At 33.3% G+C, this 131,045-nt stretch overlaps 8 protein-coding genes across 8 annotated transcripts; 6 read left to right on the top strand and 2 right to left on the bottom strand.

The window, feature by feature from the left end:
• The first annotated feature begins 9,607 nt into the window (after window positions 1-9,607).
• LOC133189516 (uncharacterized) lies at window positions 9,608-11,133 on the top strand. Its single transcript, XM_061324865.1, has 2 exons — window positions 9,608-10,344; window positions 10,451-11,133. The coding sequence occupies exons 1-2, from the start codon at window positions 9,837-9,839 to the stop codon at window positions 11,131-11,133; spliced, it is 1,191 nt and encodes a 396-aa protein (XP_061180849.1). The 5' UTR covers window positions 9,608-9,836.
• Window positions 11,134-11,644: 511 nt separating this feature from the next.
• Window positions 11,645-18,832, bottom strand: LOC133189478 (proteasome subunit beta type-4-like). Its single transcript, XM_061324847.1, has 7 exons — window positions 18,686-18,832; window positions 17,286-17,492; window positions 16,685-16,831; window positions 15,995-16,076; window positions 13,614-13,730; window positions 12,531-12,619; window positions 11,645-11,796 (listed from the first exon to the last, which is right to left on the bottom strand). The coding sequence occupies exons 1-7, from the start codon at window positions 18,808-18,810 to the stop codon at window positions 11,784-11,786; spliced, it is 780 nt and encodes a 259-aa protein (XP_061180831.1). The 5' UTR covers window positions 18,811-18,832; the 3' UTR covers window positions 11,645-11,783.
• Window positions 18,833-19,165: 333 nt separating this feature from the next.
• LOC133189477 (biogenesis of lysosome-related organelles complex 1 subunit 6-like) lies at window positions 19,166-24,136 on the top strand. The gene is made up of 5 exons (XM_061324846.1): window positions 19,166-19,252; window positions 20,966-21,203; window positions 21,853-21,940; window positions 22,703-22,789; window positions 23,766-24,136. Exons 1-5 carry the CDS (start codon window positions 19,198-19,200, stop codon window positions 23,895-23,897), a joined length of 600 nt encoding a protein of 199 aa, XP_061180830.1. The 5' UTR covers window positions 19,166-19,197; the 3' UTR covers window positions 23,898-24,136.
• Window positions 24,137-28,049: 3,913 nt separating this feature from the next.
• Window positions 28,050-37,957, top strand: LOC133189370 (prostasin-like). Its single transcript, XM_061324754.1, has 7 exons — window positions 28,050-28,144; window positions 29,453-29,635; window positions 31,179-31,264; window positions 31,389-31,477; window positions 33,837-34,102; window positions 36,918-37,072; window positions 37,737-37,957. The coding sequence occupies exons 1-7, from the start codon at window positions 28,087-28,089 to the stop codon at window positions 37,899-37,901; spliced, it is 1,002 nt and encodes a 333-aa protein (XP_061180738.1). The 5' UTR covers window positions 28,050-28,086; the 3' UTR covers window positions 37,902-37,957.
• Window positions 37,958-39,747: 1,790 nt separating this feature from the next.
• LOC133189371 (prostasin-like) lies at window positions 39,748-56,595 on the top strand. The gene is made up of 7 exons (XM_061324755.1): window positions 39,748-39,845; window positions 46,645-46,827; window positions 49,086-49,171; window positions 49,285-49,373; window positions 51,177-51,442; window positions 54,915-55,069; window positions 56,365-56,595. Exons 1-7 carry the CDS (start codon window positions 39,788-39,790, stop codon window positions 56,527-56,529), a joined length of 1,002 nt encoding a protein of 333 aa, XP_061180739.1. The 5' UTR covers window positions 39,748-39,787; the 3' UTR covers window positions 56,530-56,595.
• A 2,012-nt stretch (window positions 56,596-58,607) lies between these two features.
• LOC133189419 (transmembrane protease serine 3-like) lies at window positions 58,608-65,725 on the top strand. The gene is made up of 7 exons (XM_061324793.1): window positions 58,608-58,717; window positions 59,102-59,248; window positions 59,656-59,744; window positions 60,098-60,186; window positions 61,068-61,336; window positions 62,894-63,033; window positions 65,513-65,725. Exons 1-7 carry the CDS (start codon window positions 58,651-58,653, stop codon window positions 65,723-65,725), a joined length of 1,014 nt encoding a protein of 337 aa, XP_061180777.1. The 5' UTR covers window positions 58,608-58,650.
• Window positions 65,726-68,863: 3,138 nt separating this feature from the next.
• On the top strand, window positions 68,864-70,278 carry LOC133189476 (beta-1,3-galactosyltransferase 5-like). Its single transcript, XM_061324845.1, has one exon. The coding sequence runs from the start codon at window positions 68,870-68,872 to the stop codon at window positions 70,001-70,003; it is 1,134 nt and encodes a 377-aa protein (XP_061180829.1). The 5' UTR covers window positions 68,864-68,869; the 3' UTR covers window positions 70,004-70,278.
• Window positions 70,279-82,275: 11,997 nt separating this feature from the next.
• On the bottom strand, window positions 82,276-86,502 carry LOC133189418 (uncharacterized). Its single transcript, XM_061324792.1, has 2 exons — window positions 82,948-86,502; window positions 82,276-82,488 (listed from the first exon to the last, which is right to left on the bottom strand). The coding sequence occupies exons 1-2, from the start codon at window positions 86,500-86,502 to the stop codon at window positions 82,276-82,278; spliced, it is 3,768 nt and encodes a 1,255-aa protein (XP_061180776.1).
• Window positions 86,503-131,045: the final 44,543 nt, after the last annotated feature.

Genomic DNA, 131,045 nt, shown 5'->3' with positions numbered 1-131,045 from the left:
CAAAATATGTATACATAAGTGTAAACTGAATGTTTCTGAGGGGGAAAAACAAGCAATCAAATCTAATTCTAAATAAATCATCTATGGTAACAAGGTCAAATATGAAATACACAAGATGACTGAGGGCAATAAACCTGAGTCAATTTGGCCTTGATGTTGATTAAAAGGATCATTGTTTCCCCTCTATAAGAATATTTTATCCCAACACTAGCCCAAACCAAATCAATGTAGCATTGATGTTCTGGAGAAGAATTTTCTAAAAAAGAATTTCCCCTATATATATATATATATATATATATATATATATATATATATATATATATATATATATATATATATATATATATATATATATATATATATATATATATATATATATATATATATATATCTGCCGTTGATCCATCAACTTGGGTATCACACTTTCAAAAACTTAATGAGATCAAAGGCAATTTTAAGGATCGCATTATACATCTGGAAAATGTACTTGACACTCTAGAAAAGCAAAAGATTTTTAACGAATTAGATAATTCCATCTCCAGAAATGAAATTCAGAAAGCAATTTCAAACCTAAAATGGAATAAAGCGCCTGGTCTTGATAGCCTAACTAACAATATGTTAAAAAGTGGCCAACAAGTTCTGATTCCATGTATTCAAAAATTATTTATTGCTTGTTTGTTTAGCATTAATTATCCTAAACAGTGGGCAGATGGGTTCATAGTTCCTATATATAAAGCAAATTATATATCAGATCCAAACAACCATAGAGGTATAGCTGTAACTAGTGCCATTGGTAAGCTATTCAATAGCGTATTAAATAAAAGGCTTGATGATTTTTAACAAAAACAAAATAATTCATGAGTGTCAGGTGGGGTTTACACAGAGTGCTAAAACCACCGATCATATGTTTATTCTCAAATGTATAATTGATGAATATTGTCAAAGAAAGGAAGGTAGAGTGTTTGCTTGCTTTGTTGACTTCCAGAAAGCTTTTGATACTGTTATTCACACAGGACTGAAAATCAAGCTACTTGAAGCTGGAGTAGGCTCACTATTCTATAATATTATTAAACAAATGTATAAAGTTAGCAGGTCTTGCATACGAATTGAAAACAGTGTAACAGATTTCTTTCCAATAAAATTAGGGGTTAAACAAGGAGATAATTTTAGCCCAAACCTGTTTAAGATTTTCATAAATGATCTTCCCAACTACCTTGAAAAATCAATGGACCCTGTTTTCATAAATGACTCCCCTATACATTGTTTGATGTATGCAGATGACATTATTTTATTATCTACCTCAGCAGAAGGATTACAGTCCAAGCTTAACATCTTAGAGAAATACTGCCAAAATTGGTGTCTTACCTAAATCCACAGAAAACAAAAATTCTGGTCTTTAAGAAAGCGGGCAGACATATCAAATATATTTTTAAATATCAAGAATATAACCTTGAATGTGTACAACATTGTAGATATCTTGGTATATACTTCAGTGCATCAGGCATTTTCTCCTTTGCTCAAGGTGATTTATATAAAAAGGCTTTAAAAGCATATTTCAAACTACAAAAAAAATTTCTTTCAATGAATCCCAAAATTAAAACATGCCTATATGTGTTTCATCACACAATTAAACCAATTCTCCTATATGGATGCGAGATTTGGGGATCATTCAATTGCAAAGCTAGTAAATTCAGAAGGGGGATAAGGTATCTTTGGATCAGATATACTCTAGTACCATGTGTGAAAAACTTCACATAAAGCTTTGTAAATTTCTTCTTGGTGTGCATAAAAAATCTACAAATTTTGCTGTTTTATCAGAGCTTGGTAGATTCCCGTTACACTTTGACATAGTAAAAAGCATGGTTAAATACTGGCAAAGACTTGAAAGATTGGAAGAAAATGATAGAGAATTTCCTTTACTTAGAAATGCATACAAACATTCTAAGAAACTAGATGCTGTTAATAGATCCTCTTGGTACAGGTCACTACACACTATTCTAGAAAATATACCAGAACTGAAGGGATGTTTAAACAACTGGAAAAAAGTTAGTAAATATACAATACACAAAATTCTGAAGAAAACTTACATAAAATTATGGCATGACAATTTGGGCAGTTATATGGATGGTAAACTACGTACTTATGTCAAAATTAAAGATCAATTTGGTTTCGAAAATTATCTTAATATCATTAAGAATTTTGAGTTGAGGAGATGCCTGACTAGATTTAGAATATCTTCACATCATTTACAAATTGAAGTTGGAAGGTTCCAGGGTATCCCAGCACACATGCGATTATGTTCGAAATGTGATTTGAATGAGGTGGAGGATGAAATACATTTTCTCTTCAAATGCACTAAATTCAAAGATGAACGAGAAATTTTCTTAAAATCTGTCTCAGAATTATGTACCAATTTCCCTAATCTTGATTTTAATGAGAAGCTTATATGGCTATTTTCAAATGAAAATGAGTCAATCTTAAGAATACTAAGTCAATTCATATCAAAACACTGTATATGATTTTTAAACAATATTACTGTATATTGCTACATTTTGTTAATTATAATTGTGCTCATTTTGCTTATCTACATTAGACATGAGGAGGAATGCAACCTTTTATTCATGTTTTTTTTTAATTGATTAGAATTCATGCATTTCCTAGAGCACCGTCCCTTGATGTCTTCTGTAGACTGGCAACCATTAATGCACCTTTATTTTGTAATCTATTTACATTTATACACCCACCATGGTAAAATTTGTTTAAATTTTTCGATTATGTACATTTTCTCTATTTTATGTGATACATACATTATTGAATTACTGTTCTACATAAGTTATGAGGAGGAATGCTGTCCAGACAGTTACACGTCTGAGACATGTATTTCCTAGAGCACTGTCCCTTGAAATCTTTTGTAGTTTAGGGACTCAATTGTAATGCCATATATGGCTTCCTGGTGTAAGGGAGATAATTGAAATTATTCATCAACTCTGTTTTGCTTAGACTCAACATCTAGTATTTTTATGTTCTGTATTGCTGTATGTTCATGTATTTTTTTGTCCTCTTGAGTGTTACAAATTATGCTTGTATCTATGTTATGCCCCCAGTGGGACCATGATTGGCAAATAAATTCTTAGTAAAATAAATTAGATTTTGATCAATTTTGAATCCAAATGCAACATGAACTATTGCTTATATCAATAACAGATTTAGTGTCACCAAGGTATTCCTACATTAAATTTGTACTCCAATCAAACCAAGCGTGGCGTTGTGGTCCCATCCTTCTGCAAGGGGCTAAGAATTGTACATTGGCTGGTGGCTTCAATATTAACATGACCAATCATGGCCAGAATCATATCCAGAAGCATTTACACAACTTTCATCTTCTCTGGCTCAGTAGTTCTGGATTTTTAAATGACCAAACTTAATTTCGCCTTTTCTTAAATATCTTTTATTTGAAGAGGTGTGGCCCTTTGAACAAATTTGAAACCCTTTGATTCTATGTGCAAAAGTGGTCCAGTGGTTTAGAAAAAGAAGTCAAATATGTATTTAAATAACAAAAGACAAGCGAACAGTTAGACAGACTTACGACTGACAACCATCGATAAAAGTTACTTGAGCCTTTGGCTCAAACTTGTATATACCTATTCAAAGAGATAAGAATAGTTCTAGGCACCGTGTAAATAGAAACTTATATGAAATTCTTAGAACCAACATGAAGTAGGAGCACTTGACAGATTTCTTTTTTATTTACTTTTTTATTCATTTTTTTCACCTCTCATTTCGGCAAAATATGAAAATATGATTACCTATTGTTTACACATCATATCACTAAACATGTATACGCTGAGGTGAGCTAGATTAAAGCTGAACACGATTCGTAAAAGGCAGAGATCTATATTACTCTGCATTTTGCGTTACCTGTATGGCCCATATATAAGCCGTGCACTTGGTCACGGTTCAGTGTAATGAGTTGTGGACGGACGTATTCTGCAAGGCTATTGCAAACTTACATCAGTAGCAGAGGTCAGTGCAGTACAAACAAACACAAATACACGTACACTGAAGTAAAATGTAAACAAAGGTAATGTAAGATAATTAATACGAATACGTGCCGTCCATTCTACGTAGGTACCTTATCATGACAAGAAAGCAATCAGGTGTTACGAACGCGAATGATGATATCGGAGATAGGATTTATTGATTGATTGTATGTTGTTTTACGTCCCGTTCGAGAATTTTTCACTCATATACAAGGGTGATCATAAAGTTCGCGAACTAATTGAATTACTTCCTTAAAAGAAATAAAATGAGGTTTCAGTGTCCCTTATTTTTTAAGGTAGTCCTCTCCGATTTTAATGCACATCTGCCATTGTTCTGATGCGCAAATCACGTGATCCAGGCGGTCACGTGACATGCTCCCTAGCGGTCTGTTCACAGAAGATAAAAGATTTTTCCGTGTCTTATATTTCTTACCATGCAATTTATTTATTATAACAAGAACAGCCCATGCATCTGTCAGAAATGGCCAGATTTCGGCAATAGGATGGATGGATAAGGATATTCCTTACCAGAATTAGCATGGTGACCATCACAACCCGAGTCCTCTGTCTCGGGAGCGTCGTTTATCCAATGTGGATAAAGTATGGGCGCCTTTTTTTCATATTTAATGTCTAAAGTAAACGATATTTTAGGGATTTCATAATTATATTATTGCTAATATATTCAACTATTTTTCTAATTGTAAACTGGCGATCTTGCATGACAAATTGCTCAACTAAGGACACATCTTTTTCCCGACTTGCTTTCACCGGGCAACAGAACAAACATCATTTTAAACCATCTCCCTGCCTTCACTAAAACAATCAATCCAATTAATGATTGAACTTCTGGTAAGTCTTTTGTCTTCATAAACCTTGTACAAATTATCATATTCTACTACAAAGGAATTTCCAAGATATACGTAAAACTTAAGAGGCGTTCGTTGCTCGAGTACGACTGAGTCAACCATTTTTTGTCACAAGTCACCTACATAGTGACGTCATTTTCACATTGTGACGTCACAAACACGGAGCAAAACATTATATAACATCTGCTATTTTTAGAACATGTGTATGACTATATGTATGCCAAATTTCATTCTGGTCTGAATTGCGGTTTTGTAAATATAGAGATAGTTTACGAACTTTTTGATCACCCCTCGTACATTTGTAGAGACGTCACCATATACCAGTGAAGGGCTTAAAATTTAGACCTTTACTCGGCACTCAGGGCCATTGATCAGTGAGGGATCTCTATCGTGCCAACTCCTTCCGTGACAAGGAGCCTCGGTTTCTAAGGTATCATCCGAAGGACCCGCAACTTTCACTTCAAAGTGCCGATCCCCTGGCGAAGGAACAGTTGCTACCTATTTTTTATCGACTTAGGTCAGTCGCGGCCGTGATTCGAACACACGACCTTCCGATCAAGGAGAGAGCGCTCTACTGACTGGGCTACCGTGACTGTCGGAGATAGGAAAACTAATATGGCGTATACCTATTCAAGAGTCGTGTTCAGCTTTAAATACGCACATAGGGAATACTACATTGTAGTATGCCTTAAAATAATTCATGGAAATGTATACAATAACCAAAATAAATTAATAAATAAACAGTTTATTTTTGGACGAATGGGAATTCTGCTGTCTGTATTTGTATATATCGTGTCTCTGCTGAAACTCAGAATTTTTTAGTGAAGCGGATATCGTCGAACTTTTGCAATTTACGATCGAGGGACCCGGCCTTCCTGCCCATCTATTACATGTATTACTGCACTATTATACAATTATGGACTCTTTCGCCACCGAAAGAGTCCATAATCGTTTTATTATATAGTCCGGATTTGAATAAATAAGAAATTGTAGGCTGCATGATGATACCACTTTCATTTACGAAATTCTGTCGTGGAAAAATAAAATAAATGTCCAGATTACAAGTTATGGCTTTCGTGTTTTCCTTTTGCTGTTTGTAACAAATCGAAATGTTTAGAAAATAATCCTGCGATAGGCTTGGTTAATGTTTTTCCTGCTCAGATACACAGCTGGCTCCGGTCGTTGCAACCGTTGTTTTCAACGTTTTTGAGGTGTTGATTGTGACGTCACAATGCCGCTGCACGCGCACCGACCCTCCGGTGAATACGGCTTAAAATCCGGTGAATATGTACTGTTATGAACTGTTTGCGTTTGTATAGATTACATAGGGACTATAAATAGACTATATAATAAACCTTCTTACGGCTTTGTATAAGGTCAGACTCTATAGTACATTCTCATTTTTTTAATATTAAGAATAAAAAATGGGAATTAATTTACTAAGGAATATGTCTCCACCTTGGTCAGTTCTTCCTTGTTTCGTATTATCTTTTAATACAATTAATTAAAAAGGCATATATATATTTATTCATCCAGATTCATATGCATTGTTTTAACTTTACATCATAAATGTTTTTCCCGTACCCTGCACAGGCTGATGTAAACATGGGAGTCCTTAACCTAGCTGTGTATTTCTTTTTTGAGTAAATCTAAACATCTTCAGCCAATTTAAAGCTGAGCACGACTCGTTAAAGAAAGATACTTGTCCGCCACATTTCTCTTCATTCGGCTTAAAATATTTATTAAGCCCTTATATAAGCCTATAAATTGCTCATCCCTGCGAACGTTATTGTAATTAAAATTCAAGAGATGCGGTTTAGCTCTCCCATGATCCAATCGAAAATTGCAAGTCGAAACCAGTTTTGATAAAGGAAAGCCATTGTAAACAGAACAATGATATTTTCTGTTTCTTTTATATACCATAAGATTGTGGATTGTCTTCGACAATGACTTGTACACTAGATATGCACCTTTGTCAGAAAAGAAAGTTTTATACACAACAAATTAGCACAGAGTTATAAATGAAACTAAAAAAAGTGACCTCTGATTGAAGAAGTTTGAATAACTATACCAGAGAGAGACATGGATTAATTTAATCCACTGATATTATCAAGTCTTGAAAAACAAAACGTAATATTTAACGTCTGTTTAAATCATGTCTCCACGTGCTAGTCAATAAACACTATTTCCTAGCTTAATTATTTCCGTGAATAATTTATCTGATTTCTTGACAGTCTCTCAGCAGTCTCTTTATAATCTCTCCAGAATTACTTTGAAATCATCGAGAATTATAATTTGCTGAACACGGAAAAATGAAATGTTCCGAACACAGCAGAGTTCAATGTATTCAGCTCTAATAATTCTATCTGTGTGGACGTATCGTATACATTGCCATTGTAATATTCTTGGCGGCAACCACAAAAATGTACATATATGTGTCTTCCATGTCAAGAGAAAAGGTTACGAAAGAAATATGTGTACATGTATATATATCAACCACTGCACAGGTAAATGCATTACAAACAAACACATATGCAATTTCATAGTAAAATATGAAGATAAAGAACACAAATCAATCTCAAAAGTCCATAGGAACAAAACAAATTGTGTACAGAACAAATATGGACCTCTAAAAACATCAGAGAGGGGATCAGGTGCCATGAAGTGGAAGCATCATTCGCCAAACGGTAACTCCCGCCTTGTGCTCCTTGTCACGATAGGGTAAACGGAAAATCCGTAGACTGTTCAGGTAGAAATATAAAAAGGAAAAACGTCAATAAACCTTCGACTTAACGATAGATTGTGTTTGCTAACAAGGTAATTGTATCGAACATAGACTTTGCAAATGTTGACATCAGCGAGACTGCTGAAATCCTTCATTCACAAACTTATTTGCAAATAGCTTGCCTCGCTTTAGAGCTTGTTCGTATGTACATTGTAGAACACGCTATTGACTATCGAGACATAACTCCATATGTAATAATAATTTATTGCTACATAAATAAGGGACATAAAGATAGAAAACTTGAAGTCATCGCGTTTATCACAAAGTTTAGTTGTTACTGTGCCATCACTCTCTTTAGTAAACTATCCAAATTAGAAACAGATGTGTTAGACTCTGTGTTGTCTTATTTCGAGTTCAAAGTGATATATCGAATCAACGTAGGAATGAGAATGAGTATTGTAAATTGATAAACGTCGTTGATATATCTAAATGTTGAATTGAAGGCCACAGCTATAGAGATTTCTTTTCATGTTGAAGGTTTTGATTAAATTCGGCTGTACGCATGGGTTTTCCAGCGGATTGTTGTAAGACCTGGTCTCCAAAGTACATTGATATTGTCAATCAGAAATGCTAGCAACTTTTAAGTATCAACTTCAGAGTATTTGTGTGTAGAATCGGAATGTTAACAAAATAAGTTTGCATATAGATGGATGGAAGACGGATATATACACCATATGCCTCAGCCCATTCATGGTGGAGCATATGAAGGCTAATATTGTATTTGATAAGCATGAAATAAACAATTAACATTTTATATTTTTTAAATTGAAATTTGGCATAATTAAACCACTGAATGTTGTTGATTCATATGATCGGACATCCAATTTGATTTGTTTACAAACATTTATCTTTCAGGTGGTCAAGTCATCGGCCACTAGTTCAGTTGTTCTGGATTCATGATAACCAAGCCTTAACCTGCCTTGACGCCGGCATCAATTACTAAAAATGGCCCAAAAGGAACGTAATGTCGATAGTGGTATTTTTGAAAGTGAGGATTGTGATGAAGAAGAAAAATCATTATCGAGATCAAAAGGGCCTCGATTACTTCGTTCATTATCTAAAACATTACGTTTTTGGAAAAGAAGTTCCAGCAAAGCTCACGCGACAATTTCAAATAAGAATCCCGGTAAAAGTTCTCCTCCATACGCTTCAAGAAAACATTTAAGCTTAAGACAACACTTTTCCTCTCCCTCCATCATCCAAACGCAGAAATCAGTTACGTCCGTATCTCCAAGTGAAACACAGGAAGTAACGCGCATGTCTGCCACCCTTCCACTTACGAAAAAGAAAATGCTCCCCACTTTGAGCAATACAGGTGTAAATAGAGGAAAGTCAGCAGGTAAACTTGGCAGGTACAAAATTCAGGATCCTTTGGCAGCACCAACTGCACATAATTCAAAGCTAACAAAAGATGGGCAAATTCAGAATAGAATAACTTCATCAACTGAAGTACACAAACAATATAAAGCAAACGAATCAAAATACAAAAACGTCCGAAAAATGCCTCATTGCCATGATATAGTTTTTGAAAACGTAATAAAAGACAATTTTCCGTCAGAAAAACTACTAGAAGCATACGAGGATGAGAAACGAAAGACCGGAAGGGCTTTTGAGGAAGTTGTTATGGAAACTGGCTGTAACATTCAGTCTTCGTGGCTTATACGAGTAGCAGTTAGATTTTCATGGAAAAGTAACAAAGTGTGGCTCGACAATTTTCTTCGTAATTTTATAGATAACAGCGACCATGTCTTAAGGAAATGTTTCGTGAATGAGGTCAAGAACTTGTTTTTGAAACTACATGAAAACTCGTTAAAGATTTTTGATCTCTGGGTTGGATACTCGAACCTACTTGAAAAAGAAAACGCCCCTTTCGATACCCTTGTCGTCATTACACATACACAGACAGCAGAAAAATTAAAAATATCGAAATTTTGCGGCCTTTATGTCAAGTTTCGCGACAAAAACGCATGTTCAGCTGAGGCAAAAGCCCTTTTGCAGCATGAATGTTTAGTGCCATTAAATATTCAAACACTAGTAACGGACAGTGCTATAGAAAAATAAATATCAAGTCATTCCAATGTAACATTACTCACACAATCTAGTATCAAATCCCGGGCCTTTAACACAGTTCAGCATCAGATAACTATGTGTCCATGTGTTGTAATTCATTGTAGAGTTAAGGGAATCGTCCCTTTCGGGGAATCGCCATTCCCTACAAAGATAGGAGAATTCCCTGTGGATGTACGAGAAGGATATTGCGACTTTGCAAGCAACCAGGATAAATTACAATTGGGACAAAAAATAGGACCCATGAATACCCAGTTTGACTTTGGTACGCTTGGGGGATTTGTGGACCTCCCTGGATCAAGGAAAGGTTTCATAACTTGTGCCCATGTTGTCTGCCCGAACGATATTCTCCAAAATGGAAATGTTCAAAACTTTGTCGAAAATAATGAAGTGATGATAGCTGATAAAAGCATTACAACCCAGAGAGAACCTGTTGGGATGGTGAAAAAAGCTGCTTTCCAATTTGGAGAAGAAACACAAGTAAGCGTTGACGCAGCCTTGATCGAATTATGTTCGCGATTTCCAGAGAGCGGCAACTTTGCTATTGACTGGACACAAGATAACAAAGAAAAGATTAGAAAGATGGGTAAGTTTAAAGCAACAGTTTGCCTTTAAATATATATCCACATGAAAATGTATACAATTTTTTTTTTTTTACAAAATCACTTATGAATTATCCTTTGTTTGATTAGGTTTTTCCGAAACAAACGTACCGACATTCTCTAATGGCGAAACTACAAGTATTTCATCTGATAATATCAGGAATGATTTAATAAAATGTGGAGCTGCAACAGGTCTAACTCTCGGTCGACTTCGAAGCATGGAGACACATGCATTTATTGTGAACAAAGACGTTAAGTTCTCGGACAATGTATGTAAATTTTATCATCAAATGGAGGTAATTCCGCTTGTGTACCCCTCGGATAATTTTACCGTGAAATCCTTCCCTCCCTTCATTACTCATGGTGATTCTGGCTCGTTTGTTTTCATGATAGTTCACAACAGTCCTGTGATTTTGAAATGTGTGGGTTTAGCAGTCGCCGTGACGTCATACGGGTCCTGTCTGATGACGCCCGTAGATAAAGTCTTATCCGCTTTAGGATTACCAAGTGACTGTCTTATGAAATTTAATCCCTCTGAAGCAGCATTCAATACTTCAAACGGACAGGGTGGAGTAAGTGAAGAAACATTGACGCGGCTACTTCAGAGAATGCAATCTAATATCAGTCAGGAGCTGGCAGCATTAGAAGATAACATAAATTCCAGGACAGCAGAACTGGCGGGCAGAGTATCCATGATAGAACAGGAAATGGAGGAACAGAGGAAAGAGAGTAGAATATTATCGTGGTTCAACTCACTGTGTTCAATAATGTAAAGGTCTTGTCACTATGTTCAATCTTAACGGATATTTATTATAGAAGTTTTTATTTATATGTACTTGCATTCTAAGTGTCACTGAATAAAAATGAAATTTACTGTCCTACTGTTCTGCTCAAGCTGCAAAAAAAAAAAAAAAAAAATTAGTTGATGGTACTTATGAATACCGATATGAACAATGTAACGGGGTATATAAACATGCCATTGTTTATGGCACGGAACACTGTCAATACACAGTACAGTAAATACATGTAAACTGAGCTGTAAATAAACACCCTCCCTCAATAATCAAAAGGTATTTAGAGAGACTAGAGTGGTCTGACTATCACTAATGTCTTGCAAGTTGCACCAGAGACTGTATTTTACATGTTCTATCATTCTATATCAGTTTTAAAACATCATCATTCTGCAAGCAAAAATAATAAAAGGAAAGATTTGTAAGTATTCCGAATATTCACAGATTCAAGGATGTTAAAAGATATATTCATTAGACAATTAAAGTCTTGTAATTAGGATGGAATATTTTTATTCAATGAAGTGTGTGACAATTTTTTTTAAATTAGTCTTTGAATCTGTTATAGATCCTCCTCTTTACATACATGTATTTTATTACACTTATTCACTAAATTGCATTGTTCTTTCTCTGTATCATTCATAGCCCCTACAAAACAAAGAAAATAAATAACACTTTAATATATAATCAACAGTCAAACAGACACTGGGCTCATGTTTTTTGTAAGACAAAATCACATCGAATTTTTCTAATGGCTTATTATACTAACACCCTACTGAATACAGTTTCATTTTGCCACCAAAAATTAAATTGCAGTGAGCTTTTAAATGGGTATAGCAAATTACTCATACAATAGAATAATATGGCTGTCCCTTACAATATTTTACTATAATTTTATACTATAATGTACATGTGTAGTAGCATATCATACATAACAAAAATTTCAATATTTAAATAGAAAGAAATCATGACCCATGGAAATTCATTTTAAACATTAAAAGAAAACAAGACTTATTTTCAAATTAAAAATACAAAACATTAATTCAACCCAGTAACAATGCAATGTTATACTGTCAAAACACACACAAAGTATTACTGACTGCGCAAAATAGTACCTGTCCTGTATTTGTTTGGAATTTTGCATTTGCTGATAGAATTGCACATTTAATATATAGAAAATAATACAATCCTTTTACAAATAATACCCTGTATCAGCTTGAGACCATTATCAGCCACAGGGCCAAAAGCCCAATGACTGATATTTGTGGAAAGCAGAAACAGGGTGTGATATGGTAAAGGGTACATAAAGTAACCTGTATTGCATAGGTGCCAAAACTCTCTGTTCATTACTGAATGTGTAATTTAAAAAAGTAGACACTTACTTGATCATGTGAGCTACTTCCCAGTTTGTTTCTGATACGATGGGGGACTTCACCATGGTGCCGTCCTTTGTAATGATAACGACTTCATACTGCAAAACACACCATAGATCTTAGTCACAGGGACAAAAGAAAAGAGTAACAAAAGAGAATTGAAAACAATTCACTTTCAGCAGGAAATGGCATTCAAACATACACTGTATGGTTAAAAAAATCTATCATTATATAAAAAGGAAATTTCATTCAATTGCATATACATATTTATAATCAGGTTTTGACATTAACTTTTATGAATACTAGACCAGTCGGGCTACTTCCCATAATCTTTACTAGCCCTGACCATAAAATCACTAGCCCTGACCAAACTTGAAAAATTTTCTTTTTATAACCTGCTATTATAATGGAAAAAAAGTTTCAAAACCATACTACAGTGTATCTTTCGCACTTGCTCATGTACCCAGTTTGACATACTGTTGCATAGGTAGCAGCCCATCGAGCCCATAGGTAGCAGCCCAATGAGTCAACATGCGAATATTATAAGCTTTAAAGAACATTAATTCAAGGAACTTAAATAAAATTATTACCATAAATATACATTAAATAACTTAAAAACTATATTATTCAATGACTATTCATACCAAATGATACTGAACAAAGCTAGTTTCGATTGTGACTCGTCTATTACAGCCTGGCTCAAAAATAGCAATTGTTTCATGCCGGGAAGTTTTCTTTTTCAGAGCAATGGCTGTGTTTGCAATTGGAAAATTAAGAAAATTTCTTTAAAAAGTTTTTAGAACATTTATTTGAGAGACTGAAATGAGGGTTAACATTTATTTAATCCACACGACCAGTCGGTCTAGTTCATGAACATTTAACACGACCGAACCACGCATTTACTAGACTGGGTCGGTCGGACGTGCCTTAGTGTCAAACCCTGATAATATAACAGTGAATGCATGTACCAAATTTGTACTTCAACTGCATATATATAATGAATTTGATTTGAACAAAACTATTAAATTTGTGTGATTTACTATTCAAAATCAATTGATAAGGTCAATGAAACCTTTAAGTATCTGTGTATACCTTGTTGAGAGATCGAGCGTCCCTGTAGTACAACACTTTCATACACTCATCTATCTTCTTCTCGGCCTCTGCTAGGGACATTTTAGGATTGGCTTCATAAGCATCACGCAGCAAAGGCTACAAAAAGAAAGCAAAGTGTTAGCTATAGCATGTATAGTAAATCAATTTATCATAAAGCTCTGATCACTTCTGACAGAAATGAATATTTTCAGCATGAGAGTGAAGAAAAAAAATAAATGCATATATATGGTAAAAGACACTTCTTTCAATCAGACAAAGATTCAGTACTCAAAACACTTTTTATATATCTTAGAAAAAAAAATCTTAGTATAGAGAAAACAATGGGAAATAGTTTTTAAAACATGAATTATCTTAATTAGATATCCAATTTGTTTGAGATTTGAATGCTGAAACTCAAATTCTGTCAAGACCATAGATCCCATAGACATGTATTATTGTTTGATATACAGTAGATCAATATACAAATCATGTACAGGGTTCGAAATAAACTTTTGTAAGCACTAGTCCGTATGGACTAGTAACTTCCAGTTTTCACTAGTCCGTTGGTCCACCTTTTGTCTTATGATAATGATAACATACCGATACTCCTACTTTGTAACTTTAAAACACCCCCCTCCCCCACCCCGAACTACTTTTATGAGATAAACTTTTGGAATAAGAAATTAAATTATAATTAATCTGTAGCTAAAGAAATAATAAATTTGCAAGGTATCAAAAAAAATTTTTTTTTTATTAAATCATAAAAAGAACCCCCCCCCCCCTTGGAAATGTTAACATATGGAGTAACATAAAGTGTCAAAAACAATTAAAATAATGAACGCATATTTTTATAACTGTATCATTGAGAGAGAGAACAAAAAAGAATGGAGAAAAAGGTTGATTAACATATTTTTGTGCATTGCTGGTATTAGTCTCACCCCTGACCTAACATTACAGATTAACAACTGTGATCAGTGTGTTAGTAAATATTTTTTTTAATAATGTTTATTGTATTTGTACCATTATAAATCATCTGTGATCATTTACATGCAGATGTGTTGCAACACTAAATTTTCATTGCCTTAATTAAGATACGATATTCCCATATTCCCATGTTGATTTCTCTTATGATTTTGAGAAAGTCTACTGTTGTAGGCTGTAAAAACAGCTTTTAAACAGAGAAAATTTTCAATATATTTACTTTTCAAATAAATGAAGACGATTTTGTGAAAGTAAATAAAAAAAATGAATGGCGACTAAACAATACTACCCCTCCCCGACCATGCCCATCCTTTCGTGAAAATCTTGCAGTTTTAATTTTTTTTTGTCATAATCGCCCATTGATCCTTGAAATGCTTATGCTCACTAAGTTCTCTAGTTATTGTTTACACATTGGTTTAATGATAAAAATGCAGACTTTTGTGCTGATAAACAGGCGTTCATTTGAAAGAAAACATTGTGGAAAAATACTAAGATTGAATTTTCACTAGTCCGTACAGACTAGTGCTACATGAATTTTAGTAGTCCAACACAATTTTCACTAGTCTCGGACTTACAGACATGAGCTAATTTCGAACCCTGATGTAAGATTTTGTTATTTTGAACTCAACAGGACTGACATCAGACAAATTCAAGATATCTGAAGGTTTTCAAATAACTGAATTTTAATTAAAAACTTTTAATTTATTATCAGAATCCATAGTATTCAACATAGATCTGATGTATTTTAACTGAAAATCATCAATCTAAAATAGTGACAATCTAGGTTTTTTAGATCTAAAAATTTCTGGAGATCACAGTCTGAATTATTTTCTCTTGTATAAACAGTCCCATAAAATTTCTCTATAAAGCTGATATTTTTTACTTAAATTACAATATAATAATACATCAGTTTAATATCTGTTACAATTTTTCCAAGTCCAAATAAGAGTTATTCCCCTTCAGCAATAAGATTTACTTCTGTATCATTATGATCTTTTATAAGTATGAGCTGTTATTGTTATGAATTTACTGTGATGTTATGATCAAAATTTCATGCCATCTCTCATAAATCTGCATTCTGAGCTTGTATTATGTCAAATGTTTACATACATATTTTGCTAGGCAAGTTTCAAAAGAAAAACTGCTGTGTGCAAAATTCAAGAATATTGTTTGTGAAATCTTTATCCAAGAGTACGATGGAAAGAGGGAAAACAGACTGACATGCTAAAAATTTTTCAACCTCAAACAACCTGAAAGTGATTGATTTGTTTGCAAGAAAAATTGCAAATGGCCATTATTGAATTTTAAAGCGGGAAATATAAAGATACATCTACATCTCTGTGAAGTGATATCACAGGAATGATGAAAATTTTATTTAATATTGATGAGTGACTTCTTACCACTGCAAGGTATGCTCCAAATCCACAGGCAATTGTTGGATCATTGAAGGCTATTCCAATCTTGTCTATATAACCTAGGAACCTGAATGTGAAAAGAGAGAACAATGCAAGATTTTACTGCAGTTACACTGCCTGCTGCACATAACTCCTTAGGAAATACAGTGACTTAGCTGCAATAATGTAGCCCTCTCTGATTTTCTTTTTTTTTTTTTTTTTTTGAGAAAATATCAGATTAAAAAAAATTGGAGAGGGCTACATTATTGGAGCTAACAGTGACTCTGATAAGAAGTTACTGAAATCATATAGTATAAAGCTGCATATTCTAGCAATCACATTTACAGAAAAACTACATGCATTTATCTGAAACAATAGTTATGAGAATCATTCATGGTAAACAATTAATTCTATATGCTATCTTATTTAAAAAAAATATTCCTATTAATCATTTTGAATTACAGTCATATTTTTTTTTTTAATCTATGATCTAATATTAAGGAGTTTCCTCTAAAATGAAACTCCAAGAATGTTATCATCAATATAAATAAACTATGCAAGCTTCTTGCACAGCATATCCCCCTCACTCCCTCAGTGCCTCCCCTACCATCAGTGTCACCTCCTGTCCAGACCCATTAACAGTTCTTGATCTTGCACTCCCCCCCTCCTTTCTTCCTCCTTTCCACACAAACTTACGGTTCTCCATCTTGTAATCCACCCACAACAAATGTGTTCCACAGTGGGTTAAAGTTAGACCTCCTGTTGTACAGGACTCGGGTCATCCAAGAAAACAGACTTTTAGGTGTGTATTGGAATCCGTCATTTAAGCACTCCTCGTCTATACTAAAAACAGAAAAAGTCATGTTTTAATCTAACTATCTAAATATCTTTGTTAAAGACATCAAACAAGGTTTATATGCAGATAATTAACAGCATTTCCAAAAGTTTAAACTCTTAAACTCTAAGCACTTACTGAAATATTCAAATTTGGACCAGAGAAAACAGAAATTCTGGCAATGAATATTAATTTAATCTTGTCATATTCAACTTGACTCTTTCATTTTCTTTTTTAGAGAAATAAATTCATGCATGTGAATTCATTCATCATACTAATAATTTATCTAGACATTGAATGTACATCTGTAAATTTCATTTTCAATCTGTTCAATATTGTTAATCTTTTCCTTCTCACTTCTATCTACATGATTTAAATCAGATCTCATTACTCCTCTGAAAAAATCAAACAGTTTTTTTTTTTTACTTCATAACAAGACAATTAAGATACTTTTGTACTAACACTCTTTGTTCAATAATGGATTTCATGAACTGATAATCAGCATAATCCCCGCTTATACCCAGGGCTGTGGTATCATTGACCTTCATTACACGAGAGAGATTCCTATAACGAGCCAGGGAACCATAAGACCCCAGCATATCAGCTGCAATTATAACACCGCCATCAAAACACAGTCCGAGAACAGATGTACCTGTTACTGTTGGTGCTCTGAAATTACAAATACATGTATTTATAAAATCATTATAATATGTGGTGGCTGGGGAAATCTTGTTGGTTATTGTTATGCCCCAAAAGGAGTACTCGGACTGGCAGGAATGGTATGCTGTCAGTTACCCTATTCCTTTGAGAATTAAATTTCACACATTTGACAAAATTTTGAAGAAAAAGCACATTCTTCATGATCTTTAAATGGGTATCCTCACAGATTTGTATTAACTGCTGATATATAATACATGATAATTAATAAACTAAAACATACAGTACTCTAACAAAACTTTTTTTTATTAAAGTAACAGGTAATCAGTCAGGGCTCTCGATTCTTAATAATTGGGGCCATTTAAAGACCCCATTCCCAATTCAAAAAAGGTACCTTTTTTCCCAATTTAATGTTTTAATTTTCCCAATTGGTCACTTCCCCAAATATTAAAGAACATTTAGTAAAATATGTAGTTCCTAAATTTGTTATTCACATTTCTCTATATTACAAAACAGAAATTTAGTTGATAACAACCACCAGAAACTCAATATATAATGAATTTAATGGATATTGTCTAGTTATGATTTTCCCAAATTTCCTCAAAAGGTTACTAATTTTCCCAATTTTCACGGCCCCTGCCCCAGTCCCAAAAACCCATGTCAGTACTATATAAAGTGTACTATATGGGTTTCAATCACAGTCCCACAGACTTTCAAATACAATGCTTCTGAAATGACAGTATAATTATGTAGGTCTTCAATTAGGCAGGCCATTATAAATGACAACAAATTAATAAAAGTACACAAAAATTCAAGTATCAAGGTGAGAATATAACATGTATTTGCTGAGGAGAAGTTTGACTACTAGGCCTATATTAATTCCACTGTCTTTTGAGGTTTATGTGTTAATCCAAGAACTTCTCATAACACAGAAGCACTTACACTGTGTACAGTGATATATAAACATTCCGAAATTCCTCTATCTAACTTGCTTTGTCCTAACATAATTTTGCACATTCAAAAACAATTTTAAACGAAAACATCACCATTTAAGTCTCTCATATGAGAATAAAAACATATTGAACGGCTTTATATACAACTGCAGTTTACCATTAAAAAATCGGCGAACCGCAAATGAATCAGCAAAATATAGAATTGGTCTTATAACGTTAAAAAATACATCTACAAAATGATAGAGTACTTACAAAGTTCTTTTAGATGCCCCAACCTGTGAGGCTGGTTTTGTGTCTAAATGGCCTGGGAAATTATAGTATGAACCAGGTTGTGGGCCATTTCTCCAAAGCTCTGTCGAAATAAGCGAGGTCTCCATTTTTTTCTTTATTTCACCGAACCTCAAGCCCGAGTTTTTTCTAACCGGGCTCGGGCTCGAGAATCATGATAATGTAATCGATTTTCCTCTAGTGTTATCTTAGTCTATTCATGATGAGTCTAGAGATGTTCCTTATAAGGCCATTAAGGGGTGTATTTATGGTTTGAGTGCAGATTTTTTTTTACAGAAACCTCTTTTCGTTGATGTCACCTAAAATGTAGAGGAAAATAATAAACACAGGTATAAATGCAATCAGAGTATGGATATCTTACGCGTCTTACTTTTTGGGTTAATGACATTTTTTAACAAAGCAACACAAATGATCAGAAAACGTGAATTTTATATTTGCCAGAGAAAAAGATAAGTGACCACTGACTTTGACCGAAGATGTCAGAGGCACAGGCGAGAGATGGGTCTGATTCTACAGAGACGGGGGAAACAGGTAATAATTCCTACATATATACAGTCAAATGGAGTTTGTGAATTTGTTGTATTGCTCAATTGTTGAGCTGTTGAGTTCAATTTTATAATTCAATCCTGTTAGTGAAATATACTATATATAGAGCTTCTTAAAAGACATGCATTCACATTCAGATGGAAATTTTGACTCAGGTTGATAATTTACCTAAAGGTCATTAATGATACACAGTTGAACTTCGGTATCCCAAACACTGATATCTCGAATACGAATGTCAGACACCTCGGCCCAACGACTCCTTGGCCCATTGACATCTCGGCCCAATGACACCTCAGCTCAGACAGGTCGGCCCAAGATTTAAGACAGGTCGGCCCACCTATAAGACACCTCGGCCCAAGCAAAATTTCGTTACGAAATATGTTATATTTCCAAATTGTGACTTAAATAAAATATTGATTGAAAAAATAATCGAATATTTTTTTTTAGATTATAAAAGACCTTCCATGAAAATTTTGACTATAATCAAGGAATGAGACAACATATAATTAAGGTGCTACCTGATAAACAAACAATGCCGCGGCGCATCCTTTGTAGTCTCAAGTGTGTGTCATACTGGTGACAATGAGGGGTTAATTACGAGCAGGCCTAGCTGTGAGATGGTACATTTACATCCATTAAATATTTTCTATTTTATTTCCTAAGAAAACACTCACGAAAGTTAACATTTTATCAAACAGTTAACAGAACTTTTTAAAATGCCCCTTGTACCTTCATAAATTCATTTATATTGCTAAACTATCTATAGCTCGAGGCTGTTTTTCCCTATGCTTCCTTGATCTATCAATGTGTGCTTTTCAGTCAATGAAACATAAAATTTTAATGCAAGATTAATGCTTTCAACCATATTCAATTTGTAGGGGAAAAAAAATCATAAAGGCTGCATTTAAATGTAATACATTTCTTTTCACAGATTATTGACCTATCTCAAATGTTTCAAATCGTCAGAGAAACAATGCATTTAATGATACGATAACATACAATTCTTATAATAGAAATATATAAAATCATAAGAAAGAATTTTGCTAATATGTTGAAATCTTAGTATTACATAGCATATATATTGCACATTTTCCACAAGAGAGGGACTTGTACTGTATGATTTTAGTTATTTAGTTATAAATACAAATGAACCAATTATCTATCATAGACCCCCCTCTCAATTTGATTTTTATGAAGAAAATCATTTAATCGTCAGAAAAAATAATAGTATCTATAATATTATTATTCAGACACTGGATTAATTATTTCTATCACAAAATTTTGCTTGGGCCGAGGAGTCTTTTATATGGGCCGACGTGTCAATTATCTTGGGCCGACCTGTCAGGGCTGAGGTGTCAAATTTGACGAGCTGAGGTGCCGTTGTGCCGAGATGTCTGTCTACCTCGAATACCATGGATTGTCAAATTGATTTGGAAGTCCCTATTACTTATTCTTTAGGTATTTTACCCTTGATATCTCGAATCCTCGGATATCTCAAAGTTTTTTCTCAGTCCCATCATGTTCGAGATAAAGAGGTTTGACTCTATCTATGAAATTCTCGATTGATGATGACAACATTGTCAAGAATGCATGTATTTTTATATAGTCACAGATTTTTCAAATCATTTTTTAGATGTGCATTAATTGTTATCACAATATTGCAGAAGCTTGAACAATATACAACTTCTTTGCTTATAGAAAATATAAAACAAGAAAGTCTTGATCCTAAAGAAAGTGAAAATCAAGCAACAGAATCCAAAACTGAAAACGAGGAGAAACAGGTGGATCCAGAAGTAAATGAAAACTTAGGAGCGGATCCAGAGGAGGATGGAATGACAAGTGTGGATCCATCAGTGGTGGAGAAGTTGTCATTAGGATTACTGGAAATTTGTCTGCCACCTTTACAGAAATCCAAGAGCTCACTAGATGACCTTATGTAAGGTTTATAGAATTAGATGTAGAATTAAAAGATTTATATATATTTGTTCACATGGTCTTGGCTTGTATTATTTCTCTCTCAGACTGCTTTTAATTGAAAAAAAAGGAATTCTGAAGATCAGACATACAGTGAAACCTGTCTAATCCGACATGCACTGGGAGATGAATTTTGTGTCGGAATAGACAGGGTGTCGGATTGCACAGTGTAAAAAACATGGAAAATAGTAAAATGGGAACGAAATTTAACGCTGGAATTCACAGTGTGATGGATTGCACAGGTGTCAGATTAGACAGTTTTCACTGTATTACACATTTTCTGATAACTTCTTACTTCATGCAGAGGGTTTGACACTAGGGCACGTCCGACTGACCCAGTCTAGTAAATGAGTAGTCTGCATGGGCAAGTAATTTTAAAAATGTACATTAAGTAGACCGACTGGTTGTGTGGATAAAATAACTGTAACCCCCCCCCCCCATTCCTCTGTAGTATTTCAAATATTAAATTGTGAAAATCTTCACAGTGGTTTCAAAAGTTATCTCATTAAAATTAGCAGATTAAAAAAGCTGGAAAAAAGTATTCTACAGTAGAGGAAACTCACAGATTTCCTACCAATTGTCTGATAATTTTTAATGTTTTCTATCCTTAGGCATAATCAGCAGTTCCTGGTAGAGTCCGTACAGCAGGAGAATGCTAAGTTTACAGATTGTCAAGACATGGAGGAAATTAGTAAAACAGTAAGCAGATCATCATCATATTCTTGGAAACTCTGAATCCTTAAAGAATTATTTTGTTAAGTAGAGTGTGTGAAAATCCTGTGAACCAGCTAGTTGCTAAAAACCATATTATACTTATGGCTGTCCAGTCAAACCTCCTTATCTCAAACTTGAAGTGACTGAGAAAAAAACAGAGAGATATCAAAGAGTTTGAGATATTGAGGCTAAAGAAGATGTGTCTACCAAAATTAGGACTTCCATCTCTCTTTGCCATATCCAGGGTATTGAGATAAATGTACACAGTTCAACTGTATTTGTAAGTCCAGGTTAATGTACAAAACTTTTATTGAACTGTTATCTGTTATAATTCATTGTCATATGGATGTTTAAAAAATGTAAATTAATTCATTGTAATTTTGACTCAACACTGTCTGCTTGGCCTGATGTTTAGCTTAAATACATGATTGTATAATTATACATATATACACAAATGCCAAATCTTGTTTACTTTAACAAGATGTACTTATAAATGTCTAGGATAACATGTACTTAATATACTACATGTATATCACATAGTTTGGCCATCAGAATTGCCAAGTGTGTTTCTTAGAAAATTTTCCTTTGAAGTATAACAGTTAGTTGCACTAACAATTTCTATAAATTAGAAATTATAAGAGGCTGAATAGAGTCCAATGTTATTTATTACAAGGGTCCTTTTCCTTCTAAAAGTTACTATGATTACTTTATTAAATGCAATTGATTTGCTAGCACTCTTATCCATAGATGGCCCAAGCAAAGAAATATCACATGAAGTTGATCAACCTCAAGAAAGAGATGAATGCTTTGTCTGAGAAAGCTGCCAAGCTTAAGGTAAGTGAAAGAAAGAAATCTATAGGTTTACCCTGATGATCATAGTGTAACGGGAGAGGAGAAAAATGCAGCGGACCAGACCGGGATTCGAACCCGGACCCCCTAAATCTCCAGTCAGGTGCTCTACCAACTGAGCTATCTGGCCATCGGCGATCGAATCCGTCTGACCACCACATTCCTCCCTCCTTAAAGGTCTTTGGCCCCCCAAAGACTCCAACCCAGGCTCATCCCTTGCAGGTCTTTCACCTGTCACTTCCAGGGCATGGCACGGCACCAAATGTAACAGGAGAGGAGAAAAATGCAGTGGACCAGACCGGGATTCGAACCAGGGCCCCCTGAATCTCCAGTCAGGTGCTCTACCAACTGAGCTATCTGGCCACTGGCGATCAAATCCGTCTCACCGCCACAATAGAATTAAAGTAAATTGCCTGTTCAATGTATGTATATTTGTGAATGCCAAATAAAGCAAAAATCTCACTGATAGGTATACAACAGGCATGTAGCTGGACAAAAAGAATATTCACATGCATTAGTAGTTTTTGCTATGAATCAGGTTAATTTTTGACTCAAAGTTAAATCCAGAGCACTTGTATTTTTCAGGCACATTTTTTATCTAGCACTGTGCATGTTTTATAGGATTTATTATTTGCAAATTTCTATTGTAAGGTTCCTTGATACTCTGATAAGAGAGATAACTCTTACTGGGTAAATGTCAATTATTTCTTTTCAAATTTGTCAAATTAAAAATGTCTCTATTTAATCAGTTTTGTCTTGCAAGCTATGCTAAAATTGTAAAATATTTTAAAATTTCTTCTGGGAAATTATCAGCATTAAAGCAACATTATATATGAGTGAACAGAGAGAATGTTTTAATTTTTTTTTTTTTTAATGATACTCATGTTTTCTATAATATCATCATTTAATTCTTATCATTCTTGAAATTCAGTATGACTTTAATTTCTATTTGAAATTATAGAGACGAGCTGTGAAGATCCAGCAGCAAAAACAAAAGGAGGATCTACAAAAAGTTCACCAGCGGGAGCGGGAACAAGAGAGAGAGAAAATGTTAGAGGCCAAAGTTGTCAAAAAGCCCCAATCAACATCATAGCATCATGAAAAAACATCTAAGTTTACTACATGACATATGTTAGACTAAATAATGCAATCTGAGATGAATCTATACCATCAAACAGACTCAGTCTAATGTATTATCTAGTCAAAGTTATAGATACTAAGAACTAACAATCTGACAAAATTATATCCGTAAGTAACTGTTAGTTAATTTTTGTATTATATTATGATCCCTCGGCAATGAAGTTGAAGGGGATATAGGAGGCACATAGTTGGGGGGGGGGGGGGGCTGTCCCCTCTACTTCTCTCCAGAAATAACCTTTTACTATAGAAAATGTTTATTGAAAGGCTGGTTGGCCCGCACTTTTTGTTGAAGCTTAGTTTTAGGGGCCTGGACACAGATTTGAAGTTAATATTTTACATGTATCAAATTTTCTGTATAATATCATGACTTCTATGTTGCTATAGCATTTCACATGGAAATATATTAAAAGCGCATTCAGAAACTTCTTTTATCTGGAAATTATTAAACTATGAATTTCAGGATGCATTTGATTGGCACATCCTTGCACTTTCACAAAGTAAACTTTATCCTTAATACTAAAGAAAAGTATAGAAATTTTGTTGTGTATGAATGAAAAATATCAAAACTATAATCCAGAAAATTGAGTAGAAATGTGAGAAAGCAAAACCAACTCATCAGTATTGTCATTTTATGCTCAGTGATGTGTGCAGAGTTTAACAAATTGAACACACCTGGTGAAACGTAAACATTTACAATAACAGAGCTTGTGCTCCATTTACAAAAACATATGTTTGATGTGATGTAAAGAAGAATATTGTTGTCATTGAATTCTAAGAATATTCATGTAAGTTTAATTCATCTAACTGGTTTTAATTTTTTGAATAAGCATAGAAATTTAAAATGTAAACAATGCAACTGTGTCCAGACACCTTTAGCTTTGAATCATGGTACATGTAATTTGGTATGTATTAATAGAATTGGGTTTTCATAGTTGCTTGTCAAAGTTTTTTAGGAAAGTTGTCCAAATTTTTTTTCTGGCTGCCCCCCCCCCCCCTCCACTTTCAAAAATGATACTATGTGCGTGTATAGTAACACAGTTGTGAGTGTTTGAAAAAAGTGATAACTTATATAATTTTCTATTTTTTCAAGGAGATGCTCAACTTTGCTGTGCCCTTGTTATTTGGTAATTTTATTAAATGGGACAAATATTGTACATCTATATCATATTTTGTACCTTAAAACTAAATTTGAACATGAACAAAGGTATGATGTTAATTAATTGTTCGTAGCATATAATTAATTATATGAGAAATGATTAAATTGTGGTATTTTGTTTTACACTGAATGTTAGAGATGCACATAATTCAATATGAAAAAATTTTATTGTCTTTCATGGAAGTTTTATATATAATCATAATTATATATTAAATAATTAATATTTAACATGAATATTTTGCAATGTACATGTATTGTTTATGTAAATTCATTGTCAAGTACGTTTGTGAAATGAAACATGCATTGATGAATATTAGTTTTAATGCAAATGCTCTGATTATCATAATTGTGAGTTGAAATATATTTTACACAGGCACTTAATTGGGGGCTGGAACCCCCCTCCCTCCCCATCCATTTTTTATCCTTTTAAATCTGGGATTGACACACATATCAGTCGAAAATGATATGTTTAAAAACAGCTTATTGAGACAAAAGGGTAACATTATCAATGTCTTGTGGTGCAAATAAGAGTACAAAAATAGGAAAAAGGTGTGTTGACCCCAGATTTGAAAAGAAAAAAAATGGAAAAAGGGGGGGGGGGGTTCCAGTCCCCAAGTGCCTGTGATATTTTATAACAGCATATGGTCATTGATGGTTTGGAATCATTGACTCATTTGAATTCATGAGGCAATTTTTGTGGATTTTAAACATTTGCAGATTTATGGGGACATAATTTTATGAGAGAAAGTCTCATAAAAGACACCATCAAAATCATTATATGAGGAGGTTGTGAATTCATGGGAAATTGGCACAAAGGAAATGTATGAAATTTACCATCACCCCCCACCCCAATCCAATGAAAAACAATGATTTTGCATTCTAATGATTTTAAACACTTAGTATTGCTTTTCAATTTTTTTTAATGAGTATTGCTTTTCTTTTCTTTTTTTTTTTTTTTGGAAATGGTTTGTTTTTATTGTTGGAAATTTATTTGCATTTTTACAGAGTAAAAGCAATTGACAGCAAGGTACATGTAGCATTGTTTACTTTATTTCATAAATTTGTCAAATATCACACAAATAAGTCTGATTACAGTGTAATTGTTATGTTTTTAAGTGAAACCATATCTAAAAAATGGATGCAGTTGAAAATGAGACTTGGCGCAAATGAGGGTTTTTACAATTCCATACTTTATTAGGTGTACATGTATTACATGTACAATGCATTATAAAATGCTTATAATTCAAATATATAAATAAATAAAAGTGACGTAATTTTATGCCTTGTGTCCTCATTATGATGATCAAGCATCACCGTTTCCAATTTATGAACATTCAACCCAAATGACTAGTATTTTTGGTTGAACAGGGAATTGAACCTGGTACCCCTGCATTATAAGGACACAGAGTCACCCAGACCGACACTTCCGATCCCGTTCACAAATATTTGGGCGCCAAAAATAATTATTACAAACTAGAAATTTACAAATTAAGGCAAGGCACTGGTGCGGCCATTTGAAGCTTCCGCACCTTTCGCCTAAAAAACAAGCATTCTGAGAGTATTGCATTAGAAATACTAGTCCCCTACCGGCAAGTGTAATCTGGTTCCCGTTAAAAATTGAAAATGCCATAATTTCGTCAAAAATCATTGAAACGGAACGAAATTCAAACATAATCTATAATTAATCAAGGTAAAGACACATACCAAAAATCAGCTCAATATCTGCAAGCTTTTAGAAAAAAAAATTGCGGAAAACCCTTAAAAATTGAAAAGATCGTTATTCCGTCAAAAATCAATGAAGCGGAACGAAATGCATATTTGATCTGTAACTTATCAAGATACACTCACATACCAAAAATCAGCTCAATATCTGCAAGCGTTTAGGAAAAAAAGAGCGGAAAGCCAAGTGGGAGAGACTGACAGACAGACAGAGGGACAGACAGACAGCTAGAAAGATGGACGGACGGACCCAGAGGAAACCTATAGTCCCCTCCGGTTTCACCGGTAGGGGACTAAAAAATACATGGGCATCATCGGAAAGGGGGAGGGGGATCGGGACTTCTTTATTAGCCTGACATCTGTAGCGGACAATACATGTTTATAAGGAATTTTCTGGTGATGCGGTAGAGTCTCCCTCAATTTACAGCAATTTAAGGACAGAGAATACAAATAAACTTTTATCAAAAATCTTAGAAAATAACAACTAATACCATGTTTATATAAGTAAAAAGTAAAAACCGCATAGAATTTTATTTTTCATTCAAAGTTTCACAAAAAATGGATTTTAAATGACAAAAAGTTGTATAGATTAATGAGGATGGTTGCAGAAAGGATGAATTTTAAACATCGTAGAAAGCTTACAATTTATTAATATTTTAGAAATTTATTATTCTAATCATGATCATTTACAACCAACATAAGTCAAAAATATATATCAATCAAGGTATCTTTTTTTTATCATCTGTCTTAATTAAGCTGCTGCATCAAGATTGAAGAGCTCGATCTTGGATGTGCGGCCGCTTCATAGTACTCAACGAATGGAGAACTCGAGCATGCAGCCAGAGGTTGGATTTTGAAGGGACATGCAGTGCTCCATTCCCCAAACATTCTTTTAAAAATGACTACAATTTAAAAGGGGCAAATGCTTGTATAAATAGGACATGTGTATTGCCTAAAAGTAATTCATTTTGAACCAAATGAACCCGCTTATTTGTAACCGAACCAAAAGGTGACATATTTCAAACCAAGAAAACAAGTGACATAATGACTACACCTTATTGGACAATGATCTCGTGATTAAATATTTCAAAAACAAACATCGAGGTATGTAAGGATTTTGTAATGTACTCCTACTTCCTATATAAATGGCGTTATATCTGAATACCAGTATCATGAACTTTTAATCCCCATTATCTTAAAGATACAAGGCTGTTATATTCCCATGTAAGTTCCGTACTCCATTCCATTTCTTAAAGTGCGGATCGCTATGTGGTTCCTTAACGTCTGTCTCCTCTTTGTAGGAATTCAATACACAGCAGCTTCAAGTAAGGTTATCTTCGAATACAAAGACCTTTTCTTAAATTCAGGAAAAAAAAAAATCTTCCATCTTTTGACAGCCATGAAAAAAATTGAAATGAGTAAATTTCAGCTAAGACATTAATATTTCCCCGAATTCATGTCAATAAATAAAATAAGATTGTAAGAAATGTTTGAAATACTTGATATACTTCTAGTTTCGACTATTCATTTTTGACAATGACAAACTCAGCATGTTCTGCTTAAACAATTTTTTTCCAGGACTATAGTACAGTACATGTATTCATGTAGCCATTTTAAGCCATTTACTAAGTATTTTACTCTTTGTACACTTCATTTGTCGACGAATTGTGCTCAGGACTGTTTTGCTCATTTGCTCACAAGCATTAGTTTTGTTAGACTCAGTAAAATATATTTTTTATACTATGGGGGTATATTTCTCCCCCTACATTCAAGATAAATTATATTAACATGCGAGAAAAGTATGTCAATATGCAAGATAATTAAGTATGCATGCAAAATAATTATGTTGACATGCTGTTTTATGTTATTGACCTACAGAGATCCTGTTCAATTAAACTCAATGATCAAGTTTATATAGATTATTTACGGTAACAAAAAACAACTTTAAAGTATGATATCATTAACAGACATGAATAATTGATATAAAGATACAAGTAAAATTTGGTAACGAAAATCGTTATAGTAGAGACATAAATAACAGAGATTTGCAACTTTGCCATGTTTGCTTACGTAGACTAGGGCCCCCCCCCCCCCCCCCCAGAGCTAGCTTTCCCCCGGAATCTGTACTCTAGAGTAGGACTTTCTCCCGAGGGGAAATCTCACAATAGAGCCAAATTCCCCCTCTTTCTTACTCAGCATAGAATTTCCCCTCTTTTATCAATGCTTAAATCATATCGACAATATTTTGACTAAAAGGTTTTTTTGAATGTCAACTGATTTTTTAATGGAAAGATGAATGTTTCCGATCGACTCAAGAATTGTTAAATTTAGTAACTATGAGATCATAAATTTAACATGTTTGATATACAGTTCAAATCACTGAGTATCAACCTAAAATTTTAATTCATAGGAAATAATAAAATTAGTCATTCAAAAAATTGAAACTTTATATTGATTATTGAAAGCAAACAAGGCAAATTAAAGAGGCCATTGATCAAAAGTTGGCAAAATCGCGACAATATTGCCGACCACGTGCACGGGTAGGAGTAAATCACATTGAGGTATATGTATAATAAGTTGAATTTGATATTCCCAACTTATAGGACTACATTAATTTTCTTTTTTCACCAAAGCATGTTCAACGCATTACCATGGCCGCTGTGTAAATTTATTTGACGATTGTCACGTGGGAGACAGATATAGCTACAATTACTGTGGTTTTCTACAGAAGTGTTGTGTCACTCCGCATGCTACACAAACACACACCACAGCCGCTCCACAACACGGAAGCGGAAGTGTTTCCACTAACAATGGGGGTACGTATTTTACATTGTATGCATAGGGATAAGAGCTCGAGATCGAATACAGATAAATTATGATCGTACCGCTAATGGTATGTCGACTGCATATAATTCATTCCAAAGTGAACTGTATATATTATAGTACAATTTTCTCCAAAACCAATCAAAAGGAATACGGCTTTTTTAATTTATGTGTTTCTGTAATCACATTTTCAAAGTGAAATACTGTACTTTATTTATTAAATCATGGCAACGAACCTGGAGTGCAATATGTATATTATATAACATGTATCAGGTTAAAAAAAACACACACACAAAAAAAAACACCAAACAAACAAACAAACATAGAAACAAACAAACAAAATAAAAAACAAAAAAAAAACCCTCTTGCTGTCGGTGATAATTGTAATGTTCAAATTAAGACATAAAAAAGTAAAAATGGTGCATTCCAATGTTTAACATTTTATTTAAGTTTTTAAAAATTCGTGCTATAATAAATACAATTCAGTGGGTTTTTCCCCCGAATACAGTGTTTACCGTTTGTATTTAGTATTAGGCCTATATGTAATTAAGGTGTTAAAATGTTTTACAGAAAGAAACATGCTAATAAATTCATCAGTAAAATTGCATAATTCGATCCTTTTTTCCTTAATGGAAATGGAAATAGAGCACCCCAAGTACAATATGTACACATCAGATACAAAAGTATCAAAATAAAGTTGATTAAATGTAAAAAGAAAATGTTAATTAATGATTTTTTTTTGTACACGTATAAGTTCTTTCCGAGAAAAAAAAACGGGGGTTGGGGCAAGTAGGCAAGTATCTACTTCTACATCTACTGTAACTGCGGAAGTTTGAAAAATGTTTTCCTTCTACAAGAATGTAATTAACCTGTTACTAGAAAATATCAGATGTATTATTGGAATTGTTCCGTCACCAGTGGTAAACATTCAATTCCTCGATATTGAGCGGGGTTTTTCTTATGAGAAGAAAGAGGCAAAGGTTAAACAAAGAAAAATGTAATAAACTTAAATCTCAATATTGTATAGTTGAATCTGGAATTTATTTCACTCTAGCTAAGACAGGATTTTTTGACATTTTTACTCGATCGTTGAATTCCATATCCAGGTAAAAACATTTAATATCCCATATCTGTCCTTGAACTAAACCCATAGAAATGCATTGTTAAATGATACACATATCCTCATGATGATAATATTCTATAGTTCAAACATAATAACAGTATGTATGGAATTTATTCTGATGTAACATTTGGGTAAAACAATGACAAAACTGGAGTTTGACATGGGTGTTTTGTTTGTTTGTTTGTTTGTTTATTTGGTTGTTTTAATTTTTCTCATAGCATAATTTTTTTTTACTTATAGCGTTCAATCTTGTAGATTTTTTTTTCTGTCCTATTCTCATATACAGTTATCAGTCTATTTTGTATATATATATTTCCAGACTTTTATTATTGTTACTTTGTTGGTTTTCCATGAGCATGATTACAATTTTCAACACCATTATTGATCAATACACTGAACATTTTGATTGACAGGGCAATGCGGAACCTCATTGGTTGGATCCACCCACACCAAAATTGTCGGCGGTACCACAGCATCGCATGGTGAATTTCCATGGCAGGTTCGACATACTATTAAGAATACCCCCCTCCCCCTCTAGTTTTCGTGCAAAGGACCAATTGATTATGATAGTTGTTTTTCTTTTTTCTGATATTCATGAACTTGTAGAACTTCTTATTTTACAGGTGTCTCTGATGTATGGCGGTAGTCACGTGTGTGGTGGTACACTTATTGACTCCCAGTGGGTCGCTACTGCTGCGCACTGCTTCGAAGAGTGAGTAAAGTTATTTATGAAATCAGATCGATTGAAAGAACAACACTATATAAAAAAAAAACCCAATATTTTTTGACAGATAGCATCAAAGTTGTGACACTTTCAATTATATCAATCTTAAATCAGATCCGAAATATCCTTAAGCACTAAAGGAAATTTCTTTGAACAGACATGTGCATCCTCGCAAGCCAGGGGTCCTGAGTCAACGTGTTGCCGTTGGACCCCTGGCATATTCCTTTCAATATTTGTGGGCTGACTGTAGCGACGTCTTTCGGAAAAATTACAAATCTTGATTGTTTTTCTTATCTCTCAACCAATCACATTAAGCCATTCTAGGATAAACAACTTGTAACACATGCATTTGAGGTGTCAACTGAATCCTTATCTAACCATTTATGAAAGCTTTAATTTGATTGGTGCTTCTCAATGAGAGAAGCAAGCCCACGAATATTGAATGAAATATGCCAGGGGACCAAGGACAACGTGTTGACTCAGGACCTCTGGCTTGCGAGGATGAGACATGTGTGTTTGAAAATTTTATTTGAATGTTTCATGATAAGTTACGTATAAATTTGGAAATGGTCTTCTTTAATTGAATTAAGATCCTATTTTTTTTATGTTTAAATCAAAAGCACAGCTAGGTAAGAAGGGCCGTTCTAGATCTCCTCCTATCGAACTACATATCTATTTTTCAACAAAATTTGAAATGCCAATCCCCTTTCAGACAAGTTTACAACAGGACAATATACGGTGAGAAGAACACGAAATCAAAAGAAATTTACCCTTTCCACGAACATTCTTTAATTTTTTGTGTATATTCTTATCTTTTACAAAAGGGGACATTACCCCCCACCCCACCTCTCCCGTCTAGACGTTTACTTATTAAATCACAGGTAGCCGGCGTGGTTAGAGCGTTTGCTCTATAGTCGCAGAGTAAGGAGTTGATCCTTCTGTGGCGGGTTTGAATCCTCTGTGTGACGCGAGGGTCCGTCTTTCGGATGAGACCGTACAAATTGAGGTCCTGTGTCGCAGTAGGTTCTGACAAGAAGAAGATCCCTCACTGCTCACAGGCTGTAAGTGTTGAGTACAGGTCTAAATTTGCAGCACTCCACCGGCAAGTTGTACGTGGCGTCTGGATGAAATATGAAGATAACGAACAGTATTTAATCTCGAAAGTCCAATGAAACGATACAAATTTGGAGCAGAGCAAACGGACTTCAAAATTAAGAGGTTGGATCATGTGCCATGGAGGAGTAAGCATCCCCTGCCGACCGGTCACATCCGCTGTGTGCTCCTTGTTATGATCGGGAAAAACCGGAAAAATCCATAGAAAGTTCCGTGTATAAATAATGGCCTAACAACTAGTATGAAAACGTCAGTCAGCATTTGACTCAGTGATAGGTTGTATGTGCTGACAAGGTCATTGTATCTACCATAAAACTTGCGAAATGATGACTTCAAACGAAACTGTTGATATATTGTTTCATCAACTTGTTTGGTAATAGCTTGTCTTGTTTTAGAAATTCTTCATACGTAGAGCATGCTCTTGCGTATCGAATCAACTGAGAGACATAAACTCCATATCCAGGTACACTGTAATAATGGTATATTGCTACATAAGTAAGGGAAGTTGACGATTGAAAAGTTGAAGTTATCACGTTTATCATATAGCTTTGTTGTTAGGTGACCATTAATATGAGTGAGGAACGTTAAACAAACAAACAAACTAACTAACCCGCAGCCTACAAAGCATTTTCGTTGAGAAAGAGATTTTTTTTAACAGCAGCAATTGTTTTAATTTTACGATGTTCTTCAGAGAAAAAAAAAATTGAGATTGATCAAAGTAAAAGCCTTTCAAGTTTGACAACTTGGACAATGTAGGAATTGCAAGCACAAACACAGAGTGAAACTATTCCATTCAGTTAACTGAAAGGTGACTGAAAATTTACTGAAGAATCACTGAATGATTCGTTAGAATGTTTATAATAGTTTCTGCCATTCAGCCGTCTTTCAAGAGCTTTAGGAGAATATTCAGTTGACTGAATGACACAGTTTCATTCTGTAAAAATCCTCTTCAAAGAGTCACACAGACATGGAACAGTGGCGGATCCAGAATTTTTGAAGAAAGGGGAGGGGACAGGTTAAGGGTCTGGGGACATACATGTATAATAAATGCAATATTAAGGGTCTGGGGACATACATGTATAATAAATGCAATATCTGACACAAAAATTGATTCCTTAACCTTAATTTGTATATTTTTGGTCACAAAAGGGGGTGGGTCCCCTGCTCGCTCTAAATCCCCCAGTGTGGATGGCCATGTTCCTGCTTGACACTATATTCTCTATTTTCACCGTAGCTACCACAACGTTCGTCACTGGACTGTCGGTGTTGGTATGCACGATCGCCACCATCTGTACACAAGTCAAGTCCATCATGTCCGAAACTTGATTGTCCACTCCGGCTACAATTCTCGTACAAACCTTAACGATATTGCCTTAATGAAACTGGATAAACCTGTGGACATCAACACCCAATATGTCCGCGCTGCCTGTCTGCCAAACTCAAATGATCATTTCGAACAAATGACTTGTACAGTAACTGGATGGGGCGCTACATACTTTGGTAAGTCTGTAACAAAATAATCATATAGCGTCCGTTTATTTTAAATATTAAGCTTTGTCTCGAAATTAGAATTTGAAAGAATTTACAATGCTTACCATAGGTGTATAAATGTAATCTTCTCTCTCTCTCTCTCTCTCTCTCTCTCTCTCTCTCTCTCTCTCTCATACATAGTGGATATATATTCTTTAATATTAACCTATCCAAAACATATAAGAATGTAAAGATAACTTTATAATAAATTCTATGGCTTTTTAAATGTAGACTAAGAGAATAATGTTGGTTACAAAACTAGATATATGCAAGGGCATCTGTACACTGTATTTTGTTCCTGATAATAATTATTCCTTAATTTATGATGATATGATATTGATTATTGATTTTTTTTTTCATGATAAGCTTAATTTCTAAAAACGTGTAGAGCAATATAGTGTGAATTACATTCTGTTTGTTAGTTATGTAGTAGGCATACATTGGTTATTTGGTTTATTGACAACTTTTCAGAAAGTATAGACAGTGAGAAAGATTCAGAATTAACATGGGTATAATAACATCTTGCCTTCTGAATAGAACTCACCATAAGAAACATATTCAGCAATAATACTGATATGAAGATATACATGTATTATGTTTACTCTCTTATAATGAAAAAATAATGAATATCAAGATTTTTTTTTGCTCTAAGTTATGTTTTGTTAGGGAACTGGGAGTTTCAAATCATTCCTTACAATCCAAAACTCCTTCTAAAAAATTTGAAATCTTCAGGAAGTTTTATTATAAGTTAATGCGAGCATATTGTATTTAACATTTATTTATTGCTTTTGTTTTACGTTTAGAACTCTTAATTGCTTTTTTGAATTGATTGGATTACTAGTAAACTCTATTTGCATTTTGAAAGACTTTTTCAGTGTACTACATTACATGGCTTACATTTTAATTGATTTGATTGTAAAGTCTTTGAATGATACATTTTTTTTTTAATTGTCCTGCACAAAATACTTCCGACAAGTGAATAATAAGATCTTTGTTTTACAGGATGATTAGAACATATTAATTAAATACGAGTACGTGCATACAAGTATTTCAAAACTATCTCTACAAACAATTTTAAACATGCAATATCTGAGAATATACCTTACGCACCAACATAATTTTAAAATGAAGATACTTTGTATGCAGTTCTACATATAGCAGGGAAAACTCGTTTACACCATTAATCAAGTCACGTTAATATCAAAATGTTTCTCCTGTTTTGCCTTTACCACATCTTGCTCCTTAGATAAAAACGGTGCTCCAGGAACCAGATATCTGCATAAGGTGGATGTACCGACAATGACCAACTCTAACTGTCGATATTTTCTTGGAAATGCTGTTCACAATAGTAATATCTGCGCAGGTTTACGTCAGGGTGGCAAAGACGCTTGTCAGGTAATGGTAGATACTGTAACGAAAATATGTTTTTCTGTAGAGTCCTTTTACTCTGGCAAAGAAAATATATCGATTATCGTATAAAGATTGCAGTTACAATGGGTAAGTATTTTAATTTTAGTTTATCAAAGTCACTAGTAGAAGTTTTAACGAAAATATGCCAGGGGCGTAGCTTCCATTGTGGCAATGAGGCAACTGCCTCACTAGATTTTTCACCACCACCACCCCTTCCCATAATCAACAATACATTGCAGATGATACGTAAAATTAATGGTATTTCTTTTAACATTTTAAGCAGTTCTATAATGTTAAATTGAAGTTTTAAAGAAATAAAAGCAAAGTTTAATAAGATGCGCTTTCACGTTTAACTGTTTCAAAAGTTTTAGTAAACATATTTATTAACTCTTTTACATTCTTTTACAATATGTAGTATCATGCTGAAGTCTTAAAAAAAAGAAGCCAGTACAACAAATGAAATTTCATTGCATTTTAAAACCCCCAACTCCATTTTCTGTCGGAGTGCCCCCCCCCCCATGATACCACCCGGAACCTGCTGGGGGCTTAAGGCGGCCCCAGCCCTCTTGCTGCTACATGTATGGTTTTGCCTCACTAAAATTTAAAGTCAAGCTACGCCCCTGTATGCAGAAGGTTATAGCAGACGTTTTAGGAAGTGATCAGGAAGAACGGATAAAATTTACGAAGGTTTTGTCCGAGATGATGGAAGAAACAGCACAGTAATAGTGCTTCTTATGTAGTTTACACATCCTAACACGTGCAAGTTAGTAGTTTGCTGCTATAATACAAGTTTAAAAAATATGTTTTTGATTTTTCTTTTTATTTAGACTTAAGGAAAAGTAAAAATAATTTGAGGATATTGTCCAGTAAGTTCTACAATTTCAGTCGCTTCTGTATACTGCTTTCAGTTAGCAAAATCTCTGTACAATGGACATGTTTGAGCACTGGTCGATATGAGGGCTGACGGTATTTTCATGCAGTGTTGCATTATTCCTGTTTCATATAAGTTCAGTTTTGTTCAGCAAGGGGTAGTACAGTTGTACCTGATGTTTCCAGCGGGCTCTTCCTCACAATTGCAGTATTATCCCATACTCTGCAAGAGTGTCATTGTATAATAATTTATTGTCCTTTTTAGCTTCGTTATATTGAATGCAAATTTTTTAGAGACTAGGTGATACTGTTTAAGTGATAGGCGTAATTATGTTACAGATAACTTAATTGTGTAGCTCAATTTTGCCAAACATGGTGAATCCTAATAATTAATGACCAAGCTTACTTGCTATTTCATTCTTTGCTTGCAAGAAAAACAGGTGACTTAAAGGTCAGGGGGTGTTCAAATCGATCGTCAATAAACAAAGTTACATTTGATATTCAGATAACAACGGTCATGCCCCGGGCGCCCAGTACTTAAGAAAGGTTGATGTACCGACAATGACAAACTCCCAGTGTCAGTACTTCTTGGGTAGATCTCACGTGCACATCAGTAATATCTGCGCAGGTCTGAGAGCAGGCGGAAAAGATGCCTGTCAGGTTTGTAAGATCATGTGGTTGTCATACAAATTGGTCTTGGTCATATGAGAATTTCATTTCAGTGGTATTGCAAATTCTTCCTTGTTTTAAAATTTTGTGACAGGAACATGTATCTTGTAAGATTTGAAAGCTTGATATGTCCATTTGGTGTCTTTTTTCCCTTGCTTTTAATTTAATATGTTTCATCTTTAAGTCGTTCGAAAGATTCCACAGTTTTTCTCGCATTGCTTTTTGTTCGTGGATGCTTTGCTTTTAAAAAGGGTGCCTGTTTATTTAGTGAATCAATTCTTCTAAATTATGATGCAACTTTGAGGACAGGGTTAAGTGAAATATTATCGTGGAAATATTGTTCTAATCTTCAGTATAAAAAAGTGGTATTCATATTGGAAAATTTATTATGATAAACTTAGCTTTTTTATGCAATTATCCGTTTCTCTGACAGAACGAAATAACTATGCAGTTATGCGAATTTATTTATTTCTCTTGCATATAAAAAAGGATGTCTGAAACAACTGATACACAATCTTTGAATCAACCTAGAAGAAATTGATGCATCTGGAAATGTAACAGTAATAATGAAGGACAAAAACATATATAAAAATCACTTTAAGATTACATACACAGATAATTCTAGCAAATAAATGTGTCATTTAACATTTTACAGGGAGACAGTGGCGGTCCTTTAGTCTGTAAGAAGGATGGAGTTTGGAAGTTGGCGGGAATCGTGTCCTGGGGATACGGGTGTGGCGATAGGAACGCCCCTGGAGTGTATACACGTGTCAGTTCCTTCCTATCCTGGATTAACCAACAAAAAGCGGCTCATCCTTGATCTCTTAACTATAAACTTTTATCTTTTGATGACGTGGTATAAAGATGACATCATAACATGTGTTTGTTGTTGTGTAAAACAAGACAAATATACTCATTATTTGTGGTATATAACGAAAAAAAAATCTAAAACATTCGCTTGTTGTTTCTCGAGAAGTTGGTTTTGGAATGTTTTATCAGTTTCTACTAAATGCAGCTCTTTTAGAAAGTGAATTTGATCGATTAATATCATTGTTTCGTTTTATATTTTGAGTTTAATAATGCATGATTACAAAATCATTTAAACTAACGACTTTAACAGTAGTTAGAAATGCACCTTTTATAAGTAAAATTCAAACAAAGAACTAATTTCCGATTTGAATAAGACGCCCCTTTTTGTACGTTTTCTTTATACTTTTGATTTATGTTTTCACATTTCAAATACATTACCTTGACATGTGGTAAATACCCATGGAAGAGATATTGATATTGATAATTATAGACTTCTGTACCTCCTGACTTAATCCTAAATAGATAAATTTCTGAACAAAGTGCAAGAGTACTTAACAATGAGTTTTCTTACGAAAATATTGCACCTCTTTGAAAAAAGGGACGTTGTTTAATATTTTTAATATCCTTTAATCTGAGAAGGCAATGTATAGCAATATATATATATATATATATATATATATATATATATATATATATATATATATATATATATATATATATATATATATATATATATATATATACATGTATATAGCATGTCTTTTGTAATAATCAATAGGTACTTACAAACGAATTTTCAAATTTGGTTTTCAATAACTGTACATATATGGTTTTATGTTATCGATCGTTTGACTGTTAATTGTATACATACTTGGATCACAAAACGATGAGCAGTGAATTTCTTTTGAAAGACAAACTGTTACTTTATTATTCTAGCCTTTATGGATGGGTAGCAATATCCCAGGAAAGAAAAAGTTATAGATTTCAAAGAAAGTGAAAAATAAAATCACTGCAGTTTTGACAGATTTGCTGCATAGAATAAGGCTATATTCCACTTTAAACTTCTTCCATTCCTGTATATATAGCATAGTTGGTTACTTTGTCCAAGGAGGATAATAATGGAGCGACACCATTTAAATACTTTACACTAAAAAGAAATTTTATGGAATTGGAATATAAGATATCATTCTGAAGTTATTGAAATCATTTGCCCCAACTTTAACTTTCCAAAAATTTTCTACATTACCGTCGCTCTGTAAAGTACTAGTAAATAGGGTAACATTAAACGATTCAAAAAAAAAAATTTTTTTTTCTAGGTATTGGATACTTTCAACAAAAGGAAACCCTATTCTTCTAGGTTTAGAGACAAAAACGATACACAAAGAATTGTTTAAAGAGCATTAAGTTTGTACATTAACAAGTACTTAAGTACTGGATTTAAAACAATTCGATAAAAGGATTTTTTAAAAAAAATAAGAATTTGCTGATCTGAGTTCTCAAAGATATTTGTAAGACAATGCTGTAAGATCAACATAAAAAGCTGTATCATGCTTTTTGCACTCGTAATGTAGAGCATTTTTAACCTGCCTTTGTCTAATCAGGAGCATCCTGTCAAGAAAAGAGGAACAAAGAAAAAAAATATAAATTCTAAATGACTTATCGAGATAAGGAAATAAAATAAATACGGATAATTGTCCCATTTATGTCTTTAACGTGTGTCTGAAAAATTTGAAAACCTTGCAACACAGCAAGATGTTTTTTTTTCTTCTCTAAAATGCTCTTATTACACCTAGAAAGTTTAATCTTTCGTCAGATTGTACGCTATCTAAGTGTCAAGTCTGCTATTCTCACGAATTTTCTCACTCAGTTTTCTTTCTACAAACTGTACGGGTCATAATGTGGTTCATCAACGTCTGTCTCCTGTTTCTCGGAGTACAATACACAACCGCTTCAAGTAAGCTTTTTCATGGCAAAGAATTATAATAAATTTTATCAGCTCAGCGCTTGCAACCCCATTTTATTTTTTCATTAAACAGAAATGGTAAAAGGGCAAGTCTAGACACTCGCATAAAAAGTGTTTGAGCTGAAATTTGAAAGACAAAATGATATTTTATTTCGAGAAAGTGGAGCAAAAATATGAGCTGAATATTTTAGATTTAAAAATTTGAAACATTTACAATACTTAAACAGATTAATTTTATGGTATATCATGATTTAGATTTCAAAGTACACATGTATTATTGAGTCACTTATTTTAAAACTCATTATATCATTTTATGGAACTTACGCAAGAGGTTACAAGAACAATACATACTGGTATATTAAATAAGTATATTTACAAATGTATATTTTTGTTTAGAAATTTATTTTCCGAAATTACTTGTACTAAATTTATCTCTTTGGTAGGTCGTCAATAGTTCAATGCCAAGAATAAAGGCATTGTAAATGATGATGTAATTCATCCTGATTTCTTGACAGTAAAATGCGATATAAATGAGTGCATTTAAACTGGCCAAATCTATGACAAGCACTAGCTTTTCTCGCATAATCACCAATGATAGTTAGATCTGTCCAGTGTGAGATAGCAGTGTGAGATTTTTCTGTCTTACACTGTGTATTACTACGCTGCGAACGGTAACGTAAACATTCCTTCTTATAAATAAAATAACATATTCTTAAAATTTTGTTGTTTTATTTATTTAATCAAACTTATTTTCATTCAAGAGATTGTCGTATTTTCACTTTCTATATGGCACTATTTGTAGGTCACGGAAGGATTCTTCTAAAATGTTACGCTATCTTTTTTTTTTTTTTTTTTTTTTTTTTAATCCAGTTTATTTAATTCAGAATGGTTTAAGTGGACTGAAAATCATTTTCTGAGTTTACACATACTGTGTAAACCATTTTTAGGTACGATTTATTTGATGGTGTATTCAGATTTTTAATTGGATGCTAAATTAAAATATAAATTTTTCAATGGTGATGGCATGCCGTTATTTTGGATAAAATAATGCGAGAAAAATAATCATTCATTACATACTCGTGTGGGATAGTGAAATTCCACCTCGGGGCAAAGATTCACTGTCTAGGACTCGGCAAAGCCTCGTCCTAGACCGTGAATCTTGTCCCCTCGGTGGAATTTCACTATCCCACACTCGTAGTAATGAATGATTCTATTAATCTTCATAGTTTGAAAGGACGATTACAGTCCGGATAAAATTAAAATAATAATTTAAATTGTAAAAAAAAAAACTGTCATATAAAGGTTGTGCGTTCCTTTTTTGCTTCAAATGAACAATATCTTAAAAATACTTGAACAATTTTTGGGATAATTTTCAAGAATTCTTGGAGGTGCAATTCTCAAATACTTTTGTTCAAAGAGAAGTTTTCTTTGAAAAATTAAAGTAGATTGCATTTTCATATTTAGTTACTTCCAAAGCACAAAAATCAATATAAATGCATATTTAAAAACTGTCGTAATTACTAATGAAGCAGATTTTCCTATACAACTTTTGATTTAGAAAAGTGCATAAACAAGGATAATACTAATTGCTAAATAGTTTAAAATCATACAATTGATGTAATCAAATGCATACCTAATACATGTATAATCGAAAAAATCAACTGGAACGTTGTTCACCTGGATACAGCTGTCCATTAATCTATATCGATATGTATTTATTTATTGTATTGTATTGTTTATTACCAAGAACCATACAGTTCATAGGTTTAAAGTATATACATAAATCAATTTGTACATTATATATATATAACATTTCATTATCATTTGTACATTAAGTAAAGCAGGATCATAGTAAAGGATCTTACATACTATTCATTCTTGGTTCACAAAGCAGACAAAAGCACCATAATATAAATTAGTCCATAAAGCAGACAAAAGCACCATAATGAAAGTTGGTATTAGTAATAGTGAGGATAATCTCGTTATATCAATGTGAGTTAACTTCTGCTCTCAATCTTGTACATTTGTAAAGATATTTTCCTAGTTTACACAACTCTGTTACATTTTTTGTCGACAACAATTGAACAAGTTTAAAGGTAGATGGTTTTTGGTGATAATATTTCTTAATATACTCCTTTCTAACATCGGAAAAAACCGGACAAACCAGAATAAAATGATACTCCTCTTCAACTTGTGACATTGAACAAAATTTGCACAATCTTTCTATTCTAGGAATTTTAAAAAATCTTCCTCGTTCTATCTCTAGTTGGTGAGAAGATAGACGATATTGACTGATATGTTGTACATATTTTTGTGATATTGATTTTGTTAAATATAATTGTAAATTAAAACTATCGCTTAAATACCTATACAAAATACACTTAGGGGAAGCTTCAAAGTTACTTCGTGCTTCTTGTATGAACATGTCATCCAATCTTTGTTTCACCTCAAACAAAAAAAGGTTTTTCATTTAGGTAGTCTTTACAGTTCCATATACAACTAAAGCCTAAAGTATCAACAAGATCTTTTATATGTGACAGCCAACAAGGAAAAGTATTTGATTCACACACATCTAACATTTCTTCGTATATATTTCTTAAAATGCAATTATCACTATTTTTTAACTTTAGCCAATACTTCAGCATTCTAATTTTTCTGTTCCATTGTAATGGTTTCCTACCTAGTTCAAAATAAACCATCATAGAGACAGTGCTTTTTTTAACACTTAGTACTTTTTTACAAAAATCTGAATGGATACTTTCTAATTCTCCTGCTGGGTGAAACCCCCAAACTTCGCAACCATAATTTGCTATACTACCAATATATGTATCAAACAATGACAATTTAGTGCTTACATTCAAATGCATTGGTTTCATTTTTGTTATCAAACTACTTAAACTCTTTCTACATTGTGCTGTTAATACACTTTGTGTTTTATGAAATTTACCGTTATAATTCAAAGTAATTCCTAAGTAATTAAAATTTTCAACAATATCAATCAATTTGTTGTCATATTTCCAACAGTAATTTTTCTTCAATCTACCACCTTTTCTAAATACCACAATTTTAGTTTTATCCACATTAACCTTAAGTTTCCACTTTGTTGTATACTGCTGTAAACAATTAAGCATATCTTGTAAACCTTGTTCTGTCTCTGAGAAAAGTACAGTATCATCTCCATACATTATCAGAAACATAGCAATATCTCTTATTTCTACGGGGATACACATATAATCTATAAATTCCATTTCAAAATCATTAACATACATAGAAAACAAAAATGGAGATAGAGATTCACCCTGCATCAGGCCCTCTTGGCAACCAAAAAATTGGGAAATTTGATTTCTGTGTCGTACACAAGATTTTATATTAGAATACAAAGATTTAATAATATTCAACATCTGGCAATCGATACCACTTCTTGCTAATTTAGATAACATAAAATGTCGATCAATTTTATCAAATGCCTTTTCATAGTCTACAAAACAGCAAAATAATTTTTTTCCCTTTGGCAATCGCTCGGCTGATTAACCAATGAAGAACAAAAATAGCATCTGTTGAGCTATGGCCGGCTTTAAAACCAAATTGTGCGTCAGTAATGATACTATATTTATTTGACCATGTACTCAATCTCTCATTAAGTAGGGAAGTAAAAATTTTTGACAGACAACTTACAAGTGTAATCCCTCTATAATTATTACAGTCATTCATATTTCCTTTTTTGAAAATTGGAGTAATGACACCTTCTGACCAGCTATTGGGAAAAACGCCTGATGTAAAAACAATGTTAAATAAATCCACAAGATATACGATGAGAATATCATTATACTCAATAAAATATTCATTTAATAGATTGTCAATTCCCGGAGATTTTTCTTTCTTCATACGTTTGATAACACGAGTTATCTCCTCTGCGGTTATTGGACTGTTCAATTCAGGATATGCAGAATTGTCTTTTTCTGAGGACACCGAGTCACTACTGGCATGCATTGAATGTTGATTTGAGGACAGTTCTTTAAAGTGTTTATAAAATTCCGAGAGATCCGGTCCATGTGACACGCTTCCTTTCTTTTTGCGGAAAATGCGATAGAATTCTTTTGGATTTTTCTTCCTTATGTATTCCATTTGATCTCCTTGGTAACGGAAATATTCTCTTTTAACTTTTCTTTCATACTTTTTATAATTTCTCTTAGAGGTGACCAGTAAATATCTGTAAAAATGAGTCCGTGAGCTATTAAACACATTTAATTTTCTTAAGTAGGTTTTACGTAACTCCGTGCATTTGACATCAAACCAAGGTTTATTGTCTATGTGTTTTCTTCTTTTGATTTGGTTGGAGGTATTATTAATTATAATTTCCTTACCACAATGCGGGAGGAAAACATTGTTGAGTACCTGTGTAAATGTCTCCACACAGTTATTGACCCCTTCTTTTGTTATTTCTACATCATCTAAAGCGTCCGCAAGATGTTGTAAATGACTACATAGTTCAGTTTTAATTTCATTATATAACAACTCATCCCATTTCGTTCTAACAAAGCGTGTATTTACATTACTTCTCTTATCATTATGCACGATAGATTTATTGACACAAATTTGAAAATGCAGTGGAGCGTGGTCAGACCATTCATTAAAATCTTCAACATGAAAATAATCAACTACATGAAAAAAATTTTCAGATACAATTGTAAAGTCATTAACACTCACTCCAAGGTGATTGAAAAATGTATATCTACCATCCTTATCTCCAAATGTACGACCATTACATACTCGTGTACAGGTTGAACGACAGAGTTCTAACAATTTCCTTCCAAAACTATTTACAACTACATCTTGTGTCTTTCTCTCTGGTAATGGAACATCGCAATTATAATCTATAACAGGTGAAATAAATTTATTCAGCTCTGTACCCATCGAATCATATTCTATAAAATCTAATGAGGTGCCTATACGTGAATTAAAATCACCACTTAGTACAACACATCCCTTTTCTTTGTACATTGATATGTCCTCATTCAGAGTAGTAAATAAATCAATATCATTATTTTCATGCGGTATGTAAACAAATCCAATATAAAGGTCGGTATTTTGAACATTAATACCGTTTTGCAGTTTCACCCATAAAATGGATTCATGTTCAATACTCTCCACCACCAAATTATCGTGTAATTCTTTTTTGTAAATAAGAATAAAACCTCCACCTTTACAAGATTTTCTAGGAAAACATTTGTGAAAAAATCTTTCATTAATAAGACTGTCATCAATTTCAGTATTTACATCAAGCCAACACTCTGATAAAAAGATAATATCATATGTGTCAATAAATGATATGAATTCTGGGTCTCTAATTTTATTATAAATCTGTCGATTAACATTCCAGGAACATATTTTGAGTTTATCCCCGACGTTTTCCTATTTGGTGGTATTGTTATCAAGTGTTGGGCGATAAAGCCTATTGTCGATGTAAAGCTTGTTATACACCAGTCTAACTCTATGTCCTTCCTCGCTTTTTTTCTTCATGATTTGGATCAATTCTTTTCTTTCCGCGACAATTTCATTCGGATATTGTTCATTGATGTAATAATTCGTACCTTTTAGGTTTTTTGACATCCCCTTTACCTGTTGCCTTCGTTGATATTCATTGAATTTCGCAACGATGACCCTTGGCGTTTGACCTCCAGCTATCCTGTGCACCCTGTCAAATTTCAAGCTGTTGACCTGTGCCTCGCTCATTGACAGACTGTTCTTGAGGAAATCACGGAGAATTTTTTCAGTATCTTTTGGCATTTCATTTTCGGATTCTGGGATATTTGAGAAAAGCAAATTATCCCTCATTGAACGTGACTTTAGATCCACTAGTTCACCCTTTAGTTTCTTATTATCTTCTTCAAGTTTACTTAACTTCTCTTCTAGCTTACCCAGTCCAAACTCCATACCATCTGACCTTTCTTGTAATTCTCGAATGAATTTGTTGTTCTCCTCAAAACCCCTTTTCAAGTCCGCTGTTATATCATTTATTTTCTTATCAAATGTAGAGATTTTTTTCTCAACAAGATCTAGCTTTTTCATTTGATGGTCAACATTGGTTATTTTGTTATCTAAATGTGTGATTTTTGCTTCAATGGTACCCATAGTTTTCATAATAATTTCAAACCAAGGGGGTGGATTCATTTGTGGCGGAGGGGGCATAGTTGACTGTGTTGTAGGTTGGACTGCAGAGATGTCCGCTTGGGGACAGGGTTCTGTTTCATTCTGTGCAATCATGTTTTCTTTTATTTCAGCCAAATTAGATTTACACACTGGTGTAGAAGTATTTGTAACTGATATGAAGTCTTTCAATACGTCGCCGTACAACACTGAATTACACTCGGCCAGAGTACTACTCAAGTTTATGCTATCACCACTGCTATTGTTATCGCTACTACTTACAAATTTGTGGACTTTTTCACTTGTTTTCTTGTTATTTCTTGGTTGTTTCTGCTGCCCACTATATTTCCGCTTTTTACCCATAATATGCACCACTCCAGAGCGTCAAAAACGTCTTTAAATCCACAAAACCAAGAAGACATTCCTGAAGTGCGTGCGCCCTATCCCGCCATCTTGAATACGAATTTATATGATGTGTATTTCTAAAAATACCTAATTATCCAAAATGAATGTAACTGGAAAATTAAATATGTCTTATATTTTTCCTACATAACATAATCATGTACCCAAGGAACAATCGATGTATGACTGAATTTTTAAAATTCCAATTTTTAAAACTTCATTTAATTTGTATTTGTTTAAGCATGTTCAACAACACTGCATGGTCGTTGTGTAAGTTTGTATGACTATTGTCACGTTGGAGACAGCTATACTTATAGCTTCTGTGGATTTCTACAGAAGTGTTGTATTCCTCCTAATGCAATGCAAACACATACCACACCACCCCCACATTCCGGAAGCGGAAGTGTTTCCACGAATAATGTAGGTAAGAGCTTAAAGGTATTATTTTCCTACAACATTTTTTCGGGCAGGTTAGGGCATGTTTAAGTTAATATTAAAGTCGAACAGTTACACTACTCATAAATAGGCACAACGAAAATTGTGGCCGACGTGTAGTATTCCTATCGTGGTCTTAGATTTAGTGCGTTTATTCCTTGTTTTTATGAGCATTTTCTGTTTGTAAATATTAATGATGTATTGTCTTGTATATTTGATGTTACTTTTCTACTGGCTCGGAAAAAGTGCGTAAAGAACGAGGGCGCTTTTGATTGGCATTCGGCAGGAATCTGGGTGCACTTGAAAAGTGAAAATTTCATTGTTCTGTCACATGAAGTTTTAGCATTCTTTTGATGTATCGGGTTCCTGTGAAATAGGAAAGGGAAATATTTTCCCGATATTGTGTTTTGATTAGCTAAAAAATAACTTGAAAATAGGCTAGGTGATTCAATTGGGACAAATTATCACATTTTTAAACACGTTTTTCTAAAGATTTGCTGTCTCTGGGTCATCTCTGCATGATTTTCAAACGTTATTTGCAAGCATTCTAATTCAAAGAAACAAACAATCATTTGTAAAAAAAAAAAAAAAAAAAATGGAGAGAAGACCCAGAGACCATAAAAAATGAACTTTTTCAAAAAAAAAAAAAAAATTCCAATGTGTAAATGCTGTGCTTCTTTGTCGTTTTAAAAACCAACTTATGTGTGTAGCGATGATAGCTCGGTAGTATGCGTTACCCGCCCAGTGCAATGGAGTTGAAATTTTTTGGTTCGATCCTTGCATGGAGCGTTAATATTTGTTTTAAGGCAAACAATCAATTCTTTTTTCAGTTAATTTTTTTTTTGTACTGATTTATTTTAAAATGGATAAATTCTGGTTTTGTTGCATCGAGAACAAAACCAATTCTTCCAACCTACTGATACTTTGATATACACATGTACTTGTTATTGCATTTAACTATACCCTTATTATCTTGTAGGTGTTTGTGATTGATGTGAAGCATCATTATGTTATAGTTTGATTTTTAAGATAAGCGGACCTAAATGTTAAAATTTGACATGTTATTTCAAACTAAACGTAACATTTTCCTATGTGCGTAACTTTGTAAAGCCTGTCCAGCTGTGTTTAGCCGACCAAATCGTGGACATTTAAACTATAAATGTTTCGTACACATGATTCCTGCAGATCGCACGCCAAATACGCCCATCTTCTTTGATAATTTCATCGCGACCGAGTAACACGGCAATGTAAGATGTACGTCTATACTCGTCAGACCTCTACAGCGAAATACCTTGAACTGTTGTCTTAAGAGGTCTGTGGCTTACGGGTTAGCGGCGATGAACGAGAAATATGGCGGACAATGCCTTTTACGAGTAGTGTTCAGCTTTAAGTAAATATTCTGAATAGATGGCGTGGTTGCCAAAGAATCATTGAAGTCTTATGTTGAACATTGGTGTAATCATAAGGTTTATAATAGGCTTTCTTTGTTTATACGAGAACGAATGGCCCAGTTATTGCAACCTTTCATCCTCTTAAGAAATATTTCATATATGTATGTATAGAGATGGCTTAACAAACCCTTATCTGACTAGAAGTTGATTGTGTTTATTGTTTGATCAACAGCAATGATTATTTTCTGAGAATCAAAGAAGAAAATATATTCTATTGATGCAAATAAATTTGTGAATATCTGTTAAATAAATTATTTTCGAATCGTGCATATTATATGCTTTTGCTTTCTTTTCCAATTGTTTATCAATAAAAAGTATCAATATTGAATTTAAAACAACTAACACATTTCTAAATTTTTTGATACAAACATCATAGCAAAGAAAATAATCTATGTTTTAAAGAATCATTGAAGTAATTAAATGAGCAATTTTGTACTGAAAACCATTCTACAAAAATGAAATATCTTGTTTGCATATTGATGATTAAAATGCTTTCAAATCATATCACTTTGAATATAACTGGTTAGACAGGCCCGCTATAGATTAAATTGTACTTTTCATTAACATTGAACCATATTGAGTCTTATTTTTAAATTTCCACATGTAATTTGAATTTGGTGAAATAATATTCAATTCTAAGAGAAAGGAATAAACATTCAGGGATCGCCTATCATAATACATGCACTCAACTTACTGTTAATTACTCACATGGGTTTTCAGATGATGCTTCAGTGATATGAATATTCATGCATTTAATATATTTTATTTATGTCTGTTTCAAAAATATGATCAACAGCGCATTGCGGAACCTCATCGGTAGGCTCCACCCATACCAAAATTGTGGGCGGTACTACAGCGTCACAAGGCGAATATCCATGGCAGGTCCGTCAATTATATCTTAGAATTGTTACATTTACGTTTTCAAAATCATATTTACAATTTTTTTGACCTATTTCTATTGTACTAATATGATTGATAAACTTTCTATTCTACAGGTGTCCCTGATGTACGGCGGTAGTCACGTGTGTGGTGGTACACTTATTGACTCCCAGTGGGTCGCTACTGCTGCTCACTGCTTCGAAGAGTGAGTATACAGTTTGTTGAAGGTATTTTATTTGTAAGATAAATACAGGTTATCTTACACATGTATATACATGAAATTGAGAATCAATTGATCTGACTTAAAATTTTAGTTATTGGATATAATATAAAAACATGGGCTAAACCGCTCATCTGAGGAAATATCGTCCTACTGATCTCAATTAGCAGATTCATTTTCCTACACATTCTAGTGTAAAACTTTGATCACAAACCCCACCCAACCCCATGGGGTCATGACTACCTGAGGATGCTTCCATATAAATATGACTAATCATAGTTTTGTTGTTCTTGAGGAGAAGATTTAAAAAGATTATTCCTATGTATCCCTGTAAAACTTTGATTGCCCATTGTGGCCCAACCCTTCTCCCTGGGGTCATGACATGAATAAACTTCACTTAAACTACCTGCATGTATGACTAATTATATAAATTTACTGTTTATGGGAAAAAATTAAACTTTTGATCCCCCATTTCTGCCCCAACCTACACCCAAGGGTCTTGATTTGAACAAAGTCGATTAACACTACCTGCGGATGCTTTCATATCAATACGACTTATCATGGCTTTGCTGTTTTTGAAAAAATAATTTTTAAATATTTTTTTCTATATGTTTATAGTTATAACTTTAATCCCCTGTTGTGGCCCTACCCTACCACAAGGGGCCATAATTTGAACTATCTTGAATCTATGCAACCTAAAGATGCTTCTTTATTAATATGACTAGTTATGGCTTTGCTGTTCTTGAAAAGAAGATGTCTTAAAGTTTTTCCTGAATACCTTTGATCCCTTATTGTGACCCTGACCTACCCCGGGGGTCAGAAAAATTTTAACAAACGTGAATCTACATTACCTGAGAATGATTCAATATGAATATGACTCATTATGGCTTTGCTCTTCTTGAGAAGATATTTTTTAAAGATATTTCCTATATATTCCTTCTGTATGTATTAATTTGATTCCCTGTTGTGGCCCCCCTCTTCTCCGAGGGACCATGATTTAAACAAATTTGAATTTACAGTAAGTATTGAAGCTTTCACACAAGTTTCATTCTTCCTGGCCCAGTGGTTCTTAAGAAGATTTTTAAAAGATGTCACTGAATTTTCAATTCTTAATAATCTCCTCTTGAAAGAGGCCGTGGCTCTAACTGTGAACAAACTTTAACCCCCTTTACCAAAGGATGCTTTGTGGCAAGAGATTTTGAAATTGGCCCATCTTAAGAACTCTCTCTACACTGCACACTAAAGAGTTTTGATTCTATGGTATTTTTCTACAGTTAGAGTGATCTGCCCTTAGATCTTAATTCCAATAAATAGGCATTTACAGTATATTACTCAGTTTGTAATCAATTCAAGTAAGCAATTGTCAAGTTATTCATACATTTTAAAGGGCCAAGATAAATTAATTGAAGATGTTATATACTTGTAATTTCTCAATCGAAGTAAACAACATCGATTTCTGTGCACTAATACTGTGTTTTGTTTGAAAAATTTTCCTGGGGTAAATGCCACGTACCATATATTGAAAATTAAATAGGTAAGCTCAATATTTACACCTTTATTCAAATAATTTTCTCAATGTCCAAACCACATTTTGGACTGGTGTAGAAAGGGTCGTAAGGAAAACATTTATAGACGACACACGACAGACAGACGCCGGACACATCTTGATGAAGAAAGCTTACTTGTGCCTTCGGCGCAGGTAAGCTATGATAACACCCCAGCAATGAGTTTTCGAGTAGAGAATGTAAATGTTGCCAACACCAGTTTGCATTTTTCATTTGTCCGTAGCTACCACAACGCTCGTTATTGGACCGTCGGTGTTGGCATGCACGATCGCCACCATGTGTACACAAGTCAAGTCCATCATGTCCGTAACTTAATTGTCCACTCTGGCTATAATTCTCGTACAAACCTCAACGATATTGCCCTGATGAAACTTGACAAGCCTATAAACATCAACACTCAATATGTTCGTGCTGCCTGTCTGCCGAACTCGTACGACCATTTCGAACAAATGACATGTACAGTAACTGGCTGGGGAGCCACTTATTTTGGTAAGTATGTTATTTACTTTTACATGCACATTTAAATTTAAAATAAGACACGAGTAATTAATGACTCGTAATTTTATTGAAATAAAGGAAAGAATACTACGCAATGCTTATGATTGTATTTGCTTTTTGTCTTTGTTTGATTGTTTTGTTTTTGTTTTTGTCTCTCTCTAGATACAGAATCTATGGATTAATCTATAAATGTCTTCATTTATTGGCAATATCTTTTTTCCCGGCTTTGCTTTTCAATTCTTGCTTGCAAACACTTCAGGAAAGATTTACAGAGATTGATAAATCCTTTGTACAATGTAATTTATGAAACACTGTCTACAGTCAATTAAGTTAAAAACGACGTGTTCACTAGTAATGAAAACATTTAATTTATCAATCTATTGCCGCTGAAAGAGGAGAAACAAAAGAAAAAAAGGCTGTCTTAAGGAAGTTTCTTTTTTTCCATGCTTACATGTCTTGGCTTTAACTCATCTTGCTCCTTAGAGTTCCTGGAATCAGATATCTACATACGGTTGACGTTTCAACAATGAACAACTCCAACACCTATATACTCAGCAATGTTGTTAGAGCAGTAAATTAACAGGTTTGCCTCAGGGTGGAAAGAACGCTTGTCATGCAGGTAAAAAAAATGTAGAACATTTTCTGCACGCAGGGTTGGCAAAAAACTGGGAAATACTCATATTTCCCAGGACAGTGGGAAATACTGGTAATTACCGGGAATTACTGGTATTTCCCGGGAAATACTGGGAAATAAGAAATAGCTACATATTTCATTCATATTAACATGTAGTACACCTTATTGGCCAAGATATCTTCCTGATACTGTACAGCAGGTTAAAGTCGCGGTCGGAAAAGATCGCGATTTGTTCAACTTGCAGCAAATCGCGGTCGTTTGAATTCGCGGAAAGGAAAAATTATACAAAAAAAACTTTTTCAGCACTGCAAATATTTTCCTTGCGTATTGTGTCGATTCTGAACCCGATTAAATCGAACAAAACACCGTAATGATCCCGATTAGAAGACAAACTGTTGTACGATTTACAATGTTACGCATTCAGATAATTTTTTTTCTTTCTCGTTTTCTTTCTTTCTTTCTTTTTATTAAATATTTTTTAAATACATATGAGTCTATACTCGAGTGATTTATTCAAGTGATTTCAAGTCGTATCCAAAACATTCTGATCATGTAAAAAAAAAAAAAAAAAAAAAAAAAAAAAAAAAAAAAAAGAAGCCCTTTGGCAGGTGTTCGTTCATATGTATGTTTTGAATAGAGTACAGAGTAGTATTTACTGCAGTATATTGAAATCTCCCTGAATCTAAATAAGTTGTCAGTACCGGTAGTCAAAATGTTGAACTGTTAATAAAATTGAATTAATGTGTTGTGTTGTCTTTACTACGTAAGTGCCTTGGTTAAAGATAATAGGACTGAGTGATACGCACGGGAGAAATCTAACACTACATGTTTAATAATTACATCGCACCTCTACTGGGTGGCAGAATTAAATGTTAGTTATAGATGTTTATTTATCAATTAAGTTAAAAAAAAACAAAACAAAACAAAACAAAATAAAAAAAAAAAAAAAAAAACAAACAAAAACAAAAACAAAAACAAAACTACGTCTTAGTAATTGATCCGTGCAACCGCATAATTAGGAAGACAGTCTACATCTCCGCTATATTAATTACTGCTTTTATGTTTGCAAGGAAAAACAAATAGAGATAACGAATCTAATCAAAGATATCGGTAATATTTCAATTTATCCTTATCAATTTTTGAGGAATTATTCATATGTATATGAATATGTATGTTGAATTCGCGGAATTTTTATTTCCGCGAATATAGTGAATATTAACTCCGCGAGTTAATTTCCTGCTGTACAGTATCACTGTCCCTGATTTAAAGATTTCTGGTTGCCAAGTAATTCATTTTATATAATCATAACACAGCATACTCATACCAGCCATGAGTGTCATTTGTTTCATACTTGAGTCAGATGTGAAATGAACCCAAAGATCTCAATTGGGTTTTTTATGTAACTAAGGAAGGATCTAAGAAAATTCTTAAAATTTTAATGTAGAGTATGGTATAGATATCAAACCTAAGAAGAAGCCTTTCAGTTCTACTCAAGGTAATTATATCTCAAAACAGGAGCACAAAACTGTCCAAAGCAATTTGTTAAGACAACATGATTATTGGTAATAACTACAGTGTTTATAGAAGGATTAACACAATTTTTGGGGGGTTTTGGATTTATAATTAATTAACTTAATAATTTTACAAAACTGAAAAGAAACTTGAATTGGAAAACTTCAGTTTTATACAGCCAGGGAAATGTTTCAGAATGCTTATTGGTATGGGACCTGGACTCAGGAGTAGTGATACATTCTGAATATGTTAAATTGCAATTTGAGACATATTCCATATTATTCATCTTCTGCTTTTATGTTTATTTTTGAATTTTGTATAAGATTGAATGAATTAAAGAAATAAAAAGACTTTAAATTTGTATTTCCCAGTATTTCCCAGTTTAGGGAAAATTAGTAGTATTTCCCGGGAAGGGAAATACCGGTATTTACCACTGGTAATTCCCACCATTGGTATTTCCAGGCCAACCCTGTCTGCACGTGATACGTCGGGGTGGCAAAGGCGCATGTCGGATAAAATGGGGAATAGAAGTGGTCAGGAGTCCATCAGCATTGCTGTTAAAATAAACTCTGACATCTGATATCTGTGCTCATTTACGCCAGGATGTCTAAAATTAAAGCTGTCATGTATATATTATATTTCAGTATAAGTACGTAAACTCATACAGTCTTGCTTGGCATAGACCTGTTTATGACAAAAGTATGAAAAAAATCTTGTAATGACAGGATACATAAAAGAAGTTTATGTTACACAGTTTCAGAAGCACATAATCAGGCATCAAACCACTCAGTCAACGTTGTATTTGTACAAATTATGCAGTTTGTTTTAATTGCAAACGTTCATTTGAAGCTTTTAAGTAGTTTTCAATGCGTTTATTTTGATTTAAATTTTGCAGGACTCTTCCTCTACAGAAATCTAATTGTATTCCAATTGCTTATAATCCTCAATGCATCACATGCATAAAAATATTTTCTATTTACATAAATATAATTCAATTATGTATAAAAAGTTTGCTCTCAATGGTGCGTTTTATTTTGTTGCTTATTTGCTTTCACCTCTTGCTTGCAAAATTAGAAAGAATTTTGAAGATATCTAAGGCGATCGATGAAGTCTCTCTTGAATGCCTAAAGTTAACTGGGTTATTGGGTTTAAGGTTTAAGACATTGGCTAGTAAGATAACAACGAATGTTTTGGCCTACTTCTGACAACTTTTTTAACATTTTGCATGCAGCAACCGTAAAAAAGTTACATATTAGGAATACTAAAATGACAATACTAAAATGACATCCTTAAAATCAGGTGAATCTTAACTTTCAGATAACAATGGTAATGCTCCTGGCGCCCAGTACTTAAGAAAGGTTGATGTACCGACGATGACAAACTCCCAGTGTCAGTACTTCTTGGGTAGAAATCACGTTCACACCAGTAATATCTGCGCAGGTCTGAGGGCAGGCGGGAAAGATGCTTGTCAGGTTCGTAGAATCACGTGGTTTGCGCAAAAAATCAGTGTTTTGGGTGTTTTCATTATTATTCTGTCTCTTTCATGCATAGGATGTTCAAGATTTTTTTTCTTTTTATTCTCCTTACTGCATGTATTGTTAGGTCAGATGCAGACTGACTTTTTTCATACTAATTGTTAGGCCATAATTTATACACTGAATTGTCGACAGATTTTTCCGTTGTTTCCCGGTCGTGACAAGGAGCACACAGCTGGTGTGACCGGTGGGCAGGGGATGCTCACTCCTCCATGGCACCTGATCCCACCTCTGATGTCTAAGAGGTCCTTGTTTGCTCTGCTCCTATTTTGTAATGGTTAATGGACATTTGAGCTCTCCACATATTTCACTTCAAAACTTTTTTTTAATGATAATGTAACACCTTGTAGGCTTTTTTTTTGTATTTTGCACATTTAATATCTGTCTAAGGGTTTACTGCTATCTAACTCAATTCTTTATCTTTTTTTTTTTTTTTTTTTTTTTTTTTTTTTTCATTCATCATTTTGCCTTGCAAGATGTCAGTGCAGAACTACTGCAATAGCAAAACTTCTGAAACGTACTAAAGGACAATATTGCATGCATCTGTAATTTGTTCAAAGTTAAAAAAAAATATAAATGTAAGATAAATTTTCATTCATTGTGCGTTTTCAGAAGAAAAATATTAGAACATATATCACATGAATGTATATGATTTCGTTTTGTTTCTTATTTGCATTTTGTTACACATTTTGTTGTAAAAGTCAAAATAGAGTTTTAAGTGATTTAAATGTCATTATTCCTCTTAATTCTATTTTTGTTTCTGATTTTAATCCTTTGATTATACATGTTATGAATTACTCTGGACAGAATTTATTTAAGGTCATACAAAACGTGCATGTATATGTATTTCACATTGAACCTTTTCCACAAATAATTTTCCAAGATATTCTTCATTTAAAATCATAGTGCCATAATGTTCTAAGATAGAATTACCGGGAGTTTTGAACAGATATCAAATTCTGAAAACCCTTGTGCTTTTTTTTTTCTAAAAAAATGAACAAAAATGTAGATTTAGCTTGTATATGGTATCTCAAAATTTGATTCAGAGTAGGTGTACAGCATTACCAGGCATCATAAAATATCACAAACTGAAGTCCTTCAATTATTGGAAAATTGAAATTATACAGAAAATAAGAAAATAAAATTCAACAACGTAGCGTAATTTCTTAAAGGTATTATATAATGAACGTACATGCAAATAAGTTTCTTGTCGTAATAAAAAATCTTTTCAGGGAGACAGTGGCGGACCTTTAGTCTGTAAGAAGGATGGTGTGTGGAAGTTGGCAGGAATCGTGTCCTGGGGGTACGGCTGTGGGGATAGGAATGCCCCTGGAGTGTACACACGTGTCAGTTCCTTCCTAACCTGGATTAACCAACAAAAAGCAGCTCACCCATGATTGCTTAAATATAAACTCTTAAAACTCTTATCTTTTGATGAAGTGGTATAAAGAAAAAAACCATTACGTATGTTTGTTGTTTTGAAAAAAACAAGATGTATTTGGAAAGGTCAATTTCCATAACCCATCGCACATGCCTTGAAAAGTCTCATTTCGATCCTATTGTTCATTATAAGTTTGTTTGTTTTTTTTTTTTTTTTTGGCTGAACATGTTGCATTGAGTCATTGACTTTTATCCTTGTTGATTGATTGATTGGTTGAGTGTATGATGTTTTACATTCGACAATTTTTTAAACTCATATAGAAACGTTACCAGATACCGGTGAAGAGCTTCAAATTTGGCACTCGGAGTCATTGAGCAGTGGGGGAGCTTTATCGTGTCAACGCCTACCGTGACACAGGACCTCGGATTTTAAAGCTGAGCACGATTCGTAAAAGGAATTCTTTTATTCAGTCCTTATATCTGAGGGCTCCATGAGCCGTTCAAACAGACACTGTTCAGTGTAATCAGTTGTTACCTGTATAGACGAGCGTATTCTACATAGCTATTGTAAACTCTCCATAGCGACAAAGTAATGGTGTGCTTCCTCCAAAACAGAAGAGAAAAACAGTTGCACAGGTCAGTGCAGTATAAAAACAAACACAAATACACGTAAACTGCAATAAAATATAAACAAAAATAATATAAGTAACCAGCAGGAACACGTCCATTCCACGCATGTACCCGTTGTGTTAATATTAGAGATAATAAAACTTATATGGAATATGCCTATTTACGAGTCGTGTGTTAAGCTTACTCTATAAAGTATGCAGGTTTACTTTAACCTATATACTATACTCTCTTCCCTGATCATGAATGCTCATGTGTTCAAACAATTGATTCATAGATCCTTTATCGAGTTGAACGGCAAGTTCTGCACTATGCAGAAAAGGGAATACAAAATTAGAAAGTTATTAGAATCTAGAAGCTCTACATTTTATTCAATTTTTTTTAATGTTTTATTTATTTATTTATTTATTTTGCTTTATAAAGAAAACAAAGGTAAACACACTAACGCACCCTCCCCCCCCCCCCCCCCCCCCCACACACACACACACAATGATCAAAGATGTAAGAGTAAAGGATGCGTCTTGAGCGTTAACTGTATCAAATAATGACAGTGTCTTCAGTTCATGGTATAGTAGATAAATACGTTCCTTACACCAGACAACCTTCATGATTATTTTATTTCACAAAAGAAAAATTAAAGTGTAACAAACTCGCCTTCCATTTTCTAAAGTTCAGTTTCAACTAAGTAACTGCTTTTCGGTCAAAATATTTGCATGTTTTTTATTATTTTGACTGAGAAGATTCATTTTAAAAATAAATGTTTTAGTTATTTAAACATGTAAAGGGCAACACATCGTAACTATTCGAATTATCCTGGGCACGGAGGAAATACTATAATAAACAAACGCATCTAACCTTCGCCTTTTTAGCAAACTATGAAGATTGGAACAGTAACCAAGCTCAAAAGTGCATTGGAAGAGTGCAAATTGGGAGCAGAGCAAACAAGGGCCTGTGAAAAAAAATCAGAGGTGGGATCAGGTGCCAAGGAAAAGTAAGCATCTCCTGTCGACCAGTTACATCCGCCGTGTGCTCCTTGTAATGCAGTGTGAAAATAATGGAATAACATTTTGAATGAAAAACGTCAGACAATATTTGTCTTAACGATTGACTGTATTTGCTGCAAAGGTCATTGTATAGACCACAAAATTTACGAAATGTTGACTTTGAATGGGACTGTTGATATATTTGTGCCATAAGCTTTATTGTCAAAAGCTTTCCTCTTTTAAGAAATTGTCCATAAGTAGAGCGACCACAACACTCAAAACATAAAAGAACCCAATATCTAGAACTTTCTTTAAAAATATTACCAAATAAAACAACTAAAAACAGATAAAAACATTCACAGAGTTCATGTACATGTATAACCATATATACCATGTATATGGTAATAATGTCCGCTTTATCATTTTTGTACCTAAACACACCTTGAGGACTTCACAGTAGATTGAGATTAGGTTTCTTCTGCATGCGCCAGATTCTTATCATTGTCCTGCTTTTCACACTCGGCAGCCATGTCTGGGAGTCCATTGAGGTTTTTCACTTTGCTTTCGTTGATTGGAGGAGTGGCATTACAAGATTGTACGTAATAATTTTCCATATTTTGTTAGGCTTTGGCAAAACAAATAATATTTTTCTTAATTTAAAATAAACATTTCATATAAATCGATAAGAAACAAAGTAGAATTTATTTAGGAAATTATATATAGGTTTGCACATATTTTGTAACAAAACTATTCATAACGAAACACAATTTAATTACACTTTAGGCAGCAAAACAACAGTTCGAAAGAGTTGAGGAGTTCTGCAAAATATTGGCTAACTGTGATTTATCAATTAATTGTATAGGTGTTTACTTTTTAGTCAAAATTTTGATTATATTCTGTTACGATAAAAATGTAGCATTCTGTACAGTCACATTTTGTATTCATGTGGAATTAAGTAGATACTGTCTATAATTTTCAGTGTGCCACACAAATTATGGAGGAACGTGTGTTAATTATTACTTTAATAACTGCCTGTCTGGGTACTCCTATACCAGGAGTGGTTGTGGCTTTCAGGAAATGTGCTGTATTCCTCCTAAGTTCCAATTAACTCCTCCCATTCACCCCGGTATGTATGAATATTACATTAACTTTTTTGTCATATTTGTAGTACATAAAGTGATTTTTTCAAGAATTGTTTTCCAAAACAAACAATTATTTGTAATTATGTTAATGATACAACGTAGTAAACATTTGTATTGATCAAAACATAAATAAGGTTCATGTCAATCTTATTGAAGTGTCGTTGAATATTGTTTTTGTTTTTACAACTAACTAACCATCAAGATCTTCAGGAAAATTCAATGCATTATTGATTTGGACATCACCAATATATTAATCAAGCTGAAATAAATTGAGCTTTCTTAGGGCTTGTGAAATAATGCTTTGATTTTGTGTATTCAACAAAGAGAGATACATATACAAACATGTCATTTAGTCCAGGGTTGATATTATTCTTTTATGATATTTCTTGAGGTCAGTGTGGATTAAGCACACCTATAACGACACATCAATATAAAATAGTTGGAGGCACAAGGGCTAAACCTGGCGAATTCCCATGGCAGGTACATTTTGTCACAAATCATTTCAATACTGAAACTGTGAAAGGAAAATTAATGTTAAGGGTTAGTTTACTGAAATCATATGTGCTGGGGTTTTTTTCTGTCACAAGTTTGCTTTGGAATATTGCTATCTCTTTTTTTTAACACCATTTACATGTAAATATAAAACTTGTTTAGAAAAAATAAATTTGAGTGTTACATAATTGTCATTTTCAAATTATACATGGTGAACAGTCGTAACTCTCTTAATAGCTGTGTTTTTAAGGTACAAAACAAGTATATATATAAAAAAGAGAAAATATTTTTGAGTGTACTAGAAATTTGTTGAAGATTAAAAATTCTTTCTATCATCCAAGGTTTCAATGAGATCAAATGGACATCACGTATGTGGCGGAATACTCATAGCTGACCAATGGGTTCTCACGGCTGCCCACTGCTTTAATGAGTAAGTTGCATGTATTGGTGCAACTACATTTGTATAATCCTGATATCGGGATTTACTCTACAGTGTACAAACTTACGAGATGTTTGGGGACTATAGGGCTTACTTTTAAAAGACCAACTATAAAAGCTTTTATCCGTTCCATATATAATCCACCATGAACACAATTTTCTTTTTGTATTTTTCCATCACAGTGAATCTTTTTTTTTTTATTGCATTCATTCAAGAAAATGTAAGTGGGAGTCGTAAGAGGCCATGAATATTGGCCAACACAAAATTGATCTACGTAAATTTTTCCATGAATTCATTATTAAAACATCTATCTGCTTCATTTTAAACATTTAGTTAAAAAACAATACTAAAATAAAGGTATATAATTACATAGAAATTCCATTCTAAGTTGAAATCTATTTTCATGCAAGAGGTCAAATAATATACTTAGCATTAAGAAGTAGTAAATAATTTTATATATATATATATATATATATATATATATATATATATATATATATATATATATATATATATATATATATATATATATATATATATATATATATATATAGATAGATAGATAGATAGATAGATAGATAGATAGATAGATAGATAGATAGATAGATAGATATACTATTAACTAACTTTTTTTCGTGTGCGAGAAGTATCCGATATTTTTTTCTTTTCTTTTTTTTCTTTGGTACTCGCGAACACTTCATATCGCAATCCAATGATTTTATTGTGTAATAGTGTAGAATGTTAAATTTCCAAAGTAGCGGAAATTAAAAGTCGCAGAAAGATTCCAAGTTGGGGAACCTGAATTAGATTTGTCACAAATAATAAACTGTAGTTGGTTAACAGTATCTTTCTTTTCTTTTTACTCAAAAAAGGAACAAGAACCCTAGAGCTTGGACAGTAGTGGTGGGAGAAAATGACCGGGCTGTGTTAGAGGGTCACGAAATCCTAGAGAAGGTGGATACACTTTTCGTCCACTCACACTATAGTCCCAGTCAGTACTTTAACGACATCGCAATGTTAAAACTGGGGAACCGGGTTCCCTCTTTTACAGAGTATGTTAGACCCGTCTGTCTACCATCAGCCAATGAGAGTTATGATGGAATGATTTGTACGGTGACCGGATGGGGCGCTGCGTACAGCGGTAAGCCAATTACAATCTTCGATTTTTTCATTTCCTTTATAGTGAAGTCCTGAGGTGTTAGAATACAATTTATTCGTAAAGATCGTTATGCTGCACATGCTTCTGTGAATGAAAGGAAAGATATAAGGTTATGTTTACAATGTCGATACATTTCAAGAAAATGAAATTTTATGAAATACTCTGTATAGCTGATATAATCAAAAAGATCCTCCAATTTTTATGTCGAAAAAAAAATAAGATATTCTCGAATAAATATTAATCCCTTAGCATTGTATCTGGTTAACATGGCAAAACGTCATTGTGATATGTACAGTGTACATTTTTATGTTTTAGAAATTCTTTTTCATTCTTCCAACATGAATTCTAGAACATGAACATGTTTTGGGGGGGATTTACTAGCTTTTTCACGCCCCCCCCCTTATTATAATCATCAACATTCTGACCCTTAACGAAATCATTAAATCATTATAAATCTTTAAACGATTTTTCAATCCTGCACAATTGGAAAATAAACGGTTGAGTTGAGGTATAATTTTAAAAGATTGTCATTTTTCTTAAAATATTTCACATGAAAATACTGTATAAAGTGTAAATATGTCTTTGAAAAATAAGGAATTGTTGTCAAACATTCGGCGGGGGGGGGGGGGTTAACTATTAGGAATTATTATACTTTCATGTTAAATACTAAAATCTGATTGGTTTAGACACATTTAACAATCCGTAATATTACCCTCAGCGTTAGCAACACACTTGACAACGGGTAATATTACGAAAATATCACATGCTTTCAAATCATGTGCGTACGGTTCACCGTAGAATTCTCAAAACGTCGGTTGTGCGTTTGAAAGAAGCCGAATAAACGACGTCAATAAAAGCTTGCGTCCGATGTAGCTTACTTGAAAAAGACAAACGACAGACGAAACAACCTTGCGAGTGCAAACTTTAGGTGATAAAGGACTTTTTGAGTAGCAAACAAATAATAAAGAGGTTGGTAAATCTTTTACGAAGCTTTCCTATTGAGAAAAATAGAAGCGGGGAGTTTGAAAGCTTTCTAAGCGTGAAGATAACGACGATCTCCGAATTTTTTAATGACATCCAAAATCAATAAGACATTCAGTATAATAAAATAAATAGTGCACGTTTTTGAGGGTAACAGTTGAAATTGACACCCCTCGGAAAACCATTGTCAACCTCCGCTGACGCGTCGGTTGACAATGGTTTTCCTTGGGGTGTCAATTTCAACTGTTACCCTCAAAAACGTGCACTATTTAAATAATGTACTACTCTAGTACCTTTATTTGCGCTAGATGGGGATGACTATGCTTCTCGAACTACACATACGTAAAATTTCTTGCCATATAAGGTCACCTCTTATATATATGTATATATTATTAACTTATCGGTGAATGAAAAAAATAATTACACAGCCGATTTCGGAGCAAACCCACAGAAGCAATTTTGAATATATGAATGAGAGAATAAAATTGAATGGACCAAGCGTATTTCTGTCTTAGTTTTATTTATTTATTTTTATATTTATTTATTCAATTTTTACAGGAGGTCATGGCACACGGGGTCTGTACAAAGCGAACGTTCCTCTGATTTCTAATGCAGTTTGTTCATATCTAATGGATAAAACTATTCCGGATACGGAAGTTTGTGCAGGAAGAAAACATGGCGGTGTTGACTCCTGTCAGGTATGAACATTGGAAACACTCCCAGGTCGTCGTGAAGTTATGGAAAGTTACGTGTTGTTAGCATTCTTAAACACTTTTTAGACTTTCCAAAATAGAGATACTGAAGCGTTTTTTAGGCAACGCAACCAAGAACCTGAATTAGAAGTCAAAATTTATGTTACATGTACACGTAAAGTGTGTTGTTAGCATTCTTATACACTGTTAAAACTTTCCAAAAATAGACTAACTGAAGCGTTTGTTAGGCTACGGAATCACGAACTGAATTAGAAATCAAAATTTTTGCTACATGTACACGAAAAATGCTTAAATGCATTATATAATAACTGTAAACTATACGGAAAATCCAGTCAGCTCACTATCGTGGAATTTTTCCTTTCCTTTATTATGACACTTTTATCAACAGGAGATGAAGTTTAAAATGAAATTCAAGCAAATTTTGAGTATACCGTACGGGATAAATTATATACATGTAATTTATAACTGTTTAGAAAGCTTTAAGATATTTCCCTTACCTGTATCCGAGGGCCTTTATATTTACACCAGAATTCCTTAAGGAGGGACACTTGTCTGGTTTCTGACTAGATGAAATATTCAAAATATATTTGCTTATATGTTTTATATATTTAGATGTAAGAGATTTAAAAGATTACATTTTTCTTTCCTCATCACAATTGTACAACTTTAAATAGAAATGGTAAACCGAGTTTGAAATCTAGCAGGGACTATATTTTTGGCGGAATGGCGGCGTATGAAAATATTTTCTTTTCTGCCTCTCAAAATTATTATAGAACAATGAAATTAGTTATAATTTTTACACAATCAGAGACTTGAAGAAATTTTTAAATGTAAGTTAAATTAATAATAAGGGACTAAAGTTTTAAAATATATCAAATAAATATGATTTTCCAAACAAACTACAATTATGTTAGCTTTTAAAAGCTTCCAATCTAAGTACAGATTTGAGCCAAAAATCTGTAAAAAGTGTTTTTTCTCTCTTAGTAAACGATCAAAACTTTTTGTTTTTATATCTTTTTGTATCTTTCGGTGACAACTTTACCATATGTGAAAATAAGAAAAATTTTAAATCTAGGAAGCATATAAAAATAACTAAAATATCCTAAAAATTTAAGAATATAGAGACAATTCGGATTAGCCATATCCATTTTAGTTAAATTATTTATGTCAATTTGGTAATATCATCTTATAGACCCTATATGGTAATATCTCTTTATGCAAAAAGAAAAACATTTAATCTTTTGAAAGTAGGCATCGCATGACTGGCAACAGTAATATTTTATTATTAATGTCCATGGAAAAGGTAATGACCTTGACCTGACCTTGCCTCTAATATAAAACAGTCAAATTTAATCTAACTGATACCATCACTTAGTGATACTGTCTTCTTATTTCTATGAAAGGACAAGGTATGGTAACGGTCGAATCTGGCCCCTTATTTGATGTAAAAATCGGAACACAGTTAAAACTGTGACAGTTTGTTGTTAAGAACTTAAAATGATGCTTGATTTAAAACCAGCACTAATTTTCATTCAAACCTTACTCGGAGGCCACAAGAGGGTGCAGAAGTAAGACATTTTCCCGAATTCCTTAATTCTGGTGGAAATTCATCAATTTTAAGATACTTTTTACTTCGGGAAACATAGAGCACAAGCTTGCCTATCTGAGATTTTCATACACAAAATGCATCTGATACTAGTGTATGAAATATATAAATTTGGTAGATAGGCAAGCTTGTGCTCTATGTTTTCTGAAACAAAATGTGCAGTAAAATCGATGAAAATTTGCATGAAAATGAGAAAATTCAGAAATTGACCAATTTTCTGACCTTCCTGTGACCTCTGTGTATCCCATAACTTAGGACCAATACTTATTTTGTGGTAGGGGTGACAACAGGTTTTCATTGATATACCGTTGCATCATTCTAAAGACACCCCAAACCAGGGGCCAAAAAGGGGTCTTAGCCTATCTTGTCCTTTCATTGATTTTTAAATACTAGAAATATGAGAAGAATCCCTCCTTAAGACTGACCACTAGGATTTTGTAGAATGCGTGATCGTGATGTACTGTACAGATTTTGATTAAACATTTAGAAATTATTTCAAAGTTCCGGGGGGTATCAAATATTGGGGGAGGGGTGGAGGACTGTAGAATTTTAGTACATTTGTTTGACTTTTTGAGGCAAGATATCTTGATGACTTTTTTTTTGGATGTTTTTAAACTTAACACACCCATCTAATACTTTATAATTTGTTCTATTTACACTGTATATCTTTATATCATTTTTTGTGGCTCATTGGTCCGCATTATTAATTCACATCCACAAACTTCTGCAAAATAGTCCTCCTAAAGTTAATTCAGTAACCCGGAGCAATTGAAAATATTGAATCTACATTGTAAGACCTTTCCGACAAAAAAGAAAATGCTAAAAGTAAACAACTTCTTTCAATTCTTATATTTTCAGGGGGATTCTGGTGGGCCAATGGTTTGTATCAAAGATGGCGTCTGGAAAATAGTGGGGATCGTGTCTTGGGGGTACTCCTGTGCCGAGGCCTATCAGCCGGGGGTCTATACCAGAGTCTCCTCTTACCTAGACTGGATCCAGTCAGTCCTGGCGTACTATGGCGCCCCCTCCGCTCCAGTCATGGGGAAAAGAGATGTTGTTCAGTATCCATAAAAATGCTGTTTTTAATAACATTCCATGGCTTGTATTTGAAATTAAATATCATAATGGATAAGTGTCTTGCTTACAAGATTTGTTCTTAATTAGTGAAAAAAAAAAAAATATCTGATCACATTTACCTATACATTGGCATTAAGGAACATGAAAATTGTTATGCGTAAAATAACCAGGTTTTGATTTAATGAATGATTTCAATGATAATAGAAATTATTTAAATTCATTATTTGGTGTTTTTTTTTTTTTTTTTTTTTTTTTTTTTTTTTTTTTTTTTTTTTTCCTGGAGGCTTAAAAAGATCTTTGAAAAATCTCTTTCAGCATTTATCGTGACTTTGTAGTAGTCAATTTAGTGTGGTCCTCCCCTTCTTCATCCAAAATAGTTATTAGTTCTAAGTATAAATTAATTTCAAGGAACTTCATGTTAATGTTCAGAAGCGATGCTTGTGAGATTTGATATTTCAAATAAGACTTCATCGTTCAGATTTAATTGTTCATTATATATAACTTTCTTCAACTGACACAATGATTTTTTTTTTTTCAATTTTCTATATTCTGAATAACTGGTGTTATAATATTGCAAAGTAATTTATTTAAAGAAAGCGGGCTTAATGGCAGGTAAACAACCCCTTTCTCAGTGCCTGGTCGTGCCTTGTGTTAAAATCACTCAACCAACTGCGACTCAATTTTGAAAGGTTGCGTTTATTTTGACGTGTTTTTAAACTTCAATCAGTTCTGGACACGGAGAATGCATTACCCAAAGCACCGGACAAAGAACATGTATATATCGGCTTATCTTGGCAGTTTGCAAATGCATGAAGTTCCGTGTAAGATATGTTGGTTAATGATTTTTTTTTATATATATAAATTCATCTTAACCAATCAAACGAGGAGAACGGCGCTAAATTAAGGATGATTTTTTCTAAATCAACGAGGGAAAATATTGACTAAGGTAATTTAAACGAAATATTTTTTTTCTAATTATCTTATTCGAAAAGTATTCTTTTTGAACAGAGATTTGGATTTTAAAAACAAACAAAATGAAGGCTATAAACTGGGCATATATTACAGGTTGTAAATATTAATTTGATGACCATGATAAAATCATGTATTGAAATTATATGCAATAGTTTTCTTCTGATTGGACTGCATGCTTGAAATAAAATCAAGTTTCAGTAAAAGAGATAACCCACTACCCCCCCCCCCCCCTCCCCAATCCCGATTTAAAAGCATTTAAACTTTCTTGCTGAACACTTATATCATATCTGGATTCACTGTTGTTATTTTAATCAAAAAAGAAGTTATTTAAATCGTTTTTATTTTCATTTCTTTTTTAAATTTCAATACCTATTGTGAGAGTTCGTCTTTTAAAAAAAAATTATGTCCGTGATCCTTTGAAAGCGCGACGTAATCCAAACATAAAGGGTAGGCATGCAAGTAAACAACCTAATTGAATATAAAGAAGGAGACATGTATATACAAGTAAACAAGCAAATTTAAATATTCTAAACCAGGAAATGTAGAAATATTGACATTTTGTCATTAGATATTATCAACATTCAGACTGAACCAGCAGGTGAAATTTAACGCTCTATTGACTTTGCATATGTCTGATGCATGATACATTCCAATAAAGTTTTATCTGTAAATCTAAAAAAAAAAAAAAACATTTTAGTTAAATGTTATGAGGTAACAGTTGTGAATGTAGCTTACAATACAAGGAAAGGTTGAGTTGTTGTTTGAGATAATCAGGAAAACATACGACGCAGCAGGCAAGTAAAAATTAAACGCTACTTCCTTGTGTACAATTCATTTAATCAATTAGCTAGAAGTTATTATAATAATAACAAAATTTTGATTTTTTTTCAATTTAAATTTGTACATTTCATTTTATACTGTGGGTGGTCATATATAAATCCCTTAAAACATACATTTTGTAAAATCTTATACAAGTTCCTGTTTAGACTTCTGATAGAATGAATCTCTGATTAAGCATATCAACTGAGCGGAATTTTTCAATTGAAATATTAAAAATTATATTCGGTACAGATAAGTAATTATAATGTAGTTGCAGAACTGTAGCTCTCTGGTTGAGAAAAATCGAACAGATAAACCATACAGCTACAGATCCAAACATTGTAAAAAACTTTACGGCGCCGTTTTTTGCCGCTCAATTCGGGTATCATATCTTGTATTTTATGCGTCCCCGCCAAAAGCACGGTATTCGTAAATAAATCATATATTTTACGCCTAATCACGTTACTTTATTTTTATAAAGTTCTAGGAAATAATTAATGTATGAAGTTTTGTTACTGTAAAGTTTCTGGGGACATTTTTAAGAGTTTATTTTTACATTTTACACAAACAAAATTTCCTTATAAGATTTCAAATGAAAGAAATATTGAGAAATAAAAATGTAACTCTTTTGTGTGGGAGAAAAGAAAATTTATAATTGCAGTGTGATATGTATCTTTAATCGTAGAATGAATTACACAGTAAGACAACAAAATAGAACAAATAAAAACTTTATCAAATATCAAAAAAAAAAAAAAAAAAAAAAAAAAAAACATTGAACCCTCACTTGGCATGCGCAGTGAGTTTTCTTTTCATCATCTGTGATTTAAAACTTTTGGAGTATGCACCAGAGCAATTAAAATCTTGAATAAAACAATATAGCAAAAGGAATTAATCTATTATCGCTTTGCAGAATTAAAGTCCAGATGGTTTATAAATTTAAATGAAATTTCTTTAATTCAAACATATGCACCACATAAGGCAGAAATACCTTTACATTTGATTTTTCTAACAATTTTTTTTGCAAGTCATTGGAAGCTTAATTTGAAAGCGGTAGATCTTAATAAAATTGTTTTAATATTGCTCAAGAATCATGCGTTTCAAGAACTAATTACGAAGAAAAGGAAATCGAAAAATCATGCTTCCTAGCCATTTTTTATGGTAATTCATTGTTACGTAGTACCGAATCTGAATTTTTCAATAAAGCCATTTGCAATTTTGCAATGCTGAAACTGATTTTGCAAATCAATGAATCTGTTTTTTGTTTTAGAAATTGCAGTTTTTAGTAAATGTACATGTAATGATACAAACTTTCTCTCAAGTGGGAGAAAAGACGAGCGAAAGCACCCCATGAGCGTAATCCATCCAAAACCGCCCCAAAAGACGGAGGGATCTTCAGTCATAATGGCAAAGTATCTTCGTCCGTTTATAACTACAGAGACAATGACGGTTCTTTTGGCTGCAGTGTCGTTAGTCTACGTCATATATATGTGTGAAACATTAAACAGACTTGATAAAGTAAAGACAAAGGCAATGAAAAACAGATATGTTGTGATTGATGTCGATAATCCCTTCGCACTCATTGTAGATGATGCCCAGGATACATCTATTTCCATTCAAGAAAAACAATTCAATACACTGGGTACCCCGAGTACTGCATGTAAATCCGACCGGGTTCGAAATGTTATTATTATCGTGACATCACCCTTAGAAGTCCACGCCCGAAGTGTTGTTAGGCATAGTTGGGTGTCTGACTTATTGAAAAAGGATGCTATAATTGGATATTTCTTCTTGGTTGGATCGGAGAATAGAAATTGGAATCCCGAACATCAAGCATCACACTATAATGACATCCTGAACTTCAATGTAAATTACAATACTCATAATACAACAGAATTGTTACTTCTTGGACTCAAATGGGTTATACAGAATTGTCAAAGCGTAAAGCATATCACAAAAGTTCATGGGGACATTTTTGTGAACACACTGAAATTTAGTAGATTGGCATATTTCCTTCCAGATTCAAAATTTATCGGAGGGCAATGCTTTGGGACATCAAAACCTAATCGGAATAAGGTTTCGCCATTTTACGTCACTTTCCAAGAGTACAAAAAGGAACTATATCCACCAATGTGTTCTACTTCCGCTTACATAATGAGTTCCGACTTGGTGCAGAATATACTGCATGCTGTAGGTGAAGTTCCGCACTTCCGTTTAGAAGATGTTTTCATTGGACAAGTTTTGTCGCATCTTAGAATTACTCCGCGCAATATTGTAAATTTTGTGACTGATGAATTAAATGCTGCAAACTGTGACGTTATAAGAGATGTTTTATTGGTGCATGAAGCTGATATAGATCACATGTATAGACTTTGGCGTCAAATTAAACAATGTTATTCAAATGTTACCAAATCAGATGAAGCACTTATCGTAAAATTTTCTGAACTGAAAAACTACTCACATACTATACTAAGGGAACATTAAACGTCATTTTGACAATACGCTTTATATTAAGCATGCACTCTCTCTTTTTATTTTATTTATTTATTTTGAAAAAGAGACATACGTGTCGATCTTTATCATTAGAAATAACATGCACTTAGATCACTATTAACTGTCAAATGTAGTTTTACATTTAATTTAAAATACTACAGTATTTAAGATTGCTTTGAGTGTATAGTAAAGTTCCAATCTCATATAAACGAAATGCACATTGAAGCTTTGTCAAGGGATGTGATGAGCGTTTTTTTCTTTCTCCAGAAATAGTGCCATTACTTTTGTTATTTTAAATTTATTCAAAATTATATTGCACATGTCTTACACGATTTACTTTATTGAAGAAAAAAGATATTACTGGAATGTTTTGAACTTCCACTTTCTAAATTCGATGTCAATATGAACATAATATAAAAATGTTCACTGTAAATTAGAAAGTGCCATATAATCCTACCAATATATTGTAAAAACAGTTTGTTATGTTGGATCACTGTTTGATTTTATTACACAACAACAAAAGATATTTTAAGATACGATTATACTTTGATACAATGTTTTAAAATTTTTAAAGACATTTCTTTTATCAATTTTTTTTTCAGCATCAATCAAGGACTTGTTGTTTCATACCCCAACCCGGTCTTTTACATGTAGTTATCCAAAGTTTAATGATTTTGAACTTCCGGTGCAAACTTTGGGTACGGTAGCCGGTAAATCACACTATATGTTTAGAGATTGCTAGTGTGTAGATTTTGACACACTGTTTTCCACTTCGTGAAATGGTAATTAAGGTTTAAAATTTTGAATAACTGTTGTGTAAATAACATAGAGTACTTTAATTTGAGAGTGGGATTAATAACAGGTAAAAAGTCCTTTCTCGGTACCTGGGCGTGCCTTGTATGAAAATCATTCACCCAGCAGCAAATTCAAATACGAAACTTTGCATGTATTTCGAAGCAATTTAAACTTCAATCGGTCCCGGACACGGAGAGTGCATTTACCAAAGGACCTGAAGAGAGCAATGTATGTATCAATTTATTTAAACACACACACACACACACACACATTCTCATCTTCATCATTTAAATAAGGATAATTTTATTAAATAAAAGATAATTTTATTAAAATCAAAGACGGAAAACGATGAATCAGGTAGAACACAGCCCTAAAGCAAATGAGAAAAATATATTATTTTCTAACTATTGGAACAATGAAAAAAAAAAGAAAGAATGAAAAGAAAACTGTAAACATGGACACATTTAAATATGAATTTGAAAACAGAGATAAAATAAATAAATGATATCCAGTTATTTTCTTGTGTATGGCTCTGCACACTTTAAATAAAGCTAATCTTTCCATTCGCCCCCCCCCCCCTCATTTGAGAGCATTTTACCTTTTCCTAGTTTTAATGCGTGCCTGTATTCGCTATCGATCATGAGATTTCGTGGTGGCTCAATATTCAGCGATCTGCCATTCGGTCACCTTTCAGTCATCTTTCAGTTAACTGAAATCACAGTTTCATCCTGCATCCACATCCTCATCAAATTAATAATTGGGGTTTTAAGTGTCATCTTTCCTTTTGTAGATTAAGGCTATCCACGAAAATTGCCCCATCCAAGAATTTTAATGATCCAACAGTTTTTTGTTAATTAAATGAAAGAGGGAATTTATGTAAACCCCTTTAATTTTTTTTAAAATTGCATTACTCTAAAGAAATTTAAATTTACGTCCGGGATCTTTTAAAAGCATGGTAAAAGCATTTAGTGAAATCCGGTCACGAATTGACGGGAAAAAAAATAAGCACTGAATAATTGAATAGAAAATGGAGGTATGTTTTTTAAGTATAAAAGGGAAAAACTGAAACAGGAAAAGTAGATATATTAATATTTTTGGTCATTAGATATTTATCAACATCAAGAGTGAAATTTCACGTAAAATGAAATTTAAGTAACGCTCTGTTGACTTTGCATATATCTACAGCCGGTGCATGTGACATTTCAATAAATTTTTACCTGTATAAATCTAAAAACTGAAAACATTTTAATCGAAGGCAGTAAGATGACAGTTTTGACACAGTAATGCTAAAATGTGAGGAAAAATTGAATAATTGATTGGGATAATCAAGATATTGTAAGTAACAGCAGGTAAGTAAAACAATAGTATTCCAACTTGTATATACTGTGCATAATTTATTTCAATCGTTTATACCAATGTGTCTGCAGGTAAAATATGTTTCACATATAATTAAGAAAACGAACCCTTTATAAATTGAACCTTCGTTATAAACATGTTTGGAAAATCTTCTCACGTTAAATCTTATTTGTTTAATATATTAAAATAAAGAGGGTGTTTCATGGAGGCAAACAAATTCCGACTGTTGTTTTTAACTGAATGTGACGTATGTGCTGATTAACGATTTGTATCTCTCTGTCGTAAAAATAGTACAATTATGCATGTACTCTATAAAAACAAACCCATTCTGCTATTTATAAATGCCTTTAGAATAAGAGGTTTTGCTAAGTTCTAGGCAGTTTTTTAACGAGAGAAGCAGGGCTGGAATCCTACATTTCCACCTCTTTTTTCCTCTCTTCTGCATACAAATAATTTTAAAATTTTACCAGTTGACGTTGAGGGGAAAGACAATCATTCATATTGTATGCACAAAATGCTCATGAATTCAAAAAGTGTCAGTGGTAATTAATCGTACATGCATATGAATTCTACTGTATAATCCCCCCCCCCCCCCCCCGAAAAAAGAAAAAAATCAAAAAATATATATTCTTTAAAAAACTATAGGGAAATCAAAATCTGGAATGAAATACAGAAAAAATAACCTGCTATCGTTTTACATACTTGAATTTTAGATGGCAAAAGAATTCAAATAAATTTCATTTTATTTTAACATCAGCTCCATGTCACGTAACTATACTTTCTTTCTGTCAAACAACATTACGTTTTTTCTGTAAATACTTGTCTCTTGAAGCAAGGTTTGAAAGTGGCAGACTTTTAAAAAACAAAATTGAATTTAGCTCAAAGATAATGTAAATTGCATTATTATGCTTCGAGAACTATTTAAGCAATTGAAATCTAAGATTTATGTTTTCTAGCCATATTGAACATTTTCGGAATGGAATCTCAGACACCCGACAACTGACTTCGGACTGCGGACTTTTGACATAAGGGAACGTGTCAAAAAGTAATTTGAATTATACGTATATATTTTATTGAACTCGATAATCACATTTCGTTCTTATTTGTATGAGTTATACATTGTGTACACAAAACACATAAGAAGGGGGCAGGCGGCGTGTCTCCACTTTTCGGAGAATACTTTTTTGATCCCTTTCCCGAAACCTTGTTTCATTTTACAAATTAATAACACCAAATTCCGAACGACAAATAGATAAACAGAGATCTCCAGGAGCAAAGAAAATTTTATAAACTTGTGTACCTTTATATTAATAATTGTATGACACTGAGCGCACAATCTGTAAATTGAAAATAGAATAAAATTTTGTCAAAGCAGTTTATGGCATCACTCGAGAAAAAAGATTATGTAACATTGTTTCAGAAATTGTTTGTAGACATACAAAAAGTTCTTTGTCGGAATAATCAGAGCATGCAACAACATTACCGGTGTAATTATGTACAACATACCACCAGTACAACTCTTTTCATAATCGACGTATTAGGCGCAGAGAAGAAAACTTAAGCAAAAGGCTTTAAAATGAACCCGATTTTACATCTCTAATGCACAATCAAATTCCCTCCTAAACATAACATAATAACTCAATATCATATTCTCATTAAAAAGCCAGCTACATTATAGGGAGATCTGGTGTCTGTGGCCACCATGAGGCTTCCAGTGGGTACAGGGAAGAGCCATGGTGGGGTCAGGAAATTATAAGCTTCTAGATTCTGGGAATTTGAGAGACAAACTTTTTAATACAAAACGCATTAACTTGAATGGTGTTTTTGTAATAAAAATTTTGTATTTAGATCATGGCCAAGATAATAATTATGGAGGAAATTATATGGATAATATGTATTAATTTCAAAAGTGTGCATACGAGTTCATGTTCAACAAAGAAATTACTTAATTTAAATATGCTAAATTTATTTAATATTTTGCGCTTAATATGTCTCAATTTTTTTTATATCATCTTTAAAAGATGAAGGGAAATCTTTAATAATTGTTTCTTTTCATTTTGAGATTAAAATCGACGAGTAGAATCAACTCAAGCAATATACGAGTACATTTGTATTTTTTAAATCGAATTTGGCATTTTTTATGCGTAGTTCTTGAGGAAGCCAAATATAAATTATAGCATATATGAAAACGTTTTATCAATATTTTGTTGTTGATGTATCCTATTTATTATTTATAAAAAAAAAAGAAAAGGTTGGTTTCTATATCATTTTAAATGAACCTATGTCTAAAAAGTGTTGAAAGAAAAATGTTTTCCATATGTACTCGAAAAAAAAATCCCCGAAATTTTTGAACGACTTCATAATAGAGAACAAGTTCTGATAATTCTTAAAATACCGTTTACATGGATACGTCCACATACCTCTAGCTTTTTCACCTATTTTAACTTTTTTACAATGCTTATCTGATTTTTTCTTTTTTATTTTTTACCAAAATCAAATGATAGGGTGCGTTGGAACTCCCATATCCCCCCTTTGGATCCGCAACTTAAATATCATGCATAGATACATATTAAAGGGGGAGGAAATAAGCACCTCCTTCTAATTTACCTGGTCTGTGAACCCCTGTCAATCATCTGAAATTAAGCCTGGGATTGGATACTTGGATTTGATTGACTTTTAGTTTTCTGCCATTGTGTATATCTTGTGTACCTTGTCTGGAGATCGTACCGACCATCGAATTTATATTCAGGCTTTTGATGCTTACCGCAAATAATAACGTGATAAAGAAGCAATGAAAACAAGAATTTAAGTAGGATTCTGTTCGCAACAAAAATATTTCGCATGCTTTATTTAAGAATTTTACGGTCAACATTTCAATTGACCTACACAAGAAAAACAATGACATTGTTTTACCATGTCGTAGGAAAACATATACAGGTAATACATTCAGGTAACATCCTGTGTATAAAGGTAGGTATACACAAGCCAGCGTCGTTCCCTAGGGGCTTCTCACTAGCTTCGATTAAGCTACACCCCACACCAAACTTACCTGAGGAAAACCGACCGGTTGAAAACCTCGGCCTTTAATCATTTTCAATTCATGCAGTGATTTGTTTGTAAGATTCCCTTTATCAATTTTTTTTTTAAAAATTTATTAATCTTGGTAATGATGATGTCTTTTATTGTTGTCTTCATTCATTTCTAACAGACATCAGAGATAACGAGAAAAAATTCTCAGTACAGCAAACACGCTGTGTAAGTGTGAAAACGTTTCAATACTCTCCCCAAAAGTTAGCTTTTGTTTTCAAGTCCGCTGTCAGTAGTACGTCAGGTGTCTGATATTCCGAAAATGTTCAATTAATTGTAATTCACTGAAGTATAATGGCAAGCCTAAACTAATTTTGATTCGTGTGTAGTTTTGCAAATGTTGCAAATTAAATTAATTCGATTTCTATTTTAGGAATTCTATTAGTTTTCGGATATATTATGATAATATTGTAATACTTCCTTTCAGATTGCAGAAAAGGCCAGCGAATGTGCCCGATGATCATTGACTCCGCAACACAGCTCCGAGAGAAGGAGAGAACTTTGATCATAATGGCAAAGCATATTCGACCCTTTTTAACCATAGAAACAATGATGATTCTTTTAGCTGCAGTCGCATTTGTCTACGTTATATACATATGTGAAACTTTAAATAGACTTGATAAAGTGAAGACAGAGTCAGTGAGAAATAAATATGTAATGATAGACTTTGATAACCCATTCGCAATCATAGTAGATGATTCACAGGATAAGTTTATATCAGTTGGAGAAAAACAATATAATACATTGTATACTCCAAGTACTGCATGCAAATCCGATCGGATTCGAAATGTTATCATTATCGTGACGTCACCCTTAGAAGTCCACGCCCGAAGTGTTGTCAGGCATAGTTGGGTGTCTGACTTATTGAACAAGGATGCTATAATTGGATATTTCTTTTTGGTTGGATCGGAGAATAGAAATTGGAATCCCGAACATCAAGCAGAACACTATAATGACATCCTGAACTTCAATGTAAATTACAATACTCATAATAAAACAGAATTGTTACTCCTTGGACTCACATGGGTTATACAAAATTGTCAAAGCGTAAAGCATATCACAAAAGTTCATGGGGACATTTTTGTGAACACAATGCAATTTAAAAGATTGGAATATTTCCTTCCAGATTCGAAATTTATCGGAGGGAAATGCTTTGGGACGTCAAAACCTAATAGGAATAAGGTTTCTCCATTTTACGTCACTTTCCAAGAGTACAAAAAGGAACTATATCCACCAATGTGTTCTACATCCGCTTACATAATGAGTTCCGACTTGGTGCAGAATATACTGCATGCTGTAGGTGAAGTTCCGCACTTTCGTTTAGAAGATGTTTTCATTGGACAAGTTTTGTCGCATCTTAGAATTACTCCGCGCAATATTGTCAATTTTGTGACTGATAAATTACATGATGCAAACTGTGACGTCATAAGAGACGTTTTATTGGTACATGAGGCTGATATAGATCACATGTATAGACTTTGGCGTCAAATTAACCGATGTAATTCAACTGTTACCAAATCAGATGAGGCACTTATCTTAAGATTTTCTGAACTGAAAAACTACTCACGTACTATACTACATGAACATTAGAAGGCATTTTGACAATACGCTTTATATTAAGCATGCACTCTCTCTTTTTATTTTATCTATTTGTTTTGAAAAAGAGACATACCTGTCCAGCTTTATCATAAGATATAACATGCACTTAGATTACTTTTAACTGTCAAATGTATTTTTACATTTAATCTAAAATACTACAGTATCTAAGATTGCCATGAGTGTATAGTAAGGTTCCAATCTCATATAAACGAAATTCACACTGAAGCCTTGTCAAGGGATGTGATGAGCGTTTTTTCTTCCCTCAGAAATCGTGCCATATCTTTTATTTGAAATTTATTTAAAATTGACATACGTCTTATACGATTTATTTTATTGAAGAAAAACAGATATTACTGGAATGTTTTGAACTTCGATTTTATAAATTCGATGTCAATATGAACATAATATAAAAAGGTTCACTGTAAATTAGGAAGCGCCATATAATCCTACCAATATATTGTAAAAGCAGTTTGGTATGTTTGATCACTGTTTGATTTTATTACACAACAACAAAAGATATTTTAAGATACGATTATACTTTGATACAAGGTTTTAGAATTTTTAAAGACATTTCTTTTATCAAAATTTTCAGCATTAATCAAGGTCGTGTTGTTAATCCCCCTAACCCGGTCTCTTACATGTAGTTATCCAAAGTTTAATGATTTTGAACTTCCGGTGCAAACTTTGGGTACGGTAGGCGGTAAATCTCACTATATGTTTAGAGATTGCTAGTGTGTAGATTTTGACACACTGTTTCCCACTTCGTGAAATGTTAATTAAGGTTCTTTAGAGTACTTTAATTTGAGAGTGGGATTAATAACAGGTAAACAGACCTTTCTCGGTACCTGGGCGTGCCTTATATGAAAATCATTCACCTAGCAGCAAATTCAAATACGAAACTTTGCATGTATTTCGAAGCAATTTAAACTTCAATCGGTCCCGGACACGGAGAGTGCATTTACCAAAGGACCTAAAGAGGGCAATGTATGCATCAATTTATTTAAAAAACACACACACACACACATTCTCATCTTGGTCATTTAAATTAGGATAATTTTATAAAATAAAAGATAATTTTATTAAAATCAAGAACGGAAAAAGATGAATCAGGTAGAACACAGCCCTAAAGCAAATGAGAAAAATATATTATTTTCTAACTATTGGAACAATGAAAAAAAAAGAAGAAAGAGTGAAAAGAAAACTGTAACCATGGACGCATTTAAATATGAATTTGAATTTTGAATTTTGAATTTAAATATGAAACAGAGATAAAATAAATAAATGATATCCAGTTTTTTTCTTGTGAATGGCTCTGCACACTTTAAGTAAAGCTAATCTTCCCCTTCGCCTTTTAGCCCCCCCCCCCTCATTTGAGAGCATTTTACCTTTTCCTAGTTTTAATGCGTACCTGTATTCGCTATCGATCATGAGATTTCATGGTGGCTCAATATTCCGCGATCTCCCATTCGGTCACCTTTCAGTCAACTTTTAGTCATCTTTCAGTTAACTGAAATCAGTTTCATCCTGCATCCATATCCTCATCAAATTAATAATTGGGGTTTTAAGTGTCATCTTTCCTTTTGTAGATGAGTGAACACACGAAATTACGTCCCCTCGAACCTGAAAAATTAAGGCTATCCACGAAAATTGCCCCCACCCAAGAATTTTAATGATTCCACAGTTTTTGATAATTAAATGAAAGAGGGAATTTATGTAAACCCCTTTAATTTTTTTTTTAAAAATTGTATTACCCCGGTACTCTAAAGAAATTTAAATTTACGTCCGTGTTCTTTTGAAAGCATGGTAAAAGCATTTAGTGAAATCCGGTCACAAATTGACGGGAAAAAAAAAATAAGCACTGAATAATTGAATACAAAAAGGAGGTATGTTTTTTAAGTATAAAAGGGAAAAAATGAAACAGGAAAAGTAAATATATATTGATATTTTTGGTCATTAGATATTTATCAACATCAAGACTGAAATTTCACGTAAAATGAAATTTAAGTAATGCTCTGTTGACTTTGCATATATCTACAGCTGGTGCATGTGACATTTCAATAAATTTTTACCTGTATAAATCTAAAAACTGAAAACATTTTAATCGAAGGCAATAAGATGACAGTTGTGACACAGTTATGCTAAAATGTGAGGAAAAATTGAATAATTGATTGGGATAATCAAGATATTGTAAGTAACAGCAGGTAAGTAAAACAATAGTATTCCAACTTGTATATACTGTGCATAATTTATTTCAATCGTTTATACCAATGTGTCTGCAGGTAAAATATGTTCCACATATAATTAAGAAAACGAACCCTTTATAAATTGAACCTTCGTTATAAACATGTTTGGAAAATCTTCTCACGTTAAATCTTATTTGTTAAATATATTAAAATAAAGAGGGTGTTTCATGGAGGCAAACAAATTCCGACTGTTGTTTTTAACTGAATGTGACGTATGTGCTGATTAACGATTTGTATCTCTCTGTCGTAAAAATAGTACAATTATGCATGTACTCTATAAAAACAAACCCATTCTGCTATTTATAAATGCCTTTAGAATAAGAGGTTTTGCTAAGTTCTAGGCAGTTTTTTAACGAGAGAAGCAGGGCCTGCATCCTCCATTTCCATCTCTTTTTTCCTCTCTTCTGCATACAAATAATTTTAAAATTTTACCAGTTGACATTGAAGGAAAAGACAATCATTTATATTTCATGCACAAAATGCTCATTAATTAAAAAAATGTCAGTGGTAATTAATCGTACATGCATTATGACTTCTACGGTGAAATATATGAAGATAACGAACAGTATTTAAGCTCAAAAGTCCATTAAACAAAAAAAAATAGGAGCAGAGCAAACACGGACCTGCAAAACATCAGAGGTGGGATCAGGTGCCATGGAGGAGTGAGCATTCCCTGCCGACCGGTCACACCTGCCGTGTGCTCCTTGTCATGATCGGGAAATATCGGAAAAATCCGTCAACAATTCAGAGTGTAAATAATGGTCTAATAATTAGGATGAAAAACGTCAGTCAGCATTTGACGCAATGATAAATTGTATTTGCTGGCAAGGTCATTGTATCGACCATAGAACTTACGAAATGATGACTTTAAACGAGACTGCTGATATTCTTGTGTTATCAACTTCTTTGTCAATAATTTACCTCGTTTTAGAAATTATACATACTTAGAGCATGCTCTTGCATATCGAATCAACTGAGAGATGTAAACCCCGTACGCAGGTGATGAAGGTATATTGCTGCATACGGTATAACACCCCCCCCCCCCCCGAAAAAAGACAAATTCAAAAAATATATATTTTCTTTAAAAACTATAGTGAACCCCCACTTCGCAATTGATTTATCGTCTGTCATTTAAAACATCGGAGTATGCACCGGGACAATAAAAATCTGGAATGAAATACAGAAAAAATAACCTGCTATCGTTTTGCATACTTGAATTTTAGACGGCAAAAGAATATAAATAAATTTCATTTTATTTTAACATCAGCTCAATGTCATGTAACTATACTTTCTTTTTTTCAAACAACATAACGTTTTTTCTGTAAATACTTGTCTCTTGAAGCAAGGTTTGAAAGTGGCAGATTTTAAGAAAAACAAAATTGAATTTAGCTCAAAGATAATGTAAATTGTAATATTATGCTTCGAGAACAATTTAAGCAATCGAAATCTAAGATTTATGTTCTCTAGCCATAATTAATTGTAATTCACTGAAGTATAATGGCTAGACTAATGGCTAGCCTAAACTAATTTTGATTCATGTGTAGTTTTGCAAATGCTGCAAATTAAATTAATTCAATTTCTATTTTAGGAATTCTATTAGTTTTCGGATATATTATGATAATATTGTAATACTTCCTTTCAGATTGCAGAAAAGGCCAACGAATGCGCCCGATGATCATTGACTCCGCAACACAGCTCCGAGAAAAGGAGAGAACTTTGATCATAAAGGCAAAGCATATTCGACCCTTTTTAACCATAGAAACAATGATGATTCTTTTAGCTGCAGTCGCGTTTGTCTACGTTATATACATATGTGAAACTTTAAATAAACTTGATAAAGTTAAGACAGAGTCAGTGAGAAATAAATATGTAATGATAGACGTTGATAACCCCTTCGCACTCATAGTAGATGATTCACAGGATATGTTTATTTCGGTTGGAGAAAAACAATATGATACATTGTATACTCCAAGTACTGCATGTAAATCCGATCGGATTCGAAATGTTATCATTATCGTGACGTCACCCATAGAAGTCCACGCCCGAAGTGTTGTTAGGCATAGTTGGGTGTCTGACGTATTGAAAAAGGATGTTATAATTGGATATTTCTTCTTGGTTGGATCGGAGAATAGAAATTGGAATCCCGAACATCAAGCATCACACTATAATGACATCCTGAACTTCAATGTAAATTACAATACTCATAATACAACAGAATTGTTACTTCTGGGACTCAAATGGGTTATACAAAATTGTCAAAGCGTAAAGCATATCACAAAAGTTCATGGGGACATTTTTGTGAACACAATGCAATTTAAAAGATTGGAATATTTCCTTCCAGATTCAAAATTTATCGGAGGGCAATGCTTTGGTACGTCAAAACCTAATCGGAATAAGGTTTCGCCATTTTACGTCTACTTTTCAAGAGTATAAAAAGGAACTTTATCCACCAATGTGTTCTTCCGCTTACATAATGAGTTCCGACTTGGTGCGGAATATTTTGCAAGCTGTAGGTGATGTGCCGCACTTCCGTTTAGAAGATGTTTTCATTGCACAGCTTTTGTCGCATCTTGGAATTACTCCGCACAACATTGTTAATTTTGTGACTGAACATTTACAAGATGGAAACTGTGACGTCATAAGAGACGTTTTATTGGTGCATGAAGCTGATATAGATCACATGTATAGACTATGGCGTCAAATTAATCGATGTATTTCAACTGTTACCAAATCAGATGAGACACGTATTTTAAGATTTTCTGAACTGAAAAATTACTCACGTACTATCCAAAACGAACATTATAAAAATTATTTTGACAATACACTTTATATTAAGAATGCTTTCAACTCTGTAATTTAAATTCAGCTGAGCTTATTTATACTTTTTTTTTATTATTATTTTCCTTATTAGAGAAAATGCACCACTCCATTTTCCGTGTACATTGATGTTCGGATTTCATCATTTAAATCACTTTAACATTATCACAAAAAGTACAAAAAAGTACTTGCACAAGTTTAATTTCACTCAGTGATAGTGAATGATAAAATTGCTGTCTGTTCCCATCGAAGAAATGGAAGAGCAATCTTACCTGCATTTTAAATGCAATTATGTAAAACATTAACTGTCAAAATTTTTATACACATGTACATTTAAAAAAAAAAAATAAATAAAAAATAAATAAGTTAATGTGTGATTTTTGCTAGAAATGGACTGTCTTTAATTTGTTGATCTCCACAATTAACACAGATGACATAATACCCTGGATATGCCACTTCATACGTGATCTCATACAAATTGTCTCCTGTATACACAACGCTCCACTCCAACACAGAAAATGGTCGAGGGCCGTGAATTGTAATTGATATGGCCATATTCTCTTGGGAGTGACACCATACCTAAATAAATGTTTGATGAAAGGTAGCAAGTTCAATTTCGTTTTTAACGACATTAAGAGAATAACACTTTTAGAAATACATCTTAATTGCTATTTAAAAAGTCCACTCATAAAGAGATATGTAAAAAAAAATTCTGAACGTTTCTATTTAGATTACAATTTTGATTTCAGTGAATACACATCATTATCTAAACAAGAATAAAACGCCATTCAAGCTTTGGAAATTGATGAATTTCAAACTATCACAAAATGTATAAACAATATCAGCGATATTTATAGAATTGAGATTTTCCCTGGATTACCGAGAAATTAAAGGTGGACACTTTTTCCTTTTTTTAAAAAATAAAAAATAGTATGGATTTGATAAAACTAGTTTATAGTATCGTTTAAAACTCATGTATTTCAAGATGTTTCTAAAAAAAAATATTTCTTTGCTATACATTAAGGTATGCTCTTTTACCTGAAAGTTATTCTTCATTCCCACTTGTCCAATGGTCAGTCCAACACCTTCTGCTGTACACGGTGGTACAGGATCCTCATCAAGGCTTTCATTAAGCCCTGCAATGTATTTTTCGAAGTCCACACATATTTGGTCCTCAATTAGATCATAAGTCTGCTCAAAGTGATTGTCCTTGCTTAGTTGAAGACTTCCGTAACTTGTATGTCTCTTACTGATATTATCCGGTGAAACATAATGATAAACAGCTGATATAAAACGTCTATTTTCTGTGTCGGTCAAAATTGTTTCTTTGGAGGAACGAAATACTCTTCCTGAAGACATAAAATCATTTGTATCTTTTGATTTCTCATGCAAGGATACTGCAATCCCAACGTCTTGACTTGTTGATTCTGTTTCTTTGTCACACAATGATGTTTGGATGTTCTGAGATAAATGCATAAAGCTTTGAACGTCATTCAACAAGAGGGCCCTTTCAGCATCATCTACACCTATTCCTATATCAGACAAATCGGAATTGGAAGAATCTTTATTAGGATGAACAGACAGCAGATGTGGACTCTTTATAGCTACGCCAACATCGTCTTCACTGTTGTCATCATGATCTGTTGATGATCCCTCAGCATCTCTTTGAAGTTCACGGATTCCAGGATTTTTAAATGTTGAGAGAACGGGAGAGAGTCTTACTTCTGCACGTAATTTTCTTCGTTTACGACGTTTTCGGATACTGTTCGTTGTAATCTCTGTATCCGAAAAACTTGTTGATTCTTCGGGCGTTTTTCCTCTCCATCCAAACGAATCTGATTTATTTCCATCGCTTGCATCACTTTGAGAATCGGTATTGCTACCACTCATTATCAATCTGGGGTCCAAAACAATGCGTCCTTGGTAAGGCCTTCGATGAAGCTTTATATGTCCATTCTGTCGAAATATAATTCTGTTCTGATTCCGCTGAAATGGGATACCGTCAGCTCTGTTTTGATTCTCTTCGGCAATGCCACTATCAATTGTTGATTGGCGTGAATTGTGATCCACATCTTCCTCATCTGAATCGTCGTTGTGTTGCCCAAATATAGCACCATCCGAAAAACTTCGAGCTCTGATTGGGTTTAGAGCGTCACTTGCTGTAGTTGTTTGGTTACCGGTGTCATTTTTAACATACTTTTTACGTCTTCTAATGCTTAAATTGTAAAAAGCTGACAAGAACCCAGTTTCCTTTAATATTTCATTTACTGTTACTTGTGTTGTTTTGTTAGCTTTCACCTTCGGTGTAACAACGCGGACCTTCGATGGCACAATATTTTCCACAGTTACAATAGATTTGAATGTAGCTTGGTTCACGTTGGTCGCAGACTTAACATCGGTTACATTTCCGTCTTCTTGTTGATCAGTTAATGATGATACCTTTTGGATTTCCTCAATGTCATTATCACTAATTGTTACCAAGTCCGTCTCTAAATTTTCCATTTTGCTGTACTGTCTTTGAAGCCCTTTTTTCTTTGAAGATGCACTTCCTTTGCTATCAACACTTGATAAACTACCCTTCCTGTATACTATTGATGGTTTGCATTCCGTCAATATATCAAGAGAATGTTGTCTCTCCCTTGGCCCCATAATAGATTGTTCAACTAGAAAGTTTGGATCTGAATCTGTTGAGTCGACAGAAAAATGATCAGTTGTCTGATTATTTAACCAATACATTGTTGTAGCTCTTTGTTTGGATATGATTTGTTCCCAATTCTTTCGACTACTTTTGCATTGTGATTTCTCCATATCCTCTGATGGTGTTTTGGCAATAGGGGGATTATTCAGTACATGCACTTGTCTATCAGCAGACGCTCTATCAAAATTTGACATTTTCCATCTTTTCGGATCATCCCAAGGGAAAGAATGTGATGTGGGAGTTGCTAAGCTGCTTAAACTTGAAGTAGATGGCGATGCCGTTGTTGTCATTATTTGCGGTAATCTTTCACTTCTCGTTTGTATTTCAATAGCATAGCGCTTATCCCTTCGTATTCTCTCCAGCCTAGACAAACTTTTGTCATAAGGGTAAACATCGTTGTTAAGAAGAGGCAGAGACCTTGTCAAGGAAAGAGACTTTTTAGCTTTTCCTAAAGATGAAGTCGAATTACTGCTTGCTGAAGAAGTGCTACTAAATGAATGCTGACGAAATATATCGCCAGAAAAATTGCAGTCCGAGTTCCTAAAATTTTTTGATTGAAAAAACTTGAGGGAAGGAATATGTGTTTGAAGTATTTTACTTTCAGTTTTTTTAAGTTCTTTCATTTTTCTAAATGTGCTTTGCATTCCATCATTAACTGGGGTACAAATTAGCATTGAGTCTGAAAATGATCTGTTCCATATTAAGGTTGGATTTGCACGCCGATTTGATACTGCATTACTGTCTTCAAGAATATCTCTCCTTATCTCTTTGCAGGTGGTGGACGCGGAACCATTTCCTTTCCTATCAGAGGACTTTAAGTCTTGATGTAAGTTACTTTGATTTGTGTCTGAGTTGTCACTGTTAGTATTACGCTCAACACCATGTCTTGCAGATCGAGGTATAATTTTTCGTTTATAAGGCGGAGAGGGTGAGTGCGACTTTCTTATTTGTTCCTCTTCAGTTGAAGTATCCGTCATACTGCTCTGACGAGATAGACTGGGAGACGGAGATTCCTGAATGACGATCTCCTCTCCATGACGACTAATTACTTTACGTATTACACGTCGTTTTGTTACAGTGAATTGCTTCTTCATCCGCATTGTCCTAGACGATCTCCCACTAGTCTTTTCAGAATCGCTCTTACTTTTGGTAAAGTCCGTTTCTGGCCCGATTTTTAAAAGTCCCAAAGGACGCTCTTCAATAGAAGAAAGAGAAAGGGAATCAAAAATGATGCGTTTATCTTTGGCGTCTCTTATGGCTCGTCTCGTCACATCACGTGGTTGGTAGACCTTGACCTTGAACGGAGATCCATCAATGTGAAGGTTTTGCCATTTGATCGAAACGGTATGAATTCCTGTAGATATCGGCAAATATGTCATGAGAAACGTCCTCTCTCCTGTACACTGGCAGTTAAACGGAATAACACTCACTGTAGAGCTATCACCAAGAAGTTTTAGATTTTTCCATCGAACATATGTATTTCCAACAGCATCTTCCATATATTCCATTACATGATTGTCTATAGAAGCAAGACGCCTTTGTTTTTGCTGCGTTTGATAAGCTCCAATCATAATTTCCTTAGACTGATGAAGGCTTATAATTTGTTCGCTGTATACTTCATTCTTTGGTCCTTTAATATCGACACCGAGAAGAAACATACCCACCACATCCGATACAGTCAAACTAAACCTTGCCTTTCTGCCAACAACTCCACTAACAATTCCCGATCCTTTTACAGTAAATGACGTCATTTTGGATGGATTTTCGCTGTTGACGTCCTTATGATGTTCTTTGGTTCGACTGTTTTCGGATGCCCATTTTATCATGGAAACATACTTAAGTAACTTTGGTTCTATGGTATTATCAGCTATTGCCATCTCCTCTGGTGTAATCATATCCTGCAATTGAAGGTAAAAGTTAATCACCTTTACTCGTTTTAAATTGATTTTTATCTTATGTTATCTGATTTGGACTCGAATATTTCACTGCACAGCGCGGAAGTGCCTTTAACCATGTCTTTTCCTCCTTTATATAAATAAACTTCTGATATTCAATATCTGGGATATTTCAGTGTGTTATAGGGGTTTCATATTATATTCTGTGGGTATTCCTTATGTGGTTATAATTCCATTTAATTATTTGACAGATAATACCATACCATTTGACCAGAATACCATGCTGATGATATTTCATAATGTGACGAAAAGTTATGGATTATATGATACGGATATTTTTATGCCATATAAAATTTGCTTAAGCTATGTATAGAGGTACATGTATTTGAAATATGAATTGAAAGCCGAGAGAGAACGAACTTGACGCATATTACATCTTGCATTCTCTTGATTTACCTTACATTTTTGGAACACTTCAACATTTTACATAAAATAATCATTTGATTCATTATACAGTTGCATTAGTTAAAATCTGCTACTGTCGCCTTCGCTGTGCAATGTACTAGGAATCATGCATATGTTGGGTTGCTGCGAGTTTTAAAAAGGTACGTGCATTTTCACGTCATTTAATTATAGTTTTGGCCCTTGACCTCTTTTAATGTACAAATAAATACAAGATTTTAAAATTTGCTTTTATCAGATTTGATCTTATCGTGTTGATTTAAATCATCTGATTCAGATAAACATAAAAGAATGCACAATAAATTTAATTATATACACCATTCTGAAGCCAAACCACTGTGCTTAAACCAGTTATGGATTTGTATAGCGTACAATGTCATGTGAAAAATAACCAGTAAATTATATCTTTCAAGAGCCAGATAAATAAAATTCAAATTTACTGTATAACTTACCAGTGGTAGATTAAAACATTGTTGAGCAAGTTTGAGCCCAAGTCGACAATTGTTCACTCTGTTGTGTGGTTTAAGATGGCCGAAGCTGGGACATATCCCAGGATGCACTGCTTCTAAGAGAGCACACAACGCAATGCCATTGTTCCAGCTGAGACTGAAATCCTCTACGCTATGATTTGGCAGAGTCTTTTGTACCCAGGTTAAAATTCGTCTTCTCCTGGTTGCATCTTAAAATATCAAATTGAATAATTCAAATTCACTTGGTACTTTGAGCAGTTGACATCATTGGCAGAACGACAGTACATGTTTATTAGTTGGCATCCGTTCTTAGTTTGCTTCCTAATATACGCTGCATGCCTGAACGTCATACCATATTGGTATGGGTTAAAATGAGAATTGTTAGTAATTATAAAAATGGAATTTCAAGGTAGTAGCGTGATATCATTTAAGTAAATAACAAATGTACTCTTCATGCACTTTTCATGGCAGACATTAGTGCTACTTTCCATCGAAGCACGTAATGTCGCTACTCTATGTTTCTTAGAAAAAATGAAAAGAGAGGTTGATGAACTCGAGCCTAGGCAGATTCTTCGTCTTCTAAAAACAGATTAGATGTGTAAGTAAAATGGAAAAAAAATATACGCTGAATATTACAGGAGTATAAACAATTCATTTAAAGTCAACGTTTTTAAAACTGTGTGTTCGATATAATGACCTTGTTTGCAATTACAAACTGTCGCGAGGTCGAATGTTGACTGACTTAATTCTTAGACCATTTTGTTTTTACACTGAATTGTCCACGAATTATGTGTACTCAGCCTACCCAATCAAGACCGTTTAAGCGGTCAGTAGGGGATGCGTGTTCCTCCATGGCAACTAATTCTACCTCTGATATTTTCAGACGTCCTTGTTTGCTCTAGTCAACATTTATGTTGTATAATTGGACTTTAAAGCATGATTTCTGTTAGTTATTTTCATATTTAACAGGAACTGATTCAGAGTAAATAAAAAGAATAATCTGATCACATAAAATAACAACTTATGTCAAAGTGCGAGACCGTGTATCTGATTTCTTACCAGAAGACAGTAAATTAAAAATTCTTTCCCCGAGCTTTGGTTGTACAACAGTTTTTCCGTATTCATCCGAATAATAAAGTTTGCGATGCTTCTCTCGTACTATGTAGACTGGATTGAGGTACTTTATAGCACAGACGTAGTAGACAACACAACGAAAAATATCTTGAAGAGCAAACCAACAAGCCGTTACTCGAGAATCTACAAAGTCAAAAAGGGGAAAAAATTGCAATTCTACTTATTAAATTATTTTTTCTTCTTCTACCACTAAAATAATATATATAAATATATTCTAGAACCGAGGCATTTCACTATTTCTTTGGATCAATAATAATAATAATCAGATTTCTAATCAGATGTTTTTAAGCAAAATAACAGAAAGCTTGTAAAAGGGTCCATGTTAATTATTACATGATACAGTAATGAATGTTATTTATAGAGTTTACAGTTCTTTGAACGTGCATTTTACAGTTGATTGAATTAAAGTGGCACAGAAAAAGAAAGCACTTCTTTGGTAACACTTGTTTTTCTTTTCTTTGAAAAATTAAGTACATAAATGTACCAAATAATGGCATAGTGATATATATTTGTTTTATATTTTCCTATGTTTAGAAGTAAAAAAAAAATGAAATATAATGATTTTTAGAGGGAAGGGAGGGAGGGGGATGCTTATTGAAAAAAAAAAATCATGTAAAAAATTTACACACATATACCTAACATGATTCTGAATTTAGTGTTCAGCTGAAATTATTTTTTTTGAAGAATTACTCTAAAAAGTAAAGTGAAAGCGTGCTTCAATTGATTGTGCATACATCTATCTAATATATTATTTGTTTTTGAAGAATTACTCTAAAAAGTACAGTGAAAGCGTGCTTCAATTGATTGTACATACATCTATCTAATATACGATAATCCCCTGTTTTTTATGATCAATAAAAATACCCCAGTCTATTACTATGGATTAAATATAATATAACAAGTGAAATTCAATGAAAATAAGGGTGAGGGGGAAATATTTAGTATAGAGTGATAATTTAAGACATGAATTTAATTTTTGAGAATTCATGAGGACATGAACTACGACACTGCACGCCGGCAAATTAATGAAGGGCGTTAGCGCTTCATGATGAATATGCAGGCGTGAAGCATTGTAGTCCAAGTACCTCATGAATTCTCAAAAATTAAATTCAAGTCTTATATTTATATTTACATTATTTTTCTGATGACTTCCAATATATTTTTGTCATTCAACAATCATTTTTGAAAAAAAAAAATTGTACTATGTTTTGACTTCAATCACATCACAATGGAAATATTCTTACTCATCCCACGGTAGTTCATGAGAACATGAACTTCTTCTAATTAAATTTTGCAAAGAATCTTAAGTAAAAATATTTGGAAATGAAAATATTGAAAAAAATATTTGTTATTTTAATTTTTTTTGAAATGGTCATTCTTTTTTAATTTTAGGACGTGTATAACGCCAATATATTCCTAGTAAATATATAATTATATCAAATATAATAAATATACATGTATTAATAATTTTACTATTCAATTATTGATTTCATTTGCACTATAAAGAGCTTTCTGGCTATATCTTTTTTTTAACAAGAAAAATCTTTTAAAATCAATTTACTTTCATTACGCCTTGCATAATTCAAAAATAATATGACATTTTTCAGGAATAATAAAGAATCATTGAGAGATGGTTCATCAATAATTTCTGAACGTGACAAGTGATGTGAAAGGTTGCCCATAGGGTTGTATTTATTAGACAATAATGGGAGAAAATGTCATACACGTATTTTCAGTATTACATGTCAAAAACTCACTATTCCCTACCATGGACTAATTTTCTCGAGTATATTTCATGTATTGAGTCAGGAATACCCAATAATAAATAGTAAATTGTAGGATATATTCTAAGAAATAATTGAAGGTAATGGGAGTGTTGGACAAAGTAGTCTGTCATTATGAATTAGAGGACACAATGCGACTCCACGATATGTTTCGGTACATGATCTGCAAAAAGTTCATGTGCACATGTTCGACAAACAAGACTGGCCGATTTTCAGAAATCAGTGGATTTAAGCGGTCGATGTATCTTCAAATGGTGCGGAAAGATAAACAGTTAAAATTCAGAGAGAGAGAGAGAGAGAGAGAGAGAGAGAGATTCATTTTTTTGGAGGGATACATATTCATGTAAGTTATAACAGATTAGGTCCTGATCTCCAAATTTAAATTGCAAAGAAACGTTTCCACTGAAAATTAAATTATCCCACGGAAAAGGATCAGGGTCATTGTTCCCTCTGACAGACTCTTTTCTTATTTAAAACATTTTTAACAAGATTTATTCGATAAACACAAATACCTTGATAGTTGCCATTTCTAATGAAAGACAATGAATTGAAGGGTTTCAAAAAATTGTAAAATATATAACAAGTAACTGTGAAAGTGGATAGGCCTACGGTTGGGCAGTTTACTTTATACCTAGCAGAAACATGCCACATACGCCTTACATGCATGTACCACCTTGTTTAAATAATGTTGTATGAATTTCTAAACTCCTCCCCTTTTGAAAAACGATATACATACATGGTATAGCTACGGTAACCATAACCCCGTGTCTTATTACAGCGATGATTAATGTAAATAAATTAATCAATATTTATTATAGTTGTGGATTTATTATGAAATGCACATCTTATGATCGATAAAAATAGTGATGTTCCACAAAAGACAATTTATTTATGTCTTTGGTACACTACCCCTAATCGATCTTTAACATATGGAGAAATAATGAACTCTGTCAACTTGCAATTAACACTTACATTTAGCCTAATCGCTAAAACTGATAAAGACACCAGTTCTGTGCTCTTTCCTTCATCAAAACATTATACTCTTGCTTCGGAATTTCAAATCAAAAAGGCGGTCGCAACTTTCACTTTGGCATGAACAATATTGTCATTTCCGGTAGAAAATATTGAGAAAAATCTAAACATAGGCGGAAGAACTTTATCCGAAATAATTAGTACATAAAAATCTGCGATTTATTGTATGTTCTCTTTATAAACCTTTATGGAATCTGTCGCCATTATAGCTCCAATACGGCCGATATGTAAATGAGCAGAATGAACATCATTTCTCCATATGAGGTTCCTCAAAAATCTGATTTGTATCTCTCTGTAATTTTTATTTAAAAATTGCATAATTATCATCATATTGTGATTTCTAAACGGTTTTCAAATTGTCTTAATAAGAAGTACGCCAAAAAAAAATTATATTGTCAATTCAAGTTTTTTTTCAATGGATTAAAAAGGAAACAAAATTTTCCGGTATCTTGCACAAATTCCTGGTAAGGTGCCTCAATTTTTTGTGAGTAAACTTGCTAAAGTAGCAAAACTTTAATGACAAATTCTTGGGAAAATCATATATTACTGAAGAACGTGTTGTCTGACCTTAAAATTTATTTATCGTTCGGAAATGGCCGAGTGGTTACGATTGATTTACAACATTTTAGCATAAATTGAACAACAACAAAGACCATCCATAAATCAGAAAAAAAATGTAAATTATCTACCATTTGCTTTGAGTTACTATTAACAACACGTAGAGTCAATCGCATCTTCTCGGGCCTTTCCGGCAAGCTCGGAAAAAACACCTCAAACGTATATACATCACCGCATGTTAAAATTTTATACAAAACGGAGTCACTTGGTATAAGTATTAGATTGGCAGAGTTTATTGTTCCTTTCTGTGGCATACTTCCGGTTATACCTTAACATTCAGTGAGATTAACCTCCAGACTCTTCAGATAAGAGGTTTTCTTAAATTTATTTCAATGTTTATGAAAAGGGGGGATGTCATGAACGCCATGTAACACTTTTCCGCCTATGTACTTTATTTACGGAAAACCTACCCCGGTCTAAATTAAACTTTAATATATTTTATAATTTTTTTTCAAAAGTTATTAGGAAGGTTAAAAGTTATAACAGTTATATATACAGAATATAATGACAGAATCGGGGTGGGTAGACAAGACAAAAGACAACATGCCCCCGATCTCCGATCTCGCGGTGTGATAAAAAACTAGTCCCCTTCTCCTATCGACGAAAGGAGGAGGAGGGAGGTTAATCAGACTGTCGATCTCGTTGCATAAAATACTTTTTTTAATAAATAAAAAAAAAAAAGAAAAGATTCTACTGGGACTCCCCCTGCCTTCAACATCATATATACCATAACTTCAAATCGATATATTATTGCTATGGAATACATATACAATATACAGTGAGTTTACCTTGATTGCCGGTTTTTAGGATGAAGGATTTTCGTCGGTGTTTCAGTTTTACAGCCATTTTTTGAAATCTGTAATAACAATAGTGTACTTGAAGTATGAATTCATATCAATAATGCATAAAGAATTATTATTATAAATGATAATAACGCCGATATTTTTGTTACATGGATCAAAATTTTTATAGGTGTTTCAGGTATTTCATTTTGGCATGCACATATCTGGCTTAACTAGGGCGAGTTTAATGCCCTAATGATATATTTGCTCTTATAACGGCTTTCATAGCGACCATCACTGCACATATTGTCGTCCATCGGTACATAATAACATAGGCAAAACTATGTGACGAGTCGAGAAAAGTCTTCTTTTTCCGGGCGACAAAAAATAACATAGAAATCGGCACACATTATCGTCGGACAGCGACCATTTGCGCATATATAGTTTTGAAGAATAGTTTACTGGGGTCGTGGAGAGAGTGAGAGACTCGGAGAGAGAGAGAATTTGAGTGTTTTTCTTCATGCTATTTTCCACAGTGTCAACTGTATATGAATTATTAAATAAAGAATTTCATTACATCTCCTTCCCTGGACTTGAAAAATGACAATCTTGCGTATTGAAAAGCATTAATTTGTCTTCAAGTGAACACGCCATCTCATGAAAACTGTAGATATGATTTCTGATGTCATCGTCATGAATCATCATCATCCATATTACTGGAAGCCCTGATGGTGGGAAGACAATATGTGCAGTGAGGGTAGGCACATTTTGTCGCCGGTGAAAATATGGATATGTATAGTTTTGTAGCCGACGACAATATGTGCTTTTAAATGACAATGTGTGTCGACGACAATATAAGTAAAATAAACAGCAAAATTTACCGTCACAACCCTTACTCCCCTCAACAACATAATGACATTGTGGGATAATATGTCTTCTTTGTAAAATTTCTAGATGAGTATTCCAAATTAGAACCATGTATTTTGTTTGATCGAAATTTAATTATCTATTGACAGAGACTCACCTGACGGTTTCAGTGCATGCATTCCTTATAAGGAATAATATCCGTACACTTCTTGAAAGAAATAAAAATCAATATCAAAAATAATAAATCTTGGCAAATTAAGAAAATATGTCTTGCCTTTACAAATATCAATGATATACGAACCATAAGAAAATATTTGGTCCGGAAAAATCTGAAGAACGAAGCCACATATTTTATCGATAAAACCACACCCTTACCTTCGGCTTGCTGTCCACCTGTTACTGATATTGACACAATCAGCTGACGAGCAGATTTACCTGTAATATTTTGTCTGTTAGTTTCCTATTGATTGAAAACTCCTGGTGGTGTCTCCAAGAGCAGGAGAAAAATCGATAACGGAATTTCTACATCTGAAGATACAAGGTATACATGTTACATGCTGAAAACAGATGATATTATTTAAGAATTATATTAGTGAAAAGAATGACTGCATCATTACCGAAAACTCTAAGTTTAATGCCCAGTTCTATATAAGTGTCGTTTATTGATTTTTATTTGAAAATTAAAATAAGTACACGACTATAGTCGTGTACTTATTTTAATTTCAAAGTAAAAAGCAGTAAACGACAAAAGTGATCCAATTATCTCCCTGGTTTTTCGATTATAAACCGGACAACACGTACCAGAATACAAGTTCAACATTAGACAGTGAAGAAGGGGCTACTGTATCCAGAATTATAGTAACTGTGTACATACAATGTCACGCCAAAATTATATAATTTTCACTTTCAGCAGGCTATCTGTACCCTGCATTTCCCGATAAATGAATTTTTATAGGCTTTTTTTTATTCAGTTTAAAATCGACTGTAACTATGTTTAAATTTCCTCGAATTATCCTTTTCAAAGTCTTCGACCTAACCACTTCCCTGAGGTGAACAGAGGGCAAAGGCCTTGTTAATGGAAAAGTGACATTATTAACTATTAAAAATTTTGGTACTAATACATAAATACTCTGGGTATTGACATGAAAAATTTTCGGTAATGCAATATTGATTTTCTTTAAAGCAAAACTTTGAGAAGAATCGGATAATATAGCACTCTGCAAAAATATTTTTGTTTGACACTACATAATATGATTCGGCGACAAAACATGGCATATTGCTTTGAAAAATAAAAACAACCGCTGTATCATGAACATACATCAAGTGATCGTGAATTCATGTGATACATTATGTCCTCGAAGGATATTTAGGGCATGGTCTTTACCAAAAGCATAATTATATGAACTTAACCTAGAGTAGACCCGTGGAGGATTCAAATATTTCAGAACGACTTGGGGAGGGAGCTAGGTGCAGTTCTAGGATAGTGTTTTTTTTTTTGTTTTGTTTTTTTTTTTAAATAATTTTTTTAATTAATTTATTTATTTTATTTTATTATTTTTTTTTTCTTTTGGACAAGCAAAAAACCAAAGGGGAGGGAGGTTCCAAACTCGAAAATCCTATACCCTGGGGTGTGTGGGGATAAGTAGTTAGTTCAGATTTTTTCAGCAAGAGATTTTTTTAATCAGTCCTAATAGTACGTGATACTGATCGATATGTGTAAACTAAATAAGTACGTGATACTGATCGATATGTGTAAACTAAATAAGTACGTGATACTGATCGATATGTGTAAACTAAATAAGTTCGTGATACTGATCGATATGTGTAAACTAAATTGATAGTTTATAAACAATGTACAAACTAAAATAAAAAAAATTAAAAAAAAAAAAAAAATCAAACAGGGTCGGGGGGTACTGGATCAGCCTCTGAGTCATATCCATTGTGTCAAGTATGTTTGTGTTTTGGTGTGGGTATTTGGGGGGAGGGGATTGCACACCCCTTAATTCTTATAAACATATACATGTAGAGCTGCATGTAACATTTGTCACAGAATTTGATTTTGATGTTTGATCTCTTGACACTTAAATTGATTCATGTGTACCCTTTCCTCGAACCTATTGCCGCTTTCTGTCTTTGTTCTGTGTGACTGATCAATGTAACAGCTGTGTAATAGTTAGTTTGGAATTGTGTCCAAACTCACTTTTAGACGGTGGCTTTTTAATGCCACAGGCTATTGCTGCCGCTTTTGGGCTATAAATAACAACAGTGTAAAATCACGGGGACCCTAGCGGCGATTTTTGCAGAGTCAAAATAACGAAAATAGGGTTGATTCGATGTTTGAAAATAAAATGCACATAGTTAGCAAATACTCTCAAGTTATTTCAAAGACATTTTGTTGACGGGCACAAAGCTTAATTCCTGATATTTGCCGTTATCAATATTTCTCGCTTCATGAATATTCATTTAATTACGCCGACCTACATGCAACTAATTCGTACACAGACCGACTCGTATATTCGTATGCAAACTACAGAAGTCACACGGCTTTTTTGTAACCTTGTGTTATGTAAAATTTAAATAATATTTATTAATAGTCAGTATATTTAAGGGAAAAAATATTTGAGAATAATGGTTTCACATTTTAACTTTGAAATCAAATAATTATAATTGCTAAACACACGCACGGTGGTTTCTTCAAGTTCTTTATTTCTTTGCGTCATACAACACATCAGATTAACTATATAATAACTAAACATATATACAGTATTATAAAATATAACAATATGAGAGTAAGCATTATCAATAAATAGCAAGTAAACTATGTAGGACGTGTTTTCTAACAGGCAACTGTAATTATAAAATACTTAAAAATTTACAAATGTTTCATTCTTCTAGTGGAAGCTTGATATAAATATTTTATTCTTAGTTGCATGTATGCGACAAACGGTAATTAGGATACGTTCCCAATTTGATACTCCCTAATTATGAGATATGCTAGGAAAGCGTCGATCTCCAAATTTCTTCAATTTCAAAATTACATTATGATTCGAGAACTGCACATTCCTTGTTCCAGAATTGCATGTTTTATAAATGTTTTATTTGAGACGTTTTGTGGAATTTTTATACAATAAAACTTTTAAAGTTAACTGTAATTTTACGATGTCTTTTGATTGTTTGAATATCTAATATCTGTTGACGATAATATATATATTAGAAATATATATATATATATTTTCGGAAAGAAAAAAAAAATCACGACATCTTATCGATAATCAGTTAATAAAAGAGCTGTTGGAGGCAGATACGATGCCATAAGATTTGCAAAGTTTATTACAATTCTATTTAAAAAAAGATGATAAGCCATTGTCTAATTATCTCGGACACAAAGACTACTGAACGAATGCTAATTTATCGAAGTTATAATTAAAAAGACTGTGACGGACAAAAGTTACCCATATATTTCATTCGTATTTGAAAATTCTATCGTGTCTCGAATAAAATTTACCCTTTAAAAAGTGTAAGAAAAAAGGTACTCAAATATACGTGCATGAAATATTAGGATTTTCTTGCGAATTCAGTGGGCTTAATATTTAGGTCAATCTTCTCCTGCGTGTGTTCACAAATTAAATTTTGTATTGAGCAATGACTAGCAGCAATACGCAAGGTCAGTGCATATTAAGATTACGTATTAGAAATAGCCTCGTCGCAAACCACGGCCAAAATATACGATCTTCTCCCATTCTGAAGAGAGCTATATGCGGACTCCGAACCGTGGCTTGAGACGATGGAGAAATAGAGGCTGACAAATATTTTGTTTTTCTGTTGTTCTTTTTTTTTCTTTTCGAACAGTATATATCAAACAAAGAAGTAAGACTTCTGTACAATTCCTGAAGTCTTTCAAGCTTTTAGAAATAAGTTAATTACAACCAGGGAATTTGGCAAAGAGGGGAATCCAAGGATAAAGTCTCTCTCATTATCTTTCAGCATATGGTTTATGTCGCACAATCTACAGTACATGGCCGAAAGCGATTCATCATTTCCCTTTTTTACCATATATTTTATGAAAAGTAAGTTTTTGTTAAAAAATATTGTTGGTTCGATTATACTCAAAATTTCAAAAACTTTCCCAATAAGTTACGAAAAATTGTTCATACTTTCTTTTTTTTTTTGGGGGGGGGGATGCAAAATTTGATTATTGATCACTGAGTTAAGATTTGAAATCATAAAGTCAAAATTTCTAACTTCAAAACACCAACATTTCATTACATTTTTGTAAAACATGCATCTTAGAATAAAAATGTTCGGTCACTACGTGAGTAAATTAGGGAAATTGATTCCCTTATGATTTAACATTTAGGGTAAACTGGTTTTGACACCTTTTAAGCATTAATTTATGGGGGGAAATACTAAAACATCCCAAAATCCATTATTTTAATATATAATTTCGTTTCTGGCATTTCAGGATAGTTTTTTTTTAAGTCAATCCTTATTTTATAATAAACCTAATGTAGAAAATTTCATGCAATAAATTAACAACTTCAAATAATACATGTCATCATTATACTACGGAAATATAATTTACTTATTAAAAAAACATGTATCGTGAATAATTGCAATAAACTTTCATAATTTCCATCATATCATTTAATTTACAGATTTTTATAATATTTTATCTCATTTAATGCCAGTCGCTGTGTGGCGCAGTAGTTAGTGTTTGCTCTAGAGTCACGAACATGAAGGAGTCGATCCTTACGTAACGGGTTCGAATCCTACTGCGGGACGTGGAGACAGTTAAGACGAGGTCCCGTGTCGCAGTAAGTGCTGGTCAGAAAAAGATCCATCACTATTCAATGACCCGGAGTGCTGAATATAGGCCTTAATTTGCAGCCCACCAACGGCAATAGTGATTTCTCAATATGAGTGAAAAATTCTCGAGAGGGACGTTAAACAAACAAAATCATTCATGCCACCGTCTATCAGTACTTACAGTACTTTGATTATTACTGCCGGTGAGCTTTGGAACATTTTAGTTGGACAATTTAGCAGGGTATATATTTATTTCAAGTTCCGACTACTATGAAAATAAGGGAGGGGGATTGCGAATTTGCGGGAATACCTGCAACTAACAAAATCATAATTTCTAGTAATATTAATTTGTAGACGAATCCTTTTATATATAACAAGACCTTCGCTCAGTCACAAAATCATGTCTTAACGAATCTGTTATGTTTTAGTTAAAGGTGCATAGACACAGATTTGAAGTTTATATTTTCTCAAATTTTTTGTTTAATATCACAACTTATATATTGCTATAGCATTTCACACGAAAATAAAATTAAAAACTTATTTAATCTGGGAATTATTGAAACTACGAATTTCGGGAGGCATTTGATTAACACATCCTTGCGCTTTCACAATTTTTAACTTTATCCTTAATACTTAAGAAAAGTAGCAATGTTGTTGTGTATTAATAAATAATATTACATCTATAATCCAGAAAATTCAGAGTAAAAATGCGCGAGAGCAAAACCCACTCACTTAAATATTGTCAGCCCGTGCTCAGTGTTGTGTAGTTGTGTACAGAGTTTAACAAATTGAATACACCCGTGAAACGTAAGCTGTTTTTGTAAACAGGGCACGAGCTCTGTTGTTGTTAATGTTTACGTTTCACCGGGTGTGTTTAATTGTTAAACTCTGCACACACCACTGAGCACGCACTGACAATACTGGTGAGAGGATTTTGCTTTCTACATTTCTACTCTGAAATTTCTGCATTATAGTTTTAATATTTTTCATTAATAAACAACAAAATTGCTACTTTTCTAAAGTAATAAGGATAAAGTTAAAAGAGCCATAGCTGCCTCTCCGACGACACGGCCGACTCAAGAATTTAAAAGGAAATCACCTGTTTCTATTTATAGATATACCTTTTCAATTCAAGATCAAACTATGTAATATGGTTTGAGGACGAGTATTATATTTTCATAGTTGCAAGTATGTCAAATGACATTCATTTAATTGGTTCAATACTCTAATTCTGAGACAAAGGATTTAGAAAATCAATAAAAATAAAACAAGTAGCTATGAAATTACAAACTTTAAAGCTATATGTGGCGTATCTGAGCTAAGAAAAAAAAAATAAAATAAAAATACGAGATTGAGTGAAGATAAACGTGATATATGTTTTTTACGTTCAAATAAAAATTTTCACCGATTTTGAACTTGAATAACCTAATGTTTCCATAGTTAATTGCATTTATCACCATATTGTGATAAATGCTTTTAATACCAGTGCAAGAGCGATAACTCGTGCGTTCTTGGTAGTGGTTAAACATTATCGAGACCATGAGTTTTAAATAGAGGACGCAATATAATCAAGCACCTTATGACCCCGATTTTCATAGGGTGCGTTCCTTTCACGCTTCCGAAAGTCCAGAACGCGTAGAATTGCAATGGAACGATTTGGAATCCGATTCCGGACGGATTCTCTCTGTCCTTTCTAAAGAGGTGGTGCAGCGGGAATTATTACGTAACAAAAATGGCGGAGAAAAACGTGCTTTATCAATGTGAAGACTGCAATTTGTACTTTTCCAGCTTAGATGATGTTAAAATGCATAGATGCACAACGGAATCAAGTGAGTTTTGTTACTGTGTATACGTTTTACTGCAAATGCTTATTTAAAAACTTAAATTTATAGGAATATTTAGTGCGCACCTTATTAGCCATCATAAAGGCCCAAGATGGGTCAAGAAAATCTTAGATTTTTAAAGGGAAAGTGGGGGGGGGGGTACAAACCTAAAAAATGACATATTTACGAGGAAAAAAGTGTATTAAAAACTACAAGTAAAAATTGTAATAGTAGGGAAAGGGGTCGATCACAGTGGCGATCTTTTTTCGAATCTCCTCGTCTTTTTGAAAGCATATCCAAATGGTATTAACTAAATGAAGGTTTACCTTTTAGCACCCCTCCCCCTTTTTAATTCTGCCATTTATATCTTTTGCAATTGAGTTTTATAATTTGCAATGCAGCAGTATGTACTTTGATATTAATGTATACTATTAGTATAAAAGATATTTTTTCTCATTTAGGCGGAGAAAATAATTCCATCCTTGTGACAAAACAAACAGCACATGAAATTAATGCCGAAAGTCAAATGAAAAAACGCACGGTAACCCAGTGCCACAAGTGCAGCATATACTTCAACGACATGGAGTTGATGTCTGAGCACATATGTCAGAAACCACTAGCAGGGACACCATCATCAGGTAATTAATGTTAAAGTTAAAAATTTTACAGATTAGTATACCTGAGAGGTTGCACTTTCAAGAGATTAATATTTCCTCCTCCCATAATAAGTAGTAACTAATTTTGTACTAATTACATAGGAGTAGATATATTTCACATCAAGAGAAAAATATTGAAACTGTTACTCAAAAGAAGTAATTCTATATAGTATATGATCTTCATATTCTGGAATAAACACCATAAATAAATACATGTAACAGGTTGTGTCTAACATGTATTTTTTTTAAATGTTAAGCATTGAAAGTATATATTTATTAATTTTAATGTTTTCTAGGAGATGAAAAGGAGAGTAAAGTTGCCTCATGCAGTACTGCGGATATAGGTATGTCTTGGACACGCTCTAGTACCTTACTTCTAATAACCAAATACAAAACATATCAAGAGAAAATTAAGAAAGGTTTGATCAAGAAGAAAACCATGTGGGAGGAAATTGCCACAGGGATGAAAGATGAAGGATACTCCTATAATCATGAGCAAGTCTCAGGGAGATGGAAGACTTTGCAGAGAGGATACAAAGCAGTCAAAGACAATAAGAAGAAAAGTGGAACTGGAAGAAAGCGTTTTGAATATGAGTCTGAATTGGATGAAATATATTCCAAAGATCCTGCCATTACTCCAGAAGTAACTGACTGTAGCACTGACTCCAAAATTTCTGCAGAAGTTCCCAACGATTCAGAGGATGGTGACGATGAGAGTTCAAGGTCGTCTACGCCCACACCATCAGGTTCAGGTACTAATCCAAAGAAAAGAAAGCGTACATCTACTTCAACAGAGGTCACTGATGTAATGAAAAACTTTATTGAAAATCAGGAAAAAAGAAGAAAGGAGGAAAGTGAGCGTAAAGAAAAAATGCATCATGAAAAGATGGATTTGATGAAAAAACTCATTGAGACAATGGGAGCACATCACTAGTGAGTGTTGTGTTCCTTATACCTTGGCTCAGCACAAATATCCTTACATGATAAAATTAAAATATGCATATGGCTGAAAATTATTATTACATGTATTTACTTGTACTTTTTGTGTAAATCCTTAGAAAATTGAATTATCTAATTTTAATTTTAACATTATTATATTAAATACATGTACACATTTAGTTCCTTGAAATCAAAGAGTAGGAAACATTCCATTACATGCGTTTGGTCATTATTTTTACAATACATGTACAGTCATGTACTATTGTTACATTTAATCCATTTACAAGTTCTTACTCCATGTTAAAGATTACATATTACATGATCTTGACTTTGCTCATAGGAACTCCTGTTTAATTTTTGTTGATATAATCTCTTTTCAGGTGAATGTGAAATCTGCATGGAAGAAAGTCATCCAAAAGAAGTAGTGTTTGTTGACTGTGGCCACCTTGTGTGCTGTATTCCATGCAGCAAAGCTCTAGAAGTCTGTCCAATATGCAGATCAAGAATTGCGAAAAAAGTTAAAGTGTTTTTTACATAGACTCTTAAGCACAAGGGCACAAAATAGTAAATGGTTTCTTTCATTTTTTAAAACTTGTTCTGAGTTGTGCCATAAAACTTTTCAAAGTATTTGTGGTAGGATTTTTAATATTTCGTTTTATCACTGAAAGCAATGCAGTTGTTTTTGTTTCATCTGTTTGTTGATTTTTTTTCTTGCAGAGGAAAAGTTATTCTCCTGAAAATTCAACTATGTACTATACATTACACAAACTGTCATTGGATAATTGCTAGTCAGAATTGTTTGCATTTTTTATTTTGTTTTGGTACAATTTAACAAATAGTTTTTATTATTTACTACAAACTCCCAAATAGGTTATTTTCATTATCATTTTTCTATTTTATTATGTCCAAGTATTAAACATTTTTTTCTACATTAGTTCATGATTACTTGCTTGGAACTGAAAAAAAAAACATGGATGGATAATGTATTACATGTAATTTAGACTTGGCTACAGCTAAAAAAAAACTTTGTTTGCAGTTGTTTACCCACAATTCTAAGAGTGGCTAGATAGTTGTTTTTTTTAAAGAAATAGTTTGGCTTTTATACATTACAAATCTTGTGACTTTTAAAGGATGCTTGAATGCACCAACCTACTTTATTTGAGTCCCTAACCAAGTTCATTGATGGACATAATTGAGAACTAAGTAAAATTTTTGTAATATTTATTGCTTAGACAACTAAATTCTCTTAAACTTAAGTGTTAAAAAATAAGTTTGATGAATAGGTGAAATGGGGGTGGGGGGTGGGGGGTTAGATTCATTGAATCTATAAGTGGATTTGTAGGCAGCTGCAATGAATAATTAATTTTTTGACCTTGTATTACGTTCATTTATGGCAATGTCTATTGGAGAAACAATCTTTTTTTTCTTCCATGACCATGATATATTGAACTTAAGTATTATTTGTTGTTATTATCTTTTAAGCTGTAAGGAAAAGAATGTTTGTGGCATGTAGTCTTAATACATGGATTACACTGTAAATTTCATCAAAACATCTGTAAAGGACTTTTTACAGCTGACTTTAAATACCTGTCAAGATATATCTTACTCTTTTTGACATGTTCCATAGTTTTATTTACATAAAAAAACATATAAGTTCGATTTGACATCTTTTGTTGAGTTTTGTTACATTGTTATATTTTTCTGTATTAAATTGTATTGAACAGTTACTGTATTCTTTATTGAATATGATGTTTAAAAACATGATGCATTCATTCTGAAGTTAGCCTATCACAAAAGATTCCTGGCTATTTGATTACGTTTCTGTACACCCTGGAATCATTTGTAATCCATTTTCCCATAAATCGGAATTCCTAAGAACTCTTGCGTCGTGACAGCTTCCTGGAAATCCGGTAAATACATGAGTAAACATCATGTCTTCCTTGCATACCGCTTGTAACTGCAAGGAAGGAAATCCCTTCCTATTGATGTATGAATCTCCATGGTTTGTTGGTTTTGCTATTCTAATATGAGTCCCATCTAATGCACCAGCAATCCCTGGAAATCCGTTCTTTTGCTGAAAATTGTTTGCGATTTGATTTAATTCATTGGGATTGGGCCATTTTATAAATTTTGACTTGAGATGAGTTAGAATTGAATTCATAACTCGGTCTCTAGCCCTGATTACCGAGGATGGCGAAATGCCAAAACGGTCTGCTATCCTGTCAATGCTGTCGAGAGTCCCTAGGTACCATAATGTGGTTAAAATATCTTTTTGTGGAGACATTCGTTCCTTACCACCATTACCGTCTTTCTTCATCTCTGGAACTTCCTCTAGATATGAAGAGAGGATTTGAAATGTCTGTCTTGACAGTCGAAACATTCTTCTAAATGAAGCATCAGAATAAAGGGGAACCACATCCTCCACATATCCATATATTTTTGGTTTTTCTTTCTTTCTGTAAATAAAAAACATCCAAATGAATATTTATTTCATATGCCAACCTCATTTAGTTTTTTTTTTCATTTTTGTTTCAATACTAATACCTAAGCCACTATAAAACATACATGATCAAAAACCTTTTAGTTTTAATTGATTCATAAATAGCCTTTACTTACATAGCGCCTGCTAATGCAGGTAATAAGATATTTTCGTCCTCAGAATCAGAGTCAGTGTCGGAATCTTGAAATAAAACAAAAAGCAGACAGGTTTTCCGCCCATTGGCAGCCATGTTGAAAATTTCTCTTCTGTTCCGGTTCATTCCATTCATCACGGAGAACAGAACGTCCGGAATCGAATCGGAACGAATGAATGGAACGCATCCATAGTCTACCGAAAAAGCTAGAAGGGCAGACATGTTGCAAAATTTCATCTCTAGTCTGCACATTTTGTCTGGAAAAATGTTTTGACCCACCGTTCAGCAAAAATTATTTCCATTTTTGTGCATTATTTTGTTCCAAGGATACGGTTTATAGACACTGTAAGTAATTTATGCGAACAATAACATGATGCCCCTAGTTATAAAGGCTTAAATTTATAATCGTTGCACTTTGTGGTATCTGTGACTGTACATCATGCGGTGATGCTGAGGATAGAATGACATTAAAAGTCCTTATTCTGGGGCATTCATTTATACGCAGATTTGAGAACTTTGTTTGTATCAACTAGTTCTGACCATCGGGTGACGCCGAATTTAAATCTTAATCCAGAGGAGCTACAGATTTTCTATTTAGGTTATGGGGGAGCGTCACTGGCTCAAATTCGTGCGCAAGGCACTCGTTACGTAAGAGACTTGCGTCCAGATGTTGTTTTGTTACAAGCTGTATCAAACGATTTGTGTCGGAGAAACACATCAGTGGAAGACATTTTTCATGAACTTGCGGACTTTGTAATTTATCTCCGTGATGCGGAAGATGTGAAAAAAGTAGTGGTGCTTCAGACATTGCATAGAATTCCCCCGACAAGACGTATCAGGTTTCATGTGGACACAGAGTGCAAGAGAGTTGATGAATTAAATAGACACATGTCCTATTACTTGCAGAATGTAGAGGGAGCAGCATTCTTTCGCCTATCTGGTTTATCATAGGACGGTATTTCTGGCGGATGGGGTCCATTTGAATAATCAGGGAAATAAGGAATATTATAATAATTTGAGAGCTGTTATTGTTTCCTTGATAAAGTCTATCAATAATGGTGGGTATATGTTTCTGCAGCATTTATATTTAGTCTAACGATACATTTTTCAATTTTCATCTGTTTATTCTCAAAATCCACATATGCAGTGGGGATTTAATGCAATCTAATATAATGATGCATATAGCCATATAAATATTATATCATTTAATTTATACATTTATGACACCCCCGTAAAGTTGGGGTTGTTTAATTGGATCCCGTGTATTATTTATTAACAGCTTATTTAAGACTAACCATAAATTTTAGTTTTAGCAGGATTTTACACCCCTATATGGTCGGGGTTTAGTTTTAGCAGGATCTTGCACCCCTATATTGTCGGGTTTGAATTATAGCAGGTTTTGCACTCCTTTATGGTCGGGGTTTACTCAAGCAATATCCTGCACCTCTATATGGTCGGGGTTGCATTTTAGCAGGATCCTGCACCCCTATATGGTCAGGGTTTACTTACGCAATATCCTGCACCCCTATATGGTCGGGGTTTAATTTTAGCAGGATTTTGCATATGTATGGTTGAAGTTTACTTAAGCGGTATCCTGCACCCCTATATGGTCGGGGTTTAATTTTAGCAGGATTTTTCACACCTATATGGTCGGGGTTGAATTCAAACAAGATGTTGCACCCCTATATGGTCGGGGTTGAATTTAGACAAGATGTTTTGTACCCCTATATGGTCGGGGTTTTATTTCAAAGGATTTATCCCCCCTAAATATTGGGTTTGTTTAACTGAATATATTGCATAAAATGAGTAAGATACATATATTCCAATAGTGTTGAGATTTCTAGATGTTTCTTATCTAAAGAATTGTCAATGATGTAGATATTTTTGGAATTCTGCATATATAATCACCTCGCATTTATAGAGCAGAATTTAAAATATAAACAGAAATGATATAATTTTAGACACAGTTATAATACACTCCACTGTCATTTATTCTTATCCAGTGAAGTATCAGAATTGCAAATAAATGTAGCTGTAAGGTTAGCTAGAATTATATTACCAATATGGATTGGGCATTAAATGATCTAGATTTTAGAAATATCCAATGATATTAAACTTCATGGAGTGTATATTTAATTAAGAATTAAGAAATTCTATTGGTGCCTTCATTGGTCTTTAAGAGCTCTGAAATATTTTTATTGATAATGTTATCACATGGTGTATATATTACATAGATGATTTTTTATTTTTACAGGAAGATTGGGAGACACTATTTGTAAACATATGCTAGATATTTTGCACTAGGTTTGTGTTGAACGTGGAATATCTAATGACAAGACCGCGGAACTCTCATCAGGTTTGACTCTAAGGGATAGAATGGAGACAGTTATATCTATGCTTATGTTTTACCTCAAGATACATTGACTGAGCTATGTAACAATCCCAGGATAGGTGTCTAGAATGCTAAACACAAATTAAGTAAAATAACTAAAAATAAAAGTAGATCTTGAATATCCGCTCCCCAGTCAAGCAGGATAACTCTTAAAAAAAAAATGATCATTTAATCAGAAAAACTCAAATTAAGCTTGAAATTCAATCTTTACGTGCAACAATTTTTATCCACGCAACTCAAGTTCTTCGTAGTCTAGAAACTGGGAAAGTTGACATTTGTGTCCCATAAAAGTATTTAAAATCGAATTTCCTTCAAGCTTGCTTTGTTAACCATGATATGAAATTTGAAGTGATATTTGATGTCTTCCAACGATAGCACATGCTTTTTACACTACAGGTATGTGTTATATAATGATTAAAAAAAAAAAAAAAAAAAAAAAAAAAAAAAAATATTTAAGAAAAATACCATTATGATATGAGTATTAATAACATGCAATTTTTTCCAAATTCCGGGATACCTATAAATATTTATTCAGGTACCTTTGGCTAACAATAGGACATTAGTGCATATTGACAAGCAATCCGTCGTGCAAATAGTCAATTCTGCTAAAGTCAGACTATTGGTTAGAAACTTGTAGTTAATATCACTTATTTCACTATTATATTTAAGCAGAGTTCATTAGTTAGTTATTATATCAAATTAAATTGCAGATTCTATTTCGCATTGACAGTGGCTTCATTTTTGGGCTTTGGACCCCCGTGCATCTCAGGTCAATATTGGAAACAATAAGTTTCAATAATTGATTCACACCTTTTCAACAATGTCACATTGGCATCATTAAGCTAGATGGATGAACAAATCCTTAACAATAGAGTCTGAACTTGGTACACCTAGCCATGGCCAATTTTTGGTACATTTCAATGGTAATCCCCTAACTACTAACGTGTTATTAGTTATCAAACCCTAATTGCAATACTATTCATTTCTGTAACATAAACAAATACTGTTTTAGATCACACTCTTTTCAGCAGCAGTATTATAGGGCATTCCTGAACAAATTATTAAACAATTGGGCAGGTGGAATCCATATCTATATATGCCTAAAACATTGATGTGAGATTTGTAAATTAAATATTATAGCTCAATTTCAATTTTGGCTTAAACGTATTATACATCTATCCATATAAAAATTTAGTTTTTGTAGATTGTGTGTAGTCTGGGATATGGCATTCATAGGATACTGAGCTACCCAAAGTGACACCATTTGTCCTTGAGGAAAAAGCCCTCAATTTGATTTAAAAAAAAAAGGGGGGGGGTTGGAGTCATGGAAATTAGACTGAAGGAATTTGACTCTTTGTTTTAGAATAAATTAAAATGCACTTGGGTGGTACATTAAGGTTTCAAAGACCTGGGCACCTCGCCTGGATCATTTTTGTTTCATAGTATGGAATGTTCCTGCTTATGCTGCAAGTTATTAGTCCAAAAGTATGTCAATTATTTGGTCTGATATAAGTTTAATCCAAGATGAGTCTTGATTTATTACATGGAACAACTAACAAGTGTCTATTATACATGAACACTCATAAAATTTGAAATTTAAAGGTCAGGTGGGTGAATTGGAATGAATTAAAAACTAACATGTATACACCTAACACGTTAGTGGCGGGTGAACTTGTATAGACAAGTTCATTTGGCGGAATTCGGGGATTACCACGAATGAGGAATTCTCTCATGTCTGGCTCAAAACTCTGGGTAATCTATCCTCAGTACTGGGGAGGATTAATTTGGGGTTACCTCAGCGGTACCTGAGGGACCAGCTTGATCTTTGTGGGTACCAAAAGCAAGTTTTGGGGCCTACCCCTGGGGGTATTATCCCCATGTTGTTGTTGTATTCCAGGGGAGGCAGGTATAGAGTTAGGGCCCGAGTCAGAACTTAAATTCATTCATTTGATGTGGCACTCACTCTTGTTGGTACCAAGAGGTCTGTTCTCACCACAGTCACCTGTGGGTGCGCTATCGCGCCAAGGATCTAGGGAGGTCATCCCGGTAGGCAGGTAGTGATTCCCTGGGTTCCGCCGGGGTATTTACATTTATGTATAAATAGATTGTGACAAATATTCGCCACAAAATGTAATCATTGTTTCACAATAAATGTGTAAAATTTATATTTGTTACTATTCATTGCATCTGGGATTAAATTGATTTTAAACTGTGTCTGTTAATTAAATGCGGAGTCGTTAAATAAATCGGATATTCTATTAAATTTCTAATACCTGTGAAACGTGATTGATTTTAATTGTGTAAGTTACAGGAAAGTCCTTTCTTTATATAAAGTAATAAAACAAATAGAAAGATCTTTTTTAATTTCAGTTAAATACGCCATATATGACTTTAATAAAATAGTTTAGGACTGTCTTTTCCCGAGATACTTTCAAAGTGTAATGTGTATATTATAACTTCCTGAAATTATGTATATTATAAAACGTAATAAAGAAAAACGTAGAAAATATATACAAAGAAAAAAATTTTAAAAAGCATAAATGGAAAAATGTGGGGCTCGAACTCGCAATCACCATATTTACATTCCAGCAATCATACCACTGCGCCAACGAAGTCAATGAAGTCGAATGGATAAATTTAAGGCAGATTGCTAAATCTTACGATTATATGAGAAGAAAATTTGAATATATATTTTCATCATTTTCAATATGAAGGCCACCTTTAACCAAAATTATCTAAATGTAATGAAGTGCAGTCATATCCAAATAAAATTATTCAAAAGTTGTTTTTCTGGTTAAGGGTGGTCTTTGGCAACAGTTTGTCATCTTTAGGTGGATACCTCAATATTTACTATACACTCCATACAAACTGGATAAATTTTATATTTATCATATGAAGGAACTATCAATATTGAAATATCATTATTGTGTGGTTTGGTTTTACGTATGTATAAACTAATATTGTATGACAAAATTTTGGTTAAACAATCAATTTAAGAAATCACTAGTAAAGTAGGCGATAATGCCTATCAAATGCGCTATGGCTCTTTGTGAAAGTGCAAGGTTGTGTCTATCAAACGCGTCCAGAAATTAGAAGTTTCAATAACTTCCAGATAAAATAAGATTTTTATCAAATTTTCGTATGAAATGCTAAGCAACATATAAGTCATGAAATTATACAGAAAATTTGAGTAAATATTAACTTCAAATCTGTGTCTAAGCACCTTTAAAACTCCGTGGGTTTGTTGTTATTTTCATACAATCACTTCATGTCTTTTAAATGGAATTGAGAATCTCATACATAGCAAAAAGAGAGGGTTTAATAATGGAGTCAAATATTATTCGTCGTTAATTTCCAATAATGCATTTAAGAAATTATATATTGATCTCTGTTATATCAATATTAACTAGTTCATTTAGTGTGCATACATAAATAAATTCATTTGCATCTATAATTAATTCCACTAAATTAAGACTCCATATGAAATGCATTGTTATTTTATTTTCAGAATAAATGTATTTAATATGACAATATCAATCCCTCTCCCTTTTCGAGGCCTATACCATGTACATGCATGCAAGCATATCAGTACATTTCCATTGAAAAAATACATGCAAGAACTCGAAATCCAACGCTTCCCTTGGGGGAAAAACTTTTGAGACATAACTGTCCAGCTGTGAAAATCCACTTTACGAATGAACGCTGAAAACAATATTCTGCAATAAAATTGCAGATTCTTAATGAAAACATTCCTTCGAAGAAAAAAAATCTACTGGCTGAATTTTTCAGCTTTTTTGTAAGCTTAACTTGTTGCCATGTTTATCTTTTTTTATAAAGCTAACCTTGTTACAATGTGACGTCAGATCATTTTTTTTAAATTGCTCTCCAATCCTTTTAACTAGGGACCCTGGTAAGAAAATCGAAACTGTTTCCAAGACCAAAAAATTCTCTCTAAAACTAATTGAGCGCAACTAATTATACATGCAAATGAATTTACATTTACATTGAATTTGAATGAACTAGTTAAAAATTAATAAAACAGAGATCAATAAATTAATTTCTCAGATGCATTATTGGAAAAATAACGACGAATAATATATTAAATTGATATTTTGTGTATCATCACATATAAGAAATATTTATCTTTATATATGCAGACCAAAGAACAAACACATAATTGCCAATTAAGTGGCTTATTAACTCATTAAAATGGACAAATATTTAAAGGGCGCGGAGTCAAAGTGATTTCTAAATGTAAGATCCTTGCCGAAGAAAATCGGATCGAAATATCTATTTTTTTAATTACTTTAAAATAATGACGCACGTGCCATATGCTATCTCATTAAAATTAATGAGATGGCACTTTTCAAATGAATGTCAAGAAAAGTATACTTTTGTAGCCAAATATAAAAAGAAGATCGTGTAAACAACTCTTCTAATGACTAAAATTGTTTCATAAAGTGCCTATACATTTTTTTTTTTGCCGTCAATTGAAATCCCCATTCTCCTGAATAATTATCGCGATGCATGAAATTAGTTTGGTTTATTTCTGTTTATTTCTCTGTGTAGTTGTATCTGTCGAAACATGCAATGTTTCAACAATACAGGTTACAGCACCAGGTAAATTTCTTAATACTACCAATCATTCCGGATTTGTACTGGAAGTAATAGATACCGTCGGACAGAAGCAATGTGTAAGAAAATGTCTGCAAAATCATCAATGCTCTTCTGTCAATTATCGCAGACGACAACTTCAATGCGAGATGATGACGACGGAAAATGGGTCCCTGGGTGTTTCTCTCGTGATAGATCATGAATGTGAATACATTGAGATGACCCATCAACCTCAGGTTAGTTTATTATATACATAAGTAAAATATAAAGATAGCGAACAGTAATCAAGCTCAAAAGTTCACTTAAACAATACAAATTATGAGCAGAGCAAACATGGGCCTCAAAATCATCAGAGGCGGGATCAGGTGAAATGGAGTAAGCATGCTCTGTCGACCATCACCCCTTGCTGTGTGCCCCTTGTGATGATGGGGTAAACAGAAAAATCCGTTTACATTTTATAGTGGAAATAATGGCCTAAAGATTTCTATGAAAAATATCAGTCAACATTTGTTTTAGCGATAGATTGTATTTGCTAACAAGGTCATTGTATCGACCATAGATTCTGCGGAATATTGACTTTAAACAAGACAGCTGATATCCTTGAATAATAAACTTATTTGTCAGTAACTGCCTTGTTTTAGAAATTGTTCTGACGTAGAACATGCTCTTGTGTATAGAATCCACTGGGGACATAAACTCCATACGCAGGTGACATTGCAGATTGTTACATAAATAGGGAAAATTGACGACAGAAAAGTTAGAGCATGGCGTTTAATAATATTAATTGCTAGTTTGCCATCAATGTCTTCCTCTAGTAAATTATCCAAATATGAAAAAAAGTGTCAGACTCTGTGGTGTCTTTAATTTTGAGTTGAAAGGAATATATCGAATCAACGTAGGAACGAAAATGAATTTTGTAAATTGCTAAACATCTTCCTTGAAAAACATTTTAAGGAAACTGTATGTTTTGATTGATTACTTAATTAATTGTATGTTGTATCACGTCCCATTCGAGAATTTTTCACTCATAGAGAGATGTCACCTTATATCAGTGAATGGCTCCAACGCCTCACGTGATTTTAAAGTCACATCCGAAAGACCGTATTTTTCACTTCAAAGTGCAGGGCACTTGGCGAAGGAGCAGTTGCTACCTTTATTTTTATTGACTTATGTTAGGTCTTGCGCGGCCAGGGTTCGAACCCGCGACCTTTCGATCATGGAAAAAGCGCTCTACCGTAACTGATATGAAAATATGACTTTATTCAATGACATAGATAGCAGAACAGCTCTTTCTGAGGCATTTGTCTTTCATTTTTGAATTTTTGAATAAATGAATTCAAAGCAACAAATTTGAGAAGAAATTGAAATCTAAGATGAAAATCTTTTATGAAAATGAGGCCCCATGCAAACAGATATACCTCTAAATGCTACAGTCAGGCATTTTATGCATAGTGATTGATGTAACATTTACAATTAATGGGGGAAAAAAAATGTATATAGGAGTCTTGCGGCTATCTTAGGTTCCAAGCGGGTTCAGGATGGAACCCAGGGAAGGGGTGGTAGCTGATATATTTTAAAGAAAACTTAATGAAATTTTTAAGTAATAGAAAGAGATGACACTTAAATTGGTCAATCGTTTTTTGCAATCATTTTAATAACACCGAGATAAAATTTTGTCGCATTTTCATTTTAAGATTCCCTATACTTGAAAATCTTGGCAGCTATTTGTCAACATAGGGTTAAGTATGTCCAAGTAAGTTTCAACAATAGCTTATTTTGATAGCTGTTATGTTCTAACCACCAATGATATAGGTATTTTAGCCCTTTTTTATGATGATTATTTAATTACTAATTACTTTTACAGCAGTTAGCTGGTCTTTGCAGTTTGAATCCATGCGAGGCACAGTGTACTGTACTTAGTAATGGAAACACCTTCTGCAGCGAAGACAGTAAGAAAATTAAAGTATTGTGAGATCTTCCTCTTAGACTATTTAGTTCAAACATAAGTTAGCACATATTGTTCTTGAAATCATGTATATGAGTGGTCAGCTAGAAATTAGGACATGAAGCAGGGCGCAAGACGCAAAAATAATGTTAACGCTAAATAAAGTACTTTTACAGTATTTTTATTTGTTTAGAAAAACAATAAAAAAACCCTAAAAGGAGCTGCCCATTGTAGCCTCACCCTACCAACGAGGGTCATGATTTGTACAAACCTGAATCTAAACTACCTGAGGATGTTGCCATATAAATATGACAAACAATTGTCTGCTGTTCTTGATGGAAAAAATGAAGATTTTTTTCCTAAGAATTCCTATGTAAAGCTTTGGGCTAAAAAGTCAAGTAGATGGAAAAATACTGAGTGCATAGATCAATTTTAAATAGAATATTAATCTATACAAATTAAGGTATTTGTGAATGTTCGTAAACCATGAAACACGCATGCCTACTTATCTAATCAGGAAAACTGAATATCTTCTGAAAATATATTGAACAAGAATTGTTCTTTCTTTGCTATTAAATACTGACAGCTCTTGATATTGATATATTTTGAAGTACTATATATAAAAAACAAACAATCTCTTTATTTTGAGGGGGAACTCGCTTGTTGTGGGTAAATACCTCGGTGTCAGCTCTTCTGGCTTACAGTCGTGGCTGTAAATCCAAAGAAAAATTAGACAAAGATAATTTTTAAATAAAATTTGTGGGAATGCAATACCCTTCAGTTTATTTATATATTCCACAGATATTTGTCCCTCTGGTAACCTTTGGAATATTACTCACCGCCTGTGTTTTACGTTATATACCGACACGCTCAGCTGGCAGGAGGCTGTGAATTTCTGTAATTCCTATGATCAGACACGGCTGGCAGTATTGGATACGACAGGCAAAATAGAAGCAGTTAAAGCAAAAAGTAGGTAACTCCCTATCAACCCCTCCCCAGAAAATATGACCCACCGGAACCGTTTTAATCACACTGAATTTTATATTTCTTATATATTTTCTTTTTAAATTTACATAATTGTCGTCCTGACATGTTTTGATGAAATGAATGATTAAAGATAAAGAGCTTTTAAAGACAACTAGAAACACAATAATACATATTCTGTTGAATGACTTTTTAACAGAACTTATACCATTAATAATGAGTTGATACTAGACCTTAGAGAAACACTGAATGACTGATAAACGTGGGATACATTTATAGAAGTTATATTTGTATCTTTTGTCGTTTATTAAACAAACATACACTCAAACAAAATAATATCAAATAATAATAATTTCAAATTCAAAACTGGCGAAGTGTACAGGCCAAAAATTAGAATTTTTGAAATACGAACAATTCAATAGCAAAACCAAAAAATGACCGTAAATTACTTTAATTAAAAAATAGCCTTTTCATGTTTTTCAATACTGAAAAATAAATTCTATCGTTTCTAACAGGTCAGGCACCTTACTATTGGATAGGCGCCTCTTACAACTACTCTGGCACACCCTCATACGGGAAAAACGCCTATTACTGGAACACCGGTGAAGAGGTTCATCCCACGTTTTTAACATATTTGTCAGTTTCTTTCAACTCAGGACAGTGTCTTATTCTGCGCACAGGAACAACTTCATACATATTTTCTACTACTTGCTCTGATACTATTCATATGGCTGCTGTGTGTGAATTTATAATATGAAATGATCAATCTCGAATACTTAGAAATGTAATCGATTAAATTACAACTAATTTGGTTATAAAATGTAACTGATTAAGTCAATGTTCACATTGATTTCGAAAGTAGATGTCATTGGTTAAATAACAAACTAATGATTAAATTAGAAATAGTATTATGATTAATCATGAGTACAGTGTGGCACTGGTGATAAATTGCTGTGAATATAAACTGAAAAAAAAATCTTGCGTTATGATCAAGTGTTTTGACAAGCAGAAAATATTGAAACAGCAGTGTTACAATACGTTCTAGGAATTTAGTGACTTAATTATAATTTAACATTAAGTTTTTGGTTTTCACTGATACTAATGATTTTACTCAAAAAGAGGTTAATATCGAGAACTCTGAGTTTGTCTTAGTGTGTCTTGTTTTTTTATGTTTCACTGCACCGCTGGTTTGGGCACGAGACCAGTCCAGGTATATAAGGGATGGCAATCGAATACAGAATTGCCTATCGCTAAACGTTCCGACCGATTAACCGGTTAATCGTATCAAGATACATCATTTCATATAAAAAAATTCTTCAAGTAGGTTGCTTACATGTATATTCATATATTAGTGATTAAAAAGTACGATAGTAATACTCTCTGCATACTTCATCAGAAAACTACATATATTTTATTTCAATTGCAAACAAGCGATACAAAATTAAGAAAACATTATGAAGCATGCTTGAGAAATTGGAGACTTTGGTACATGTAAATTCATACAAGGTCATTCTGCACTGTCACTATATACATGTTATGAGATCTAAATCTGAACCATCACTTAATCAACAAAATTTATTATATATAATTTGATAGATACATAAGTAAGTAAGTCATATGCTGACTGACGTTTTCATACTAATTGTTAGACACTGAATTGTCGACGGATTTTTCCGTTATTTCCTAATCTTGCCGAGGAGCACACAGCGGGTGTGACCAATCAGCAGGGGATGCTCACTCCTCCATGGCACCTGATCCCACCTCTGATTTTCAAGAGGTCCGTGTTTGCTTTGCTCCCGATTTGTATTTCTATTGTTTGAATGGACTTTGAGCTTGAATACTGTTCTTTATCTCCATATTTCATACATGTACCAGCAAAGGTAAGATAGGGTATGATCACATTATAATCAGTTCACAGTAAGCGACAGTGATTAAATTAATATCATTAAAGAAAAACAGCACCGTGGGTTCATAATGATGACAATAGTTGTGAACTGCTGGTTTATTATGTAGCGATATCTTGTTATTCTTGATATTTGTATTGGAATATCGCACTGCTACACGTTGTTTACAATGTCTGTGACAACGTCTCCTGGCACAGAGCCGTTTCGTTCTTTTTGGACAATCTAGTGAGTGCGATTTTTTATTGTCAACCAGATATTGATACTGAGATAGAAGACATTTGAAATGATTTCAGTCAGCTTACATTTAACGTTAGAGCACTAGGTAGTGTTTTTGACTCTGTGAAAGAAACAGCAGACAGAAACAGAAAGACCGATTACTACTACTAGAAGGTTAAGAAAAAACCTGAACGAGTATACAGTTACTCAGAAATCATTAGAAGAGAAACTGACATCAGATTTCAAGCCTTTAAAGAAGCCGAAGAAAGACGACTAGAAGAATCTGTGACGGATCTCAAAGCCAGATCAATGCGGGATAATTTACTATTCTCGGGGATTCCAGAGGAAATGGATGAAGATACAGAGGCTGTGATTCAGAACGTGATACGTTGAAAGTTCAGGTTTGATTTTGACATTCCTTTCGAGCGAGTGCACAGAATGGGCAAAGCGAATGAATTCAGTAAGTGGCCGAGAAATAAAGTGGCAAAATTTACATACTTTAAGGATAGGGAGTTCATCTGTCAAAACGCAGCCCGAAGACTACATGCAACGCAAGTGTGAGTGAATGAAAAATTTCCCGAAGAGAAAGAGATAGAAAATAGGAGAATAAAATGTCCAGTTATGCACCAGGCTAAGAAAGATCACAAACGTGTGAAACTAGTTCGAGACACTCTTTTCGTTGAGAGAGTTAGATACAACGCGCCTTCTGAATCCGCCCGAGTGACAAAGTTACGGAAGAGTAGCACAACAAGAGCAAAGAATTCCGACTTAGACGTCTGGACGGGAGAACAAAAGAGCCCGGTATGGATCAACTCCTCATCATAACAGACAATAGGTATGCGCGGAAGAACAGATTTGTTAATAGTGTAATTTTTTTGTCATTAAATGCATGTGGTAAAAAAAACAGACTAAATTAAAGGGAATTTATAAATTTCATCTCAAAATATCATACAATGGGTCTATAACAGAAACTTAAGATAATTTTGATGGTATACAAATGCCTTGATTTATTACTTATAAACTGAAGAAACGCAGGGTACCTTAATATTCGATAATTATTTTAATACTTGACCAACAATTATGAAAATTTGTATGGGAGGTTTCTTTGCACCTAAATTGGTGTTCAAAATTACTCTGCCGTAAAAGATATAACGTCACATAGGGATAGTGGTAAAAAATACCAAATTTACCTGCAGATTGACAATAACAGAGGCCTTGTCAAGATGGGGCTATCCATCTTTCTACCTGCGTAATCGCAACGTCACTACCACCAAAACCGCTTTTAATACAGTAAGCAATCACAATCTTCACTTCCACCCCAAAACTGGAAGTAACCGATTGCGCGAGTTTGGTCTGCGAGCTTGTCGACTTTACGGAGGTGTTCGTATCAAACGCTCACGTGAGTGCTGTATGCCTATTTTTTCCAGCATGTTTAACCCCCAACCAATGTAGCTAGGGTATATCAAAACTTTCTAGCAAAAAATCACATTAACTTACTTGACTGTGTCCTTACAATCCACCTTTGTCTCCAATTGAACATGGGGGACACACTTAACTGTAGTGTAAGAAGACGTCGGAATATCCCACCCCTCTTGACCTGCTAAGAGCTAATTTGTTGGAAGGGTTGGATAATATCCCTATGAGAAAGATAAATGCACCGAAGACATCCATGCACAGGAGTATTAAAGCTGTGACCGATGCGTAAGGGAGGCATAGGAAATAATGACTACATTTTCGATTTCACTTTTGTGCGGGTAACGTTAAATGAGGTTCAATTTCTCTTGAATTATTCCTCAAAATCAAATGAGATTTTCTTAAACCCGTTGATTAAAGTAATATCTAAATGATAGATAACAATATTGGAAAATACATTCAAAAAGTTATCCTTAAATTACATCAAAAGTTTACCCTGCGTTTGTTTTTCCTTTCAGTATATGACAAATACACGCAAACTTTCATATATTCGATATTGGGGGATAATTGAAGCTGTAAAAGATATGTAAGCATGATAAATATTGGTTATAAATATGTGATTGAAGATAAACATAATTTTATTTAATACTACCAAAGATATAATTTGCAAAGTTGTTTACATACCCCAAGAAGGAAGCAGATATTCTTCTCCTGTCTGTTTTATAGAAATTGAAAAAGAGATCCTCAATTTCAATAAAGATTTAAATTATTTTTGTATGTTTTTTGACTTTAATGTTAGAGTAGGTAATATGCATCATTATTTCACTGCTGATGAATTTGTATTGAACCAAAACAATTGTAACAATAATTATGATGATGGTGATAAAAAAAATAATAATAATTTTAAAATTCTGAAGTGTTGGAGACATTTTTACTTTTAAAGGTTTATTATTTTTTAAAGGTTAAAGATTAATTGTTCCACAATACTGCACCCGAATATTGAAAAGAATTTCGAAATATTTTAGTTTTGTGCTTTGGAACATTTAAATCAAAACTGGATTCAGATCTAAGATGGTAGGACTTGGATGATTGGTAATTGAACATTTCAGACAGGTAGTTCCTACTTATACCGTAAAGCGTTTTATACAACAACACTAACTTATTTACGGCCAATTGCTCATGAACTGACAGCCAATCAAGTTTTTCAAATAGATGTTTTGATGGCGTGTCATAGGCAGCATCAAGAATACAGCGAGCTGCCAGATTTTACAACTTGTGAATCCTCTCAAGGCTAGTGGCTGATACATTACCCCAAATTGTTAAACAGTAATCAATTGAAGGCATTATATAAGCATTATAAAACAAGATGTGTTTGTGAAACACTGATGCCCCTGTATGGCAACTTATAGCAAAGGTTAAACTTTCTCAAATGCAAATCAAATATGCTGGTACCCAAAGTAAGGTCTTGTCTCGAGGAATAAACCTGTGAAATATGAAAGCCGTAGCAGCAACCATTGAATAGATATGGAAAAGGTTAAAGTTTTTTCAAAAGTATGTCAAACATCAAGTCAAGGTCAAATGGTCAAAATTAATGGTGCCCTAAAAAGGCCTTCTCCAATGAAATACACAGGTGAAATATGAAAGCCGAAGCACCAATCGTTCAAAAGTTATGTACAAGGTTAAAGTTTTACAAAAGTAGATCAAACTCCAAGGTCAAAGGGTCAAAGTTGTTGGTATCCAAAGAAAGGTCTTGTCACAAGGATTACATATGTAAAGTGTGAAAGCCCTAGCACCAACCGTTCAAAAGTTATGGTAAAGGTTAAAGTTTTCCGAAAGTAGGTCAAACGTCAAGGTCAAAGGGTCAAAATTGTTGGTATCCAAAGGAAGGGCGTTTCACAAGGATTACATATGTGAAGTATAAAAGCCCTAGCACCAACCGTTCAAAAGTAATGGCCAAGGTTAAAGTTTTCCAAAACAAGGTCAAACTCCAAGGTCAGGTTCAAAGGGTCAAAGTTGTTGGTATCCAAAGAAAGGTCTTATCACAAGAATTACACATGTGAAATATGAATGCCCTAGCACCAACCGTTCAAAAGTTATGACCAGGGTTAAAGTTTTTTCAAAAGTAGGACAAACTCCAAGGTCAATAGGTCAAAAGTGTTGGTATCCAAAGAAGGTCTTGTCACAAGGATTACACATATGAAGTATGAAAGCCCTAGCACTAATTGTTCAAAAGTTATGATCAAGGTTAAAGTTTGGTAAAATTTTGCAAAACTGGGTCAAACGCCAAGGTCAAGGTCAAAAGGTCAAATATGGTGGTACCCAAAGAAAGGTCTTTTCACATGGGATACACATGTGAAATATGAAAGCCATAGCTCCAACGAATCAAAAGTTATGGGCAAGGTTAAATTTTTGTGGACAAATAGACAGCTAGACAGACAGACAGACGGACTGACAGGGAAAAAAAACTATATGCCCCCGAATCTTCGATACGGGGGCATAAAAACTTTCTTGTATTTTATGGAAGATATTTCTTAACCCTACGTAATACAGATATCTTTCTAGATACAATATTACAAATAACATCGATATTTGCATTAGAATTGAGCGAATTATCAATATGAATTCCGAGTATTTTTTCATGTGTGACACTCTCAAGACAATGATCTGCAACTTGTAAATTTAGATTTTGGCTTGTCAGTTTTGCCTGTCTTTGATTGTGCCTAAGTGTTCAAAATCATCTGATTCTGAGAGCACCATGTTTAAATATTGTTCAAGTCAGAGGATAACATATTTTGAATGAAAGAAACATTACTGTCAGAAACATGTAAAGTAGCATCATCAAAAAATAAGTCAATGAATTTTCAACGAATAATGGGAGATCATTAATGTAAAATAAGAAGAGAAGTGGACCTAAAATAGACAAACTGTTTTTTTTTCCAGATTTTATATTACCATGTTGGACACTCTGAAATCTACAGTTTAAGTATGAGTCAAACCATTGTACTGCTTTGGGGTCAAAATTTTAGAAACGTAGTTTTTTGATCAGAATATTGTGAGTCACTAGATGAAATTGGCCTTGCTGAAATCAAGAAAGGTTATGCCGACAAGTTTACCATTATCCATTGCTTGTTTCCATTCATCAATTAGTCTAGTAAGAGCAGTTTGGCATGAATGTGATTCTCTGAAACCTGATTGTGATTTGCATAATAAATTAAAATCTGATAAGAATTTACGGATATGATTAGCGACATGTTTTTCAATTATTTTTAACAATGTGGGGAGGATAGATATTGGCCTATAATTACCAGGATCAAGTCAATCTCCTTTCTTGTATATGGGCGTTACCTTTGCATATTTTTGTTCATTTGGAAATATTCCTGTAGATATACTGACATTAATTAAATGAGAGATAGATTTGTATATGACTGTTACAGTATGTGTCAGAAGAATCAATACCAGCCGATTTATTTACATCGAGTTTGTTTAAATGATGATAACACGAAGGGGAATACTAAATGTTCCCTCCTCCATGGCACCTGATCACACCTCTGATGTTTTAGAGGTCCGTGTATGCTCTGCTCCTGATTTGAATTGTTTGAATGGACTTTTGAGGTGGAATATTGTTCGTTATATCCATATATTTTATCAGGAAGAATCTTTTACAACCTAGATTTTGTAAAGCGTCAAAAACACTTCAGTTGTCTGACATTATGTCAATCACAAATTTAAAATCTTAAAAAAACTTGATATATTCTTATCTAAAATAAATGACACCGTCTGTCCTCCATAATTCATATGTCATCATCCCATTTTTTTCTTTTCGTATTGTATGTTTATTGCTCTATTTTGTACATATGTTTATGCCTCTCATTTATGTTATTGTATCATATACTAGTGTTCATTTATTAGTCTTTTCACAACTTTGACGACTTACTTATATGATATACCTCATGTATCATTGACTTGGTGTGAGTGAAATAAATGAACTCGAACTTGAGTACTTGCACGGTGTTCAAACAATAATTAACACTTCACAAACTGACCGATTACATGAGACTGTCCCCACTTATCTATTTTTATTGACGTCATGAATATGCCTACCACTTTGGCACATGTTTGGCATTCAAATACTGCCACCTGAAACGCATTTTTTGCATTCTATTTTCAAGTTTTATTAAATGCCATTTCGAACTAAGAAAATATTTGCAATTTGATGAGAGCGTTCTTTTAAACAACGTTTGCTTTCCTTTTTTTTTTTTTTTTTTTTTACCTAGACACAATTTTTATTACTAATTTATAAAAGATAAATATTTGTTTACCTTAAACTAGGAAAATATTTATCTTTACATTTAGATTAAAAAAAAAACAAAAACAAATGCATATAATCGCACCTTTACCGTAGTTTTAACTATCCAATATTATTTTAAGTAGTTTGATCAAAGAGATATTGAATATAAGATCTTTGTTTAAGAGTAACAGACTTTCGCATCAAAATATTTATTTTTTGATAGTTTAAATCAATATGTTATCTTATTATTATTCATGATTAAGATTGTGCAAACAATTACTGCATACATTAATATAAATGTTTTGAAATAAAACTGCTGCCTTTTGGTTAAGTTTTTATTCTTGTTTTTGCTCTCAGTTCCCTATTCATGACTGGCTTACCGCAATGCATGGAAACAGTCTTGCTTATTTCTGCTCCTTAATCTGTTTAGTTGTATCTGGCGACACAGACGATGACTCAAATATCCATGTTACGGCACGAGGTCAGTTTCTTAATACAACAAATGGTTCTGGACATGTAATAAGGGTATTAGATACTTTCGGACAAAAACAATGTGTAAGAAAATGTCTGCAAAATCGTCAATGCAGCTCAGTCAATTATTGGAAAAAACAACTCCGATGCCAGATGATGACGGTGAGGAATGGGAACCAAGGGGTTTCTCTTGTTGTGGACCCTGAATCTGAATATATTGAAATGGAACACCAACCTCTGGTTAGTGTATTAATTATTCTCTCTCAAACATCGTCTTCAAAATATATTTTTCAGGTAAGGTTATGAAAAAAAAAATTAAATTATCTAAAATTAGACTAAAGGTAATAAATAAAGTATATTTGATTACAAACAATGTGTATGTAAAGTTGTACATTCTTTTTCTTAACTGACAATGATGTTACGATTCTCTCCATTTTCTCTATCCAATAATCATACTCTACCCCTAATTGACACAATAAGAAAGGGGAAATTGTAGACCTAAGGGTTTTCTAGTCATTCACAACAACATATGGTATATCTTTAAATATTTAGGATTTGCTCCCTTTCATACTGGCGAGTCATACCGGCTAACCTGCGTATTTTAAATTTGATTATACTGGTAAGATAATTATATAATAAATGTTTCGAGATAAACTGAATCAAGCTGGTGTATGTCCGTTTTAAACCTCATAACGTTATTCATTATATTTAGTGGAGAAATATTGACGTCATAATTTGAGCAGATATATGGTATTAACTTTAACCCGGGGCATTCTGATTGAAATAATAGAATAATGAGATGAGACACATGTACATGCATATATCTGTGGACTAGTACAGTTGAAGATAAACACTACGTTTTATTATATGATTGAATAATTCCCATCTCTCTGATTGGCTGAGATCCAACAATGTTAGAAAAATACTACGTTATATTGACCTGCATGTGATCTTCCAGGTCAATATAAGGAATTATTTATTCTACATTGAACCAAAAATAGATAGGGAAATTTCAAATTGATGGAAATAGTTTCGGAAAGTTATTTCACTTCACCTGACATACACTCGTATGAACATTAAGACACATAGATTCTTGGGTGAGGGGTCGGGTGGTGTTGTCGGGTGGTGTTACAGGAGGCCTGCCCATCTCCCCACCTGTTGAGAATGTTAAGTTTTAATTCAAATTTTAAGGATAAAAAATCATAATGAAAGCCCCCCTCCCCTCAAAAAGTTTGTAGACCTTTAGATCCCACCAAATAAAATTTTGATTGGGAATTAAAATCAATCCTATATATGTGCCTGACAATTATTTTTTTCTTCATTGCACCTAAACTAGAATTAAAAATTCCAAAATAATACAATTTTAAAAAAAAAAATCCCGTTTCTCCCATTTTGTTCGGCTACTACTTCAGTAGATGTGAACAAGTAAGATGGACCGGATTGTTTAATGAGTGTGTGTCACTTAATCATTGAATCATATAATAAAACAATTACTGCTGGTTTTTCGGTCAATACGATGATTTAGGCATCTTCGAAGTACAATATTCACTTCGCCCCTCGGGCTCGGTGAATAGTGTTCTCCTCAGGGGTCTAAATCATCTTATTGGCCTCAAAAACCAGCAATAATTGTACATTATTTCATGCTGCACAACAAAAACAAGAATCTTTTAATGATGTACAACACAAGATTCCTTTACTTCTGAATTTTTCTCTCCTATATAGTTATCATAAACATTGATGAAGAATGAAAATGCAATGTAAATCGATAGTTTCCAGCGTTTTCTTCATTTGTAAGAATCTCTCAAATGACTACTATCATTTCTCTTTTCCCCCCAACTTCTTATGATTTTAACAGTCCGTTATAATAATAATTTAACCACGAACAAGGTACAATCCTTTTTACAATCACAACTTCACAGCAAATGTTAAGTCAGCACATATGACGGAACCCATGGGTCTGTTATAATAACCGTCCTTGGTTTCAGGACAACACTTTTTCTTGAAAAATATGCCTCACATTTAGTCCACGATAAATCCCAATTATTGTTCCATTAGCGTTGCATTTTTGTCACAATTTGGCTCAAAAGTTCAAACCAAATAGTTTCATTTGCAACCTTCAGATTAAAAGAAAAAAAAAATATGACAATATATTAGCTTCATAACCATTTTCTCTTTCCTGTCCATTTCAAGAAATTTTACTTTCAATTTGCCATATGGAGAAATGGTGTTCATTCTTCTCATTTACATATCGGCCATATTGGAGCTGTAATGGCGACAGATTCCATAAAGGTTTATACAGAGAACGAACAAAGACCCACAGATTTTTTATATACTAACTATTTCGGATAAAGTTCTTCCGCCGATGTTTAGATTTTTCTTCATATCTTCTACCGGAAATGACAATATTGTTGATGCCAAAGTGAAAGCTGCGACCGCCTTTTTGATTTGAAATTCCAAAGCGAGAGTATAATGTTTTAATGAAGGAAAGAGCACAGGTGATTAAATGTAAGTGTTTATTGCAAGTTGACAGAGTTCTTCCGCCGATTAATAGGTGCAGACGAATGCCTATATTTTATAAAATACAGATGATTTATCATTTCATGAAGAGTTACGACCGCCTTTTTAATTTAAAAACGGCAATTTCTTGCATCAGTGTGACCTACTTATTACCAAACAAAGATGGTTTCATGAGTTGTCAACTGTTAATAACCAAAGATTCTGCCCAAATAACTATGACGGAGGATTATGAATATTAATGAGAAGTAAATCACGTGGGAGCAATATATAAGAAACACTGCATGTGAAAATAGTTTCTTTCAAACAAAAATACGAATTTCAATGAATTTCCCTCATCTAAAATTAATTTTACTATAGGTATCTTTCAGATCAAACAAAAATTAAACCAAAATGATTTTTGAGGAAATAATCAAATTCCAAATTTGCGAAACTTGGTCACGCTACGCATACTTCTGGGCCAGAAAGTTCCGTCTTATCTTGCCGAACTTTCCGTCTATGTTCAGCATTTAAATACTACTTCGAATTATCCAAGGTAATAACTACTTATTAGTTGACCAAATGAAACTGTTATTCCTGATTACGAGAATTAATTTCAGTAATTAACAGTCCCTTTTCAGTCTTATTCAATCAAGAGCATTATAATGATTCACAAAATTTTACAAGCTCTGGCCACGAGAACCAAAATAATTTCCGGGTTGAAAGCCACAAGAAGAAAATTTTATATCTTTTCAACAATTTACAATTCATCGTGATCGAATAAAAATTTACCGTCATTTCTTGATTTAATAAGAATAGACCAATGTTCTTTTTTTTTTTTTTAATATACAACAGTTTTAAAATCATATGTAATAATCCAAAGTTGCCGAAATATTCAAGAGGAACTGAGATCAAGAACAAACTTAGGAAGAACATAAAAGAGTTAGAGTTTTCCGACAAACAGAGTGTAATATGTTCAGAGGTTGTTCATGGTCCCGGATGTAAAAGTATTTCTTATCGGCTCTCTTACCATTGCCTTGCCACCTACGCTTTGTCCGTAGTTCTCTCTGTTGGTCTATAGACTCCAACATGGTTCCACCCTACAACCATAATTAAAATATTTAAGGGATATGTCCCCATCTTCTCACCAAAGGAGCTCCGTAAGCTCTTTTACCTGTCTACTTCAAAGTTTCTAAATTTTTTTTGCCCTTGAATCATAATTTCCGTTCAAATCTTATTACTTAGTATCGATGAGTTTGTCTGGTCTATTTTGATCAATTTTATTACAAAATTCTTCATTGTAGCAACTTCAAAATCCAATCTGTTCCAGCAAGATACTCGTATTTCACGAATTTAAAATCCTTATGCTTTTTTATCCAGTTGCACATGTATTTGGTACACCATTAATGTCCATCTTGGTTTAGTAAACCTTGATTTAATTTTACTGTCATAATATGATAAGTATTAATACTGAAATAATTATGACATGAATATATAGAGATATTCCAAGATTAAAATGTTAAAATAAAATGTTCGTTCCATACCCTATATATAGGTTTATATCTCTGTAGTACCATAACTATAGCTTCACAACAGTGGTACTTTATACATAAGCAATATGGCAATATGTTCTCACGCTAATGGATCAATATATATATATATATATATATATATATATATATATATATATATATATATATATATATATATATATATATATATATATATATATATATATATATATATATTAAATTTAATAACATATAACGAGTATAATAAAAAATCTTTACTTCACCAGCAGCTAGCCGGGCCTTGCAGTTTGAATTCGTGTGAAGCACAATGTACAGTACTGAGTAGTGGAAATACCTTCTGCAGCAAAGACGGTAAGAATACGTCCTAACAATGTACAGTAAAAACCTTGTTATCTCAAACGCAATGGGACCGAGAAAAGCTTTAAGATATCCGAGTATCCGAGAAATCAAGTTAAATACCTAAAGAATATATGATAAGGATTTCCAATTCACTTTGACATATCCATGGTATTCGAGATATCAGTGTTCGAAATATCCAAGTTCAGCTGTATGTCATTTACAAAAAACTTTTTCTTTACATTCATTTCAACATTCTATTACTATATTTCCACGATATCAAACACGTAAGTCAAATGTATAGTATAATATTATGCATGTTAAAACATTTACCAAATGGAGTATTTGATGGTGCGCCAATTTTGAATGAACATAACATTTATTGTAACGGTGACAGGGTATGAAACTATTCTTACAATGTATCTGAATAATCAGTTTAAGTGCATCCATGAAAAAGAGAGACACCATGCATTTGAAAGAATATGTTCTTTTTTCTGCTTACCAGCAGAATGGAGCCATCTACCTTTAGCCACAGTCAATCTTTTAATACATGTATGTTAAAGATTATTATTTTTTCAGACAATGAGATACAATGTCCTGAGATGTAGAGTTTCTTTTAGATTCATGCCCCTCGGATTTCTTTTGGGACGCGACTCAGCATCTGTGTTTTTCGTTACATACTGAGGCAATAACTTGGCCAGAAGCAGTTACTTTTTGTCATTCAACTGTCCCTAGAATACAATTGGCCATGTTGGACACAGCTGGCAAAATTGAAGCAGTAAGAGCGAAAAGTAAGCTTTTAAATCTCTCTTTCTCTCTCTTAGAGACCTATTATTCATGTACAAAAGTATGAAAAATTCTATGTTAAATGTACATAATAAGAAAATAATGTGAAATAAATCTACGAACAGTTTAGTTTCGGATTAAACAGTTTAATGAAGACATATGTCTGTTAGATGTAAAATTTTAACATAGGGGTAAAATAAAATCCAAATTTAAATGAAAATTCAATTTTTTAACCATAGTGCTTTCGTCCCATGCAGGATTATCAGTAGATTTGAAATTAAAATCAGTTTACATTGTGAAGTCATACTCCTTACGTTATGTAGGCAATGTTAATAATGCGTATTATGGCGATTGTGATGTTTTAGTATTTCACAATTTTATAAGGCGCTGAAATAGAAAATTTCAGGTATGTTCAGTTGATAGATCTAAGCACCTATTATTCATGTACAAAAGTATGAAAAATTCTATGTTAAATGTACATAATAAGAAAATAATGTGAAATAAATCTACGAACAGTTTAGTTTCGGATTAAACAGTTTAATGAAATAAGCCTCTTTCATCGTTAATATCCCAACCTTATTTTGGTTTTCCTTTGTCCATAGATATTACATAGTATATTTGGTTGAAATTGGTTTAGTTGTAGAACAGACTGAAAACTTCCAATGTCAACACACAAAATTACTGACGTTCGACGACGTACAAAAATATTAAGAGGTCACCTGAGAGACTTAAAGGACCTTAAAACATCAAAATACTTTTCAGTGATAAAAAATACATAAAATCCTATAAGATTTTATAAACGCAGTATGAGTACGTTTTAATTTTGGTGAATCATTTCTTCTTTACTCATGTTGCAGGTCAATATTCACACTATTGGATAGGGGCGTCTTTTGATCCTGTTCACTGGTATGACCAGGGTGCTTTCTACTGGAACAATAACGAAATAGTTCCATCAGCGATTTTGAATAATGATGGAATTTCGTACATTTCTGGGCAGTGCCTTTTGCTTTATACTTCGACGAATCCCGCCCAGATTCAATCTTATGCCTGTGATGATGCTATTGCCATGGCTGCCCTTTGTGAATTTATTTTTTAAACGTTCTGAATAAAAATTTTATCGTTGATTGTTGTTGCAGAAAAAAATTCCTATTCTGTGCATACTCTCGTATTTTGTTAATTAGGGAAAAAATAAAGTAGAAGAATAGTAAATTGTGTTTTCAATTGAGTTTTCAAATTAGGTAATTATTGGTAATTCTTGTAGAAAAATACTTTTTCTAGATTGTTTATTTAGAATAGATTTTATTGGAAGTCCAATTTGGTAAAATTCCCCTGGTAGTACTAATTTGTTTATAATGAATTCTCCTAAAATTTAACTTTTTGACAATGATTCCCTAGTACATGTATGATTTGGCATAGGTCACTTTCACATTTTTTTTTTTTTACCGAAAATTGTGACTTGTCAATAAACTTGCAAGTATACTAATAACACAATGATAACGAAGAAAAGATATTTTTTGAGTATTTGGAAAACGTAAAATATAAGCAAATTTCCTGAATGAATATAGTAATCTAGGTCAAAGGATACTCTGATGATTGACAATAAATGATGAGATCTGACCTGACAAATATATTGCTCACATCGTACGAACAGTAGGGCTTAACTGCAAATACTACAGTTTTTATGAGTCTTCAAGAGTATATGCGCATGCGTGGGTAGACATAGACGTACAATATCGGCTACGATACTTGTGAGTTATTAGTGACTCTATCTTGAAAGTGCGATCTTGGTAATCAAGTATGTGTAAATATCTAGGTATCTGAGTATTATATTGATGCTCAAAACAGACAAAACCAGCGGAATTGACATCCTATGAAAATGCCGCAAAACCACAAGCAAAGAACTTCAAAATGGAGGACAATGTGAATTTGAAGACCATCTGGATAGCGATTTGGTGGACAAGATAAAAGTAATTGCTGCGGTCGTTCAAAAATTACATGGATCAACAGTCCCTTCAATCCATGGTGGAAAGTTAGATAAGTTTAAAAATTACTTAATAGCTAGCATCTATAGACGAAAAGTTGAAGGGTATGAAATCGGAGATCGACCTTGAACTTGCAGCTTACAGGGCCGACATTGATTACTTTGCGCATAAATGGACACTATTATAATGCGTCTTGAATGAAATATATGGAGATAACGAACAGTATTCAAGCTCAAAAGTCCATTATACAATACAAAATAGGAGCAGAGCAAACACGGACCTCCAAACATCAGAGGTGGGATCAGGTGCCATGGAGGAGTGAGCATCCCTGCCGACCGGTCACACCCGCCGTGTGCTCCTTGTAATGATCGGGAAAAAAATGGAAAAATCCGTCGACAATTCAGTGTGTAAATAATGGCCTAACAATTAGTATAAAAACGTCAGTCAGCATTTGACTCAATGATAAATTGTATTTGCTGACAAGGTCATTGTATCGACCATAGAACTTACGAAATGATGACTTTAAATGAAACAGCTGATATTCTTGTTTCATCAACTTATTTGTCAATAATTTACCTCGTTTAAGAAATTGTACATACGTAGAGCATGCTCTTGCGTATCGAATCAACTGAGAGATATATACCCCGTATGCAGGTGATGAAGGTATATTGCTGCATACGTAAGGGAAGTTGACGATTGAAAAGTTAAAGTCATCACGTTTGTCATAAAGCTTGCTTGTTAGATTACCATTAACGTCTTTTTCAAGTAAAATATCCAAATATGAAACAGATGTGTCAGACTCTGTGGTATCTTTTATCTCAAGTTCACTATGATATATCGTAGCGACATAAGAATGAAAATAGCCATTGTTAATTGACAATACGTCGTCGATATATCTAAATGTCGAGTTGAACGCCACAGCAAGTGTTTTCTTCTTTTCACGTATAAGATTTTGGACAAATTCTGCTTCATATGAATACAAAAAAGGTCTGCTAATAACGGGGCACAATTGGTACCCAAAGGAATTCCAATAGATTGTTGGAAGACCTGGTCTCCAAAAACTACATAGATATTGTCAATCAGAAACTCAAGCATCTTTTTAATGTCAACTTCAGAGTACTCGTGTGTACAATCAGAATGTTTTTTAACAAAATAATTTTGCAAATGACCAATGACAAGGT

Source organism: Saccostrea echinata, unplaced genomic scaffold (assembly GCF_033153115.1).
Source record: "Saccostrea echinata isolate AGI-Se365-2 ecotype Australia unplaced genomic scaffold, CSIRO_AGI_Sech_v1 ptg000018l, whole genome shotgun sequence".
NCBI lineage: Eukaryota > Metazoa > Mollusca > Bivalvia > Ostreida > Ostreidae > Saccostrea > Saccostrea echinata.
The sequence above is the reverse complement of the archived record's forward strand: the minus strand, read 5'-3'. Positions and strand labels throughout refer to the sequence as shown.

Excerpts from the sequence above, each read along its gene's own strand:
- LOC133189516 (XM_061324865.1), top strand. The coding sequence starts at position 9,837 with ATGTGTCCATGTGTTGTAATTCATTGTAGAGTTAAGGGAATCGTCCCT. Across the intron at positions 10,345-10,450 it reads AGAAAAGATTAGAAAGATGG|GTTTTTCCGAAACAAACGTA; the intron begins GTAAGTTTAAAG and ends TTGTTTGATTAG.
- LOC133189478 (XM_061324847.1), bottom strand. The coding sequence starts at position 18,810 with ATGGAGACCTCGCTTATTTCGACAGAGCTTTGGAGAAATGGCCCACAA. Across the intron at positions 16,832-17,285 it reads TCCATTATTGAACAAAGAGT|TATAGACGAGGAGTGCTTAA; the intron begins GTTAGTACAAAA and ends TTCTGTTTTTAG. Across the intron at positions 16,077-16,684 it reads GGATTACAAGATGGAGAACC|GTTCCTAGGTTATATAGACA; the intron begins GTAAGTTTGTGT and ends TTTCACATTCAG.
- LOC133189477 (XM_061324846.1), top strand. The coding sequence starts at position 19,198 with ATGTCAGAGGCACAGGCGAGAGATGGGTCTGATTCTACAGAGACGGGG. Across the intron at positions 21,204-21,852 it reads AGCTCACTAGATGACCTTAT|GCATAATCAGCAGTTCCTGG; the intron begins GTAAGGTTTATA and ends TTCTATCCTTAG. Across the intron at positions 22,790-23,765 it reads AGAAAGCTGCCAAGCTTAAG|AGACGAGCTGTGAAGATCCA; the intron begins GTAAGTGAAAGA and ends TTGAAATTATAG.
- LOC133189370 (XM_061324754.1), top strand. The coding sequence starts at position 28,087 with ATGTGGTTCCTTAACGTCTGTCTCCTCTTTGTAGGAATTCAATACACA. Across the intron at positions 28,145-29,452 it reads TCAATACACAGCAGCTTCAA|CATGTTCAACGCATTACCAT; the intron begins GTAAGGTTATCT and ends TTTTCACCAAAG. Across the intron at positions 31,478-33,836 it reads GCTGCGCACTGCTTCGAAGA|CTACCACAACGTTCGTCACT; the intron begins GTGAGTAAAGTT and ends TTTTCACCGTAG.
- LOC133189371 (XM_061324755.1), top strand. The coding sequence starts at position 39,788 with ATGTGGTTCATCAACGTCTGTCTCCTGTTTCTCGGAGTACAATACACA. Across the intron at positions 39,846-46,644 it reads ACAATACACAACCGCTTCAA|CATGTTCAACAACACTGCAT; the intron begins GTAAGCTTTTTC and ends TATTTGTTTAAG. Across the intron at positions 51,443-54,914 it reads CTGGGGAGCCACTTATTTTG|ATAACAATGGTAATGCTCCT; the intron begins GTAAGTATGTTA and ends CTTAACTTTCAG.
- LOC133189419 (XM_061324793.1), top strand. The coding sequence starts at position 58,651 with ATGTCTGGGAGTCCATTGAGGTTTTTCACTTTGCTTTCGTTGATTGGA. Across the intron at positions 58,718-59,101 it reads AGGAGTGGCATTACAAGATT|TGTGCCACACAAATTATGGA; the intron begins GTACGTAATAAT and ends TATAATTTTCAG. Across the intron at positions 63,034-65,512 it reads GCGGTGTTGACTCCTGTCAG|GGGGATTCTGGTGGGCCAAT; the intron begins GTATGAACATTG and ends TTATATTTTCAG.
- LOC133189476 (XM_061324845.1), top strand. The coding sequence starts at position 68,870 with ATGAGCGTAATCCATCCAAAACCGCCCCAAAAGACGGAGGGATCTTCA.
- LOC133189418 (XM_061324792.1), bottom strand. The coding sequence starts at position 86,502 with ATGATTACACCAGAGGAGATGGCAATAGCTGATAATACCATAGAACCA. Across the intron at positions 82,489-82,947 it reads GAATGAAGAATAACTTTCAG|GTATGGTGTCACTCCCAAGA; the intron begins GTAAAAGAGCAT and ends ACATTTATTTAG.